Source organism: Acanthochromis polyacanthus, chromosome 10, assembly GCF_021347895.1.
Source record: "Acanthochromis polyacanthus isolate Apoly-LR-REF ecotype Palm Island chromosome 10, KAUST_Apoly_ChrSc, whole genome shotgun sequence".
Classification (NCBI taxonomy): Eukaryota; Metazoa; Chordata; class Actinopteri; family Pomacentridae; genus Acanthochromis; species Acanthochromis polyacanthus.
The window spans coordinates 11,797,412-11,941,590 of NC_067122.1; the positions used below are offsets into that span (position 1 = coordinate 11,797,412).

The 144,179-nt window shown below is 40.8% G+C and overlaps 2 protein-coding genes across 4 annotated transcripts; both read left to right on the forward strand.

Annotated features, from left to right (window-relative positions):
* Nucleotides 1-1,311: 1,311 nt before the first annotated feature.
* On the forward strand, nt 1,312-85,650 carry rab28 (RAB28, member RAS oncogene family). 3 transcript variants are annotated; one of them, XM_051954924.1, is made up of 8 exons: nt 1,315-1,758; nt 7,708-7,804; nt 10,726-10,814; nt 12,836-12,965; nt 30,983-31,086; nt 31,168-31,245; nt 35,202-35,342; nt 85,638-85,650. In XM_051954924.1, exons 1-7 carry the CDS (start codon nt 1,684-1,686, stop codon nt 35,292-35,294), a joined length of 666 nt encoding a protein of 221 aa, XP_051810884.1. In that variant the 5' UTR covers nt 1,315-1,683; the 3' UTR covers nt 35,295-35,342; nt 85,638-85,650. The 3 variants fall into 3 exon arrangements, with proteins under 3 accessions (XP_051810885.1, XP_051810884.1, XP_051810883.1); XM_051954923.1 differs by lacking the exon at nt 85,638-85,650 and having other exon boundaries at nt 1,316-1,758; nt 35,202-36,787; XM_051954925.1 differs by lacking the exons at nt 31,168-31,245; nt 85,638-85,650 and having other exon boundaries at nt 1,312-1,758; nt 35,202-36,787.
* LOC127535822 (neurofilament heavy polypeptide-like) lies at nt 68,785-73,656 on the forward strand. Its single transcript, XM_051954701.1, has 3 exons — nt 68,785-68,987; nt 69,063-71,180; nt 73,612-73,656. The coding sequence occupies exons 2-3, from the start codon at nt 70,476-70,478 to the stop codon at nt 73,654-73,656; spliced, it is 750 nt and encodes a 249-aa protein (XP_051810661.1). The 5' UTR covers nt 68,785-68,987; nt 69,063-70,475.
* Nucleotides 85,651-144,179: the final 58,529 nt, after the last annotated feature.

Below are 144,179 nucleotides of genomic sequence, written 5' to 3' on the forward strand. Positions count from 1 at the left end.
AAAGACCAATGACACATCAGGACAGAAAAAGTACTCTATGACAACTTAATGGTCTGCATTTAAAAATGTACCTAAGTGGACTATGAGTGTATATTCCTGGAATAGAGGTCGACCGATTTTAAGGCAAATACCAACATCAATTTTTAGTAATGAAGAATAACTTGTATTTGGGACGATGCACATTTGCAGAGGAAATGAAAATCATTGGTGTCAAAATTTAGAGAGAACACTGACTTCAACAAAATAAAAAATAATGTAAATGCCTCCGTGTGTTCATGTTCAACTTCTGGTTAATTAAAGAATTTTTTTTTAGCATTTATCCTTCAGGTTTGATACTCTGTGGTGTAAATCAGTGTACTGTGGTCAGAGTAGTTACTACAATCACCTCAAAGCCAAAGCAGTATATTTTTAAATTCAATGAGTTGGGTTCAAAAATCACATCGGATCCTAAAATTAACTAAACCTTTTGCCCTTTTTACTGATGCATGACTGGTTTAATGTGTGGTAGAGGTGGAGTTTTTAAATGTTTTGTATATTGTTCATTGTATAGTATATTCTACAAAATAGCATCTTAAGCTTATAATATGTTTGTATGCTTGTATGTTTGTAAACTCTCTTTATTAGTAACAAACATAACTGTCAAATAAAAGCAGTGGAACAAATAATCCGATTTTGAGAGTATGGATAAGTGAATTATAAAGTTGCAGAAACTGAAAAATGGAACTATATATGTGTGTGAACTGTCAGTCATATAAGCAATCAGTATAAAAGTAATTCAAATGACCTATTCCCACCATCTAATTACATACATTGCTGCAAGATAAAAATAAATCTAATATATGTTTTAGGCTGCAGACGTTACTTTGATTAGGATGGTTTGACATGATAATATTGGTAATTGCATCAGCTAAACACTACGTGTAATTTAAACCAAAAGTTCTGTTAGTTGATTTAAGAGTGAATTCAAACTGAGGTAACTTAATGAAATTGGCTTGATAACTTAGTCTAGCACAAACACTTGTACAATTTCAGACGGTTAAGACAGGTCATTAAAAACACCTTTGATTATGGAGTAAAACGTAATTTCCCTAACTTTCTACATTTTTTGGTTGAACTTTTTTTCTTAATAGTTGTCATGACTCATAAAGATTGTTTATATATATATATATATATATATATATATATATATATATATAGGGTCTAAATATTTTATTGGAGAGTATCTATCTATCTATCTATCCTTTTAATGTCTTCATACGTGCACTTTGACCTCTGTTACCATGACAACGGCAACGCGTCACACACAGGACTCAACCACACACGCCGGTGGTCCAGTTTCTATTTCTGCTCTTTTTTTTGCCAAGACAGCGAGTTTCTTTGCGACGCTTGAAATATTAACTGTCTGAAATGCCAAACCGTGGCCTCCGGCTTATCTTTCAGTCGCCGTTATCCTCGCTGTAACCGAAAAAAGACCCCGGTGTTCGTGGAGGCGGCAGTGTGTGAGTGGATCCTGCCGAGCAAAGCAGCAGCTAGCGGTAGTGGAGTCAAAATGGCGTCTGTGTGCCCACTCAACGCTCGTCTAATCCATCTGTGATTAGCCTCGTAGCTACACTCAGCGACCTGTGGCTGCTTTCTAGTGCTTCGGTTTCACACACTGGTACGGTTTGGGTACATTTTAGCGTCATGTCGGACTCGGAGGAGGACAGCCAGGACAAGCAGCTTAAAATTGTAGTGATTGGAGACGGAGCGTGTGGGAAGGTGAGACCACGACAGACACGCACATAACTTCCGCAAACACACCGTTAGTGAAGAGGACAGACCCTCAGGTGCGGCATTCACACACTGACGGTGTGTTTTTCACAACGGTTTGGTCGGTATCTGCTCTTTACGGTGCTACTGCTGACACCGCACGGTCCTACCAGTCACCATGGCGACCGACGCTAATGTAGCTCAGTTGGCTAGGAGCTAAAAACAACGCAACAGGACAAAACTCCGGAGGAGAGCTCACATCAGAGCTGTCGTTTAGGGTCATAGCACGGACAGGCAAAACATTTTAGTCATTTTTTACCTTTTACCTCACAGTGTACCGGTTTTCTTTGTCTCCTGTAGCAGACGTTTAAAGGAAAAATCCACACTAAATTGGGACCCTGTTGGCTTCTACAGTGTTGACAAAACTGAAATAAATTTGCTTGGGGTTTCTGTTTGTGTATTTGTATTTTAATTACTTTTATCAAAGTTCTTTTTAGAGCTACTGCTGATGATTATTTCATCAGTTTGATTTTCATTCATCTGACATATCTTCTCAGTTGAGATTATAAAGTGTAAGGTAAAGCTGAACAATTGATTGATTTCAAACTGCTATCACGATTTTATAACAATGCAATTAGCAAATCACAAAAGCTGCAATTAAGAATGAAGATCATGCAGTGCATGCAACTCAGGGTTAAAACTATTAAAGTCTGACTCACTGGATGTGGACCACGGACATAAGCATGCCTTTGACAATGCATTCTCTGCAGCTTTCTCCTCTGCTTCCACCATCTACATATTCTCATTTTCCAGGTTTCATTCACCATGGAGAATCAAAAACAACCTCAGCACAGCAAGTTATCACAATGAAAATTTCCAAGTTCTGCAGGTTAGACTTGTGCAACAAAGCTGCCCTGCTATTCTTTTTCTTCAGTGAATTATTCATTTAAAATACAGTGCTCACCTCATCTCCCTGCAAGCAAATGTTCATTGAAACAAATTCCCACCTTAATGTTCTTTGCCCCACTCCAGATTACTGTGGAGAAAATACAAACATGCCAGAGTTTTTCCCTGTCTGTAGCAGAATGATGATGAGGTGCATCCAGACCATTCTACACAGTGCCGTGTCAGTGCTAGAGAATTATCTAAAGCGATTAAAACTGTTGTTTTAATGTCAGTGGTTTTATAAATTATTGTCTCTTTGTGTGAGAGTCACAGTTTTGCTGCTTTCTCATGTGATGTTGCTCAGTCACATTTTAAATGTATTACACTGCTATTATTAAACTTAAGCTTGGCTTTAAAAGATTGTAAAGCAAATCGAATCGCAAATCACATCCTAATATCATTCAGCCCTAATCCAAGGTGACATCTTTATTTGTGTTGTTCTGTTTAATCCACACACTAAAAGCTCCAAAGATATATTGGTTGTAACAACATCAGCTTAATTACAACCACTGTTTTTTCACTGCTTAGCTGAACTGTAAAATACTTTACAGGGTTATTAATGACAACTGGAGAGACACAGATGGATTATACAGCTTTAAAAATGTCAAAATTATCATGATGTCAGTCATGATTATTATGTGTAACTACTGGTTTTCATAAAATAATTGTTTGCATTTCGATCGTCTTTTCAGATAAATTGAAGCTTTTGCAATTTTTTACTGTGTCCTATTCTGTTGGAATAACTGCTACTCAACGAGCTGATTTGTTGTCACACAAAGAAATGAGGGAAAAAATTCCAGATGTTAGAAAGATGTTAAGAAGATTGAAAATTGAAAAGAGCATCTCACTGGATGTCAGTATAGTTTTAAATGAGACGCATGAAAGCAAAAAGATGCTAAAAGTGGGCTATAAACTTTGCACTGCATTGCTGCACCTTACCTTTACTCTAGCTGAGTTACTGTTTTCTTTGTGTAAAAGTAATGAATGGTGCTGAATTAAGAACTAACACATTTTTAGCAGAAATAATATACTGAAACTCTAATAAGTTTATTTAAGGACTCAATTTAAGATGTAAGTCTCTAACCTCAAGCCTTTAAGTCCCCCTAAACTGTTGAAATGTGCATTAACATTTTATATACTTTAGAAAATATGGGGAAAAACCTCTAAACATTAGATAAAAGACTTAGAGGACAGGAACAACCCTGTAGCTGAATGTTGTTGTTGAAATCTAAATGCAGCTTCTTTAAATTAGGCTTCAATAAGGAGACAACCTGTTATCAATTGTGCAGTTCAGAGGAAGCTCTTTGTCTTAATTCCAATGTGTATTTAATCTAAAAGTTGTCCTGTAGTGTGGACTGCAGGAAACAATACCTTTGTAATCAGCATTTTATTAATTTTGAATCAGTCTTGAAAATCCAGATGCTTGTATTTTACAAACTGATGGACAAGTGCAGTTTTGTTCCTCTCTCAGAGATAGAATATTGGATTTAAATCTGACACAAATCCATTGTTCTAAACCTATTAAGTCAACCCAGTCCTTAATCCTCACAGCATGTACTACTGAGCATAGCCTGCCCGTGTGTTTTATTATAACTGAGATCATAAGCTCACTGTGAACGAATAGTAGCTATTTCTGCATTTATCTGCCAGTTAATTACTCTTCCAAAAGTGCATGCTTGAACATATTAGTATGAAACCCATGCAGGCTTAAGGACTTAAACACAACACAGAAAAGTTACATGTTTCAGTAAAACACATCAACTTAAAATGTCCCTTTTTAGTTCGTTTCAGTCAAATTGCTTAATTGCTTCAACAGGATTGTGTTACACTTCAGGGCTGCTGCTGCTCAGTGGGTTAAACCACTGCACTATGTGGCATTATACAGAGTAGATAAAGGCTACAGTTTCCTTAGCCTGGCTCTTGCAGCTGGCGGTTGTTTTCCATCAGTATACTTCTCATTGCATTTGGCTCCATAGTGAGGCTGCATTTAAGAAAATTACATCTGGGCAGCCCATATGAGAAATGTTGCTGTTTTCTCAATTGATAGAATAAACTAACAGTTGGAAGGGAGTCACACATGAAGACTTTGTTTTATAGATGTTTGAACGGTGGACAGAATAGTTTTCTCAGTGCAATTGTCTCTCTTGAATATATCCACACAAGCTTTAGGACTGATGTTAGTCCCTGTTCCTTTTCAAAACTACTGGACTGGATCATATTCATTACAATCATTTTAAAGACTGGGAATAAAAAGGCCTAACTTATATCAACATCTGCGGAATTTTTCCTCGTGAAAGCAAACAATAATTTGCAGCAAAGCAAGGAGGTTGTCATGACAATTCAGCTATGTTTCTTCTTCACTGCATCTCCAATCCCCGAATGAATGCGAACGCAAGGCAGGGATGTCAAGTGCTTTTCAGCTACACATCCCCTTTCCTAACTAATCTCTCTATCCTCTGGGAGAAAGAAAATGAATGTAGCAGTAATAGTGAGACCCAATGAGAAAAATGAATGTTCTCATTCTGGAAAGTCGGCATTTTCTTTTAGGGGGGCGGTGGGGGTGTGTGTGTGCAGAGAACACACACAACTCAGTTCCCAGTAGATACGCTACATTAATAACCCTCCTCACACTGCTGCCAGGTGTCAGCTCGTCACTGTCTGAATGACTTACCTGCTTGTCTGTTTTGGGCCGAAAACAGCAGCCCTACCCCCCATTTTGAGTAGGCACCACTGACTGACATCTTGAATGCCGTTTCCCCCCTTATTAATGTCAATTTGCTGAGCAAATTGCAATCGGATCAGTTTTTCTTGGACAGCATTTTCGCTGGTATTTGTGCTTGTGGTCGGTTGTCCATTCAGAAATACAGGGAGATGTGGGAAGGCTTGTCCACCTGAGCGAGATGTTTTTAAAATATGGAGTCTCACATTTAGCCAGGCTCTTAAGGCACAGGGCCTAACTTACACACAGGTCTATTTTTCAACCTGAGTTACAAGCCTCTCAGTTTCCCTCAATATTTGCTGTTCTCTGACCCATAGGGTAAAAAGGAGCTTTAGGTGCAGGCCAAGTACATTAATAGACACTACATCCCAGAAATGTGCTTTGCAGTCAAACTTCTTTTTTGCTGTTAAAGGATAATAAGGAGCCAGTTTTGATACCATGCTGTAAAAATGCACTGCCTCCCTCGTTTGAGTTACATCACATGCTCACAGTCAGCTTGCCATATTTTTTCCCTCTCTCCCAGTTTCTTGTTTCAGTAGAACTTCCCCCATTTCCCGGCATTGGTATCACTGGTGACCCTGTACTGTTCTCTGTTGGAGTGTCAGGATTACGCCAGCTTTTACATTCGCTGGTTAGTTCCAATTGTACGGTGGAAAAAAAGGACTACGTTGAGGGAGGAAAGCCAAAGCTACTGGAATGCCAAGACAAATGGCCGACAAGGCCAACGTGAGCATGTGGAATAAATTTTTGCTGTCCGAGCTTGTTATTCCTATGTTGTCAGTGATTGTTTGGGCTACTTAAATGGCCGATTTTCTCCTTGTTGCATCAGTCACCTCGAGTAATTTCTCAGTCACTCTTGAGCCTGTGACATGCTCCACGGGCTGAGATTAAAAAAAGTCTGTATATTAGTGAACTTTCAGAGAATTAGGTGGATAAATGTTCCAGAGAAATTTTAATTAGGACAGCTTTTGGCAAAGGTCAGAGTTACTGATTTAATAGGTTTAATTAAAAGATTACATTTAAAACACCAAGCTAAGCTTAGCATGAAATATTTTATATTAGAAGTAGTGACAGAATCAGAATGCTGTTTACTTCAACAGGATTTGGATAAAACATGATATGGATTATCCTATTCATATTACATCGTGTCTACTCAGGAGTAATTCGAAAGCAATCCTGTCTTATTTGAAACATTATTTGGCTAAACCTAAACCTCCTGAGAATGAATGGAGGTAGATAAGGGCACAGACTCAAGTGAAAGCTTAGAGGATTGAAAGAAAGAATTTAGTTTTAAATCCTCTAACCCTCAGTGATTGTCAAATACCACATTAAAATGCATTTGCTCCCACATGAACACTCAGGGAATCCGATTGCTTTACTTTTCTGTTGTGTTTATGTAAGCATACTGCTCTAAAGATAGCTAATAGACATTCAGCACTTCATTTTTTTTCCTATCCTCATCCATCAAAATGAATTAAACTTGGCATGTCAGGCCTGCACGATGAATTCCCATGGACTTCAGGAGAGCCCCTAACATGCTATTTTTTTCCTCCTCAAACACAACAGTGACAGTGATGGAGGTTTTATAATTTGTGGCAATTATTAGGTCTGCAGTCCGGAGACATGACACATAGCCCGGCACCTGTTTTTGTAATTCACATCGATTTTCACTGTGACACTCGAAGCGGAGTAGTGAGACAGCAGAGGAGGCGGACAATTACATCAGCGACCTTTCTAATCAATCATGAAGTTTCTGAATGTGCTTGAAATGGATTTGAGTGGTGAAACTAATGTCCTGCAGCATGGGCTTTAGGCTTACATTTCCTAAAAGCTGCAGCTGCACACGGTATTGTGGAAAAGAATCACATAGAAGTGTTGTGGTGTGATAAATTATACCTTTGTATTTTTAGAAATATTAGAAAATGAAATAGTGTAAAATGCTTAGTTTGGCATTTGGTCAGTGTAAATGAAATCAAAGTTTTTCTGCTTCTGCTCACCACTGAATATCACTTTTTCAGGAAGTTCTTTAATATACAGCACATTTTCTCTGGAAGGAGTTTTGCAGCATCTTGTATTTCGCCTTGGGTTATGCTGTGATTTTAACTTGGTGCTGATACATATAAATACAATATTAGATAAATAATATACACCGAAATAAAGTTTCTCCTTTATCCTGAGATGCTCTTTTTAAAACACTTAACCACCTTACATGGTGTATTTTTTAGATGTGCTGATAGCTGCTTAGGTGTTCAGCACTCATTCTCCTCGTCTCTTCTTTTGTAACTCTGTTTCAGACATCACTCGCCACCAGGTTTGCACAGGAGGCCTTTGGGAAGCAGTACAAACAAACCATCGGCCTGGATTTCTTTCTGAAGAGAATAAGCCTTCCAGGTGAGACACCTTCATAATCTTTTGGGAGTGCTTGCTTGTTCAGAGACGCAGCACCGAGGTGTGTTGCACAAGCACGTATTGGTACACTGCAGACTTGTAAACTGAATAAAATGCTGAGGCTATTAATTTACTAAAACAGAAAGACAAGCTTAATTGTTAGTGGTTGTAATACTGTTTATTAACCTTCAGTTTTTGGATGTTGTGTTTACTTAAAATTATCACTGTAAAAAGAATATTAACAGAAAGGTTTATTAGTTGAAATCTAACAAAGACGGCTGCTGTTCACCGTCCTATTCATGTTTTTACTTCTCATATTTTCTTGTCCTGCTGTTGCCAGGCAGAGTTTATTCTGCATGATAACTCAGGGACTGAATGTGTCTTTTCTGGTAGCGCCTCATTGTAGAGTGTCTGCCACTTCTCAGGCTTATTCACTCTGAAAGTCCTTCTCTCCAGAGCCAGCAGCCGCATTTTTTTTTTAACTCTACAAGGCCAATGGACAGGTTATGTCCAAACAGGCGAGTCTTGCTCATAATTCTGTGGGCACAGTACAGAGTAAATATATTAACATTTTATACCTATATCGTTGATCTCCGAGATCAACTGATCTTTGTCCTGCACCACATAAAACGTTGATGTTGTTGTTTGTTTATGTGGAACCCGCAGAAATAAAGCCACACTCTGTTTCCCCCTTAGATCTGTAAAATAAATGTTTATTGACTAATGCTATATTTAGACGAAAGCACTCCATTTTTACTTCCTACCATGTGAAATGGGGATTTTCAGCATTTTAAATGGCATTTCTTAAACTCTGCCAAAGCCTAAGCTCCAGAAATCTGCAAAGTGGCTCCATTCTTTCATTACTAATAAAACAACATTAAGCAAGGGCAAATTAAGTGCTAAAAGTAAAAGTTATGCTGATTTGTGAGTTGGCTCAAGGATTCTATTTTGATTTTGTGTCAGTTTCAGCTTATGAGACTTAGGAGAACTAAACCCCCAAAAATGTTGTGGTGGAGTCAGGATGAAAGGAGCCAACCATAAGCACAGGCTGGGCTCAGCTCCTTAATACAAACTCGAACAAATGCTGTTAAACGTGCGACTTCTCTTTCCAGTAGGTTTCTTTCCTGAAATAATCTCTGATCGTTTCAGTGTTAAACTGTAAGCTGTGTTTAAATACAGTTTACATATGTCTGTATCAGTGGGGCAGCAACAACACTGGGTCCAATTCCGAACTTGTTAAATGGCCCATTTTCTGGGGAATTGGGTGTTGATGAGCTGATGAAGAGGAGGGTGGCTCTGCGAGCTGGGTGGTCCCAAACTTCTTTAGGACCCCCACCCTGCCTTGTATTGGAGAGGTTATGTGGTTCTCTGGGTCTCTATGGGGCTGTAAGGGTCTTTTGCAGCAGGAGGGAGAGTAGCCTATAGCCAGCGCTGGCCCCTCTCACCATGAAGGCCCAGCTTGTCAAACTTAATGTACATTTTCCAACGCAGGGAGAGGTGAGGCGAGGCCGACTGGCACACAACAGCCTCCTCTGTGTGTGCTTTTTATAACAATACCTCTTCCAGATGTCCCTGCCAAACCAATGAGGTACAGGCGGTGAAGGGGATTGACTCGAGGTGAAATTTACTTGATAAATTCTGTCAAACTGTAACTTTCAGAAGCAGTTGGACTGCATCAACTTCATGTCACGCTAGGAAGACAGTGATATTATTAATATGCCCCTTTTTTTACTGACCTTGTTATCACTTTCGTTGGTTTAGTTGCAGTTTCTACTTTTTACAAAACGTAGGCAGAAAAATGTTAGCACTGCTGAGTCGGCATGAATCTCTGAAACACAAACAAAGCTGGTGTCTGAGCATTGGTGGATGGGTGGGGATGGCTCTTTATGACACCAAGGAGTCGTTATTCATTGCACTCCTCAATGTAGCTTTACATTGACACTGTATAGTCTGGATGTAGTGACTGTGAACCTCAGCGTTTCCTTCCTTCGCTTTAAAAAGGGGACTTATGAAGGGGTTGAGTCGTCCAGCCGTGTCCACAGTGTATGCTCTGCTCCCCGTGGCTGCTCGAGCCCAGCACAGGCCTTCATCACACCAACATAAACTCCTCGCTGTCTGGTCCTCCCTCCTCCACTTTTTGGAGCTTTTTTTTTTAACCACCCCTTTCATTTTCCAGAGGAAGAAAATATTTATTTGGATTTGGTTTTTGTACCCTTCTTTCTCTCTCTCTCTCCTTCGTTCTCTTTCCACAGGCATAAAGACAACAGTCTTCTTTTCCTCTTATTTTGTGTTTAATTATTGCTATTTTCCTTAACAGCACATAATTCTCTTCACTTTCCTTACTTGGCAGGATATGGCACAATGCAAACAGCTCTTCCCAGGCTAATAAGAAGTCATTTTTTTTTACTGCCAGGGTATTGAGAATGTTTAAATTAGAGGGTAAGCGTACCTATTCATTCCCCTCAATCTCTGGGCTGGATATTCTTGGATGTGGGGTGTAGGTGACCTGCCAGTTCAAGAGTGCTTAGCATGAAAGATTAATCGCTGATTTATTGTTTCCATTATGTATATCAACAAGGTTGACTTTTATTATAGAAATCGTTCACCGAAAACACAGGCTCTAGTTACAGCTGACCCGTTATTTCCACATGATTTTGAACTTTGTCAAAACAAACAAGTTAATGAATAAAAAAGACAAAAATATCCATAATGGAAATTCATAAATTGCTGCGTTATCACTTTGTTGCTCATTTAGTTTTCTTCTCATTTAACCGATATTCTGAAAAAAGCGTTTTAAAGAAAAGAAACAGACTCTAAAGTCTGAAACCTCTATTTTCCCTTTTCAGAGATGTAAGCGTTTTTGTCTTTTAAATGTCAATCTTTTTTGATACTAGAGGTATTTCTGTCTCTTCTCTCTACTGCAGGCAATTTGAATGTGACCCTGCAGGTGTGGGACATTGGAGGCCAAACATTAGGAGGGAAAATGCTGGATAAATATGTATACGGAGCTCATGTAAGTACACACACATTCATACTAAATCATTTATGGCTACTTTTCATTCTGCCTTACAAACATATAAGCATGTCTAGTTGAACTTCAGTCCACCAACATGAACCTGACTACTGTGACTTTGGCTATCAGCCTCAGGGAGGATTTATAGATTTGAAAATGTACAGATCAAATATATAGACAGTGGTGAAGAAGTCAGAGGAAGCAAAGGAAGAATTAGTTTTCAGTTCCCTAATAGCCATGCATTGGTGACTCTGTTCATGCTTGTTGTTACAGCTTCAGCAGCTTTATTCAGAGTCTGCCACTCCCTCCCTGTGGAGTCAAATCATAATAAACTGTCATGCGGATTCACAGTGAGTGTAGCGGGTCAATGGAGCTTAAAAATCAGCGTATCTCTACTTTTTACAGAGTTGGATGGTTTGTCTCAAACTAAACAAAATGTTGATAATAATGTAGGTCAGCACTATGAGTAATACAAATATTTTTAAAATGATGTTCCTAAACATGTACATTGAAAAACAGCTAATTTGTAATTGCATTGTAAATGCAAAACATTGAAAATTTGTTAGTATTTAGGGCATGCATGACAGAACTGAAAGAAAAAAAAAGTTACCAAATGATCTATTTACGTTCACCTTTCATTTAAAGCTCTTCTAGTGAAAAAAATAACATTGTGTTGATTAAAAATACAGCTGAGCTCTATACAAATACTGCAATTTGTACTCGTCTGCACTTACGGCAGCAACGTAACTGTCCACAGGTAGTCGTGTTGCTATAGATGAGTGCTATCTGTCACGTCCAAAATGCCTCTCGGAGAAAGCCTACTTAAAAGCTAACTTGAGATCGATGCTGCACCACAAGAGCGAACATTTAGGCACAGGCAGGAAAGTTTGTCACAATATATTAGCAACAGGAAAACACACTGCAGTCATAATTATCTCTAGAAGCTAGACAAACATTATTTTGATATTTTTTCAGGCCATGAAGCTACTTGATTTGGTGAATGTTGCTTTTTTTTTGTGGCATTTTCTGAGGCCTGCTATAAGCTGAGCACCAACAGTGTATTTATCATCATGTCTGCAGCCTTTCCTTTACCATCTTTGTCCTTGACAATCAAAATGTCATACATCATTGCCACATTACAACACTTTGCTTAGAAAGTTTGTCGTTAGCGCTGTATGGAGCTTTCACACCCATTGTTCAGCACTGTGCGTCCTGTAATCAATCATGGCTGTTCAGAGAGGCTCGCAGTAATTGTCAGAGGCGTAAGCTGTCGTCACCGACCTTGCGTGTTGTGACAGTGTGTGTCTGTCGAACAAAAAGCAACAGACACCCGTTCGGTCGTGTTGCATCATGCAGTAAACGTAGAGACATTTACTTTGGCTCATGTTCATTTCCAGTCCTTTAGAAACGGCAAAAGCTGAGGTAGTGACAGCAGATATTTGAGCTATGTCATTATTTGTCTTGAATTATGCCAACAGCTCTTGTATCTGTTTACTTTTTCATTAATTTATGTGTTCATGCAAACAACTCCTTCTGACCTAAGTGTTTGCTCAAACAAGGCTCTGGTATTATTGCATGACTGTTTCTGTCGTGCATACGGTGGTAAAGGGAGGAGAAAAATGTTTCTAAGCAGACAGCTTTCATTCATCCGCTTAGACAGTATATAACCAAACCTGACCTCTGTTCTGCAGTGAATTTATAGTGTGCTTAAAAATGATTTATGTGCAAAACATTGTCTTCGTTTTGGAACAGATCCAGATGAATCGGCAGTCTGAAATCATAACAGTACTGAACTTACCTAAGGTTAAGTCTGAGTGAGAAAACATGTCCCATTCTCTGTGAGTCTGTCCCCTATTCTAAGAGGAGCAGTGCCACCTACTGTTCCCTTTCTCATTCAATCTTAATCATTAATATGAGTGAATATGATGCGTTCATATCCATGATCTCCCTGTGGATGAGTGTAAACTCAAATAAGAGTGTAAAAACATTAACACTGTTTGTCTTGTCTTTTTCCACTGCAGGGCGTTCTTCTAGTGTACGATATCACCAACTACCAGAGCTTCGAAAATCTGGAGGATTGGTTCAACATGGTCAAGAAGGCCAATGAGGAGGCTGATATTCAGCCTGTTGTGTCCTTGGTAGGCAACAAAAGTGAGTATTACACATATATAGAACTGCACAAACAGACATGAGTTCCTTGCATGTAAGAATCATTTCAGTGGTTTTAAAAAATCAGTTGTGTGAAGGTAGAAGCTGGGTTATTTCGTATTTGCTGGACTGAGTATTTATCTATTAATTTCACCCCGATGCATTTTTCACTTTGCGTGTCTGTGTTTGTGCATGGAGGAGTGAGTGTTTGATGGTAGCAGACGTGTTTGTTAGAGCCCCAGATAACTGATTGGTGTGATAAGAGAGCTGATAAGAGAGTGAGGGTTTAGAGCGATGGGAATGCTGATGTTTGTGAACTCTTGGGAGTGACTGACAATGATTTAATATCTCTGGAGCAATGGACCCAGGTTACCGCTTATCTGCCTCTCCCTCTCAGTCAGTATACCCATCTGCCCCCACCCCAGTCTGAGCATGCTCTCCTGTCCCGAGGAGCTGGTTAAGGTGAGGAACTGGACGTTAACCAGACGGCTATTCTCCTATCAGCCTGCACCCATCCCCCCATCTCTAAAATAAAGACCAATAATGATGACTCTTTTTAAACATCCCCTTGACAGATGTGGAGTCATGGCTGCCGCTGTGTTATTGTAAAGTGAGGCGTCAGTGTGTGTGTGTGTAATGGTGACTGTCCACCTTCCCCGGCGATGATGAACGGTCAACAGAGTGGTGCCTGCACACAGAAAGCTTGCTAATGTTAGTCAACGGGGACCATAGGTCACGGTTTAATTCGCCTGTCTAGAACAGATTCTCTCGTCTTTGCATCCGTTGCATCTTCTAATGCCTCGGCTTTAACAGTGGGCGCCGCTGTATTTAGGCTAGGTTTTGGATGTGTCGGTTAGTGTGTGTACTGTAATATTTAAGTAGGTACATCCCGCTGTCAGCTTCCTCACCCCACCCCCACTCGCGAAGTCACTCTCTGGTCTAATGGCTCTATTGCTGAGAATGGTCCATGTGTGTTTTTTCTGTTCCTACAGGCTGAAAAAAGAAAAACAAAATCCCACACAGATTGCCCCACTAGGAGCAATCAATTACCTTCCAAGACTTTATGAATCCCTGAACCCTGCCATGGACTCTTTTTTTCTTTTCAGGGTGCTTGAAGCGAGCTAGTCTAGATATCTGGCTGGAAATGTCCACACATACATTCTGTTTTACTCTTTGTCTATCCACTTTGCTTCTAACATGTTCAAGTATTACAATATTTTTCTTTAACTTAAAATCTTTGGCACACACAGACAATAAGCTGAGCATCTGAATCCGCAGCATTCTTTTGGGAGCGGAGTTTAGATTTCTTTTAAATGGTTCCCATGATGTTGAACTGAGTGAGGCAGCATGTTTGTGACAACCGAAATAGAAGTACAGACATAACAAGGAGCTTATAAAAACACTACAGATTTATGTCTCTGTGAGGGCTTGTCTTAGGGGAGATTGTGGTGTTTCACCACTCAAACATTTTTAGTGTTTCCACTTAGATAAACTTAAGGTGAACACTGGATGTGGATGTCATGTCCATACTAGTATGGTACTTAAGTTGTTACAGGAGAAACAATTATATGTGCACAGCTGAAAGTTTTTTTTCTGTGTGTAAAAGACCTGTTACAGTATTCACATTGCATGGAGGGTCCAATCAAATTGAACTCTGTTTGGATTATGAACAGTCCGTGTTCTACCGTATACATTGAGCTTACATTTCTAGAATTACCCTGTGCCTACCTTCTAGTTTAATTTGAACACTGTCTTCTTTACCCAGTGTACGGTAATTGAGCCACTGGACCAGACGGGTTCATTAATGATGCTGTCCCCTCCTCTCCTTACTCTGGCCTGACTGCCCTCCTGTGCCATGTCACTGCTGGGGAACAGCCTTTCCTTTCTTTGGCTTAGCCGTGGCCGGCTGGGGTTAAGTGTGCTTGTTAGGTACCAGTATGTTGCACCCCCATGCCCTTTACATGCTGCCCAGAGCCTTGTGTTAAATAATGGCACCACTTGTAACAATTCAGAGAGGAAGCCAATGAAATATTTTATTGAGGGCACACATACATGCACACAATTATTTATACATTTGCAGGCACATGCACACACAGACATGCACTTGGGCAAAGCGACACACTTGTGGAGTTTCTGGGAACACATAGGTAATGGAAGAATGCAAAGCCCTTGGTCTGTCTAAACATACTATAACTGTTTATTACAGCGCAGCCTCATGTAATACCGTATGGTACACAGGACCCTCTCAGGACAGATGTTGGCTTGTTGCGCAGTCATCCCCGCCACCACTTGAGTGTTTCATTTTTTAGTAGAGTAATAAGTGCTGTGTGTTTTGAAAGGACTCCAAATGATAAATTCTGTTGCTCTTTGCTTCAGCTGCATTTGGCCTGTTAGTGACTATTTGGGTTTTAGATCGGGGTTGTCTGAAGTCACTGATATAAAATCTGGAGCTCATTGTCAGCAGCCGGAATCCATATGTTGCATCTTTTTATGTGCAGTTATATACACATATCATTGAAAGGGACAGCCATTGTCATAGAATGGCTCATGTTGCTATTTAAAATTAGTGCACATATTTCTTTGTAGACATTAAGCTTGTGTCGTTTATCAAACCAATTTGTTTTTATTAAGTGGGGATCGCAGGACCCCTGCTCGCTCTCCACCCATCACCCTTCCCATTGCCAGTGCTCTTTCCCTCAGGAACTCCCAAACATCCATCATGGGCTTGTACAGCCCTTATTTGGGTGACTTAAATGGGTTCAGTTCTCTTAACCTCTCCTCATCACTCATGGGTTTTTGCTCAGAGGTTCTAACACTGTTCACTGCCGTTCCACTCAAGCCTGCCATGGGAAATGTCCCCTTCTGCAGGGAGATAAGGTCCCCGCATGAAGAGAATTCATACACTCATTTATGTCTTACCTGCCTGTCTCTTCTGCTCTGTTTCTTTTTCCTCTTTTATTTCTTCTCCAAGCCCCTATCTTGGCCCATCTCTCAAACATACTTGTGCATTCATTTTCATCTCTGTGCAAACACTGACTCTTTCAATCACACACTTACACCTCCTCTTAATGCTTATCTCTCACATGTGTAGACTAACACCTCTGCTGTAGCTGCCTTTACTTACAGTAATGTCTTTTCATTGGCTCAGTATCTCTGTTGTGTTAAACAACATGCATGTGTTTGCTTTCTGCACGCTACGGCAGATCTCACCGCATACCGTTACCCGTTGCACTTCTCTCTCCCCAGTTTTCCATCCAGCCATGTGAAAGTTAAAGCGAAACGTGGATCTCCTCTAACTCTTGATTCTCCTGAAGCATGTCCTTGCCACCAACATTGTTGGTCTTGAGTTGTTTGCCCTCTTGGCTAGGCCTCGGGTGGAGTTGAAACCTTCCCCTCCCCAGCTCTCTCACCCCTGTCACCTCCCTGCCCCTGTAAAGCTGCCACAGTTCCTGTCTGTTCAGTGTAGGCCTGCACATTTCTTAATAGAGAGATGCTCAGAAGTCCAGGAGTGCAGAGGAGCTCAATGCGCTTCTGTTTTTGGTTTAGCTCAAAAATGTTTTTCCTGGCTCAACCCACTCGTACTTAGGTCCTCTTACAACAAACTAAAAGGTCTTAATTGCCCCCAGGGGAAAGGTTTAGCCACAATAGACATGTGGTGGGACAAAAGCCCAGTGCTCTTACCCCAGCACCCTCACCCCTCCCCAGATAGGAGGGATGAACACGTCAGCAGTGTCTGTTTTGCACTGTGGGTAGCACGGCCACAGGTTCGACGCTGTACAACATTATATATACAGTACAGTATATAGTTCTAGTAAGGCATGGTGTATGGTTGGATAGAGATCTGGAATGTTTACAGTTTACAGCAAATCTAGTGTTTCCTGTTTCTCTTCACATTTTATTTAAAGGAAAGGGTCAGACTACATGTGTGTATCAAATTGTCTCAGTAACCGCACTGGCTAGTTTGCTGTCTGTTTAAGTCTGGAAAAGATGGGAAATAGAGATTCAGGTTATAAGGCACAGATGCAGAGAGTTGAAGCTGTAATGAAGAATTACAGCCTTATGACACTGTAACCTATACGTCAGTATAAAATTACAACTGCAGATGCTGAGATGTGTGTCCACCAGTGATTAAGAAACTCTTTTGAGAATTTGTTTAGGTTTAGTCTAGTGGCCTCTCCCACACGGAGCTACGCAACAAGTGTTAATCTTGCGCTCCTTCCGAAATGAAGTAAATAAGACTTAATTGTAACAGCTTTTGACCCAGCTCTGGTCCCTGCACTCATCTCTCTTGACTCTCATGCCTGTTGAAACATGGAAAGTCCTCATTCATTTTAGCCATCCATAAAGCAAATATTGTTGCACATGCACTAGATGATCAGTCTTCGAATACCTTCTTGTGTGGTAAGTCATGGGCCATTTGAGTTGCACAGCACAGCTTAGCCACCTGACCGGAGTGCAGCCTGGAACCCTCATCACACTCAGCCTATACTTTATTTCTTCGCTGCTCCACAACATTGATATGGAGGAATTCCTGGAAGAGGCCTTGCTGACACAGGATTTGGTAAATAACCAATTGATGTCGATCCACAGGGATATATTGTAAATGTAGGTGAAATATCAACATATCTTTCCCTTCCTTTTTTACAAAATCTACTTTTTTGTGGCGTGAAATATTACATCACAGCCTTTGCACCCTGCTCCAGTTTCAGGTCCTAACTTGAACGATGTTTATTCAGGCAGTCATGAGCAGAACTCTCTTTCCATGATACGGTTCACGGCTATAGCTTGAAGTTGCAGTTGTAGGCCGGTCTAACGCATCATTGCCCATAGGAAGACTTTATAATTATGAATAGAGTTACAGTGATGCGACACATACAATTACTAAGGCTCCCCTGTGCTCTGTATAATTATTATAGCTCAAAGTTATGCTGCCGGCTCACAGAGGCATGTATTACTGCCCTCCCATAAAAGTCCACTTAGTTTAACAGCGACAGGAGAACTCGGAGGACATGGCCAGTGAAACCCCGGACAGCGCCTTGTGCGGTCGGCTCAGAACTGGGCCTTTTGTTCGCTTTTCACGAGTCCTGGGAGCCCATTAACCCAGCCTGCACGGCACTCGGCCCCATGTTTTACTGTAGCAGTGACAGCATGGCACTCCAGCCTGCAGAGCTACTGCTGGACACTCTCTGTTTTACATTCCCCGACTGGAGAGGAAGACCACATTGTTTTACCAGCCGCTGTGGAGTATCTGATTATGTTTTGAAGTGCGAATGCATGCGTGTGTATACGAGTGTGTCTGTTTGCATGTGTGTGTGTGTCCACACAGCGTTTCATGGAGAACGATCAAATGACAAGATGAGCTGTGATCAATGAGCTGTCGACAGAACACTTCTGACCTAGTGGAAAGCGAGTCCCCTGACGGTCTTGGCCCGTTTCAGGCCACCGGGGCAGGGGCGCCGCTGCACAAAGAGCGCTCTGTCTCTGTCAGGATTCCCCCGAGGACTCCTGCACGGGCCCCGCTCACCTCGACAACACCCGGCTACTAACAGCACTTCAACTGTCTGTACTCACTCAGAAAAGTCATATTAATAACTTACCTTCAAACTTCATTATACTGATAATTATTACTAATTATTCTATCACAGTTTTGGATTGAGTTATACAATATTCACAATCAGTATTACATTGCCGAAATATTGTGCAACCACACTGACGATGGAATTATGTTTTCCTCATCTATACATATGGGACTGTTAGGCCCAAAGTAATACTGCAAGACATTTTAGCTTTACATACTTCTAAGCTAAATTTAGATCTTCCGGTCTTTAGAAAATAACCATTGCCAACTATAAACAGTATCTTCACTGTTAAAGTCAAATGAAATGTGCAAGAGTGCTGTTACTTCTGAATGACTGCGCAGTGTCCAAAGAGTAAAGAACACAGCTTCTTCTGTGACACTTCAGTATTCTACTGCATTAATGAGAGAGAGAAAAAAAAACAACTAGGGACAAGCCAGTACTCTTTTAAAGGGGAAAACTAGTTATTGTTTGCACTTAATAATTACGTTCCACACATGTTGTGCAGGTACCGAATTATCACGGCCATCATATTTTAAAACCCTCCGTTTTTATTAGTTGAGTTTGAGTCATGTAAACCAGTTGGACCCAATCTTTTAAATGCTTCACATAAATTCCACTAGTCATTCTGTTTTATTAGCCACTTGTGCTGTGAAAGTTAAATCGGTGTCTAATTCAATCAGACATCATGCAGAATGATTTATTATACTTTTACAGACTTTTTACACTTTCCCTATATCTTGTACCACAAAATTTATAGGTAAATAAAATGCCACTTGCAATTAATGTTACTTGTTCACTATCGGGCTTTAAGGAAAAAAATATTATGCTGCTTTTGCAGACTCCTGCCGTTTTAGTATTCACTGACATTTTTAAGTGTATAAGGGTTGGTTTCTTTATTTGTAATTGTTTATTTATGTGACTTTTTTCCAGAAGTTGGTGGTGAGATGTTTGTGATATTAGTGTCACACGCTCATGGCCAATCGACTTTTGGACAAGATGACCAGCCAACTCTGGTATTCAAAGCAGAATTCTACACCAATCAGCCACAACATTAAAGACCGCCTGCCACATAGTGCATATGTCTCCTGCCTGTCAACCTCTGGAGTTGTCCTGTGATGTCTGGCACTGACACACTGGCACCAGATTCTTGTGTCCTGGATGGGTCAAGCCTCTTCCAGTACATCGTGAAAATGCTCAATTGGATTGGTATCTGGGGAGTCTGGAGGCTGGGTCAGCTCCTCGGACTCATGGTTGTGTTCCTTGAGCCATTCCTGAGCAGTTTTTGTGATGTGGCTGGAGGCATAGTCCTGTTGGGAGAGAGCTGTTGCTCTTAAGGAGTGTGCTTGATATGCAACAATGCTGAGGTGGGTGGTACATCTCAAAATAGCATCCACACTAATCCCGGGAGCCAAAGTTTCCCAGCAGAAAATTGCATTATAATGAGATTATCAGTGTCATTCACTTCACCTGTTACACTTAATATGCTATATTATACAAAGACCAACACGTGTAAACGTGCAGATGGGTTCAAGTAAAAAGTTGCTGTGGGTTCTCAAAAGATGCTCAGAACATATGAACCACGTTGTTCTTTTGGCAGTTCAATGTTAAAGCAACAGCTGAGACTCACAAAACCCTATTAAAAGTTAGAGCTACAGAATAGTCCTGGGATGTTTTTAAATTCAGTGGTGCATAGTGAACAATTTGCCCAGACGGTTGTAAGTCATTTCATTAGGAGCTGGACTTGGTTCGATAATCCTTGCCCTCGCTATACAGTCTGAATCGATTCATGGCCGTCATTGAGGGGAAACTAAGCAAAACCTCTTAACAGGGTCTTAAAGGCATAGTGTGAGGTAATGTTGGAAGTGATAGGTTCTCCCCTGGGGTTGATTAGGCTCAACCCTGTAACTTTCACTTAATGGGATATGACCCCTCAGAGCCCCAAGTCTCTGACAACACACACGCCCGACCATTACTACCACACACACAGACACATAGACACACACACAGTTCACACATTCCACCCTCAACCCTCACACTCCCTGACGCACCAACTGCTGTTTAGTTTAAAACGAGGCTGCCGGCAATTAACTGTGTTATGTCAAGCCTATTCTCTGGCTGTTGCTCGCTGGATAAACTGTTCCAATTGGTCCCCAGCAGCCGACTGAGTAGAACAGTAAGTAGGTGTCTCTGTTATCACAGCATGGTTTTAAAAAGCCCACTGAGGATTACACAGTGCAGTGTAGGATTTCGGGCTGGTTAGCCAACGTAGACCTATTAGCTTATTGTTTTGCCTTGGCAACATGTGAAGGTGAACTCCTAGAATCCATCCTTGAATTATCACATTGTCCACTTTTGGCCAGTTGCTCTATCAGTGAGAATAACAATATGGTATGTTGGGAAGGGACTTTGCCAGTAACTTTTTGGTTCTGGTGTGGATTTTCCGCTTAAAGTCGGAGTGTTTTAAAAGGAGAAAAAGCAGAGGTCTCCATGGCATTCATAGTGGCTAATGTTAGCAAACCTGTCTGGCAGAGGTTGGGAAATATTGCTATTACTGTACTATTAGTCCACTCACTGGATGTCCTTCTGCGTGTTGCTGTTTTCTTTGTTATGGAAACAACAACAACAACCAACTTTAGGCTAGCAACCTATTGCATTAAAAATTTAAAGTTTTGCAGAGGATTTGGATTGTACCATAAGTTTTTTGTCCTGAGGATTATCAATTTTATTCAGAGCTCCTCTCCCTGCATGCAAATGTTCCACAGCAATTCCTTCCATCACTATCTTGAGGGAACACTAAAGCTGGATCTGTTACTTGGCCCTGCCCATGATGACTGTGATTGGTTTAAGTAAATACAAGAAATGTCAGTGTTTTTTTCCCCAAAAAAATCTTTTTTATTTAATTTTAAATTTTAAGAAACAAATATAACAATGAACAGGTTCGTAAACACAACAACATGCCCTTTTACAGAAACGAGTACAAAGCAACCTACTACGTCATCTCTCACACTTCAATATCCTTAACATATAACATAAAAGGTACCCAGACACTCTCAAAAATTTTTTGTCTGCCCTTCAGCACATAGGTAATCCTTTCTAGTGGGAGGGTAGACAACATCTGTTGTCTCCACTGACGCAACGCAGGCCCATGGATCATCTTCCAACATAACGAAATGCATCTCTTCGCATTTAACAGGCTTATATCTATAAATACTCTTTCACCTTTTGTATATATATGTTTTTCTGGGTATAAACCAAATAAGAACAGTCTAGGGTCCAACACAATGTTTTTAGCAATTACTTTCTCAATTTCACTTCTTATTCCTTCCCAGAACAGCACAATGTTTTTACAATACCACATACAATGAACCAGTGTTCCTCTGAATTCATTACATTTTGGACACACATCAGGACAATTCCGATCATACCTATTAAGATCTACTGGCGTTACATAAATTCTCATTAACCATTTGAACTGTATTAATCTGAGACGTGTATTAATAGATGTGGAATGTGTCAAGTTGCATGCATCTCTCCAATCTTCCTCTGACAACACTAATGACAAATCCTCCTTCCAAGCTTTAAATCTGCTGTATGAATCTTCTGACATTTTAGATATCATGACATTATAAATGCGTGATATTATGTCTTTTTTCCGACTATCTTTTGTCATCATCTCTTCTAAAGTCGATTGAGTAGGTTTTGTTAGAACATTATTCTGATATTTCTGTATGAAGCTTCTGATTTGAAGATATTTAAAGGAATATTTTTTCTCTATATCAAATCTATCCTGCGACTCCTGAAAACACATTAGTGTGTCAGATTCAGATAGGTAAAGATCTTGAATCATTTTTAATCCTTTGGTTCTCCATTGATGAAATACTGTTTCATCTCTCCCAGGTACAAATAACTGAATGCCCCACAAGGGACTGAACTGAGACAAACCATTTGGTTCTTTTAAATATTTTTTGACATCCCTCCAGACTCTAATCATATTTTTAAGTATTGGGTTTTTTGCCTGTTTCAATAATTTTGTAATTGTATTTGAGTACAAGTATTGAGGGAGTTTTAAATGCAACCCTTGGCTTTCCATTTCTACCCAGTGAGGTAAATGATTTGTATAATAAAACATCATAGATCTTAACTGTGCAGCCCAATAATATAATTGAAAGTTCAGGCATTTCAGGCCTCCACGATCATATGGAAGATAAACAGAGACAGACGTCGTCTTGGCCTTCTATTATTCCATATAAATCGTAAAAGCATCTTTTTTATTTGAGAAAAGATGCCAGGTGGAGGTGGTAGGGGAATATTTTGAAACATATAGAGTATCTTTGGTAATGTGTTCAATTTTATTATATTAATTCTCCCAATCATATTTATTGGTAATGACATCCATCTTTCAACCGAATTATTTAGGTCTGTGTTTATAAGACTATAGTTTGTTTCTACTATCTGTTTTAGATCTGGTAAAATTTGGATTCTCAATTACTCAAACTGTGAAACAACATTAAATTGTAATACATCTTCAATTGGAATGGCTCTCTCCTTTGCATTTAGTAACAAGATTGAAGATTTAGTTTTATTTATTTTATAACCAGAAATACTACTAAAAGAGTTTATTATTCCCAGAATAGTTGGTATTGACTTGTTTAAATTAGACAAAAATAAAATTATGTCATCAGCAAAAAGGGAAATTTTATGACTCGTTGGTCCAATCACAATCCCATTCAGCTGAGGGTGAGAACGTATTGCAATTGCAAATGGTTCTATTGCTAATGTGAATAGTAGAGGGGAAAGTGAGCAACCTTGTCTACAACCCCTACAAACATTGAATGGTTTTGAAATATTTCTATTAGTCTTACCTTCGGCCGTTGGATTTTTATACAATATCTTAATCCATTTTAAAAAATGCATTCCACATCCAAATTTTTCAAGAACCTGATAAAGGTATAACCACTCTACTCTATCAGATGCCTTCTCGGCGTCTATTGACAGAAGAGCAGTGTCTGGTGCATTATTATTATAATAAATTATATTTAATACTCTTCTTACATTATGAAAGCCCTGTCTACCCATTATGAACCCATTTTGATCTTGATCAATTATATCTGGTACAATGTTTTGCAATCGCCGAGCTAAGACTTTAGTAATAATTTTTAAATCAGAATTTAGCAAACTAATAGGTCTAAAATTTTCGCATTTATTGGGGGGTTTACCTAATTTTGGCAAAACAGTAATCATTGCTGTGTTCATTGTAGAAGGGAGACAATTTGATTGGAAAACTTCTTTAATCATTTCCAACAAAGGGGTAATTAATTTGTCTTTGAATTTCTTGTATAAATCGATTGGAAGACCATCTGGCCCTGCCCTTTTCCCAGATTTCATACTGTCAATTGCTTTGTCAATTGCTTGTCCTATTTCTTCTTTTGTGATTTCAACATTTAGAGCATTTTCGTTTTCCTTTGAAATCTTAGGTATATCTAATTTATTTAAAAATATATTTATATTCTCTGATCGTATAGTTTGTGCTTTATACAGCTCTTCATAATAACTTTTAAAAGCTGTATTTATTTCCTCTGGGTCCAGTAAGATTTGACCATTTGCTTTAATAGATGTGATAGGTATTTTATCTTCCAATTGTTTTACACACATGGACAAAATTGTTGGTACCCCTCAGTTAAAGAAGGAAAAACCCACAATTCTCACTGAAATCACTTGAAACTCACAAAAGTAACAATAAATAAAAATTTATTGAAAATTAAATAATCAAAATCAGCCATCACTTTTGAATTGTTGATTAACATAATTATTTTAAAAAAAACAAACTAATGAAATAGGGCTGGACAAAAATGATGGTACCCATAACTTAATATTTTGTTGCACAACCTTTTGAGGCAATCACTGCAATTAAACGATTTCTGTATTTGTCAATGAGCGTTCTGCAGCTGTCAACAGGTATTTTGGCCCACTCCTCATGAGCAAACAGCTCCAGTTGTCTCAGGTTTGATGGGTGTCTTCTCCAAATGGCATGTTTCAGCTCCTTCCACATATGTTCAATGGGATTCAGATCTGGGCTCATAGAAGGCCACTTTAGAATAGTCCAACGCTTTTCTCTCAGCCATTCTTGGGTGTTTTTGGCTGTGTGTTTTGGATCGTTGTCCTGTTGGAAGACCCATGACCTGCGACTGAGACCAAGCTTTCTGACACGAGGCAGCACATTTCTCTCCAGAATGCCTTGATAGTCTTCAGATTTCATCGTACCTTGCACACTTTCAAGACACCCTGTGCCAGATGCAGCAAAGCAGCCCCAAAACATTACTGAGCCTCCTCCATGTTTCAACGTGGGGACAGTGTTCTTTTCTTCGTATGCTTGGTTTTTGAGTCTATGAACATAGAGTTGATGTGCCTTACCAAAAAGCTCCAGTTTGGTCTCATCTGTCCAAAGGACATTCTCCCAGAAGCTTTGTGGCTTGTCAACATGCATTTTTGCAAATTCCAGTCTCGCTTTTTTATGAGTTTTTTACAGCAGTGGTGTCCTCCTTGGTCATCTCCCATGAAGTCCACTTTGGCTCAAACAACGACGAATGGTGCGATCTGACACTGATGTACCTTGGCCTTGGAGTTCACCTTTAATTTCTTTGGAGGTTGCTCTGGGCTCTTTGGATACAATTCGAACGATCCGTCTCTTCAATTTGTCATCAATTTTCCTCTTGCGGCCACGTCCAGGGAGGTTGGCTACTGTCCCGTGGGTCTTGAACTTCTGAATAATATGAGCCACTGTTGTCACAGGAACTTCAAGCTGTTTAGAGATGGTCTTATAGCCTTTACCTTTAAGATGTTTGTCTATAATTTTTTTTCGGATGTCCTGGGACAATTCTCTCCTTCGCTTTCTGTTGTCCATGTTCAGTGTGGTACACACCTTTTCACCAAACAGCAGGGTGACTACTTGTCTCCCTTTAAATAGGCAGACTGACTGATTATGAGTTTGGAAACACCTGTGATGTCAATTAAATGACACACCTGAGTTAATCATGTCACTCTGGTCAAATAGTTTTCAATCTTTTATAGAGGTACCATCATTTTTGTCCAGGCCTGTTTCATTAGTTTGTTTTTTTAAATAATTATGTTAATCAACAATTCAAAAGTAATGGCTGTTTTTGATTATTTAATTTTCAATAAATTTTTATTTATTGTTACTTTTGTGAGTTTCAAGTGATTTCAGTGAGAATTGTGGGTTTTTCCTTCTTTAACTGAGGGGTACCAACAATTTTGTCCACGTGTGTATTTGCCATGCCAACAACTTGCCAGCCTCATCTCCCTGCTCATAGAATGACTGTTTAAGGCGCAAAAGACTCAACACAGCTCTAAAAGCAGAGTATTTATCATATTCTGCTCTCAGAATTAATAATTCTTTTTCTAATTGAGAATTCTAGCTTCTGTTAATTTTCTCCTGAAGTGCTTTTATTTTACATTCTAACTGTGACCTAAGCTCTTGATTCTTTTTAGATTTAAAACTTCTATAGCTAATTATATGTCCTCTAAGAAACGCCTTAAATGCTTCCCATTTTGTGCATGCCGTTGTTTGTGTAGTATTAATTTCAAAGAAATCATCAATTTGTTTACTTAAATATTTCACCAAATCTTCATCTTGCAGCCATTTGTGCTGAAATTGCCATCTTGAGGGGTCTCTTTTAAGCTTAGAATCTCTGTAGACTAAACAGCATGGAGTATGATCCGAAATAACAATGTCATCATAAGAGCAGTCGTAAACTTTGGATTGCAAGATGATGGAGACAAGAAAGAAATCTGTTCTAGAGTAACTTTGGTGAGTGCCTGAATGACAAGAATAAGTTTTAATGTTCTGATTCCTTTCTCTCCATATATCCATTAATTTTAAGTCTTTCATAGATCTATGAATTATAGCTCTACAGCCAACATGTGATTGATCAACTCCACTTGATCCGTCCAATTTTGGGTTTATTGCACAGTTGAAGTCTCCCCCAATTATATGGGAACCTTGAAGAGTAGAAAGAGTGAAGAAGAGATCATTGTAAAAATTACTGTCATCTGTAGTGAGTGTTTTTTTGTTCTCTATTGCAGAAAAATGGTTTGGTGCAGTCAGACTATTCTGTTCTGCCAAATGGGCTGGTGAAACATCAAATAATGTATGATGCCTATTTGACTAAATCCAAACAGAAAAAGATCAGCAACCTTGTCAAAAAGTTTATTTCACTAATAGCCTTGTTTACTTATGATTGAACATTCTGTCAATGTGTGATGATAATAAACTTAAAAAAAAAAGTAACATCTATGATAGAACTCAGTGTTCTACCTGAGGATGGTGGCTTTGTAACAAATGATTTAACTGTAGGTTACAAGCTGTGACTGTGTGTGACAGTTAACCCGTCTGGTGTGAAGAAAAGTACACAAAATCATTTATAGTTATTACCGTGCCTGTAAGATCATGATTGATCCTGTCTCCATGTCAGGGATAATTTAGATTTAAAAGTCACTCATGAAGTTACAACTGTTGTTCCATGTGGAAACGCATTCATTCTTCTCTCTTTGGGTCCTGCTGCTGTTTTGATGCTGCAGATATTTTGTAAACTCAGAGGAACGAGTCCTGCAAACAGCTGGAAAAAGTAACTGAAATTGAGCTTCTGCTAATGTTTTGTCAAAGCCCTGATTACATTTCTTTAATGGTGAGTCTGACCTGTTCACGCAGTTAAGTTTTGTTTTTATGGACATTTCAGTTCGTAATAGGTGTGAAATCCCAGAGCAAAGTAACTGAGAAAGGTGTTTAATGATTTTGGCTGCACACTGTGTCTTTGCTGGGCTCTGTGATGTTTTTGGACTACTATTGCTGCTGAAATGTGAAAACATACTTTTCCAAATTACTTCACACAACCTGTAGTACATCACCTGTATGTGCCTTTGTGTTGATGTGTCGATATAAGTTCAGACGTGTGCTGTGTGGAAAGCGATATGGAAAAATGACAAGGTCCAGCTGAGTAGGATAGCTGCAGCAACTTTTACAGAAAAGTGACCAGTAGCTCATTCAGACATGAAGCAAACATCTTCAGTTGCCGTCAGATTGGCTGGAGCACCAATCGCCCCTGTCTAACTTAACGCAAGAGTGTTTCCATTTGTAGGTATATGTTATTCTTTCCTTCAAAAGTTACAGAGCACGCTTACATGCATATTAGTATCCTGGGTTTTGACCTTTTTTGGGTTGTAACTTTAGCATGTGTGCAGGTGTGTCTTGATTCTTCAACATCTCAGCTACTCAGTTCTCCACAAACTGAGAATGTTTGGAAACCTGGGTAAGATGTTTACATGTCACAGTATCCTGGTTTCCATCGGAGCAGTCAAACTAGCATGTCCAGGATTGTCAAAAAATGTTTTTTCTGAAATCAGAATATAAGGTTATTCCAAAAAACCTGATCAGAAACAGGATACCTGGTGCACGTAAACACTCATAATGTCACTTAAAGTCACTAAATACAGTCAAAATAATTCTGATTTATCAAAAACGGCTTTTCAGTTTTTTAATTTCAGTGTCTGGTAGTTGACGCTTAACAGTTTTTCTGGGAAGGCAAAATAGCAGGGACATCAGTTTAAAAAAACATGCTCCAGGCAGATTCATCCCAACAAAATCCAACCTCCTTACTAAATTGAAGTTTTTAAGTCACATAAAAAAAACCTCTCCAAGTCTGTCTGGCTTCAGGATAATCAGGTCTGCCAGTTAGAGGATTCTTTCCATAAAGCCACTACGCTGACATCCCCATAGACACCAACTTGTGGAGAGCAACATCCATATTTTCTTCTCATTTGGTTGTGTTCCCATTTAATAGGTCACCGCAATAACAAACCAATTATTTACGGTAAAAGCCTAATTTATCCACCAGATATAAATCTCTAACTGTTGTCTTGTAATTCCCCGCAATGACAGGCAGACCTTTTAAATAAACACTGATGGTGACCAGAGCGAGGGAGGGCCATCGCTCTTGACGAGTGATGATCCCCTCCACTATCTCTATGCGCTCAGAGGCCTAAACAGTTTATTTCGTGTTTGCAGTCACTTCCTAGGGGTTGTTAAGCTGATGTACAGTTTGACAGAAACGGAGGGAAACCAGATCATTGGAGGAAGATTGTTTTAACCTGATAAGTAGAAATGGGTACATTAGGGAGAAAAATGGAGCAAAACACTAAAACTGTGGGATTAGTCTTGTATTCAGTTTACACAGAGAAATGCCACATGCTGAAAAAGGCTTTTGTGTGAGAAAGTGGGCCCACCTACAGTATTATTTTGTGACCAAAAGGAACTACGTAGTTCTTCACACACTATAACAAGACACGCACAAAAATGAGAGCTGTCATGTTTTCTTATTCATGAAAATATACAGTATGTTGACAAAGTAATCTCATGTTCAATCTTAAAGCCTTCCCAACTGTCAAAGAACTACATTTTTTTCTGATCAAAAATAAAAATTTGAACCTCTACAACAACAGGACAAAGTGTGATGCTTGAGCCTATGTGCTCAGAGACTGCAGGTGAACGCAGCGAGTAACTAAATCTGCTGCCATCACACATCAACTGACACTTGACAGTTCATTTAGCAGATTTGTGGGGCTTCAGCTATAATTTCCTACAGTATTTCTTACACATCAACCAACTGCTCAATTTTAAAATGTAAGATTAAACTTGAAAGAAATTAGATACAAACAGTTAACATTAAGACTATTCATTTGTTTACAGTTTGCTCCTGACATTTCTAGTGAAAGTGAGCACAACTTAATTTTCTTCAGGGATTGATTGTACGTCTTTTAGTTTCTTTGCAGCCTACTTGCATATTTCCCTCAGGCACAGGCTGGATCCAGAAATCTCACTCATTTGTTCTGTTTTTTTTATGCCTAACAGTAACGTGCCTTCCTCAGCTCCTGAGCCACTATGTTAATGTTGGTTAATCTGACTCTGACACATGATTGATAACCTTTCCCAAGTGTGCAGGATCCAAAGGATTAGCAGTGTTTACTTCTAGTAGCATGCTGGGTACCTCCGCCGTTAATGACTGGAATTAATAACCTGCTGACGCCTATGAGACAGCTATGTTTATGTACAGGCAGGGACATGACAGTCTGCCCTGCACATTGAGTAGTTGTAAAAGTGTCTGCCCTTGCCCAGAAAGGTTTGTGTTTATATGTCACTTATGATGATGGTAATATTCATTTTAGTTAAAAGTGATTCTTTCTAAATGTATTTTTTTGACCTTTAGCATTCTTGGGTCATATGTCATATGACTGAGATATTAATAAAACAGGATTAGTGCAGTGTTTACATTTCTTCCTCGCTATGTATCTGTCTCTCTCTTTCTCTGCTTCTGGCTCCATCTCCTTCCTTCTCTCTCACTCATATTCATTTATACACACACACAGACACACACAATAACACACACACAGACACTAGGGGCATGAGAACGGGGTAAATCCTTGACAACTTCAATGAAACCTCACACAAAGACTAAAACTCGGGGGGACGAGAGAAACGCAACACCGTACAGTAGCCTGACCTCCTCCAGCTAACATAGACATGTATGCACCAGATACCGGGCGTGGCCACCTTTCTGCACAAAGCCAGAAATAAAGAACGAAGCTATTGCTTTCAGCAACAAGACCCCCGGGTGACCTTCCTCATCGACCCCAGCATGACCCCATAGTGAGGATGGGGAGAAGCAAAGCCCTTGGTATCACTGCACAGGAGTCGAATGCACAGGGACATCCCCACAATAGCTGAAAAGGAAGGTGCTGTCATTGTGTGCTCTCAGTAAATCAGGCTGTAGGTGACAGAACCAGATCTTGGGCCCTTGCGCCCACCTTAAAAGCCCAGCACGCTCATAAGTCAAACTGTTTTCTCCATCTGCACTCTCACTGCGAGTGTAGCCTCAAGTCTTCGGTCATTCATGCATTGTTTCTTAAGCATTTCTCCACAGCTGGGCTGGTTTGTCTGTTTCGGGTCAAACAGAGGTTTATGGCTTCAGGGTGCAACTGTACTAGGCTTACACTGAGGAATGTGTCACATCCAGCTTTAATACTAGCTGACAGTGGGAGCTCGGGGCTACTGAATTGATCATTTCCACTTTCAAAACTGAAATTACTCCGTCCATAAGTTTAAAAAAATAGCAACACCCAGTGGATTCTGCAGCTGGGTTTGAAAGCAACATAACAACTGAATTACGTTTTGTTGTCATGTGCCTTTATGTGCCCCATCATCGTACACTAGGCAGACCCCTTCCATCTTAACTCAAGTGTAAATAGTTATCTTTTGTGTTTATGTTCTGATATGTAACAGTTAACCCCGCGAGAGTGCTGTGTACAAAACGCATAAATCTATCTATCTATCTTCTGTAACTTTTCTAATGTCACGCTGTGTTTTCTCCACAGTCGACCTTGAGCACATGAGGACAGTGAAGGCTGACAAACACCAGCGCTTCTGCCAAGAGAACGGCCTCGTCAGTCAGTTTGTATCGGCAAAGACGGGAGATTCGGTTAGTCCCAGCAGATTCAATATGACTGTAAAAACATGGAGTTCATTTTAACCTCGTCCTGTTTTTTTAATCACTCTCCAGGTTTACCTTTGTTTCCAGAGAGTGGCTGCAGAGATTCTTGGTGTGAAACTAAACAAAGCAGAAATAGAGCAGTCCCAGGTGAGCCATAATAGCATCGAGGTTTACTGCAAATTTTACAAAACTGTCCATGTACATCTGGCTTTTAAACTGCATCTTAAATGATTATTTGCTCCAAACTCAAATGAAAAAAAATATACGGTATATCTCTGCATATAACCAGCCACTGTTAACATAAATTGTAATTGATTGATGAAGGAGTTTAAAGAACCTTTCAGGTTCCTCTCACCCAGGTTTATGTGCAATGTTACGGCTGAACTTATGGGAGGTCACAGGGAATGTGATAGGTCGATGGAGGTCACTACACACTGTAAAGAACTTTCTGTTGAGTAAACATGAGTTTGTTACTTGTGATTCCTCTGATGGTCTACCTGCCACTGACGCTGCCCATCTGTAAATATACCCACACTGACCACATTAATGCGTGAAGTCAGAGGTTAAAGGTAGGCAGTTGTAGGGGTGAGGAGGTTAGGATTGGCTGTCTCATTTATTTGGTTTATCTCCCACCGCTTTGGGAAAAAACAGGATCTCAACTTGCCAGCCAGACCAAGGTGCCCAGTGGTGGCAGCTGTGGGATTTACAAGGCCACCTCCCCCAGAAGCATTAATCCTGGGTCTGATATGAGCGGCTGGAGCCACACTGGCTGGGTAGTGGTTGATGAGCCTGGGGGCTACAGGGAGGTCAGGACCCCCAGAGAAGGGAGAGCATGTAGGGGAAGGACTGGGCAAATTCTCAAGCTGCTGGCAAACTGAAAATGACCACAGACTAATGGAAGTGTCCATCTACTTTCTTCTTCCACTCCTCCCTTGATAGTTCTGTCAGTAAAGTAAAGTGCTTTAATCCAGGCTAATCAAGCTGGGTGAGTGGCTGGATCCAGTTTGCCCTCATGGAAAATGGCTATGTGTAGTTAAAGCACAGCAAAGCAGTGTAAGGAAATAATAAAAAAATCTATCTGCCACAGTGAGTAATGGAAAAGAAAATAGATCAAATCAATAGTAAGTTTATGATATTAAACATTTATAAGGGTTATTTGCTGGCAGTATTGCATGCTTGGTTGATAGACTTAAGTACCTTAATATCCTTATCAATATGTTTCTGTCAACAGTAGCTCTACAACAAAAAAAATGAAGGTGGAGGATGTTTCCAGAAAGAATAAGGGAAGTCAACAAAGTATTTTGCATGATCAGTTAATTTGAAAATTATTTATTATTACCAAATGATTGTACGGTATCAAAAATAAAAAGAAAAAAAGAAAAGGTACAATCTCTCAGGCCCCTAAGTGGCATTTCCAGATGTTTAGATTTTTCCTAGCAATGGCCCTAAATCAAAAGAAAAGCAGCAGATCCTCATATTCATCAAGCTGGAACTCAATAATGTTTGTCTTTCAAAAAAGCAGATGCAGACTAAATGTAAACCGTTTGATCTGCAGGAATGTCTTTTATTGGTCATTTTTTTCCATCTAGAAAAAGAAGCTGTAGATAGATAAGACAATAAAGTTTAGAGTGTTGGAAACATGAAGGAATGTTACACTGAATTTGTGCCAGAGATCTGGGATGAGGCTTTGAGCAGGTCATGGCTCAGGGTGTAGCTGCAGGGTGAGCAAGGCCTCATTATCAGCTGTCAGGCTTAGAGAGCCGAACATGAGGGTCACAACCTCCGACAATATTATATCTGCCTGGCAGCCCTCTCCGTCATGGTCCTCTGTCTGCTGGATCAGATAGCGGGGCCACGGATCATTCACTGACTCCGACACCGGGCTTCGGCAGCTCGTTAATCAGACAGCCAACCAGGGCCTCGTATTCAGCCATGTGGGCTGCTGTTCACCAGATATACAGCAGAGGGTCCGACTGCCTGTTGCACTGTTTTGATCAAATACAGGCTGATTTGAACTTGACTTCAGAACATTATTAACTGTAAAATTTTTATGCCCGCCAAGTCCCAACTTAAAAAATCCAACTTCAAAATGATTTAGATTGTGTTCCCCAGAGATGTATTTTTGTCTTTGCTGAGCAGCACTATCAATAATGATTTATTCATGGATTTTAGTAAGAAAAATACATTCTGTAAAGCCGATAGAGACATTTCATTAAAATATAGAGATTTTATCTAGTAACAAACAGATGATGAATAGTTGCAGCGTTGATTTACAGTGTTTGAAGTTTGTTCCATTAGTGTGTTTTTATGTCTTTGCTTGTTTCACTAAGAAAATTGAAGAAAGTTAAAGAATTTGGCTTTCAGACTAATTTCAGCCTCAGCTTTGCATCCACTGATGCCATGCCTCACGTTGTTTTGTGTGTTTTCAACATCTTTCCTTTCTAACACTCCATGATTCATTCTCCCTCTTCAACTGCCTTTAATTTATTTGACTGTGGTCTCCATTCTTCTTACACTTATCATGTCCTCTCATGTTTCTGTCATTGTCCTTTTTCTTCCTTTTCATTTTTTATCTCTTTCCTGTCCTCCATTCGTCCACCGTTTTGATGCATTGAACCTGCTCAGAGGATCGTGAAGGCTGAGCTGGTGGATTACCCACAGGATGAAGGTCCAATTAGACATGAAAACCACCAGCAAAGCAAAATATGTTTGATTCAATAGCTGGAAGTACGTCTTTACTGTCACATAGATACACCTCAGTAGAAACCTGTGGTTAGTTGTTGCTGGTAGTTCAGATTTGGGCTTTAGAAAAAGTAGAGCAATCAGAATGGGATAATGTGTTACACCTCTATTGTTATAGTGTTATCACAGAGTTTAAAATATTTTTCTAAACTGAAAGAACAAGTAGACCACTAGTTGTAGAGTTAGATCCCTAGACCCTCCACATTTAACCCCAAGTTACTCCGAATGACAAAGCCAGCAACTTGCATGATTGATGTACATTTAAAAAGGTGAATGAGAAACACTGTAAAAGGTATTGTGGAACTGTTAAGCTTAAAAGGTGCTACATAAAAATCAGGCCATCTAAACTGTGTGATTTCATCAGTGTGATGTGATGAGAACAAATACGACTCTAGATTAACTTCAATCTCAGTGTCTTAAATCAAAGCACGGATTTTAAGCTGCACACCAAGAAATGTTAAAGAAACAGTTCAGGAAACAGGAGTTATCTTTAGTAACTTTTACAATAAATATTTAAAATATTAGGACAACTAAGAGTGACCAAAAGCCATTGAATGTACACGACCATTTAAAAGTTTGGGGTCACTTAGAAATATCCTTATTTTTAAAAGAAAAGTATTTTTTTTTCAATGAAGATAACGTTAAATTAACCAAAAATACAGTCTAGATATTGTTAATGTGGTAAATGACTATTCTAGCTGGAAACAGATAATTTGTAATGGAATATCTACATAGTGGTACAGAGGAACATTTCCAGCAACCATCACTCCTGTGTTCTAATGTTACATTGTGTTAGCTAAGGATGTTGAAAGGTTAATTGGTGATTAGAAAACCCTTGAGCAATTATGTGAGCACATTAATGAAAGTGTGAGTTTTCATGGGAAACATGAAATTGTCTGGGTGACTCCAAACTATTGAGCGGGAGTGTATGTACATCTTGAGACCGTTAAAAATGTCAGTGATGGAAAGGGGAAGGCTGTTGTGAAGTTTTGGAGCTGCTACTGCAAATGTTTGGTCTCTCCGACCCACTAGCCTTGGCAGTCATTACCTTTGGTCAGAGCCAAGCTAGCCTTTTCCTTCTGTTTGCAGCCTTTGTGCTAAGCTAAACTAACCAGCTAACTGACTGCAGCTTCATATTTATAGTACAGGCATGAGAGTGGAATCAGTTTTCTCATCAGACCGTCAGTGAGAAAGCAAAGACTTGAACCTCTCATTCAGATATATTCTCATTCTCCAGAAGTGTTTGTAAATCTGTAAAATACAGGGGCCTGAATTGATTGATGGCCTCTGTGGAGGTTACTGGCTTTCTTTTGAGTGCAGCTTTTGAATTCCATGTGTTCATCTGTGTCTCTGTTTCTCAGCGTGTGGTCAAGGCAGATATTGTGAACTACAGTCAGGACACTGTGGCCCGGACGGTCAACCCTCCTCGCAGCTCCATGTGTGTGGTGCAGTGATCCCCTCTAGTGCACTCACACGCAATATACACACAATGCACATTCACACACACAAAGATGTATAATTGTCTTCAGCCAGTATTCCTCTTTCAGGATTTTTGGGATGAGCAGATGAAAAGTATTCAGAGTGTGTTCCTGTGTGTGTGAGTGAGATAAAGACCAGACTGTGCGGTTTCGAGGCCTTGGCCTGTAGTTTGGATATTTAGCAGAAATCATTTCTTGGGTGGTTCGCCAAAAAGGAAACCTCAGCGTTTTTCAAGTTTACACGCAGCTATCATTTTATTTCTAAGAATCATCTTGAATATATATTTTAGAAAAGACTCTTTACTTGATTTATGCGTTAGTATGAAGCTGATTGTTTGAAGCAGGAAGATGGCTAAAATCAGTCACTCTGGTAATTGAAAATATTTTTGTATATAAGTGTATTTTCTTCTACCATAATGACATTAGTTTCAGTGAGTCAGTATATTTATAAAGAACACCATTAACACCTGTTTGATCTGAGTCTGTACCTACAGTACGACCACAGAGTAGATTCAGAGCAGTTAATGGGACGAAAACAGGGAAGACAAACCAAAAGCGCACTCATAGGATTTTTGGAGATATTCCTTAATTATCTGTGGTGCTCATGAGTTGAACAGAAGGGAAGTAGAAGTTAAAATGCTGTAGTGGATGGAGATGAATCGAAACTTTCTATTTGCCAATTAGGGGCTTGCTGTAGCAGTGACGTGATGTGAACTGTTGTTTCACATAGAAATTTTTCAATTTTTAACCAAAATTTACATTTTCTGTTCTTTTTCCGTCAGGTTACAAATCGAAAAACATTTTACATCAGAGTCTACAATCCATTGTGATGATTTAGCTTCATGTTTTCACACAATATAACATTCCCAGGTTCATCCTGTCAGAGGAACATTCAGATGCTGTGTTGATAAAGTGTTGACGTAGATAGATGAATATGACTCAGGAAGTACTTGAGCGTCGAGCTAAGCTGAAATGTTTAACATTTTATTAGATTACTCTACATAGCCTTATTCAACTGTCCGTTATAGAACAGAGGTTTGCATTGAAGAGTGGCTATGATGCATAAAATGCTTCATAGATCTTCACTTTGACCGCATTTTAATAACCTGTCCTTCAGCTTCTGTGTTGTTAGAAACAACTAAGATATCAAGCAGTTTTGTCAAAATAGCTTTTACGTGATAGTACATGTTGGTGTGATGGCATTTAAAGTGGAGTCCATTTAACAAATTAGCCACTATATGTATCAAGTATGTATGTGTACAATAAAAGCTACTTCTGCTCCATTTCAAAGCTCCTTTCATTGATTAACAATCATGCAGCTGCATCTTGTAAATTCTGCTCATGTCGATGAAATGTACACTTTTAAAAGAATTACGAATGTACTATTGAAAGTGACTGTTTAGTTGATGTAATACAGCCACAAGGATTTGTGTTTCTAAATAAAGATGCTACGTGGAAAAAAACAACAACTGTGCATTCCATCTGTGAATACAAAATCTGTGACATTGTATGTTGGGAAGTCTTGCATAGACAAACGTTCATTTTGCAATATGGTAAAAAAAAAAAATCAATACTCTTAAGTCTTAACAAGCACTAAAAGCAGGTTCCTCAAAACTTGGGAAGTTTTAAAAGTCCCATTTTTTCTGCCATATGTGGTAATTTTAGTTATAAACCTGAATTTTTGTTACAAGTCCGGAATTTACGTTCGAACCAAGTACTACAATAAACACGATTACTACTGCTACAGTAGCTAGGATGCTTTTTGGGTATAATCCTTCAACATTCACTCCACATTTCATGCTTAGATTTAGACTTAGACAGACTTTACTAATCCTCAGAGGGAAATTCTATTGTTACAGCAGCTGGGTGTTTAACAACAAGACAACACAGACTATTAGGCCAGGTATAAAGTGAAAGTAAACTAATATAAAATGAACTAAAATAGATTAAAATAAAATAGAACAAAATATAATATAGAAAGAAAAAAATTAAAATATATACAAGAATAAACCGCTTGCTGCTTTCTCATCTCCTTCTACTAACTATAGATAACCATTTTCAAATCTCTTTAGTTACAGGAAAAAAACAACAGCCTCTAAACAGCAAAAATTAAACACTTGCTTGGTTCTTTCAGTGAACAAGCTGATTTATTGATGCTTCCCTACATGCAAATGTTCCACCAAACAAATTTCCTTGTCTCGATTTTGCAGGGACACCATCACTGCATCTTGGGCTTAGAAATGCCCAAGACTGGATTAAATACAAACAAGCCTCAGCGTTTGTGCAGACAGTCACTAGTTTGTCTCAGTCTGAACCACTTACCGAGCCAAGGAGGTGAACTAAAACCAGATTTTTTTTTTCAGCACGCACAGAATGGACAGATAGTGAACAATGACATTAAAGATTAAAGAACGGGGACGTTAAAGATTTCTTGATCTTTCTTGATGAGGAGATATTTGACAAAAAAAAAGTGGATTGGATTAGAAAGACAAACCCCACCTTTAAATAAACCAAAATCAAATACTTTTCAATTGTCTGCCACACATGATAAAAATAATAAACAATTCCAGGTCATACTATCCCTGCTGGTTTTCCGTCCTCCATTCATACACTGGCTTGTATTACTGGTAAATTACTGTATTAAATTGCATTCTGTACAGTATGAAAATTTAATTTGGTCAACTCTGCAGAAACCAGAATTAGCAAATGATGTTAGTCTGAGGAGTGTAGCTTTACCACAATGCGAGCCCTGTGAATGTGTGCAGACTTTCCCATTACTCAACCTTTGTGAGCTTGTTACCACATTCGGGCCTGCAATTTTTCACTCCGTGCTGCTCACACAAACCAGCGGGATCAGGCCCTGGAGGTGCTCATATGAGCGGCAGATGATGGGAACTAGGCTGTAGCTGATGAGGACATTACAGATTAAGGATCCATGTGTTGAAATTCAAGCATAAGGAGCGAAACTTGACCACCCCAGAGATCCCCCTCTATACAGACTCTGTAGCTAATGAGGCACCTGGTCTTTGTTCAGTAAATCTTCATTGAAAAAGACCCTAAATCCATTCCGGACAGATGATACAAACGGCTTTATAAATGGTTGTAAGCTGTATTAATTAATCACTTAACTAGTCCACGCTTTTGTTGCCGTCGCACAACAGTAAGAGGGTTCTGGTTTTGCGTTCAACCTCTTTTTTTTTTTTTTGCTGAGTCAATGTCACTGAAACCACTGATGTATTTAGAAGGATTAAGTGCAACCACTGAGACAAACACAACAAAGAGTGTATCTTTACAAGGATATCTTCTTCTTACTATCTTCTCCCAGGTGTTGCTAATAGAGACCGTGTGTTGCAGAGCTACTGCAAACAGCGAGTCTTAATGGAGAGTCAGGCGGCCCAGCTGGGGTCATTCCAGCACACGTGCATTGTTTCGCTTGAGTGGACGTCTTAGGAATTGTCTCTGCTGAATTTTTGTCGAGAGCTGTCACCGACGCTGACAGGCGAGCCTTGCCCTTGGCTTTGCTGCTGTTTAGACAGGTGTTTTTGCAAAGAAAACAACCGCAGTCTGTTTCCAGCTTCGCAACAGCGGCATTCCCCCCCGAAGACGGAAGGAAAGAATATCACCGCGTGGATAATGCCTGAGAAGGGTGAGGCTTTTGACAGACTGGCAAAAGTCAGGGGCGATTTGCGTCAAAGTGAATTTGTCTGCTTGTTTCCTCAACAGCTCTGTGAATCATTTTGTGTGCTGGTTGGTTTTGGTGTTTGCTCGCTCTCCATTTGGGCACACACACCAGCGAAGATGCAGAGGTAAACAGACGAACTGTACGATGTGTTTGTTAGCATTTAGTCAACCACTCTGACACATTAAATTTGCTCAGTACTTTGTCGTCTCAGACTAAGCTTCGGTCCTCCACGGAACCAAAACACCTCCTTCTGGAGGTCTTTTTCCTTGAATCCAATGGGCACAAGTCCTACTTTTTTGCATTTCTCTTTCCTCTTCCTCCCCGTCTGTGTTTCTCATCGCTGAAACTCTGTGATGACAGTCTCAAAAAACCACACACGACAAGCTGGTAAGAGGGCCATAGTTGTGGGCTGTGCTCTTTTTTTTGTGTGTGTGGGCAGAACGGGGCCAACACCCTCATGATTACCCACTCACCCTCTTCCGTTTTCCACCTGTGCAGAGTGCCAGACCCACATCATTGAGGGAGTAGGCAGGACTGAGTCAACCCCTCTGATGAGCTCCAGTCCCCCTCGTCCCCACACTGCCTGCTATTCTCTGTAACAGTGCGCTGGGCCGGCCGGCAGCCAGCAGCCAGCAGTGACAGGCAAAGCAAGGCAGGGCCAGAGCTGGCATCCATGTGTCCAAACCCTGGAGTGAACCAGCAGTTCCCAGGGTGCTCCAGAGGATTGCTCCGCTCTGTTGTCTGTGGGTGTCCCTAAGTGTGTGTGTGTGTGTGCTGCTAGATTGTGATCTGAGAACTCTGCTTGTCTCATTTGCAGCTTGTGCAGACAGACGGGACTGTCCTGGTAGGTGCCGTGCGTCTGCTCCAGCTGAAAGGCGCATGATTTATTTTAGGGGCAAGGATGTGGGCATTCAGAGGGGTCATATTTATAGTCCACTGGTCTGGTGGGAAGACCTGCCAGTAAAAGCAGAGAATCTGAAAAAGAGGCACGGGGGACAGAAAACTGAAAGTCTTTCTCTCTTTAGAGGGCACGGATGAATGCTATTTTCAGTGGGGTGTAATGAATAGCACTTAAAACTGAATAGCTGTTGTATCAGATTTTAGATGCACAGAGGAGGGGTGCAATGAGAGCAATAACAAAGCAGGAGCTTATTACAGGACATGCGATATTCTTTCAATCTAACACAAAAATTAGGTGCTGATGTTGGGTCTTTGACAAGGAAACCACAACCTTTTCACAGAAATGCATCAGCTTAATAGCAGTGAGCCTCTACTTAACAGAGGTCTAAATCTTTTAAGTATCAAAAATTACCTGCCTTTAGGTGGCTTTGAAAAGTTTGTGAGTCATGCACACTGGATTCTATCATGACCTCAAAGTAAACACTCCTCTATTTGGATGATCTCATACTGATTATTAAATCTAGGAGTTACTAGCCTTTTCTCGGTAAACATGTTAAAACATGTTCTAAATGTTATTTGTTTGCAGCAGATACTTGTAAGTGGTTGTGTCTACTGTGTGGAGATATTAAAGACAGTCTTAAGTATTTTAAAAAACTTTATACATCTTGTTAAGTGCAGATAGTAACTAGTCAAATTAAAGAAAAACGTATTCCTTTATATAATAACTGTAAAAAAAATACATTACACTACTGCACGTAAATCAGTAGAACATATAAGTATTTTTATTTTAAGATATCTATATTAAGGACTGAGAAATTACAAGTAATTTTTAACAGTTATTTTCCAGATTTCTCCTTTTTTGTTAAATTACAGATACCTGATCAAGTCAAAGGTAGAAAGTTTCGACATACATGTTGACTGTAAAGAGAAAACAAAAAAGCAACTATAAAATATGGAACTAAGTATTTGTATTATTTTTGAAAACATTAACTTCTTTTTCTTTTTACAAGGGGTGTCCATAAAATGACACATTTTTACTGCATTTGAATCAGTTAAAAATATGATTCCACAGATACTTACTGTTATGTTTCACATTTTTAGTTTTGTACAGCTACATTATTTACTGCCAGTTTTAAAAGGTTTTTGATTTTAGCAGCCTTGCTGTCTGATTGTCACTGTTTGAACCACATTCTACAACACATTTATGCAGTTATCCTCCCTTACATGAAGACAATAGAGGATACCACAGATGTATTGTTGTTTTCTTGTTCTACTTTCTGGTCTTATTGGAGGATGTGTTCCATAGATGTGCAGTGTATCGTCGTCTGTGCGTTCCAGCACATTCACAGCTGGCGTCCTTGTTACGCAGTGGCCACACGGATACCCACATAGCTAGAACAAACTGAAGGGTAATCCGCTCAATCGAACCCTTGCGGACCCTCGAGGACAACACCAGCCTCACTCAGATACTGTGAGAGCTGCAGACATGCTACATGTGTGCACATCATAACAAACGTCAGCAGCTGTCTCTTTCCGGAAAACAAGATGATGAATGAACGTGGCCTTTACAGAGCTGAAAACTGAGGCCTCCCCTGACTTGCAGACTCGTACAGATCATGTGTTTGATAAAGGATCCGCCTGGTTAGAAGGAAACACAATGATATCGTCATGCAAAAATGACAGTAATGATCCAACACCTGAGCACTTACCTTCTTCTCGGTACCTGAATCCAGCCTGTGCCATCCTCAACAAAGAGACGGTTACTGGGTGGGACCAGAGTTGGGTGTCACTACTTGCCGCATCTGTTAGAAGATAAATATGCATAAAAGAGTTAATAGGCTCAGTGAAAATATATGGAGGGAAGCAGGTTACAAGGTCATTACTCAGCTCTGTTTCTCTGTCTCTCTTGCTTTGTGATTCCCCCCTCATTGTTCCCCAAAATACTTTGGATACTGAACCTGATACGAGAGCCATTCAGATACTTTAGGTGCTATTCATTACATCCCGCTGAAAATTGCATTTATCCAAAGATGACACTTTGAGGCTTTTCAAAAGACTACTTAGGAGATGCTGCAGAGCTTTGAGATGCTAAAAAGTGTGAATATACGTGTAAATGTTCCACTGTGGCATTTTTTGAGGTGGGAAAGTATGGCTCTGGGATTAAATGTGTGCTTTTGTGGAGTAAAAACGGAGGTAGCCAAAATGAATTGAGCATTATTGCTAATTACAGAGGGCATATCCCTTCTGGATTTGTGGAAGTATGCTAATTCCATGTTGATCTCTGCCACAAATTATGTCCCATTAAGCGTGCGACAGAGTGGAACTTTCACTCCATATTTGACTGGAAAATTCATTCGGCGTGAAGCCTCAAAATGAGTCTCTTGTTCAGGCCTCAGTGGAGAAACAATAGTGTGTGAAGATGGCATGTAGCACAGTACAAGTCCGTGTTTATTGACATCCATGAGTGACTGCTTCAGGTGTTCATTTCTCTACAGGGACGGCCGCTCAAACTGGGAAAAATCTGTTCTGCTGTGTTGAAAATATGCAGTCTCTCTATTCTGCTTTTTTCCAAAGAACAAAGGGCACAGGAATATGAATTTTCCACCAGGTGTCTTTGGATATGCTGTGCTTCATGATGTGTACAGAGGGCGCATATCATCAGTGAACCTCCACAATGTCAACTTTTCAGGAATCAAGAAAAATGACTTTTATTTTTAGCTTGACGGCACTGCATTTCTCATGTTAACCAAAGCGATTTGACAGGGTTTTGTATGGTTAGACATTATTCTGAGCCCAAAAGAAGAACAATAAATAAAACGCTACATTTATCTAAATGAAACATGCAAAACTTGTGGGTGATGAGATTTGGTGCAATGTTTGATAAATGAATCAAAAATATTTAGGATAAAAAAAACAAACCAAAACGTATCATTATTCATGCAAAAGAAGGTTATAACTTCACGAAGACACATCCATGGATGACACAGTGGAATCCAATTAATGCCGACTTTCTTGACTTTCCAAGGGAGACCGTTAAGATGTCATCGACTGACAAACATTTACACATATAACTGCATCTTTATGAAGGAAACTGAATCCAGAAACAACATACTGTATATGAATTATGGACATATGGCTGTGATGTTATCCTACTGTTCTGAAGTCTGAAGTTCGGTATTTGGCTGTCGCCATCTTCCTGTTTTGAAACCAGTTGTTGAGTAAAGAGTGGATCTGACTGAGAACTTAATTACGCTACACATTCTGCAATGCTTTATCGTCTATTTTACTGTAAAAGGGAATTTACAAGAGAATTTACAAAACCAGCCTCATGCTGTATTGATGGAGACCTGAAACTAGGAGCTGATTCCATAAACTAATTAGGAAAATGTCTGCTGACGTAACAAATCAAGTGAATATTAGCGTCATTTTCTGACTGATTTAAAAACAACTGGCCCTTTCTATTCACCAGAGGAGTCGCCTCCTGCTGGCTATAAGGAAGAATGCAGGTTTAAGACACCTTAAATTGGCTTCACCTTTCCGACCCAGAGGTTACATCCATTTTCTATATACAGTCTGTATTTACAAAGTTATCCACAAGGTTTGCTTTATATTGAAAAGTGTTATTTACCAACAGACCAAGGTTTTACGTTTTTGCCACATGACCCTGTAGTTTTCTGCCTCACTAACCAGAATGTTTCCACCCAAATGGATAAGAACGGAGTCGAAGTCGACCTCAGAGCTGCATCCCTGCAGCTGGAAGGAATTCCATATCTTGCTGAAGGGCACCTCAGCAGGGTGGATTTTGGCTGTCAAGGGGAATTGAGCCCAGACCCTTTGGCTGAAGCACCGTGACACCAATCACAACACCACCCCGCTGGACCAGCCAACAACAATATATAGTCAAATGAGGGACTGGCACGATACAGAGCAGCACCGAAATGTTTAAATCAATTGGTATTTCTTGAAATGTTTGAAAGAAATGTGCTGCGACAGTGCTTTGGGTCATTTCGTGGTGGTTAACAGACAATGTTCTCTCGCTGGATTGCCAGTTAAAAAAAAAAAACCCTGTATGTTGGAAAAAGTAGCTGGCTCGTATTGAGAAGCACGAAAGCACTGATATAATGTGAGGTGACGTTAGAATTCCTTTCTCTGTCCAACACAATGTGGGCAGTGTGGAAAACCTGGACGGTGTGATTTTTTTCAGAATATCCATCACAGCATCACAAACCCTGCAGGTCTCACTTCTAGTACACAGCACTGTTAATCAAAACCAGAACGTTCTGGGGGCTCGAAGGTCATCAGCCAAGGAGAGGAAATTATTGATGGAAATAGAGGTGCTGGACTGCCCCAAAGGTTCACTCTCACAAACATGCTAGATGTGGAGTTTGTAGACAGGCTGCGTTATGAACAAGGCGGAGTTGTTCACATCTGATTTAAGGGCTGCTTTTGTCATGAGTTGCGCCAAAGAAGGGCTCATGCTTTTATTGGCCGCTCAGTCTATTTCCATTTCTTGACCTGCATTGAACGCCCATTAAACCTTAATAAGTCTTTAATGTTTTCTTACTTTGAAAATTGCTTATGGACAGAGTGGAGCCTGTGATTTACTGACTTCAACCTGCACATCAAGAAGTTTTTTTGTCTTCTATTATAACATATGAAATCACTTACAAGTAGCTACTAATTCACAGTGATCTGTCAAACCGTTTTATTCGAGACATGGAGTCATTACTGACTGCGATGACATTGCGTGTGTGCGAGGTATGGCGGCTTGCCATAATTTGGAAAGAGAAGTGCCGCAGAGAAAAGTGTCACAAAAGAAGAAAGGGACCCATGAGGGTCAAGTTCCCGTGTGCAGGCTGTTGTGTGAAGTGTCTGGTGATTGCCAGGCTGTTCTGAGGACGCTGCTGGACAGGGAGGTGAGAGGCAGGTTAATTACTATACTGAGAGGGAAGGGTGAGATGCTTTACATAGCCTTTGTGGCCTGCGGTCTTGGGTTTCCAGCACAGAGAGGTGTGAGCAAAGGGTGCTGCTGAAGATGCCAAGGGGTGACGCTGCATGGGCCAAGTCTGTCCTGAAGTCGCCACATCGATCATCGATGGCAGCAGCTGAGAGACTCTCATCAGCCAAACGGTTACAACATGCATGCAAGAACCAAGAGGATGAGGGACACTTCATGTACCCCAGGAATCAAACTGAATTTTCATTTCTGCTTAAGAATGGTGCTTCGAGTTAGTGGAGTCTCATCAGTCATTTTCAACTGAGACTTTTGCTGCAGCAGCTGTTGACCTGAAATGTTTGTCAAATCAACTGGAGAAACGCAGCTGGTTGAAGAGTTATTTCCATAAGTAAAATATCTTGGAAGTCGGTTCCATCCAGTTATCAAAATTCGAGCAGCATTTTTGAGTGACTGGGACAATTTGCTTTTCAAACTCTTAAATGAATCACCGGAGAAGTAATTCAGATGTCTGGAGATATTCTGCAGTGCAAACAGACAGTTGAGGACCTTTTACTGGTGTCCACATGATCTGTTACAGTAGAGAGACATGTGATAGACGCTACATGGTCTATTTTCAAATGTGTCATATCCACAAAATTTAATGATGGTAATTTGTTGTTTACAGGACTACGTATGTTCATGTAATGAATGCTGTGAGAGGACTGGTGCTGGATATAAAATGTAAACTTTCCTGTATAGCTGTAAGTCCATGCCAACCTCTATACAGAGACCTTGAAGGTCACCTGAAAGGCAGGTGAACCTAATTCAAGATAAACATTTTACATAATTTAAATCAGTACATCTGTAGTTTATCATTTAAAATCAGAGTACAATGTTCATCATCGTAACTTTCTTTTGCTTTTTTAAGCAATGCTATGAGAGCAGAGAGTGTCAACACAAACAATGAAGTTGTAGCAGTAAAACCAAATAATTGAGCTGAAACTCCCAATAAAGTTATGTAGAGCCGATGGCAGCTGCACAGTTGAGAGATATTACGATTTCACATGTAAGCAGTACTGCAATCCACCATAGTTATAAAAACATTGACTGAAGCAGCTTTAATTTTGGATGACTACATTACAGTGACGGTTCTATTAATGTGTTGTATCCTTGGAGTAGATCTAGTCGAGTTTTGGCTACAAGACATGAATGGAAGTTGTATGTAAGTTGTAGCAGATATTTACAGACACTTCCTATTCATTAATGTATTCTAAGGCTATGATCACTCTGTTTTAAAATGAAACAATCCTCATCTAAATGAGTGATTTAACTCGGTTTCAGAAATAATCTCAGTGTATTCTAACAGGCCTGAAAATGAATGTCAAATGCCCATTCATGTACACTAACCATGCAGGTACTGGTGTAAAGACGAAGCAGTGGATTTGGTTGCTTTAATGTAGGAAATATTACAGTGGAAGAACAGCGATGGTTAAAAGTAAGATCCCAGAGTTCCTTAACAACAGGGTCAGCAATGCCTGTAATTTATCATCAAGCTGAATGAACTGCTGATTGGTGCATGAGGCTGCTATTCTCGTTTTCTTCTGAAAAATGGTCACAAAAGACGAGCGTAACAAATTAGGAAAAGACAAATAGTGACAATTAAAACTCAATTAGAAAGCATGTAAAGTACTCATCTCTGCCTGTCAAGAATAAAATGCAAGCCTGGAGTTTTCACAGTGAAACGAGGCCAGCAGTATTTCCAAAAATCTCAGTTTATAGGGGCCCTAAAATGCCAGAGTAGTGTGTCTGCTAGTCATAAATGTAGCAGAAGCTATGCATTATAAAATAAAAATGTACTTCTGTGGATGAAGCCTACATACGGAGCACCTGCGGCTTCTGCACTAAGGAGCCGTGGCAGCACTCGTTCCCTTTCAATTTCTCAGTTTTTGCACCAGTAGCACAAATTGTCATTTTCCTCACCCGCTCACTCACTTGCGTGCGCACACGGAAATATCATTAATACAGTCCAAATGGTTTCTTTTGGATATTTACTTAATTCCTTATTTTTGCCCCAGGCCTCATGAATCCCTTCATTATTTTCCCAGTTGAAGGCCAACGGGAGGAAACACTTGATTTACAGTCCCAGAAAACTGCTCCAGTCTGTCTCTGCAGGTAGATTAACAAAGGCATACGTGCTGATATTTACTTTTTACTATTGCAATTCCATTAAAGGTTTGTATGTCTTGAGACCACTCTGCTATGTCTCGGTTTATTTTCTTGCCCCTGAACACAGAGCAGTGGTTTTTGGACTTCATTAAGTAAATGAACAGGTGTTTCCCCCCTTAAGTCTTCATACACCGCTAATGAGCCAACTTAAGTGTGTTTAAATTATTAGGCAATTAGGGACGGGAAATGTAGAGAACGCTGAACACAGGAAGACATTAGGTGTGTGTACATGCACTGCTAACTCGTACAATGTGGAGTTTTCTTGTACGATTTGAAGAGGGAAAAAAAATCTGCTTTTTGTGTGTGTATTTTCTAAGCAAAATGTATCATTAGTGATTATGAAAAATGGCAAAGTTGAAAATGATGTTTGTCCGCCTACGAATCGACCGCAGCTTCATTCGTGTTAATGAACCTCTTCCAATGTAGCGCTAATGAATACAAAAATAAGCTGGTGGGTGCTCTCATTTAGAGTTTTGGTAATTTGCAGGGCAAAAGTTAATGAACAATAAACACGTTTGTGGGGAAACTTGACTCGTTTTTTCTTTAGGTAAACTCACTGGAGCCTGGAGCTGTAGAGTTGCAATGGTTTAAAACTTGTTTGAGACAGGCTGGTGCGTCAAGTGTAACTGATGATGTATAATATTTTAATAATATTATTAGATACAAGGTTAGGTGTTTACCTAATTTGAGTTGGTTGCTATGGAGATATGCACAGATCAGCCACAACATAAAAACTTGTTACAGTCCAATGTTCTGCTGGGAAACCTTAAGTCTGGCATTTATGCTGCAACTGCAGCCTCCCCCTGCAGATCAATGTAGCCTGCCACACTCGACTCGAGAAACATGACGAAAATCCCAAGGCAGTGACCAGGACTGCAAACTAACCTGATCCCAACCTGATCTGAGATGCACCAGAACAAGATCAATCCACACCTGCCAGCCCACAGGACCCAAAGGATACACTGCTAATACTAGAACCCACAGAGGGCCTGTTTTAGTGGGCCAAGAGGAACCTACACAATTCCAGGTAGTCAATTTAAACAATGTAGATGATTAGTGTGAATGTAAATAAACTAATGTTTCTAAAAAAAAACAAAAAAACAAGTGCATTAACAAACAGCAGCGGGATTTGTTTGAGCACGATGTATTTTTGCAAGACGACTGGAGACGTGAAGTGAGCATTCTGTGTGTGTGACTCTGCACACACCTCTCATCAGTTATGTTTCTTTTGTCATGGGCAAGTGCATTAGAGAGATGTATTATTTTACTGTCAGTGAGTTGCAGTGTGTTTCCTGTGTTTCTAGAGGTAATGAGGCAAAGGTTATTTATTTCACTTAAACCGTGTACATGCATTTCACATAATTTTGGACTACTGAAGTATAAATATAATAATAATAATTAGAAGAATTTTCTCAACCTCTCATTTAAAGATATCAGTACTTGTTTATAACATTTGTACACATAGACAAATTAATATGCACAAATATAAAATATATAACTTTTATAACTTTGCTGTCTTGCGCAAAGTGGATAGTCAAACTGAATGAAAGCACAAAAACATTTAAATACATGGTTTCTGTATTTTTTTATTTTTATTTTTTACTTTATTAACAGCACTACAAATAATGAAGGACAGATTATGAATCAGCACCATGGAGCAAATCTGTGACCAGACCGTATATGTCTTAACAAGGTATGAAATTTAAAATCAAGGACTCCAGGTAGGCTATGAGCCAGAACCCCAAATTTCACATATCGGTACCATTCAGATGGAGTAAGCCTCACTGTGATTTTTAGCAAGATATATATCCCTAGAGATGAAAAAATTATGATAGCCTTGTATAACTCTCGGCCATCACTGTGTTATCACCCTTAATGTATACGAGGGGCGCTCCGATTTGAAAATTCGAAATTCACTAGAATTTCTTAAAATTCGGTTTTTGGTCACAATATGGGCTAAGTATGTTAAAATTAAAATAAAAACATATAAAGAGGAAAAAAATATCACATTTATGCAATACTTTTGCTATATAACATAAAAAATATGCTAAATTTGGTGAAAAATGGTTGCGGAAACGCTTCGAGTTCCGAAAAGCAACTGAATATTTTGCTAAAAATTGTACAGACCAGGGCATGCACAGCATCAACTAAGACGAAAAACTTTGATCGTGTGCAATCAAAAAGTGTGACACTAAGATTTTGGCAATGACAACCAGAGATATAGTTGCCGCTGAAGCCCATCACCATGCTTCCTGCTACAGAGACTATACAAGGCCAACACTGGTGTCTGATTCATTTGGAGAGACTGGTATTTCTGAACATGATGAAATTTGGCAAAAGACAGAAGAATCTTATGCAGAACTGTTTCATTATATAAGAAATGATATTATCCCCAACAAGCAAGTTGTTGGGTTATAACACTTGCAGACTAACTGAATTTACCTTCGGGGATGAATAAAGTGATTCTGATTCTGACAAACTGCAAGCCATCATGTCTTCTAGAGGCATCCCTGGCATGACAGAATCTATGAGGAAACACTTCAGTCGAAAACTGGAGTAGGAATTTGGATCCAGTATCCATATTTTTCCTGACATGACAGGAAAACTCATTGTTGTTCTAGATTGTTTGTCCATGCAAGACATGATGAGATCGTATTGCGACATGGAAAGGGAGCTTCAAATATGGAAAAAAAGTCCATAAATATTTTGAAGATCATTGACCAGTGCGCGTCACATCTGAGAACAACAATAAAAGATGACCAAAAACCAATGACCGGGCCATACCACCCATCTGATGTAGAGAAGGGCACCTTCACAGTACCAGAGCATCTTCAACGATTTCTGGTTGGTCTACTAACTGGCAATCCAGAACACAAAAGTCCATCTAGGAGAGTAAATATGCTTGTTCAGTCCTTCAGTCAACCTTCAGCAACCGTTTTTCTACAAATTTGGCATATTCTTTATTTTATATGGCAAAAGTATTGCATAAATGTGATATATTTTTTCCTCTTTATATGTTTTTATTCTAATTTTAACATACTGAGCCCATATTGTGACCAAAAACCAAATTTGAAAAAATTCTTGTGAATTTCGAATTTTGATATAAATCGGAGCACCCCGCATATACATTTAGGGTGATAACTCAGTGATGGCCGAGAGTTATACAAGGCTATCACAACCTTTTCATCTATAGGGATATATATCTTGCTAAAAATCACAGTGAGGCTTACTCCATCTGAATGGTACTGACCACCTCACTTGGCTCATAGCCTAACCCTGGCAGAGAAGTAAATTCGTTGCCGTGGGTTGTCTAGCGCGGCTAGGCTAATATTAAAGTGCAGTTACCTAAAATGTTTGTTGATGAGCTCCAACACAACCTGTCCAGGTAGAAAGCCACTTTGACAAACAGGAAGTGAAAGATTCCAAGCAGATTTATAGAAGGGGAACCGGACTGTACTAAGTGTGGTCCAGTATAAAGGGGTGTTTTGTGGGTTTTTAAGGTTGATAAATATTTAATTGTGAGACATTTGGAGGAGATATTCATTTGCAGTGAATGAAAGTCTTTAAAATCTTGAAGCTAAACTTAGAAGAACACAATCTTTAACAGAAAACTTTGTTGATATGTTTTTGTTTTGTTTACAGATGTTAAGTTAAAGGAGTTTTATTCGTGACGTATAACCAATCAAATCACTCCAGAAGACAGAGCGACCACAGGTAGATAAAGGTTCAGAGCCAAAGTAGCGCCAGTTTTAAATGTATCTATTACCGTAAATAGTTAAATACTAAAATACAATCAGTAAATCAGTCATTATCAGGTCAAAATTTAAATCCATCCGATACTTGTATTTATAATCAGACACCTACAAAACTGACATTACAAGCACGAGGTGATGCTTACAGGAACTGAGTATGTTTCCATTGTGGTGTAGGATTCGACACCTTTGACTGATGTCAACTCTGAACATTTCAAAAGCACAACAAATAGCAGCTACTGGACACAACTCCTGTACTACGATCACAAAGGAAAAAGAACAATGAATGTTTGCAATGTTAGCCTATATGGACTCGTAAATTGCTGAGGCAGCTGGAGTAGGTCCTTATTTCTCAACAAAAAACAGCCCTGAAAAAGGTTTGTAGGGTAGATTGAGGTTGAAATACCCACAAAGGTTCCTGTAGAGGAAAACAGCCAGATGTTAACAGGCAAAATGAAGACGTTGAATGAGGCAAACTTGCTAAACATCAGGATGCTAGAAAGCTGATGTTAGATTTTAGCTGTAGCTCCAAACAATGACAACAAATGTATCTTTGTGGTGAAAAGGGATATTGTGAAATAATGCTAGAATAAAATAAAAATGACCTTCACCAAACCCTGTGTGAATTATTCTACAATGTCGTAGTTTGTTGAAATAACAGTTGTCAGAATGTGTTAAGTATTACTTTAAACACTAATACCTGAAATTCAACACTATGTAACCCGAAATTTTGATGGCTGAAAAAGCGTTCAGCCAGTAACATAAGACATTTTCCATGAAGTACGTCATTATGCCAATTTAGGTCAAAGAAACACGAACAAAACATCTGACGTGTACCGAGACAAAAGATTGTTAGCTGGCACTTCATCAGTTTGCCGTGTCTCAGTAATTCACCACAATTACAGTATGAAAAAGAGAAACTGTGCGGCGCACTGGGAGGAAAAACCTGATCTGTCTCCTACCAGGGGAAGTGTGAATATGACAAAGCCTTCCCACCTGAAACCCAAGCCAACCAACCATCAACAAACCATCTGTCATCATTATAAGTGGCACCCGATGTGCTGCACTTAAGAGGCACCTTGAATCTTTTATGCTCCACCGCCAATTAAGCTGGGCCGATTATCTTCTGAATTATTGAGTCAAATTTCGAACTCGGTCACTTATTCATAAACGGGCCGATAGCGAGATTTCATAGCCAGAGGTGGCTCTGATGAAGAAGCTGCAGAGTACTGTCCAAAGTGTCTTCACTGTGTTACTAATTCATATAATTTGATGAGCTAAGCTTGTCTTCGTGTCAGCTCACTGCCAACAAGTCCAACCTTCAGCGACGCCAGCTCTTTGGTTATTCATATTCCTGGCCTCTGACAATAGGGACCTCTTCAAACTCCATAACAGATAATCCTCTCACCGCAAAAGTCACCTGTCTCAGGTGTATCGAGGGAGAATGTCAGCTGAAACACTATCGCCGCGATGGACCCATGTGAAAAATATTTTCTTCCTTTTTGTTCGTTTGACAGGACTTAACACCACTTACGGGCTTTCTGACAGCTCCAGGAGTTCTGTTTTCCACCATTATGTCCGGGGTGTGGAAATTAAATCATGCGACAGGGGATTTGATGACACGTAATATTCATTTTAACAGGAGTCATTAATATCTGCGGTATCCTGTGACTAATCCCAAAACTGGCACAAAGATGGAGGGTGGAGGGGAGCTGGAGGTGAAGTTATCCAGCTCATGTGCCTTCCTTCCACCTCGTCACCTGAGAAAACTCACAGGAGACCCCTCTGAAGGAAATTAATCTCTGCTGGGAGGAATCCAGTAAAACAAGTTCACTATTGTCTGCAACAAATTAGAATTTCAAAGGCTTAAAAATACATAAAACAACAACAACAAAATGCCTTTTCAGTGGTTTGCTGAGGCAGAAAAGCACTAAATATTTGCCAGAACTCTGAGTTGGAAATTAATTTCCGCCTGTTTTTTTGTCAGACCTCCTGCAACCTGCACCACCCATCCATGACATCTACTGTAGTAACTTGTTTTGTGCCATAAAATGCTTCATGAGTGTAAGAAACCTAAAATTGTGAGCAAAATTTAAAAAGTAAAAGTGAGAGCATCATCTATGTGTTCTCTGCTTCACTTCACATATCCAGATGAGGACGATAGTTTTTTTGAACGACCGGTTTTGTTGTTTATTTAATATTTATGTTTTTTGTGGTCTTTAACAAACATAGCCACAAATCCTTGATGTTCAGATGTTTACAAGTATCCATTATTTACAAAGAGCCTAAGTGAGTAATACTTATAATAAAATTTTACCGGAGCAATTTAAATGTTAAAAAAAAACTTACAAAAGCCCCCAAAAATGACATACTTTATGGTGCATTTTTCAATTTAGTACATTTCATATTCACAGTATCTTTAACACTTCACTCTGCATGTTGTATTTAGTATTTTTTAAAATCATATTTCTATTATATTGTATACTTTTCTATTATGGTGGTGGTGGTCACTTTACTCTTTCTGCTTGCTCCTGTAACAACAAAATTTCCCATTAGGACCAATAAAGCTTTTCAGTTCTATTCTAACTCCCTCTGGGCCGGAACACAACGACAGTGCAGAGGAATAGCCATTGTTTTTTACAGGTAGAGGCATCCAGCAGATCCAGGCTCAGTTTAGTCATCTGCTTCGACTGGAGCCCATGAGAACGTCAGTGACGTTTATGGCTGTAGATGAAACCGATACAAGATTATATACGCAACGTACATGTGGTTCAACTTTGTTTTTGGTAATGCAAGTGCTGTCGTGGATGCAGATGTGTTATAAAAAATTAACTCCATGAACACACTTCATTTCTTCTTACACAACGATGAAAGAAAAGCTCAAGTTAGAGAAGCTGGAAGAACAGAGACTCGTCCAGATGTGACGTAACAGTTTCTCATATCGTTAGAAAGTTGATCCAGATCCAGCTGTTTGCCAACCAATCGGTGAAAGTTGACTTTTTGTGCAGGAAAAATGTAGAATAAGTACAGGTAAATACCAACCCAGAATAAAAATGAAATAACATAATAGCAAACCATACATGTTGGAAGATGTACAATTATCTTATAAAGCACTTTTTTGAACATGCAAGACCCTACTGTTATGAAAATGAAAAGGAAATGTTCTTCAGCTAGAATCAAACTAAAGATCTTGCGATTGTGTGAAAGCATCTGAAGTCCTTTGGTCAACCCATTCTCCTTTATGTTTTCTCTGTTCGTGTTTCGCTGATTTGAAGTGGCCTGATAGTGCAGACAACGCTAATATAAGAAGTGAGAAATGAACAATGAAAAACAAGCTAAATTAGCTACATGGGAAATTAAATAACATAATTAAAGTTCCCTTATTCGTTATGATTTGCTTTCTGTTGTATTTCTGCTTCTGACTCCATTTCTGGTTGGATTCATGACTATTATCATGCAGCATGAAATCTTAATTCGGCTACTTCTTTTCTGCCTGTAGCTTGATGTCTTTTGTGAAACTCGCTCCACACTTGTTGCCACACAGTGTACTACCTACAATCGCAGCCTCATCTGGTGACGCCACCAACCACAGCAGAGTTTGCTGCCTTCGCCATCAGCCGATCCAGCAGCAGCAGGAACCCAACAGCCGTGAAAAGTGTTACTCGTCCAGGTCCGGCTGTGCTGCTGCTCACTGACAGCCGCTTTAATATTTGATGAGGGACTTGGGATGAACCAAAGGCTGGGCTCTCAGAGTGTATGATGCAGGGAACACCCAAACCCTCCGCTATTGTTATCCCCGCTGCGCTGCCTGCTATTCATAGAGCCGAGGATAAGGTTCTGCACTGCCACTCTGAGAATTTCACCAAACACAGAAACACAATGCAGTCAGAACAACAAAGGTTGCGGTGCCCTTCTCATCAATACCATGTGAGCTCCTCCATCAGGAGTGACGGACAGTTTCAACGACTCGGCTAAGTTTTCTGCACATATTAAACCTCTCTTACAGGTGGAAATTACAATAATGTGCCGACAACTTATATTTCTACACCCATAGAAGGATCTTTAAAAGCAATTTTAAAAGACTTTTTTTTGTCTTGAAGTAACATTTGATCTCTGTGCACTGAGAATCAAAACACCGCTGTGTGTCAGTGCAGACAAAAGAGCTGCATGTGGCACAATTTTAGTAAAAACTAAAGTTCAATGTACAGAATAGTTGGTTTATTTTAACCAGTTATTACTCTTAAGCAGAAAATCTATCCTAAATCAATTCTGTTCTTAAAAATCTCTCAAATATTAAAGGACTTTAGCTCCATTTTTTTGATTAACAGTGATATATTTTAATTTCTGTGAATATTTGGTTAAACAGTTGACATGATGTCAAAACAGAATATTGATGATGATTTATGTTAAATTTCAACCAGCAAAGTCGTACATGCAGATGTACATATACTGAGAAAATGAACAAGATATGTCAATTTTTAAAATAGCATCAACAGTAAAAAGAATATCGTGTTGTATTAGTTGTTTTTTTAAGTTATCTTTCTATTTGGCAATTTTGTGCACTAGGTTTGCATTTCAGGAGTCCAAATTTGAATTAAAAAAAAAAAAAACTATGATAGCAAAATGTGCAGGTTTGTGGAGGAGTTTACAGATTGATAAGTGTCCATTCTCTTCTTTCACTTAAAGTCACACATGTTCACACATTCTGACCACTCAACAGAATAACATCACATCATCAAAATACTGTAGATCTCAGTTGGGTAATGAAGAGGAGGAACTCAGGGACTTGTGGATTTGTTACAGCAGCTTTAAGGTGTTTTCTCAGCTCCCCTCTGAACCACCACCCACCTCGGGGACCCCTGACCTCCGACACAGCCTTAACAATATCCCCTCCACTCTCTCTGCCTCTGCACGTATAACTATCAGCTCAATGCAACAAGTTTACGCTCTGCTTTAAAGGCTGCTGAAAGGCAAAAAAAAAAAAACTTAAATGAAAGAAAATGAGGGAAGTTTACATGAAAACTGGTAAAACAGAAAAAGAAGTTGTTAGGATTAGTTGCAGTAATGCAATAAATTTACCATCCAAGCCTGAAGATACATCTGAGGAAATTCCAGCTATTTTATTTTTTAAGTTGGTTAAGTTGAATTTCTGTTTGGAATAATAAAGTATCTATCTATATATCTATCTCGTCATTCTCGAATAGCAGTTTGCTTTATGCAGAATCCATAGAACTAAGTGTCTTGGGAGATGTCAAACGTTCAAAAAATTACATATTATTTTGTTTTTCTTTATTTTTCATATAAAAATGTGATTTGAAAAGCAACAAAAATAATAATTTCCCTAAATGCTTAATTTACAAGTTCTTACATGTATCCTTTAGAGCTGTTTAACATCATAGAAGAAAGTGACGATAAGGCCGTTCTGCGAGTTGAAGCCGAGCTAATGCATCGTGACGGTGATGTACCTGAACTCAAAGGCTGAGATGAAATGTACAGTATCGTATGTCCTGCAGGTGTCTCTCTGTGGCTCAGTGTGGATCCGTGGGATTTACTGCAGGACTTAGAGGTGCACTCTCTTCATACCACCTCTGGCAGCGAGCCTGAAGGAATCAGCAGCTCCAGCTTTTCTAATGACTGTCAGGACATCCATGAGGGAATTCTGTCAGCCTGGAAAGAAACACTGAAACCGATCCCGCTCCTTTTGCCCTTTTCTGCTCAGCTCTTAATCCATAAACCATCCCTGAACAGGCCCATCTGGCATCTGGTCGCCTCCTCGCTGCTGCCACAGACGGCAGCGCCTCTTTCTCTCCGTGCGTCTGTGATTTCACTTTTCATGTCCATCTCTTAAGAGTTTTCTCATCTCTTGTTATTCAAGCACACTGTCTAAATCAGGAGTTTATCTACAAGTCACGATAACTTCAATTACCACTCAACTGAAGCTGCAAGAATCAATCAGTTTATAGAAAATTCCTTGTTAACTAAACCATTCACTTATTGATTTTCTTTGTCATATTTGACAGCAAACAAAGGCTTGTGAACTATTTCATAGACTACACAATTAATAAAGACATTAATTGCTAGCTATCGGTTAAAGTTTAAGTAAAAACTAAAACTTTCAGCAGGGTCACGCCCTGTGCAGCAGCAACACCCTGAAAAGATGCAAGTATGCCTCAGGTGGTGAGCAGGAAGACGACTAAATGTGTGCAAGGTTTTATTCTGTCGGAGCTCCACTGATATATCCCCTGGACAGACGTACCTAAATGAATATATATGGTGGGTGGCCAGTAAGGAACAAGAAATATGTTCATCAGGAAACACTGTGATGAATTTTCACCAGTAAAATGCAAATGAAGACATATTTCGAGTTGTGTCATAACTAAATCTATGAATCAAAAATGTTTCAGTTGTGTATTCATGTAAAAAACAGAGAGAAATTAATCTTTAGATGGTTTTTAAGGTCCTTACATCTAAATTATTGACACCAAAATGCTGCCTTTTAACAAAAGAAGTCAAAGTTTGTCACTGCTGACTAAATACAATCAGCAATAAAAGATTTTTTTCGAAAAATTCACTTTGAAATCAGAAATTTTCTAATCAAAGAGTCAGAAACTCAAATTATGAACGTGACAGTCAGGCTTGGTAGTTTTTGCTGCTCTGGACTAAAATGACATTAAGATGTAGTACTGATGACCACGTGTGAATTCATATAATCCACAGTCATCTTTTGTATTTTATCAAAAATCTTACTCAAGCTTCAACAACATGATCAAACCAGATGTAGGTGAGTTCCTCTGATAACATTCTGAATATGAAACGCTGACACAGAGCAATCCCATGAATTTAATTTGATCAGCGTCTAAGGACACAAGCGTTAATAAAGACAGAACGAGTGATCAAGAGTTTACTCGGCAATTTGCCTTTCGAGTCAATATTTTGTGCTGAGTCAGTACGGGTTTTTGGTGATCTGTAACCTAATCTTTAACAACAACAAGACAAACGGCGACAGTCAACACCAGGAAGTGATGGAGGTGAGTGTGCAACGGCTACATCCATCAGTTTCCATATTCTGCCACACACACTGCAGCTCACAGCACGTCTTCAGGTGCCACTTATTTTCCTCGTGAGGATTTTTTCACTTCTCTGCTCCCAGGAAACTCACCAGAGTCCCGCTGCTTTCTCCTCAGCGACCTCGCAAAGCCACAACACAAACAGCGGCGGCCATATCGGGCCCCAGCTGCCGACATGTCTGCTCAGCGGCGTATTTATTTAAACCTGCCGCTGGCCCTGGCGGCCCTGGGCAGGCCTCGCCAGGGGCCTCCCCGGCTTGTTTGAGAATCCATTCACACCTGCGCATTAAATTACTGACACTAATGTTACTAGTAATGCTTGGACCGGCTCCCATTTTTGAACCTATAAACCTGCAGGAGGTGGGAAATATTGGAGAGAAAAAAAGGGGAAAGATTCAGACATGATACAGGGGGTGTTTGTTAGATAAGCACACGCCTGTCCGTCCAGTGTTTTTATTTTCAGGCCTCACAAATGTTTGTGTCTGGCTGCGTTTTGTCACTTTGGTGTGACTGAATAATATCAGATGATGTCATATGTACACGGGTGTTGGCAGTTGGGGTAATATGTATATTTCATTGTCGGCGGGTGACGGTGAATCCGGCTCCTTTCAGCCCAGAGCTCTGACAGTAAAACAGAAGACGCTGTCGCCTCAGGGTGGGGGAGGGCGACAACATTGTTTGAATGTTACCTGGTTGCTAAGGACTCAATGGCTTTTGAACTTGAGAGGTGTGGAGGCATGAACACCTGCGCAGCCCCCCTTTCAGGATACCTTTCACCTTGTCTCACTCTGCGGCACTCAGTGAGGAGCCGAGAAGAAAAGAGCAGCGCAGCGGAGAAAGGAAAGTATCCAAAGACGTCTCCTGGGCTGTCAGCCGGGGGTCAGGGATCAGAGGTCGGCATGGAGGGGGTATGTCAGGTGTTAAGTGGAGCAGACAAGCCAATGGAGAGCTTGTTAAATGCTTACCTGGCGACCTGCTAACCTGGCAGCCAGGTGGGAACACAAAGCACCCAGGTTTAGAGCAGGATTACCCAAACAGGACGAGATCAGAGGAGACATAGCCGATGTGATGAAAGGTGTTATGAATAAATGGAGCTGGTGCTGAAATGATCAGTCAATCGTCTGTTTTCTCAATCAATCGATTATATGTTTGATCAGAACATAGTTAGAAAAAGTTTAGTTTGTCCAAAGCCCAAACGTATTAGTTTACTGACGTAGAGGATGAACGCAGAGAATATTTATGTTTAAGAAGCTGCAATCAGAGATTTTAGACTTTTTGTCTTTAAATAAATCACTCAAACCGATGAACTGATTTTCAAAGTAAGTTGGGGATTAATTTAAGACTTGAAAATGAAGCAATTAACTGATTAGTTGTTGCAGCTCAACTGCAACTGTAGTAAAAAAACCAAAAAACAAACACTGAATGCAATAAGTTAATGCAGAGAATTCATGTTCTAAATTTGATTCATCAGGGCTTTGGTTGATTCTTCTGCTTTACTGCTGTTGATAAAAAGAACCGTCGGGGGCTGAAAACCGTTTGAAAAGTGATTTTAAAGTTTGTGATGCTCATAAAGTTCACAATGCGTGAAGAAGTAAAAGTGCAGTGATGGTGGTGTGGAGGTTTAGGACGGTTTAGGTGTGTGTTGTGTCTGTTTTGCATCCTTGGTTCTGTCCATCTCTAAACTCAAAGAGAACTTCAGAAAACAGTCTCAGAGATACTTTGTAAAAATGTTATCAGATAAAAGCAGCACTCCGGTTTCTCCACACACAATGTGCTCCCAACAGCTTGAGCTTAAATCACACAGGCGTCGCATTTAAAGGTTAAACGAGGCATCATTGCACTAGTCTGCGGCGTCACTGACACGCGATCATCTGAGCAAACAGTGTGCGGCCAATTTAATTAGAATGCAGATTAACACGGCGCGATGCTGCTCATACAGCATCCCTTATTGATAACTGAGAGCCTGACTGCGGATGATGAAAAGGCTTATTTGCTTTAGTGCTGTGTGTGTCTCTCTAAGCCGGAGGACAAGGCGAGACAACGTTAATGATGATCTGTGACAGACGGCTGAGGGGTAAGGGAGGCTGAGGGAGGGGTGAGGAGCGTCCTCTCCACTGAGGTGAGCATTGTGTGGTGCTGGCATTCAGCCATCTATTATTTATTGATGTCTATTCATGATGCCTATTGTGCTGCGGGCTCAGCATGGAAACGCACACTGTTGAAGTGAGAAGGTAACACTTGAGTGTGGTGCTGCCGGTGTGTACACACCTACAAGGAGATTAACCACAAAGAAAACCGGCCTCCTAAACTTGAGCTCAAAAAAAAAAAAAAAAAAAAAAAAAGGCACTTTGAAATCAAGATGTGAGCATATTGAATGAATCCAGGAGAGCATCAATGTTTACACAATGCAACAAATCAACTCAACAAACCAGTTGGTTGAGTCTCCACTTATTAAAACATAACTACAGCTGGGTCACATAATAAGATAATATGTGCAAACAGCTTCATGCCTTTTATTATCACCAATTAAGTCTTTAGGTTTCATGCATGCACCTGCAGATAGTCCAATGAAGGGCTGTGATGCTGCATTTCACGGTCAGATCGTCAACTTTAGTGTTTTTCAGGTCTTGAATTGTACATAAAGACTTTTGTATGGTTCCTTTATAGCAGGAGTGTCAAACATACGACTGATGAATGGGTGAAAATCGATACTTAGTGTGAATACATTTAAAGACGCTGACAGATGCGCTTCAGTACAAAGGAGTTTGATTTGGTGGAATCCTGTCACAACTTTAAAGTATTTTTTAAGTATAAATTTTACACATTCACAATGTACGGGGATAAATTAACCTTCAACCTTAAGAGCTGCCATGTAGTTCGCATGGTGAATAGAATAGAATAGAATGTGCTTTATTATCATTATACAGTGTACAACATAGCAGAAGGTGCAAGATAAAAGTCTTAAAAATCTTAAAGGTAGTGCAAACAGTCTCTGTTTACAAATGTACAATATAAATGTCACAAAGAAGAGTGAATACCGAGGCCGTATGGAGCCACAGCAGCAGCAGAGACAGTGATGCATATTGAACATTTTACATTATATTGTTGGCTGGATTGTTACATGTGAGAGTGGTGTGTCAGTTCAGGTGGTCAGGATTACAACACAAATGTGGAAATAAATGTAAATTTTAAATAATTTCTAGATCTTGACAAGTTGGTTCGATCATAAAGTTGATCATAAAGGCTGCAATGTTCAGTTCCAGATACCTGCGACTAAAAGTTTTGTGCCTTTGTAGATAAATCAAGATCTGTACGTTCTAATGTGTGAATGATAACTAAGGCATAATGTTGTTGAAGTTACATTTATTTTTCTTAAGAAATTTCAGTTTGTTCATAATGTTTTGTACAAAGATAGTTCCTTAAATGTGAACATTTTCAGAATGAACATTTTTGCACTGAAACAAAGGGAAATACTTGGAGTTGTCGTTATTTAGAGGTTATTATGGTCTGATTTTACTGCTCTGGCCCACTTGAGATCAAATTGGGCTGTATGTGGCCCCACTTTATAGGATCCAAACACAATGAATGAACAGTTTCATAAACAACAAGCAGCACATTATAACATAACTCCATAATAAAAATCATTTATGTCAAAGTGAGCATTTATTTGTGGTTACTTAATGATCTTACTGATTTGACTTGCTTATTCTGTTTCATTATCACAGTAATGTGTCGATGCCAAGCTGACATTCAAGGATCTATAAGTGGATTTCATCTGTTACACTGTTCCAGGTTGCACTTTGTGGACACTTCTGTCTGATTTCAACATAATCGTTGCTTTATATATTTTTTTGTGCATTTTTCACGCTTTGAGGCTAAAATAATAAGTCAGCCTCACATTATATTCTGTAGCACAGTAAAACAGTACCACAAAATACAGGCTCAGAAACAACCGTGAAGCTGAATCGACGCTTCTCTGGCCTTCCTAAACACGACCAGGCACCATGGGAGTAGGTGGGGTTGTGTCTGAAACCCCTGCTCTGTCTCAAAATAAGAACACAAACAAGAAAGGTTTTGATAAAAATAATCTAAATGCATGATATGTGCAGTTTATTGACATGCACAGTCATGCACTCTGGCTGCTTTTGTACAAGATCCAAAATAAATGCACAAATAATAATAACTTCTGAAGAAAATTAACAATTTATTTACTGTATATTAGATAAACTACACACACAAAAAAAAGATATACAGCTGATCAAAGCGGCCAATTAAAATGAGAATGATTTGTGAGTCTTATTCAGTTTTTGGTCTTTAATTCTTAATGCTGCACTTCCATTTACTGTGTGTACATCTCATATATTTGATTGATTTGTAGGGTATTTTTGGTTACTTTTCCAGAGCAGCACTTTAAATCTAAAGGTATTTAGTTCAGATAAGATGTCAAGAAGCTAGAATGAGGAAATATTTGGGATTTTTTTGATGAATTATCACAAGATTTGGATTTGATTAATAGACTTTCTGTTGCAGTTCTAATAAGCAACATAACTAGTTGTTTTCTCATTTGGCTGATTAGAAATGTCTCTGTTTGCAACCGTCCATAGGTGCGTCTTAACATCATCTGGTTCAGGTTTGATCTCAGTCCTGTTTCCTTAAATGTTACCAACCGTCTGATCCACACTCTGGGGACTTTAACTAAGTGAGCAGCTATTGTTCGTGTGATTGTGGCCCCCGGTCTTTAAGTTCTTCAAACCAGGAAATGTTTAAACGGGGCTAATTAGCCGGTATTCCCTGCAGTGTGCAGCTCTGGCAGCTCATGTCAGTGGCTGATCTGACAGGAGTCGTGCCCTCCAGGGTCCTGCGTATCAATTATGGGGCCTTTCACAGTTCGCCGTTTTGGAAACATAAGACAAGTTCAATTGCGGGTTTGCCCTTCACTGCTTTTGTGCATTTTAGTTTGGCTTTGAAATCAGGTAAAACAGTCGCGCCGTCTTTAGTATTGGAAGTTTTTTTTTTTTGTGAGCAGTCAACAGCAGAAATTACATAAATGATGAATCAAGGTCCAAATGTAGGAAACTGCAGAACTGCACAGTTACAGCTCACACACACACACACACACACACACACACACACACACACACACACACACACACACACACACACACACACACACACACACACACACACACACACACACACACGGTGCTTCTCCTCTGTAAACACAGCTCCCCCTGGCTGTTTCCACCTTGTTGTACATACAGGAGACTGAACACATTGTTAAATCAAACCACTGCCACAGTTCTTTTAGTCGCTCACTTCATTCTCATTTTCATGACAGTTAGATTCAGATCTTCTGTCTTTAAATCAAACTGTACCCCACCTCCAAAAGTGGAAATTAATACTGATAACTTACATCACAAGTGACACTAAGAGCATGTGGCGCATTGTAAATTCAATTAAAAATCAAGAAATGCAACAAAAACTTCTCTATATGTTGTTTAACAAAGATTTAAGCAAAAACTTTCCAATTAACTGATCAAATATCGACTTGGGGAAGTTTTTCTTTTTGCATATCACTACTGCATATTGTCAAAATAACTCAAAACGTGCAAGTGGTAAAGGTTGTACTTTGCTTTTGTAGCTTATATTGGTTCACCTGTTGATCATTTTTGCATTATTCCCTTTTCAGCTTAGCTGGTTGTTATATTCACCTTCTCTCACCAGAAAATCATTAAAGACTTCTTTCAGAGCAATATTCAAAACATAGACAGTATTCAACCTCATGTGCAACACCATCCATCCATCCATCCTCTATACACCTCTTTATCCTCACTAGGGTCGCTGGAGCTTATCCCAGCTGACTCGGGCGAAGGCAGGGGACACCCTGGACAGGTCACCAGTCTGTCACAGGGCTACATATACAGACAAACAATCACACTCAAATTCACACCTACGGGCAATTTAGAGTAACCAGTTAACCTCAGCATATTTTTGGACTGTGGGAGGAAGCCGGAGTACCTGGAGAAAACCCACGCATGCACAGGGAGAACATGCAAACTCCATGCAGAAAGATCCCAGGCCCATGCCAGGATTTGAACCGGGATCTTCTTGCTGCAAGGCGAAAGTGCTAACCACTACTCTACTACCTTATGTGCAAAATTGTAATTGAAATAAAATTGTAATTCATTACCCAATATAATAACTTTATTAATTCTCAAAGGGAAATTCAATAAGTTCAACCCAGGGTTTACAATTACTTTTACACAGTACGTCTTATACTTAGACAGGTAGCATTTCTTTAGAATTCTCAGATTTAGATTTGTTTAGTCTTTTACTGTCTGTTGTTGTTGCTAGGCGCTGCTGTCTTTACACCAAGTCAAAATCCTTGTGTGTACTCACTTGGCAATAAAGACTTTTCTGATTCTGATTTTCTCTCCCTCTCTGTCTTTACATTTCCTGTCAACTCTGCATTACTGAGCCTCTAGAGGCATAGACATCATTTAGGACATATCAAATTCTCACTAAAGACCAGAATCTCTCTTCTAAAGTGTAACTGCTGGAACCAAGATGTCCCCTGCACTCTGTTTATAGTTTAGACCACAGCTGGCTCTAAGATGATGCTCGGTTGTTCAAATATTAAATTCAGTCTTAAGGTTCACAGTAATGTAAAATCATTCTGCACCAAGAAGCCCCAAAAAATCCAAATTAAGTAAAATTAGCAAAACACAACAACTTTACTGATTGTTGCGAAAAAACCCTGAGACATTAACTGCCTTAAGAGCGACATAAAACCGGCAGTGGCGTGAACATGACAAAGCTCTGGCTACCTTTTGCATGAAAAAAGACATTGTGCTGAAGCTTTCCCAATTTTAATTTGTCCTTGTGTAAAAGTGTGCCTCAAATTATCTAAAATGGAAGATAAACAAGAGTCAGACATGTGTCACCTTTTTACCAATTATCATTAATAAGAGCCGCATTTCGAGGGAGAGTCTCGAACAAAAACACTCGCCGCTGCTCCTCAGTGATGAAATTAAGTTGTCATTGGAGCGTCTGCCTAAATCCTGCACGCTTACAGGGAAAAAAAAGAAGACCATTCTGAGTTCAGAGTGCCATGTAACATTCAATTACAATTTAACAGATGGGTCTCTATTAGATGGTGTTCATTTCAGGGTTGGAGACTCGAGGTCACGACCTGCTCCTCAGGCAGGTGCTTATGTTTGACTGGGTTTTTGAAAAAAGTACGGCCAAACAGAAAGATTAGGTCCAATACAAAACACACCTGGTGGACACGGTGTCCACATCATCCTTTACTGGAGTTTGTCTGTCGCACAAAAACACGCACAACCGCACCGGAGTGGAAATTTAAGCTGACAGTCAACATCTCAAATAAATATATTCCTCCGTCTTTTTGTTTTAAGATATTAAAGTAATTTCTATAATTGTTTGAAACAAGTCCACTTTTCCTAATTCCCATCTGTGTCCTTGACGACGGGGTCAGAGCCGAGCCCCTCCGCTGGCAGCTGCACCAGATGGTGAGGAGGGAAAAGAGAAAGCGTGGAGGGGAAAACAAAGAAAAGAGAAGAGAGACGACTTCTGTCAATGTCAAACAGAGAATTAAAGTTATTTCCCTGCTTTTTGACGTGGCTTTAGTCTCCACTGCCTCAAAATGACAAGCTGATGCCCTCAGGTAATAAAACTCAGCAACAGCGGCTGAGTGAAGGGCTGCAGAAATACCTACCTGCTCAGAAAAGTGTTTGAACCTCTAATTGTGCAGAGCCTTTGGCAAATCAGGGGGTGTTAGAGGGGAGACCTTGTCCAAACAGAGAGGAGTAAAACAACTATCCTCAGCTACTCTGGAAGAACAGGAGTAAAGACAAATACCGGCGATAAAGAGACGGATGAAAGATGGACACGGGGTTGTTTGTCGTCTTTAGAAACAGGCAGTTTTAGTTTGTCCTTCGCTGACACTAAATCTGAGGTTTAGGCGGACTAGAATACGTGCCGCTCGCATGCTTACATGTACGTCCCGCGTTCAGAAAACACTTTTAAATAAGTGAGAAGCTTTGGTGCGAACAGCCGCATTTGCAAAATAAGTTGTCACTCATCCGCAGGCTTTCTAATATAAACTACATTTCGACACTAATTCCTTTGTGTGACAGATTTCACAGACTGCTGCGACTGTTTGATGTTGGAGAGCAGCCATTAGGCGGTCAGTCTGTCATGATCACGTCTCTACATGGTGTTTCAGTAGCACTAAATTCACACAAATACAGCAACTAAGCAGAGTTGAGTTACTTGAGTGTGATTGAGGAAAATATTGTACCTTTTTCTGCAACATTTAACCAACACAGCTGCTCTTGTTACTTAGTAAACTGAGTATTTAAGCGCAAACTATGTGATTTATGTGAAAACACCATGCATTATCATTAATAAAATGACTTATTAACACTTAATAAGCATGACCAAGACCATTTATAATGTTTAATGCTACTTAAAGATTAATAAAACATTAATTAAACGTTAAAAGATGTCAGTTTTCTGTGCTATTAAATTTCCAGGACATATTTTGGCAACAATGTGGTGTTGCTGGTTTTACTTAAATATCGTCTTCTAGCAAAGAGGCGACAAACTCATTTCAGTTCAGGGGCCACATTCAGCCAAATTTGATCTTAAGGGGGCCGGACCCGAAAAATGATAACATACTAACCTATAAATAACGACAACTCCAAATATTTCCCTTTGTTTTAGTGCAAGAAAGTACATTCTGATAATGCTCACGTTCAAAGAACTACCTTTGTAGAAAACATTATGAACACCCTGAAAATTCTGAAGAAAAGTAAATGCAGTTTCAACAGTATTATGTCTCAATTTACCACTTACACATAACAGATGATCTACAAGAGTATCTACAAAGGCACAAAACATTTAGCCTCGGGTATCTGGAACTGAATGATATCATAGAGCTAGAAAATATTTTAAATTTACAGTTGTATAAATTTACAATTTGCAGTTAATGTGTTCTTATTTTTTACACTTCAAAGTCGTCCCACAGGCTGGATTGGACCCTCTGGCTGCCCGCTTTTGGCCCGCGGCCCATATGTTTGACACACCTGTTCTACCAATTATAACACTGTATGTGTAATCTGATTACTGTCCTGCTACATGTCTGTATTTGTACAAGCCGACAGCTTCATGAATTACAGGGTGTCCATAAAGTCTCTTTACAATTTGAAGAATTTATTACAGTTAAGATATCTTATCGACTGCCTTTGTAATAAAGTCTTAAAATTGTAAAGAAACTTTATGTGCTCCCTGTATTTGTCACGATGACTTTAGATTTCTATTAGTTGCATATTAAGAACTTGGCGAGACTTACACTGACATCCTTGAATATCTTAATAACACACGCCAGTCTTTGCGTCACGACAACGTGATTTAATCCTGGATGGCCCCGTGCACAGTGAACGTTAACAGCAGGGGTTAAATTGGGCCAGCATGGCAGCATTCATCCCCAACTCACATCCAGATATGTTTTCATTCAGCTCCACTTTCACACACGGCATCTTTGTGCTGAACAAAGAAATGTAGAGAGTCACCCTCGTCTTCACAGTTAAATATCTGTGACATGCAGAGCCTCCATTGTTCTCCAGTATTGGTGCCACCTGTGTCACTTCAAAAAAGATGTTTAGGTTTTTAAAATTTTAGCAAAACTAGTCCTTCATTTGATCCTTGACGGATACTGCATAAGAGACATTTTAGAGTTCTTCCTCCTTCTAGCTATTGTTTAGCTGTTTCCATAGAAGCGCAGGGTTTTCTATAGCAGTAAGAAATGAGCTCACAGTGAGTAAAAATGTAACAGCGACACAAAATGGGCTAAAACTACTTGGAGTTTAGATGCTCAATAACAAAATATAGCATGAAAGGATAATTCAGAACAGGAAAATGTAGTCATCTAATAGTGTTGGACACTATTTTATGACTTATGTTAGAGAGTTGCCCGCATTTAAGGAAAAAAAGCAGCCATGGTGGAAACTCCTTCAGCTTTAGGAGGCCAATTCTCCATTCTATACTTGACTTGTCTGCTCTAAAAGGCACCTTCAGAGGCAGCACTTTGGGACTTTACAAGAAAGGGGATGATAATGATGTAAGTAGGTGTCAGAAAAAATTCCATAAATAAACAGTGTGGGGCTAACTGGAAACACTCTGCACACACGCTCGTTAAAATAAGACTCTTCAGACGCCGAGGCTGTTAGGAGTCGACCCTCAGGAGAAGCAAACCAGAATAGCTCGGCCTCTCTCCTGTGACAAAGCACTTGAAAGGTAACATAATAGGGGCGAGTCGGCGGAGATAGAGCAGACTACACAGCCGCTGGTTTCTCAGCCTCTCTCTGCCAGCGTCCTCTCACTCAGATGCTGCTCAGAGTTCAATCTGGTTCTTATCTCGCCCAACGTCAAATGTAACCAAACAAGTGCAGGGAAAAAAGTGGGCACCGGTCTGCACGTGTTCGGTCCCAATAGAAGCATGAAAAATAAGCAGGCGGCGGACTGACGACATCCGCAGCCCCTCTAGGGATTCCTGAAAAGGTCTAACCACTCCTGCCAGGGCCGCCGTGTCAAACTTAGGAAGAGGTGCTGCGAATCATTTTACTTCCTTTAACTTAGAAACTGGCAAAGTGCAAGTATACAGATCCATTTTTTTTCTTTTTGGAGAGCAACAGTGTCACTGTAGCTCATTTTCCACACTTTAAATGTATTGAGGTGAACATTTTGCTTGTTGTTTGCTTTGTTTTAAACAGATAAATCTTGTAATATTCTACATTTTTCTCACTGTCAGAAATTTCACATTGAAAATCCACATGGTTGTACATACATACTCGTGCCAAAAGCTGACAATAATTCCTGACTGTCACGAATCAGAGTTGGTGGACCCGAGCAGAGAACCACTCATCCAAGACTGGAGGGGATGGAGAATGATTTATTGGAGGAGATGAATGCTGGCGGATGGAGAAAGACAGGGTGTAGGAGAGGGGGTTCCGGGCAGGAGTGGGGGGTCCAGGCAGGAGTGGGGGGTCCAGGCAGGAGTGGGGGGTCCAGGCAGGAGTGGGGGTCCAGGCAGGAGTGGGGAATGCAGGCAGGAGTGGGGAATCCAGGCAGGAGTGGGGAATCCAGGCAGGAGTGGAGAATCCAGGCAGGAGTAGGGGTTCCAGGCAGGGGTGAGGGTTCCAGGCAGGAGTGAGGGTTCCCGGACAGCTGGCTGCGTGAAGGCAGGAGAAAGCAAAGTTAAAATAAGGCAGAAACTCAAACAGAAAATGTCGAAGGGCTAGAGAGCAAACCGAACTGCATGATTTCAGGTTCAATACTCTGGCAGGGAGTGGAAGGTTGAGCCGGTCTTTATTGCAGAGGTAGGTGATTAGTGGAATGGTTGTCAGCTGTCCGGGAGCCGTGCAGGTAGTTGATTACCTGAGTGGAGTCAGCTGAGAAGCTTGACTCCACTCAGGCACTGAGCTGTAGAGGGAGAGACAGGGCAGAGGAGCGGATGGGAGACAACCAGAGACAGGACAGAGGAGAGGATGGGAAACAACCAGACAGACAGAGACAGGACAGAGGAGAGGATGGGAAACAACCAGACAGACAGAGACAGGACAGAGGAGCGGAACTGTGACAGTACCCCCCCCTCAACGGGCGCCTCCCGGCGCCCCATGGACCGAACCAACGAGGGGCCCACTGGGGCAACCAGGGAGCAGACAGACACACAGACAAACACAGGGACCAGACAGAGCGGAAGGAACCAAAAGGACAGGACTAGACTGGACTGGAGCGAAGGAAAGGACAGGACTGGAGTGAAGGAAAGGACAGGACTGGAGTGAAGGAAAGGACAGGGCTGGAGTGAAGGAAAGGACAGGGCTGGAGTGAAGGAAAGGACTGGGCTGGACTGAAGGAAAGGACTGGGCTGGACTGAAGGAAAGGACTGGGCTGGACTGAAGGAAAGGACTGGGCTGGACTGAAGGAAAGGACTGGGCTGGACTGAAGGAAAGGACTGGGCTGGACTGAGCGGAGCTAGGGACAGGACTGGGCCGGGCTGGACTGGGCGGAGCTAGGGACAGGACTGGGCCGGGCTGGACTGGGCGGAGCTAGGGACAGGACTGGGCCGGGCTGGACTGGGCGGAGCTAGGGACAGGACTGGACAGCACTGAACTGAGGGCAGGACGGGACAGAACTGAACTGAGGGCAGGACGGGACAGAACTGAACTGAGGGCAGGACGGGACAGAACTGAACTGAGAGCAGGACTGGACTGGACTGGACAGGACTGAACTGAGAGCTGGGCAGGACTGGACTGGACAGGACTGAACTGAGAGCAGGACTGGACAGGACTGAACTGAACTGAGAGCAGGGCAGGACGGGGACTGGATCGGACTGAACTGAGAACTGAGCAGGACGGGGACTGGATCGGACTGAACTGAGAACTGGGCAGGACGGGGACTAGGCTGGCCAGACATTAGCTCCGGGGGTCGGCCCGAAGGCAGAACTGTCCGGGGATGGACAGGGCGGAGGGTCCGCTCCGGAGGGCGGACCGTAGGTCGGACTAACTGGGGATGAGTGGGCCGGAGGGTCCGTTCCGGTGGGCGGAGGATCCGTTCCGGCGGACGGACCGTGGGCCGGACTGGCCAGGGATGGGCAGGACGGAGAGTCCGTTCCGGTGGGCGGCCTGGGGGTCGGACTGGACGTGGATGAGCAGGGCAGAGAGTCCGTTCCGGTGGGCGGCCCGGTCGAGGCTGGGCAAGCCGGAGGGTCCGTTTCGGGGGACGGCCCGAAGGCGGGACAGGCCGAGACCGGATCGGGCGGAGGACCCGCTTCAGAGGGTGGCCTGGCGGCTGGACGGGCCAGGACTTGACAGACAGGGTGGATCGTTCAGGGGGACGGCCCGGGGGCCGGACAGGGCAGAGGGGCCGCTCCGGCGGACGGCTCCGAGGCCGGACAGGGCAGAGGGGCCGCTCCGGCGGACGGCTCCGAGACCGGACAGGGCAGAGGGGCCGCTCCGGCGGACGGCCCGGGGGCCGGACAGACAGGCGGGACCGCCCAGGGGGACGGCCCGGGGGCCGGACAGGGCAGAGGGGCCGCTCCGGCGGACGGCTCCGAGGCCGGACAGGGCAGAGGGGCCGCTCCGGCGGACGGCTCCGAGGCCGGACAGGGCAGAGGGGCCGCTCCGGCGGACGGCTCCGAGGCCGGACAGGGCAGAGGGGCCGCTCCGGCGGACGGCTCCGAGGCCGGACAGGGCAGAGGGGCCGCTCCGGCGGACGGCCCGGGGCCGGACAGACAGGCGGGACCGCCCAGGGGGACGGCCCGGGGGCCGGACAGGGCAGAGGGGCCGCTCCGGCGGACGGCTCCGAGGCCGGACAGGGCAGAGGGGCCGCTCCGGCGGACGGCTCCGAGGCCGGACAGGGCAGAGGGGCCGCTCCGGCGGACGGCTCCGAGGCCGGACAGGGCAGAGGGGCCGCTCCGGCGGACGGCTCCGAGGCCGGACAGGGCAGAGGGGCCGCTCCGGCGGACGGCTCCGAGGCCGGACAGGGCAGAGGGGCCGCTCCGGCGGACGGCTCCGAGGCCGGACAGGGCAGAGGGGCCGCTCCGGCGGACGGCCCGGGGGCCGGACAGACAGGCGGGACCGCCCAGGGGGACGGCCCGGGGGCCGGACAGGGCAGAGGGGCCGGGCTGGAGGCTGGACTGGGGGCGGAGCCGGGTCCGGTGGGTCCTCCGGGGGCGGAGCCGGGTCCGGTGGGTCCTCCGGGGGCGGAGCCGGGTCCGGTGGGTCTCCGGGGGCGGAGCCGGGTCCGGTGGGTCCTCCGGGGGCGGAGCCGGGTCCGGTGGGTCCTCCGGGGGCGGAGCCGGGTCCGGTGGGTCCTCCGGGGGCGGAGCCGGGTCCGGTGGGTCCTCCGGGGGCGGAGCCGGGTCCGGTGGGTCCTCCGGGGGCGGAGCCGGGTCCGGTGGGTCCTCCGGGGGCGGAGCAGGATGGGAAGCGCAAGGCCTCTTCCTGGACTTGGGGAAGACCCCAGGCCCCTCCAAAACCGCCGAGGCTCCAGGAAGCGGAGGCGAGGCGTCGACGGCCTCCTCAGGGAGCGGAGGCGGGGCGTCGACGGCCTCCTCAGGGAGCGGAGGCGGGGCGTCGACGGCCTCCTCAGGGAGCGGAGGCGGGGCGTCGACGGCCTCCTCAGGGAGCGGAGGCGGGGCGTCGACGGCCTCCTCAGGGAGCGGGGGCGGCGCAGGATCCAGGGGCCCCTCCGGGGGCGGCGCAGGATCCAGGGGCCCCTCCGGGGGCGGCGCAGGATCCAGGGGCCCCTCCGGGGGCGGCGCAGGATCCAGGGGCCCCTCCGGGGGCGGCGCAGGATCCAGGGGCCCCTCCGGGGGCGGCGCAGGATCCAGGGGCCCCTCCGGGGGCGGCGCAGGATCCAGGGGCCCCTCCGGGGGCGGCGCAGGATCCAGGGGCCCCTCCGGGGGCGGCGCAGGATCCAGGGGCCCCTCCGGGGGCGGCGCAGGAGGGAAGGCGCAGAGCCTCCTAAGGGGCTCAGGGAAGGCTTTATGGCCTTCTAAGGCCGCTGAGGTCGCGGGGACTGAAGGCGGGGCGTCGTCGACCTCCGCGGGGACTGAAGGCGGGGCGTCGTCGACCTCCGCGGGGACTGAAGGCGGGGCGTCGTCGACCTCCGCGGGGACTGAAGGCGGGGCGTCGTCGACCTCCGCGGGGACTGAAGGCGGGGCGTCGTCGACCTCCGCGGGGACTGGAGGCGGGGCGTCGTCGACCACCGCGGGGACTGGAGGCGGAGCGTCGTCGACCACCGCGGGGACTGGAGGCGGAGCGTCGTCGACCACCGCGGGGACTGGAGGCGGAGCGTCGTCGACCACCGCGGGGACTGGAGGCGGAGCGTCGTCGACCACCGCGGGGACTGGAGGCGGAGCGTCGTCGACCACCGCGGGGACTGGAGGCGGAGCGTCGTCGACCACCGCGGGGACTGGAGGCGGAGCGTCGTCGACCACCGCGGGGACTGGAGGCGGAGCGTCGTCGACCTCCGCGGGGACTGGAGGCGGAGCGTCGTCGACCTCCGCGGGGACTGGAGGCGGAGCGTCGTCGACCTCCGCGGGGACTGGAGGCGGAGCGTCGTCGACCTCCGCGGGGACTGGAGGCGGAGCGTCGTCGACCTCCGCGGGGACTGGAGGCGGAGCGTCGTCGACCTCCGCGGGGACTGGAGCGGAAGCCGGGGGGTCATGGTGCCTCCTGGCCTTGCGTCTTCGACGGCCAGGCCGCTTGGCAGGTGGTTCTATGGGCGGCAGGGAGACAGGGCCCGGCTGGCTGCCAGGGGAGCCAGCAGGCGGGTCACTCAGAGGAGCACTCACGAAGTCACGGAGGTAAGCAGGTAAGTAGCTAACTAATCCGGGTCGCTGGCCTGCTAGCTTGCGGCCCAGGGTTATGCTTGCGTCTTGGGGGTCTTCCCTCCACTTTTCCCACAACTCATATATCACGTTGAAGAAAATGCTGTGCTCATCGCAGGAGGAGAAGAAGTCTATGGGCGTGTCTTGGGTTTGGGGCTGGGTGTCGGCAGGGTCCGGGGCTGGTGGCACAGGTGGAAGGGAAAATGGTTCGGGCTGGGCTGGGGACGCGCAAACTTGGTTGAGCAGGGTGACAAATTGGTTTAATTGTGCTTTTGCGGCGGCAACATCCTGTAGAGCTTGGCTGTATTGAAGAATCCGGGTCGGGTCGGGGGCTTCCTGGGAGATTTGACTAGCTAAGATGGCGAGTTGGGAGCACAGCTTCTGGTAATTAGTTGAGATCAGACGGAAGGTTTGGTGAAGTTGCCTGATGTCGAATGGCGTGGGCGGGTGCGGTCTTGGCGGTGAGTTCTCCGGGTCCATGTCTTTGGCCAGAGTATTCTGTCACGAATCAGAGTTGGTGGACCCGAGCAGAGAACCACTCATCCAAGACTGGAGGGGATGGAGAATGATTTATTGGAGGAGATGAATGCTGGCGGATGGAGAAAGACAGGGTGTAGGAGAGGGGGTTCCGGGCAGGAGTGGGGGGTCCAGGCAGGAGTGGGGGGTCCAGGCAGGAGTGGGGGGTCCAGGCAGGAGTGGGGGTCCAGGCAGGAGTGGGGAATGCAGGCAGGAGTGGGGAATCCAGGCAGGAGTGGGGAATCCAGGCAGGAGTGGAGAATCCAGGCAGGAGTAGGGGTTCCAGGCAGGGGTGAGGGTTCCAGGCAGGAGTGAGGGTTCCCGGACAGCTGGCTGCGTGAAGGCAGGAGAAAGCAAAGTTAAAATAAGGCAGAAACTCAAACAGAAAATGTCGAAGGGCTAGAGAGCAAACCGAACTGCATGATTTCAGGTTCAATACTCTGGCAGGGAGTGGAAGGTTGAGCCGGTCTTTATTGCAGAGGTAGGTGATTAGTGGAATGGTTGTCAGCTGTCCGGGAGCCGTGCAGGTAGTTGATTACCTGAGTGGAGTCAGCTGAGAAGCTTGACTCCACTCAGGCACTGAGCTGTAGAGGGAGAGACAGGGCAGAGGAGCGGATGGGAGACAACCAGAGACAGGACAGAGGAGAGGATGGGAAACAACCAGACAGACAGAGACAGGACAGAGGAGAGGATGGGAAACAACCAGACAGACAGAGACAGGACAGAGGAGCGGAACTGTGACACTGACAAATACAGCATTTACTCCTGTTTAAGTGGCGTTTGCTGAAAACTGCAAGCACCCAGTTGTTTGGTCAGATTGTTGAGCCTTTTTAACACTCTAGACCGCTGGATGTTTTTTCTTCCATTGATGTTTTTATTCACTCTGGGCTCATTTTTCACTGCGATATAAAGTTCTGTACCTCTACGGAAACAGCACCAACCATGATGAAAGAGAGAGGACTCAGAAGTGTCTTCTGTGCAGTCTGTGTGACAGTTATGATGCCATAAATCTTATAATATATCTTATAAATAGATCAAGTGACAGTCATGGAAGTGAATGCAAAACTGAAAAACTGACAAACACCTGAGCAAACCAAATGACAAAATAACACAAATTGTCCTTAATATCAGGAGTTTCCAATGTAGCAGAGACTCACGACCACCATTATAACCAAAGCTGCTCCAAACATACAAATACACACTAATAGGCCTGTCCAAGCACAGACGTAGTCACAAAACCAAATAAAAACCACAACCATGATATTATGGACCAGGACCAGAATACATCTCCATGTACTGCACTCACAGTTTTTCCTTTCTTTAAATCAGTCTTTCATAACAGTTATATGCAAAATATGATATTTCAAATCATTTTAAAATTGTATTTAAAGTGTTCCATGACCCTTCCTCTATATAGTCAGAATCTTAATCATCTTTCTACAAGAAAGACAGAAATGAGTCTTGACCTTTCAAATGGCACCAGGAAAAAAAAAAAACAAAGCAAAAGAAAGCAGTTGTAATGCACAATATTACTACATCTCATTTTATCAATTAATTATTCATGGGTCAGTTTAAGTAAAAAGTGGAGAGAAATGTCCACAAAAAAAGCAATATTACAAAGTTACAGTTACTCAAAAAGCTAAAGACAGTTTTATACTAGGGCTGGGCGATATGGCCAAAAAATAAAATCTCGATTTTTTAGTCATCTTGGACGATTACGATTTTAATCGATTTTTGTTGTTTCTTTGCGGTCTCTTTGCTATGGCTAGTGCTAGCCATGCCGCACTCCCGTAGCTGCGGGCACTTTTCCCATTCTTTAGGATGCCTCTGCCGGAGGTGCTGAAAGAGGTTAGTTGTGCTGCTACTCTTCGTTTTCACAGTACTTTTGCAAACCTTGCACATGACTGTAGTTTGCTCTGTCAGTCTTGTCAAAGCCGAACCACTTCCATATAATCGATGTAACATGAGGTCCTTTTCTCGCGACCAACTCTTCGTCTGCTGTTGTGTCCTCCATGACGGGGGTGTGAGTGTTTTGGCGGAAGGAGATGAGAGTCGGAAGCAAACGCCAGTGCACAAGTCGTGAAAGGCAGAAGAAGAATCTGTATTGTTATATATTTAAGCTCGCCTCGATTTTACGATTTGGCAAATTTTCAAATCGTCAGGTTTTAAAAACGCGAATTAATCGTATTAATTCGATTTATCGCCCAGTCCTATATCATACAAACCAGAAAATTCAGCAAATTATCTGTGTTTTCACATACAAACTAAAACCTGAGAATCAAAACGGTTTGCTGATTCGTTTTCTGACATCTAGATAATTGTTTCAGCACTAAATACACTATATGTCTCTGACAAGCTTAACCAGCTTCAGGAAATATGGTGATTTTTCCACTTTCTATCCCTTTGTCCAAACACACACACACACACACACACACACACACACACACACACACACACACACACACACACACACACACACACACACACACACACACCCCTGCGACTTGTCATCCTCCATTACGTGTGCAATCAGCCCACGTCTCCTCAGCAGCTGGCTCAAGTCTCCTCCATTCATCACTGCATCTCCCTATTATTAGTGTTAATACAAGGCCAGAGGACATGGAGGGAAACAGGCCTGGCAGCGCTTAAAAAGCACAAATGTCAGACTATGACATGCTGCCAGCTGCCGGCCGCTTTGATACGCCGGTGCTGGATGATGCTTATTTGATCGTTTCATTAGAAAATTTGGGTCTAGGTGTCAAAGAGGTTCCCTATGTCCGTGCTGCAGCTATTAGGCTCAATTATAGCTGCCAGAAAGAGCGAGAACTGAGCCGGCTCTGTGCGCCACATTCAGAGTGGCCTTAAAGAGCCACTGAGAGGGTCACAGAAATTGCTATTCATAACACTTAATGGCTTATGAATTAAGTTTTCCTTCTAATTATTAATAATCACACATGCACACTCGACAAAAAAAAAAAAAAGAAAAAGAGGTAATAACATGCTTGGCTTCGGAGACCTCAGGAGCAAATGCGGTGGAATTATCAGATTTTCTTGTCGGGCGACTTTGATTTAAAAAAAAATATTCCAGCCCATATGGTGAAATATTTATCATTAGAGCTCAAATAAAATGTTGATTACTGATGAGAACACGGGTGTCCGACCTGAGGATTGTACCCCCAGAGCAGACAAGAAACAAACAGTGAATTGGGCTACAAGATGTGCTGAAATTACCTGATTACCTAAGCATGAAGACACTGAATTAGATGTCTGATCATGTCTGAAGCCATGACAGCTGTGCACAGATGTGAAGAGTCACACAGTCAGTTCACCCGCTGTGGTTTAAAGGACTGTTGTGACTTCACTTTGTTGTGGATAATTTCAATAGCTGTATCATGACAAACACAAACTGTTTGTGTGGATGATGAAGCTTCAGCCTGGTGGATTCTGCTTTACTCAGTCTGTCTCTACTGGCTGAGTTACTAAAAACTGAGCTGCATTGTTGATCCATCTGTTGAATATTGTCCTAATCAATGGATTCAACCTCCTAACGCCAAGCTTTTTCTGGTCGCTCCTGTGATATCTTACTCAGCATGGGCTCATTTTCACTGCAATATAAAGTCCTGCACCTCGACTCAAACAATATAACCATGGCTAGAAGTAGAGAGAACTCAAAATTTCTGATGTATAGCAAAGTTTTGATGCCAAAATATCAAAAGAAAAAAAAATATTTTACAAAAACTGAAAAAAACCTTTACAACATGTAAAACATTTTCCCAAGTGTTCACAGGTGTTGCCAACACTGGAAAAAAATTGCCCGTTCTACAAACTACAGACATTTTACTACTTCCATTCTACTACTCGTCTCTGTTTTCTGTAAAAACAGCCTGCAGTTCAGCCAAAAAGTCCCTGAATTTTTGACACATGAAAGCTAGTCTCAGCGAAGTCACTGAAGTCTTCGTGGAAATATTTGTTTTAAATACAATTTGGTTAAAGGAAATGGTTCATTTTTAACATTTTTTTTTATATGACACAGATATAATAAAATAATTTTTGATGAAATACTGATTGAAAATAAAAAAAAACATCATAATTTTAAGCTTGGATTTGGTTCATTTTCAAGACCAAACAGAAAGCCAAATTTGATACTTTCAAAAACTGTTGGAAAGTTGAAAATGTGATGAATCTCTGGTTGAACACCTTCTGACTCTAATAGTGTTATTTTGGCAATTTTGTTTTAAAGATAATCAACCTTTCAAGCCTGCCAGTGGGTTTTGGGGTTCAGAGGGTGACTGGTTGATCTACAGAATGTCAGAAAATGGTAAAAAAAAAAAAAGTTGATCAGTACTTCTTGAAGCCCAAAAGCTGTCCTCAAACATCTCATTTTGTCCACAGCTCACAAAAATCACAAAAAACATGTAGGCGTTCTGAGATGTTGGCATCAGATGCTTTTCTCTGTCAGAAATGCGATTTCTCTCATTTTCAAAATGTCACATTGGTCTCTGAGAAACAATGATTTGAAGACAAAACAATATCACCAGCAGCCTTATTAGTAATGACAATCAGAAGTTATTTGTGACAAATTACAAATAAATAATACAGACTGTAACATAAAGACATATTGCTGTGCATGTGGGAGAAGTTGGGCAATTTCTCTGCTAAGTTTACTTTTTTTTTTTACAACCGGTGTTCCTCTGTGGAATAACAGTCAGGGCCATATTACCTTTTCAAATGTCCATTCTGAAAATTGCACGCATGACGTATATGCACATCCATGCAGCTTCTCTCATTTTTTTGGAGCCACTTACAGATTAGATGTAATAGACATGCCGGGAAACGTGCAGCTGGAGGAATGTCGACCACATGTTCAAAAATAAATAGACCTGTGAGAATTGAAACAAGCACTCATAAGGTTAATCAAACCTAATTTCTTCATGGTTTCTCTTCTTTGGTCTGCCAGCATTTTGTCCGTCATTTTATTATTCTAGATTTCTTTCTGGGCAACAGTAATCCAGACAGAACTAGGCCCTGCCACACTAAATTAGCTGCAAACAGACGTAGAACAGAGTGAGAGTGTGCATTTCTCACCTCCTGCATAACACTTTAGAAAAAGGCTGCATACCAGCAACACGTGGGGAAATTAACTAATTAGAAAGCGGAGGGGCGGCAGATTTGGACGGCCTCAAGTTACATAAAATACTTTTCTTCTTATGCAGGAGTTCTGTGGTCGGCGTGGTGGCTGAGAACCAGCACTTCATCCGGAGCGGCTCCAGCCTCTGATGTGATTAAGTGACTGGTCAGAACAAAAGAAGGGAAAGGTTAAGAGAGGGAGAAGAAGTGAGGTCTCAGCCTTTTCCTCTCACTTTTTTTTCCTCCCCTTCACTCAGGGTGGCGTCTCTTGCATGGCGCAGACCCAGGCTGAAGGAGTGTTAAACCTCTCAGACGGCGGGGGAAGAAATGACAGGACTCCCTCAAGCTCCCCTCTGTTCCTCTAATGGACTCCTCCGTCGACATGGCGGGGTTAGAAACATCATAAGTTCATATTCCCCACATGAGACCTTTTTTTTTCTTCGCCTTTTCCCCCCATTTAGCGGTGTTGCCTTTCAGATTCCTCAATGGCTCCATCTCTTTTACCCAAAGAATCAGAGTCCTATCAGTGAAATCAAAGGCGATTACACAGCTCACTAGTCATTTAGGATCTCTGTGGCTGTGGTAAGTATGTAACGCAGGCCGCAGCCCCAAAGTCTCTGTTTATTCAGTGAAAGTGCTCTGTAATTTATTTAAAATAATCTATTTTAACAAATAAAGAGGTCATTGAGTGAGTGCATTGCTGCAGGCACACATTTAAATACCTCTTTAAGAGTCTGACTGGCTGACAGGCTGCTGAGCTGGCTGGACCCAGAGGACGCAGAGGCAGGCCTCCTGCTCTGAACAAAGTGATTCACCAAAATCTGAGGAGCAGCATCACGTGGTCACTGAAGGAGTACTTGCCCTCCATTGATCTGCGAGCGCTGATCGGCATGGTGAAGCCCCTTTTTTGCCTCTTCTTATTGAGATGCTTGATTCGGATCCAGACGGCTTGTTTGAAGAGGGGGTCGGGTCAGGGACTCATGAATGTTTTGGGGGGGAGCAAATATGACGGATGGGATTACAAGGAAACCCTCTCAGCGATTTCGAAGGGCTTGAAATAGAGCTGGTTTTTCCTGCATACCAGTACATCTCCCCACTTGCTCTCTGTGGTGGCTCGGGCAGCTCAGGTGCACTGTATCTCCGTTCTGTCTGCTCATCTGATGGGATCTGACTGCACCACAGGGCTGGACGCATCAAAGGAAGTCAAAGAGCGCAGGCCAGTCCAACTGTAAGAGGCCCAGTTATATAAATGGAGCCAAAGTACTTTGCTTTATTTGGACTTGTTTGGGCTTATTTGTTTGTACACCACACAGCTTCATACTTGGCGAGATCCAGGCCAGTTTTTCCTCCCACTTTAAATACCTGCAGTATGCAGCGACCTGGGTTAGAAAACAACTTATTTCCATCATTAAACCCTATACATTATGCTTTTCCGTTATTTTATCCAACAATGGTTTCATCAAAGACTCAATCAAACTCGCTTTATAAAAGATTTTCTTTGCCGTGCTTTGGCAAAGTCGACCTGGACTGTGGGTGCAGCACACTGGCTGACTTTACTCACCAATGAATCACATACATTCAGTAGACGTGTGAGGTTCAAGGGCTAACAAAGTGGCTAATTTCTGAGCATATATATATACACCGAGGGGGGAACGAAGAAGACTGACATTTCACCAAACTTCTCTACAAAAACATCAGCGGACCATGACTGGCATCTGGTGCAATAAGTGGTTGGTGTGCAGTGAGCCTCCTCTGTTCTGGCCAAAGAAAACCCGGTTTAGTGTAACCGCCGTTTCCTCGAGCGGCCCGAAGTCGAAGCAGGAGAAAGGGTTCGAGAAGTTTTGCAAGATGCTGTCATACCACTATAGAATTTTAATCTTGTGTAATTATTCTTCATGTCAGAGAAAATATAGAGATATTACACTTTGGTTGCTTGAGATTCTGTCTGTTGTCACTCATTTTCCGCTATCTGCAAGTTCATCCTCTCCTGATCTTGACAGATAAGGCCCGTGGTGGCTTCTGAACAGTGAATAGCTCCGTCTGTATTGGCTGACATTGTGGTTTGGGTCAGGGAGTCAGGGTTAGGGTGATGGATTACTTTACTAATGATTTTGGCCCGAGAGCGAGCTTGTTTTAAAAAGGCAGACATTGGGCGAGTCAGTTTGAGTTTCATACGATGTTATGGATTGGTGGAGTTGTGTGTAGAGCTCTTCTTCAACGGCCAAAATCGGCACTTGATTATTTAATGTTCTTGTTTTACAAACTGGGCTTAATCTGCAGAGCAAAGAAACAAGAAATTCAATCGGCACGGCTAATTTTAAAGAGCTAGAGTAGGTTAGACCTTTTTTTTCACAAGCAAAACCTGTATGACGAATGGTAGGCGCTTTCACCGTAACATAATCTATCGATTCACATTTGAGATGTTTGCATGTACTGTACCACCAGCGGAAGATGTCCTCTGTGACTGAGCCCACCCAGACTGCAGTGTTGTGAGGGAGCATGCCCCTTACCTCCCATTGGGGGCAACAAGGTCCTGTGTCCACATTTCAAGCAGGGCTGTCACTCACAGTAGGGGAGAAAGGGTTCTGTCTTGGGGTCAGCACTTATGTTCTCCAGCTAAGAAAGCAAGGCAGGCTCTCAGAGGACAGGCGGCAGTTCAACACAGCATGCTTTGTGTTGTATCTATACAGGCGAAGCTGGAGGAGCTCAGAGATGAGCTGGAAACTCACAGTGAAGACAATAAGTGGGGATCTGTAACTCCATTCTGTAAGATGCAGAAAAGCAGCTGTGTGAATATGTTTAAGCCAAATGCAGGATATCATTGTCAGTAAAGAAAAAGATTTATTGGGCTGAAATGTTTTGATCCTGCTGGGTCACAGTAAGGTCAAAGCTTTACTAGACAATGGGACAAGCTACAATATCTTGATTTAATTGGTTTGTTAACAAGTTCTTCCTTTTTTAACAATTCAAAATTGTTAAACTACAAGGATCAAAAAGTCTAAAACCTCTATTTAGTGATTTTCTGGAGAACAATATTTATAACCACATATCTAACACATTGATGAATAAAAGTGTTGAACTACTGTAGCATTCCTTTGGAGCTGTGTATCTGTTCCATCTGATGAATATACGATTCTAATGTTGATTTTCCTGTTGTAGTTTTTACCAGTTAGTAGAGGAAAACATATGTCTTATCAGCTAAAGGCTTTACAGTGTTCACCAGCTAGTTTTTCCGTTTAGCTGCTTGCCATAAAACCAACCCAGTGCTCTGAAAGATGCTTAAAACTCTCTGTGAAACTGAGGGGAGCAGCAGAGCTGCTTGAGAACTCTGTGGGTTTGTCATTACAAAGCAAATGAACCTTATATAGCCACTTTATCTACTGTTAATACACAAATACTGATTAAAGAGCTGCAATCAAATATTTAAAAGTGCACAATGGATTGCACATTAATGATTTATAAGGCATTAGAAATATCTGCTTCTTAATATAAAACCATTAATTACCACTTATAAACCATTTATGAAGTGTTCCTTAATAAAAAGCCCTTGTATTGGCTCATTTCATGCAGCTCAGCTCTGCACTCACTCTGATGACGTATCTGTTTTACCAAAGGGCAAAGTGTCTGGTGCCAATTTGTCCATCTTTGAACTTTTAATTGAGTTAGTCAGGATCAACATGCATAACAGTCCTTATATGAGTCCCAAGAAGATTAAAGAAGAGGCTAAGAGTGAAGGAAGGAGAGCGTTGGATCAGCGATTGTTGAGGCCGGTGTCACCTCTTAATGTAATTTGGCACATGGTCCTATGTGCTTCTTCTGGTGTAGAGTTTCTTTAAAGTGGCTAATGCCTGTGGTGGGTGAGCACCCATGAGGGACAACAGAGGTCAGTGTTTTGGGTGAAACGTGTGGAGAAAGTGTGGGGGATCTTCCTGTCATTCACCGCTCTTTTCTTTAAACCCTGGTGACCTCTAACCCCCCCGCAGACAAACAAACCAGTCTCCACCTCACCCACTCACCGTGGAAGAAAAAGCTCATCTTTAGCACCTCATTGGAGCTTGCAGGAAAGTAAAGGGGGGGGGCATGAAAAAAAGGTAGAAAGTGATCTAGTTATGGCAAATAGTCTGCATTTATGTTGCTGTTTTCTACTGTAGTGTTACTCAAAGTGTTTAACATTCATCCATTCACACACCAATGGCGAAACAGCTGCCAACCTTGCAATTAGAGGATGACCCGCCCTACGACCTGAGCCACAGCCGCCTTCATCATTTTAAAAATAAAACGTAAGATACATTTGTTGTAACTTTGATCGAGAGGCGGAAGAATGAGATTTATCTTGTCGATTCTCTTATTTTACTGATGATTTGTAGTGAATAGTTGATGACGTTAAATTATTACTTCTGCAGTTTAACATTTGCTAATGTTGTGTACAGTGTGTTATGAAAACACAAGAAGGAATTTTAATCTACACAACAAATACCATATTACCTTTAAAATTCAAAATTTCCACCCTAGAATGTTATTAGGGGACATAACACTTTTTCACTTTTATGACATTTTTTAAAAAAAAATTGAATTTCCATGTTGAAATTCAAGGTCAACAAAGTTACCATATAAGGTTCCTTTATTGTTAGTAATAATAAAGAACATTCCAAGAAATGTATATATCATCGCTTAACACAACTACTCAACCATAAAATGTGTGAGTTTCATCAACTAATCATGGTTAGTCTTGACAATTTGACCGCAAATATGGAAGAATATGGAAGCCTCAAGTCCGCCTTTTCCAACACTGGAGAAAAGAGAAAGTTTGACACCTTCCAGCCCTCTGCTGATTGGTCAAATACCACGATGTAGTGTGCTGTAATGAAGCGTGATCTTCACTGATTGGCTGGGTGAAAACCAGCTTCTTGAGCTCACTGAGAAGCAGGAGCAACGCCATATTTAATGTGTGTGAAAATTACCAAATATGATCACTTTCCCTATGAAGGGCTGTAATGCCTTTAGATTGTGTGACAACAACATGTGTACGGTGAAAGAAATGTCAGATTATCTGAAAAAAGTTTGGTGAATCATGATGCTTCATCTTGCAATTCTTTACTCTGGGTATTCTGGATTGGCGAGTCGTGGATGTATGCCATAGCAGCAATCACACTAAGACTTGTTACAGGTTGTCTTTGGTCGAGCTACAGATTAGTGATTGGTGTTTCATAGTTTAACACAGAACCATCAGTTAGGAAAGACAACCACAGAATCTACTACATTGCTCTTATGTCTGTCTAAAGCCTGTTGATGCTCTAGACAATTGCATCTGCAAGAGTACATGACCCAAATTTTGCCATTCCTCCAAATCCGTGAGGGTCCATGAAGCCCCCTAAGCTGGTGACCAGCTTGCCTAGTGCATGTGTACCAGGAAACTGGAGAAACTGTATGAGGAGATTCTCCTTCATTCACACCTTTGGAATTCATCTTTGCAAAGAGTTGTAATTAAAGTGAAAGTGTTTGGTTTGTACATGCGTCCCATCGGTGAGGCTCAAATACAGTAAGGAGTCCTCATTCCTCTAGTAATCACATGCTTGGTCTTCTCACTGAATAATCACATTAACACAGTGCTGAATCTGTAACTGTAGACGTCCCACTTTCACGAGAATGCAAAGGTCTGCTTAGCAGTAGCTTGACAAGAGTGTGCAATCCCTTAACAATAGAAGTGGACATGTATGGACATACATCCTCCATGCAGACTAGAAAGTACTACCAGTTAGAGCAACTTGGTGTCTGCATCTGCTCTACAAAGGAGTACAATCCCAGCTTTACATCACAGACAGACTCAAATCAGCCAAGATCTGAAAATGGTTGTCAAGCAGAAAGAATTTGTTAACACTAAAAAATTGAGATACCACATTACTGGTTCAGCTTGACATGAGATGCTTTTCTTCTTCCCCATGTTTGTGTCTCCCTTCTAAAGGTGAAGAATCCACATTGCCCTGACAGACGGTTCACATTAGTCATCTGAGGTACATAGAAAAGGTTAAGATAATGTCCAAAGTGGAAAAAATTGAGCTGTTAACTTCACACTGATCCAACAAAGGTCGGCCAACTATTGGTCACCTGGGGCGTCCGATGGCTGCCACTCAGCCTCTTTCCTCCAAACTTTCCGTCTCATTTATTCCTCATCTTCCTCTTCTTATAAGCACAGACGCATTGGGAACCTTCAATCAGCTTCATCGTGACACAACCTCTCCATTTTCACACACACCAGTCTCTGTCCAGTGTACCACCACACACACAAACACACACAAACACGTGCATGTACACACACTTAAATGCAATTTACCCAACTGGCAGACATCTGTTGATAATTATTGCCCAGTCTCAGCAGAGAACTTGTGATATTTAATATTTCCTCACCACTTGAACAAATAAGCTATAATAACTGCAAGGTACTTGACCACAGGAGTAGAGGAGATGTGCAGCATGAAAAGAACTGTGTGCACTTTGGTTGAATCTGCGTTGTTTCCATAGTATTTTACCTTCGGCATACATATTGAAAAAAAAAAAAGAAAAAAATCAACCACCCACCAACCTTCACACCCCCCCCAAAAACCACAAGAACTTAAACAGTGAACAAACATTATAAATCACTGCTTAAAAGAAGATATAAATAGTTAGAAACACGTACAAACACCACTCACACATACTGTACACACACACACGCGTACACATACTTCAGGCTGATGCGCTCCGGAGGTGTTGCAGAGCTGCAGAGCATCAAGAGACATTCACAAAACACTCATTAACTTCCTTTACAAAGCCGCCTTTGTGACCTGCCAGATCCTTGGCTACTCTCCCTGCTCTCTCCAACACACACACACACACACACACACACAGTGTTTTTCTATCATTGTGGGGACATACCATTGCCTCCCGTTCATATTTAACCACTAACCCTTACCCTAACCCTAATCCAAACCAAAACAATGCCTAACCCTAAAGAAACGTTTTTGCACTTTTACTTTTTTCAGTAACAACAACATGGTCAAGAAAACACTGTTTAAACTTGTGGGGACCCAAATGAGGTCCCCACAAGTGACATTGTTTTCAGTTTTCCTACAGTTGTGGGGACCAAATGTCCCCACAAGTACAGCCAGCACCTGAGCACACACACGCGCACACACACACGCACACACACACACACACACACACACACACACACACACACACACACACACACACACACACACACACACACACACACACACACACACACACACACACACACACACACACACACACACACACACACACACGGATAGTTTCTAGCCCAATGAGAAAGTACATAAACACTAAATGGGATTAAAGTTTAAAGTGCTACAGCTACCTGGACCTTTTATTTTTCCAGGTATGCTTCCTTGAAATATGAGGGGCTCTGTGCAGCCTTTTAAAGAAAAGAAATAAACTTCTTTTGCAGTAAGAACACCAAGTAACGTTTGACCTGTGAGCAAACCCAGCACAGATAAATCTGCAAAGACTTATTTATAGAGTATTTCTGCAGTGTTAAAGAGTTTTGTCCCAAATTTTCTGTGGAGACAGTTGATGGCAAATAATAAATACCGAGATTCAGACCATCAGCCCTCATTCCATATTATGCTAATCTAATACAAACTGCACTCAAGTTTCCCTCTGCAGTGGATGTCCAAGAAAATAGAATCCCAGTCCAGATTCAATTTAAAATTGACTAATAAAACAAAAATGAACAATTAACATCCTGGGGTGCTCCAGTATTATAAAACGATCAAATATATATATATGAGTTTCTGCACTCCAAGCTGGTTACATCGGTTCATTGTAGCAGTAAATAATAAAAGCTATAATCTGGGTCTTATTTTTGGACTTGACATTGGTCATGATGACAATTTGCTCCCCGAAGCAACTACTGAGATCCGCCAATGTAGCAACAAGCATTCAACAGCCATTACTTTGTCTTTAAATGAAATTTCTTTAAAGCCTGTTTAATAGCCTAAATGCTTCTTTTACCTGCTAAAAAAACAAAAAAAACAAAAAAAACTTGGAGCTTATATTCTGTTGATCAACAGCTGAAGGCATCCATCAATCCATTATCTATACACCAGTCTATCATAGGGCTACATAAAGAGACAAACAATCACATTCACACCTATAGACAATTTAGAATCACCAATTAACCTCAGCATGTTTTTGGACTGTGGGAGGAAGCTGGAGGACCCAGAGAAAACGCACACATACACACTGAGAACATGCAAACTTCATGCAGAAAGACTTCGGGAAGGCCTTGAGCCATGGATCTTCAAGCTGCAAGGCGAACGTGCTAACCACCAAGTCACTGTGCAGCCCAGTTGAAGGCAGTAATGGTGTAGTAATGTGCAACCAAAGACAACTAAGAAAACAATTCCAAAAATGCCAAAAATTGGTTTGGTATTTTAGGTTGGACAGAAATGCATTTAGACCACAACAAAGCATGAAATGTGTTGTAGCTAGTTACGACAAAACCTTTAAGCGCCAGCAACTGTGGTGTTTAGCTGATACCTTAAGTGATTTTTAAGCAGAAATACAAATAAATAAAAAAAATCAGTGGCTTTAGTTTCTCAAAGGTGAATATGCATTTTTATTTTTTAATAAAGCATTCTGTTCTAGTAAATTCATTATCTTTAGCTTTTGGACCAAATGTGCGCACACATTTACAACAGAAAACAATAGATACAAAATAGTTGTAGTTCCTTGTGTTATGTCGCACAGATCGCGTTGGCAGTAAAATCTATTAGAATAACATCTAAGTTGTACTGAACCTCACTAAAGTCTCCATCAAAGTCTAATTTAGATGTAACTTACTGCAATTTGCTACATTTGAATCAGCAAATCCTCCTGCAGCAGCAGCAGTGACAAAGCTGCTTTCCACAGTAATGAATTTACCACGAGGCACTTCTTCCTGCCTGCTCTCGCATCAAAGTGAGCAACCTGCTCAGGTTTCATCGGCCGGGAGGAGCAGCCGCGGCAGCACCGACTGTTTCACTTCCAGCAGATGAGTGGGGAGGCTCGGAGAAGAGGTCAGCCGCTCACCAGGGGATTCCCTGACAGCAGCTTTGCCAAAGACCACCAAGGTGATCGGTAGATGAAATGACAGGCTGCATTCTTATCCTCAGTCCCCGAGGGCAGAGAAACAGACAAGGTGCTGCGTGAGGGAGGATATCAATGGCATGTTTTACTTTATTTTGGAGTTTGTCCTGTTTGACTGTGTGAAAGTGTGTGAAGATATCTTCATGCGCTCTGCCATTTACATTCAATACGCCCACTGTACTGAAACGAGCTAAAGAGAGGTTGCCGTTGGAGCAGTAAATATTCTATAAAGGCATACTTGTTAAGTACAAGCTGAAGAAAACTGCAGCGCAGTCAAGAGACTGGAGAAGTAGGGAAACAACCTCCATGATGGATGATAGAGAAATAAGTATCTAGGCTGGGGGGGAAACTTCTAATTACGAGAAGGGAGGCACATGCTCGTTCATCCCAAGGGGGCTCTGAGAACCTCAGCCTCATGAATTGAATAGTGTGGTGAGGGGTTTTGGGATGGACCAGAAGTGGCACCTTTGCCAACCACAGTGTACAAACCCCCTCGACTTTTTTACCGCATGCAATTGGTCCTGCCGCGGTCCGCGACCCTTCACATAATCGGGTCCTTCTCACCACCTCGCACCAAATAAGACAAATCTGAATACACCCCCCGTCTCATTTATTGCCTTATAAAAAGACTTTTGGTCAGTTTTTGCATCTCTAAAACGAGCATGCTGGTTTCCCCCCACATAGTGCTCCATTCATCATAGGGAGACCTACTGCTCTTACATTTCCTGTAATTGGAGTGGCAGAGGTCCAAAGGTTGGCACTGATATTAAAAGAAAGTAGCAAAAATGAATTATTTCCTGACAGTTTCTCGCCTTTGCCAACTAATATTTCTGCAATCAGTTATGTTTCAGCACGAAGATGTCTGCATATGTCTTTGTTTGGTTACGAGCCAATTTGTCACCTTTTATACTCTGGACTTCCTCTTGGGTCAAGAGGCCCCTGTGGCGCCCTAAATGCTCTCCACAAGCTTATGAGGCTTGGTGGTGAATCTGGTGCCTGTGAGGTATAACTCTCCCTGTCAAAACAGAGAAGGAAACCATGATTCTTCACCATAGAGTCCCACGCTGCTCAGCTCTAATAACCCGGCAGACATGAGGTCATTTTTTTTGCGTTCACTTGCTAAACGTGACTGCACTTTTTGATTTTTTGAATAACTTTGCAAAGATTGTTCGGGACGTGATATTGCGAGCATCTGATCAGGTATGTTGAGTTTACAGTTTACGTGAGCTGCAGGTGCTACATCCTGGGAAGAAAGTTATCTCATTATCACCACGGGGCAACTTGGTTTTGCAAGAATTTGATGTTGAACTTAAAAATGAAAACTTGGAAATACCTCTTTCACCCACTTGACCACTTTCTCAAAGTGGGCTGTTGTCCAGCAGCTACATGTAGTCACTTCACGGTTTGTGTTACAGTACATATTGACATTTGAAGTTGATGTTTTGAAATATCGGCCAATCTTTTTTTTATATTTTGACAGGACAAATGTGAACCTCACTGAGTGTTTCTGTTTTAGGGTAAAATGAAAACACCATGTGATAGTCATTTACAGTAATGTTTTCTTCCAATGTGCATTGCTGAGTGTACACACCGTAGACATGAAAATGAATTTAAAAGGAGCAAAAAAAGGGCTAAAAAGGGAGCTTTTGATAGAAAGAAATGCACCCTACTGTGAGCTGGACGCCACACATATGATGTATAAATAAACTTGTATCTCATGCCAGGTTTTCAACAAACCACTGCCTAAATGGGAGATTTTATGTCAGATTAGAATTTCCTTGTTGATGTTGCGATATCAAGCTTAATGATAATAAGAAGTGATGGGTATTAAATTATTTTGGGCTTGATGTAGGTGTTGAACTGGATTGCTAACAGGCCTCTGCTTTATCAAGTGATCTGCACCTGCAGAGCCGCAGTCAAATATTTCATTTAATTATATGTGCTTTATATCTGTCGTGTTGAAAATGTCATGCAAATTCTAGGCCGAGTGAGCATCCTGTTTCTTGGCTGTGCTCGTGTTTGTATTTGAGACTTTGAATCAAAGGGATACAAGTGTTCTGTTACTGTAGTAATAAACTTTGATGAATGTAGCTGCAGCAGCTTAAATGGTTAAAATAATTGAAGATGTTTATACTTCTCTTACACTCTAATTATGCACTTATGCATTTACATATTTGCACGAAAGGTTCAGCGGGCAAGATAAAAGACACATTCAAAGGGCTTTTTTATTGGCAAATTGGAATAAATACCTTAACTCTTGACCATCACACGCATTAAGATGTTTTCTTTTTCTGTGCAGTCAATCATGTGCTTTGACATACAAAAATAGACGGGGACACTTAGCAAAGAAAACCTCATTTATAACAGGCTTCAGTGCACATATTACACATATTTAAGAAACACTCGTGGATGTTGTGGGACTGCTTCAAGAGGTCCTTGAGGCAATGTTTGCTTTAATTAATGAAATGTAAATGGCTATTAAAATTAACACTTCAATTATCGTTGGAATCAGGGCCCGCCTCATGTGGGTAAAATTCAACCTTATAAGTAGAGAAAAAAGACAGGGACAGCCTGGTGAAGAAATACTGCAACATGAAAGGGTGTTAAGAGCATTACCCTTCGTGGTGGGGTGCGTCAAGAGACTTTTTCTGGTTTACTTTTAGCTGGCTGCCTTTTAGAGTGATAAAACGCAGGTTTCCTCTCCCATTCATACACTGTGAGTCTTGGATGCTGCGTACAACATGAAATATTTGTGTGGGAACATCATCACGGTTTGAATATATTGGCAATGGCAACGGGGCATAAGGGCTTCCCTATTTGTGCCACAAGATGAGAGGGTGTTTCTTTCGCTGGCGCCAGAGGCCCTGTGAACCGTGAGCTGATTAAAAGGGCGACCTCATGTTCGTGCTGACAGTGGCTGCACTGGAATAATGCTCTCAGTGTCCGAGACAATGATCGGTGGCTGGATTCAGTGAGAGGAAAGGATGACACGCTTGGTTTTTGGGGGGCGTGCGGAGAAAGTGGACATTTGTCAGTTCTTGTTCTTTACAAATTTGGCAGATTTCCTTGTGTACCTGAAAAGAGCCGCTCCAAAAACTCCTCCTAGCATGTAATCCTCCTGCACTAAGGAATCATTAAAGGGTCACTTAACCCTGGTTGCAAGGAAACATTTCTCTCTTTTTTCTGGTGGTTTCTCGCTGTAAAAAAAAGCTTTGGCTTTCTTTTGCCTGTGCTTCTATGATTTTTGCCAGTTCAGTGGAGGCGAGTGAAACTTCAGCTGTGGAACACTTCAACATAAAGAGATGAGAGGAGAAAATGAAACATACAAGGTGAATAAAATGGTCTCCATATGCACTGGTGGAAAGTATGCTTCCACTCTATGACATTTAAGAGGAAAATATGGTCATTTCTACTTCACTGCATGTATTTAACAGCTTTAGTTACTTTAAAGATGAAAATTGTACATAATCATAACATAACAAGCCTTAAAACTACAACATAGTGTAACCCTAAAAAAATTAAAGAGTGACTTCTCATGTCTCACAAAAAATGCTGTGTAATTGGGTCACATTTCAGATGTCTCTGAGTTGTCAACAGCTCCACAACTTAGTGATGATTGCCCCATTTATTCTCACGTGGCTTCATTTCAATAAATGCCTAAACCCAAACTCAAACATTAGAGAATAAAGTCAAAAAAGTAAAAACAGAACTTTCTTTTTTCTTCTTCTTTCTCCCATTAATCATCAGACAAGCCCTTGGATTTATCCGCTGTCCCTGCATTTAAATCGGAATATAAAATAGCGTCAACGAGCGCCACCTGCAGCATCTACAGCAGTAAAAGCAGTAGACACGCTGATGGTTTAGTACTAATAAGCTAATAATGTGTCATATATAATAATAAGTCAAAGGGAATAAATCAGTACATTTATTTTAATATTTTAACTGCATTGTTCAGCTAATACTTGCATAATTTTACTTAAGACATCTTTAATGGCTTTTTCAGGGCTTTTTTTTTGCAGAAATTATACTTCCAGTGGTGTAATTGTACATTTTCTTAAGAATCAGACTTTTCCTTCTGTTCAAATGTACATGACATAGAACAGACACATATAGGGAACATATACGAGAGGCAGCCATCTCTCTCAATTGTACAGAGTCCTTCAAAAAAATCCTGGATCCAGACGGTGATCTGGATCACCTCCAGAATCTAATCGATTCTTACTTTTGCTCTTCCGGACATCTTGTAAAAATTTGGTGAAAATTCATCCATAACGTTTTGAGTTATGCTGTTAACAGACAAACAGACAAACAAACTCCGACGATTACATAACCTCCTGGCGGAGGTAAAAATGAAAACCAGATGTGCAAAGGAGACAATGCCCATAATTTAAACTGCAATTCATTGCTGAAACCTAATTAATGAAATCGCAACAGGATGTGGATTTATTCTGAACTCGGGATAGACTCAAACACAATGACCACCAGTTAGTTCTAATAAGAAAAGCAGCAGAGTGAGGACAGCGTCGCCAACTGAACAGCACCAACCAAAGTCAGTAATGAAATTTTAAAACTGTGTTAATGAACATTTTTTTGTATGAAAAATGGGTCAAATAATCAATGTGACAGATGTTGGCCATCATTAAAGTTAACACCAGTGTTGGAGTTCCTTTTAGCTTTACTCAGTTCTTTGCTATCTTTTACCTCATTGCTTTTGTTTTAGATTCAGATTCAGAATCTGCAGCTTTGAAGGATCAATCTCTATTCCACCACCCTTATCAGCACATTGCTGTTTATGGTCATAGCTAGCTGACATCAGCAAAGCTCAAATAATCAACTCTACACTACATGCCTGTAGACAGACAAAGCTAGCAGCTAGCTGGTGAACATAGTGAGTCATTTAACAGCTAAAAAGCCTGACATTTCTCTTAGGAATTGGTGGAGACCAAACTGGAGCTAAACTGATGGTGAATACAGGACTTGACAACCAGACACCTGACATTTTGTTAGGACGCCATAAACTTTAAATCAGTGTTAACATTGTTCCATATTTGCTGAACGTGCCAAAGGGCTTGCCAACCCAAATGTCAATATCGACGTTAAAGTGTGGAAGTGTTGTCTCTGCCTTGTTTCTAATATCCTCAAGTGACCAAAAAAAGAACAGTTACTGCAGGTGTAAGTATACTTTTCCACTGAGGTGAATCCCTTGAAATTGTTTACACTGTTAATCTGTAAAAAGCAGCTTAGAAAATGCCTTATTATTGCTTCTGAGACTGGTTCGGGACCAGCTACCAGCTACTCTGCATCACACGTCATGATTTGATCAGCACATAAAGAACTGCAGATGTTCACATTTTAATTGTTTTTTAAGATCTTTAGAGACTTGGACTATGGTGGCTTGGTGCTCAGTTCTGTTTGTATTTTGACTCCTCCTGAAAAGTGACTGCACGTAATTAGTGACTGTCATTTCACGGTAGCAAGGATGGAAGCAGTGTGACGTTATTGTGCCGCTGGTTGAAGTCCTGAGAGACGAGGCTGGGGTGGACTGTTGGGCGTTCAAAGCTTCTGACTACGGCACTGGAGACCGTGGTTCTGCCAGAAGTCAACATTGGTTTCTTTTAACCATGAGGGTGATCTTTCTCCTGACCTTAACTGAGTAGCTTTAATTGCCTAAGTTTAACCAAACCTTAACCACAGGGATGGCAGATCTAAAAATGATTTCAGAAGGAGCTCATTTTGTTCCCAAGTTTCATAGATTTGGTGAAATAATGGAGGGCAATGCTTGAAAAATGCCACATTCATATACTGTATGTCCAGCGGTCGTGATTTTAATCAAGACAAATGTAGGACACAGTTTGAATATTCAAATACTGAGACATCAGGATGAATCTGAATGAATCCTGATGTCTCATTACACATGACAATGAGCTTCATGTCCCTAAACCTCACTGACAACCGCAGACGTCTTCAGTCTGAAGGCAGCATGTGATATTTATTAACCAGCATCATGTTTTCCACATGCAGTATCCTTCTCCGTGCGAGGAAAAATTGGACATCCAAAATCTCTTTCAGGTTGTATTTGTTCTGGGCATGTTGCTGTGATTCCACATCAAGGGAACCTGTTTTTTTTAGTGTGATTCGTCATTACAGTAACAACGTACTCATCTTGATTTACATCTGAAGAGCAGTCATGGGAGATACAACAAGGCAGAACTGACAAAACATTCCAACTGTTCTCCAAAAGGGCCGATTATCTCCTACATTAACTCTCCGTGTAACACTGAAACCTTTATTACTTTGAGCATGCTAAAGAAAAGAAAGAGAGAATAAAAGGCGCTCCTCTTTTGGGTGTACATCGGAGAGGGAATTCAGCTTTTCCCCACTCCATTCTGCGGTTATTTATCACCCCTGACGGTCGAGCCCGGGCCCACAGGAAGTGGAGCGTAAGTGCAACAGGAAGAGGAGAAGGTGGACGGTCTGATCCCCAGCATGTAAATCAAGCTTTTTTTATGAGGCCGGGCCACCCTGGAAGATGAAGTGCTCTTGTTGTGAGAGAAAACAGCGGAGCGGTACACATGTCATAACATTGACACCTCGGAGGGGGTCGGCTGGGATCCATCCTCAGGCCGCGGCTCCCAGGTGCCCTCTTGGCCCGAAAAAGCCATCAACCCCCCGACTTTTAAAGCCGTTCTTCTCTCCTCACGAGCACTCTTCCACCTCGTCCACTTTCTTTTCCTCCCTCCGTCCAGATCTGCCTCAGTCGGTTACGTTGGACGTCTTTAAGAGCAGTGCCCGACTTGTGTCCACCAAAACACTTTCTCAAACAATAAACAGAGGGCCTAGGTGGTCCTGTCAGAGCCGCTGTCTTTATAGAATAACCAGCTACCACAAGAATCTGTTCCTCTGCTCTCCATGAACATCCTGCACGTTAGTGTGTCCACGATTATCAAAATCTCGTCTGACTGTTGACCACAAATGTCACAGATCAAACGATGACTAACTGGATTTAGTTCTCACAAAAACACTATAATTACCTGCTTAGTATATCAACAAACATCAGTCAGTTCTCTAGAAAATTATACGGTAATATAAGCAGGGTTGCAGCTATCAAATATTTTAATAATTGAGTATTTTGTTGATTATTCTGGCAAATAATCGAGTAATCATTTTGTATTCTGCACTTGGCATGCGCGATACAGCATCAAAATCAGAGGTGAGCGCGTTGTGCAACAGAAATAACCGTCCGGGTGGAAAATGGGCAGACATCGGCACTGTATGGTGCATGTATAGTATAGAATATATTGGATTAAACAAAGCCTCAAGGCAGATAATTTTGCCTTGAGTTACCAAGTTGCTTGAGGAATCGTTTCAGCCGTAAATATAAATTTGTTTTGCCAGTTATGTTACAAGTACAGCCATATTATCCTCCAAGGGGGCTTTGGGGCAAAAGTTGAGTTGTGAGCACCTATTGAGTCATTTTGTTCAGAAAGTTTATGATTAAGTGCAAATTTTAAAGTATGTGTCTTAATATTAGATGCAAACGCTGCAAGTGCCACAAGACCAATCAATTAAACAAATTAGTTTCTACACAGCAAACTACAGGACTTTGGGGCTCCACAGAGTCTGGGGCAGCTGCCCAGTTGTTAACACAGTTCTGGTTAGGAGGAAAACACAACTCATGCCTGGATTATGTTTGGTGGGAATAGAGTCTATGTTCTTGTAGCTCACAGAGGTTGCAGTGGTTGGGGGCATTTAAGGCACAGTCCTGCAGATGGTTTAGTTTGGGTACCAAAAGCAGTTAAATTTAAATAGTTCTGTAAACATTCTTTTTATTTGTCAAAACATCGAGCACCTTAAGGACATAAAGATTATAAAAGTTTTATTAAACTTTAGATTAGAGGCAATGCAAGTTATTGAAGGAACAAACGTAGGAAACAAGTGAATTATGTTGTCGGTGAACATTTTAATGATAATTTAGTATCAGCATTTTGCAATCTGTCAGATTTTTTATTCATGTTTTCTAATTATTAATGTAAAATTGATCAGAGTTTTGTTCAAAGTGTAGTCTCTCTTTAAAATTAGTCAAATGCACTTAGATTATTTTAGAGACATGGCAACAAATGTTTGGGATATTTTTGGAATTCTGCATGTGAAGACTGTTTTTTTTTCCCTCGCATAAATCTACTCAGCTCTAACTTGTAATATCTTAAGTGTGCTGGGTGACCTAAAGGTCATGTCAGTAACACGCATGTGCGTGTTGGTGAGAACACTTTGGTGTTTGTGTGGAAACAGTTTGTCACATTTCATTAGCTCATGCAGACCACTTTGCATGGTGCTTACAGCTACTCCCCACATGGCTCAGCTTGTTTAGACAAATACAGCAGACACACTTTATTAATTGACCTTTTCGCTGTAGGCTACTCACCTCAGCGATCGGACATCTTTGTTTTCAGTGTCATTTCTAACAGACAGTAAGATTTAGTGTTGTTGTGGCCGATCTAATTGCAAGAGCACCAGAGGTATTTTGCAGGAAGCTCTGTGTTTACCTCGAGTGTGCGACAGGAGCCGGGGAGATGGCTGGCATAATGGGGTTTATTTACGTTCACACTCACTTACACTGGCCAGTGTCTGGTACTCTGACGAGGGGGACACGTTCTTGCTGAGAGACGTCATTGGAGCTGCTGCACATAGAAACTGTGTTCATGAGTCGTGGGGTCTGTCACAGGGATTATTCAAATATAGTGGCAGGTCTTGTGAAACTGCAGTATAACAGGTCAGATATGGTCAGCACAACATTAACAAGCTCACTGCTACACTGTTTACCTACTTTAAATGAACAAGCAAGAAGCTTGGAATCAGAAACATGATCAGTTTGTCACTTCACATTTAGCCTTGGCCACCAGCTACTTAAAGTATTAAATTGCATAAATATTTTCAGTTGAACATTAAAGTGGAAAAATAAATGAAAACAAGTCAAGGCAAATTTTATTGCCAGCATCCTAAATTTGTCTGTACACACAACAAATTAGAGGTAGTTACACCTATTTAGCTTTGAGAAAGACATTCAAGGTGAGTAAATGCGTTTCTTTATCCAAAAATTACAGTAAGAAGGCTTGAAAGTGGATGATTCTGCTGAAATAGTAAATGTTTTGATTTTAATAATACTTTTTCCCATATATATTACTATAATTTGTTTAATACATATTCAGTCACATTCTATAAGTTGTTTAAACATTTATTTTTATTTTATGGTCGCAAAAGTAATGATAATGTCAGTACTTTGTAATTACTGACATTATCATCTAATTAACTGATTCATTTTTTCTCTGTTTTATGTACAAAAAAATACCTTTGGTTTATCTGACAGATAAAAAGTCACATATACATTTAATATAATAGCCACATTTAATCTGTACATTCAAAAAACTTATAGTTAATGAGATTTCCTATGTGTCCAGACTTTAGGGACATCCTGTATTATCATTTAAGACCCACAGAATTGGCGAATCACTGCTCTTCAAAAGCTGGAACAGGTTAAAGTCTGGAATTCTTGCTTGAAACATGAACAAATGTTATCAAAATAGTTGCTCTAATGTCCAGCAACTAATTATTAATTTTATCTGCCATGAGTTTTTAAAATTAAGGTGTGCAAACATGAAAGCTCAGCATGGGCAGCAGCCATAAGTAGAATGTATTACTATGGAGCTGCAAAATGTTTATAATTTAGAACAATTCTTTAGTGATAATAAATATTTGTATCTGCAAAAAAAAGAATTATATTTGTCCTTCTGAGAGTATTCAAAGACGTCACAGTAATTTGAAATAGACTCACACAGAAGAGCAGTATTTGAATTTGAAGCGACCAGTATATTTGGAGTCACTGTATATTTATGCTGGACTGTTTAGCTTGGCATCTCTCTGCTGATAATTTATGACACATCTGGTGTCAATCTGCCATCACCTTCCTCATAAAAGGTCCCCAAATCATGAATATATTCTTTAGATGGCAAGAAATGCTCGTTATGAGCCGGGGCTTGATTTGTGGAGTCTATCTTTTTCACAGTCGACTGGATATTTGGGTACGAATCAATGTGTCTCAGAGAGAGTAAGTGAATTTATATACTTGGGAGTGTCTCCACGGCCGGCGCTGTGGCCAAGTGTGGGACACATGCAGCACCACAACGGAAACCAGGGAAACGGCATTAATTGAGGAGGAGGGGGTTAAAAAAAAAAAAAAGGGAAAAACATTACATGTGAACTTCTTCTCCTGCAGTAATTCAGCATCATGAAATTCTATACTTCCCCTCTTTCCTGCAGAAATATGTCGAAGCAAGTGCAAACGGACTAAACAGAAAATGAAATCTTCATTCTGCCGCTTTTTAAATCCACTTTAATGCACTTTATCTTTTATAGTCTACAAACTCAACTGTAAAAAAATGTGGTTTATTTAGCCGTCTATTTTTTTTGTACCATTTTGGAGAACACGAGGCACTTAAAGTCTCAGCACCTGAAGAATTGCTGTAATCCATTACACTGAGAGCAGTGAAGATGATTTATGGGGAAAGAACAGTTTTCTCACAACTGTAGCGTACATGGTTAGTGTCTCCATGCTGCAAGGAAACGAAAGCCAAGAAGTTTTCTAAACTGCTTAAAAAACTCCCATTTTCAGTTACAAAAATGCGTGAAACCCAAAAGAGGAGCGATCGAGTCCGGTGTTTTTCTCCTCATATCTTGCCATGTTGCTCTGGCATGGTCTAAACTGGACATTATAGCAGCTTGTAGAAAGGTTTCAGTCAGAATATCCTCCATGGAAGCGAAGGAGCGAGGAGGCTGGAAAGAGGGCCGGTCAGTGAATGTTTCATTATATCTAATGTTGCCTTCCCTGAAGCGCTCTCCAAAGTAAGCGAGCTGCGTGAGCCGGAGCTCGAAATGCTCAACCCCCTTGTGACCACTTGGAGCAAAGCAACTCTCCACTTTCTTATTTTCGCCCTCAAACGAAAGCCCCTGCATGGATTATGTGTTTGAACACAGTGGTGCTTTTTATTTCACTCGATCTTTGCTCGCATGTTTGAAAGCGTGGGGTTTCTCTCACTGAGATGAGGGCTTGACACGATCAGAACGGGGGCAGTATTTCTAGGGACGATAAGCAAGCAAAGTGTCACAGATATTTTTCGCATGGGACGCTGCCATCACAAACATATTTAAGGTGAATGTTTTGGAGACGATCAGATAAGATTTTTGGTTTAAGCTTCGTGTCGTCCTGTGGGTCAAAATTGAGCCGGTTTAAAGTTTGAAAATGTGAAAAAAAAAAAAAAAAAAATTCGCACTGGAAGGTCTGATGTCCACATTTTCAACATTTCTGGGAAATCTTTGAACATTTTTGGATGGAAAAAATTTTTAAAAAAATGTTTTTGAAGAACATTCACAAAAATAACTACTAAAATGAAATGAGCTGGATCTTGGTTGATTTTTTTGTGAATGTTCTTAAAGAAAATACTAGAAGTTTTACTGATATATATGTAATTTAGACATTTTTTAGAATTTTTTGGATGATTTTTACTCATTTTTTGAAAATATTTACAACCATTTTTTTTGCTAAATTTGGGGGATTTTATTATTTTTTAAAATAAACCTTTTAAGGGAAACTTTTAAAGAATTACTGGAATTTTCTTCCTGAAGGTTTTGCAAACTTTCAGAAATTTGGTGAATTTTTTGCTGAATTTTAGGATTTTTTTCAGACAAGGAAGCAATATTTTGGTGCCTGTATATGAGGACAACAGGAGGGTGAAGAGTCTGATGTGAGCTAAAGATAAACACAGAATTAGTTCACATGAGTGTGGAAAATACATTTACATTATTGAATATTAAACACACGCTGCTACAGTTTAAGTGAATGCTGTTTTCTTTCAACAATCTGCAGAGACGACGACAACAGCTGTGTTTTGTAAAAGTCAGAGAGCTGCTGCTTACTGATCCTCCATCCAAAAATCAAGAATGATCTTAATTGCCTCTATCATTTCGCTAAATGGTTAATGACAGTGATTTAATACACACAGAGACGTTTGAGTGTGTGCTCGCTCTCACAGCTGCGAGTAAGTCGCCTTGCTCAGCCGGCTGCTGGGTCCTTGCTTTGATTTCCCTGCCTCGGCATGTGCGAGGACTTAGCGGGCTGAGATCCCAGACATCTGTTGAATATTAGGGGCAATAACAGCTGGGCGGACCTCAAACATGGTCACCCACTTCACCTCACTGTGTCTCTGAGGATAACCCCAGCTGCCTCACACTCCAGATGACAAGTGCCCGTTCACTGGCCCGCTGAGCCCGGGGTCTGCCGATGAGCCGAGCACCCTCGCCTCCAAACAATCCATCAGAAAGCCTCTCCTCCCTCACTGACTTTCTCCCGCTGTGCATGGGAACAAGGTGGGTGGTATACAGTGATTTCACCGCCATAATATCCCACCAAGTTTGATTTCCCATAATGTGTCAGCTTGTTATTGAAATAAATTTTGGCTCCACAGTGGTTGTCTGTCAATCGCTCTCCCGTGGCTTTCTCTTCTGAGAGGTGGAGAAGGAGGTCGGCCGTACAGGCAGATGAGGAGGTCACGCTTATATACATTTCTATGGAATATTTTCCTGACTTCAGCAGCGCTGTATATTCAACTTTAACGGAGACTATAGAACTTATTCTAGAAGAACTACAACTTTACAAATAGAAAGCTAAATTCATTAGCATTAAAGTTAACCTTGTTCAGTAAAACATGGTCTGCAGCTTTACTACTACTGACTATATTACTATTATATAACTGTAAGTAGCTAATGCTAGCAAACTTTAGAAACTGTGGATTTTGCTGTGTGTCTGACGGATTCAAAATCCAAAGTATGAAGCACAGCAAACAAACTGCAGTCTGTCACAGTAAGTAACTGTGATGTTACTAATATCTGTACAGCAGTGTGACATTAAAATAATCCACCAGATGTACATGATTGAGTGACTTTTTTACTGTAGCTAGCACTAGTCCAGCTGCTGGAAACAGCTGCTCAGCTGGAACAGATGTCCACAAATACTGTTGCAGAAACTTTACAAGCCGAGGAAACCCGTCAGTTTTTACTGCCACCTCCAAAATGTATTTATACTCAGAGCAGAGAGTCGCTGATACACTTTCATAACTTTAGCTTGAATTTTGTTGGAAGCATGTGATCAGAGTCCCGCTGCTCCTGAGCATTAGCACTGAGCTGCTCTCTGCTGACGGCCTGCGTTAGCATTTGAAAATCCTGGTTTAGCGTTAGCATGGGTCTCAGGTAACTTGCTAAAACCGGAAGCAATCTGACACCTTTTTCACAAAATGATGCTTCAGAGTTTATCAACACGACTGCAACAGTTAGCAGACAGCAGGAAGGTGTGCTTGTTTTATGGACCTTTACAGGGGGTGTCAGCAAACACACCTGTAACTCCATCTCATTAAAGAATAAAACGCTCCACACAGTAGCACAACAATGTATTATAGAAAACTAAAATACTTTTTTTGATAGTTAAACTGCATGTCCTTCATCTTTTGCCTTATTAGTTAATAATTTCCCTTAACGAATAATCACTAACATTCCAAGAAGTTCCCACGTTCCCAATTTTACCTAAAAAGTGGTGACATAATTAGATATAACTGCAGTCGCAGCAGATAGTAAGATACTTTACTATACTTGTATCAACTAGATTCATCTCATACTGCAAAAGAAGAAACCGTGTACCTCCTGGCTCAAATATTTTATTCATATTGCATTCTGGTGTCTAATAATAGAGTATTTATACACCAAAAGAGGCTATTAAACAACCCTTATCTTTAACAACAGCAGGTAAAGCAACAACCACTTTTCAGAACAAATCACATTACACCTGGAGCTGGTTGGAGGAGCTGTAAAAAGTTTAAAATTTGCTGCACTATAACATAAAATTTCTATATTACTAAATTATAAAGTACCACATAAACTAAGTATGCACGGAGCTCTCAGTAGATATGTAAATAATGACCTGTCAAGTGTAGCTAACTGTACAAATTGGCAAAGCTAATGTTTATAATAAATTAGCAAACTACTAGCATGCTAACATCAGATTTCTGATAACTAAAAGATATAGATTATATATACATTTTTGCTTTTTTCTTGTTTTTAGGTATGTCTACATTTACCAAAAATTAGTAGTTCAATACATGTATTAAAACATGTGCATAAAAAATGTAATTTTACAGATTTTTTGGTCATATTTAATATCAATAAAATCTGAAAATTAGCCTGTGAATTTACATGTCTAATGTAATGTAATATCAAAAAAAATGTAACAGTGAATAACAAACTATCATTTCTAATATAAATATTTCCTTTTTTTAAAAAAAGATGAAACTGTTCAATTTAAATAATTTAAAATTAATACAATCAGTTCAAACCAGTTCAAATAGAATTCAATCTAGTTTAATAGTGTAAATATACTTCAAACATTGCATACAATATAAGACAATCAACAATAAAAGTTTATTATTTCCAGTAATTCTACAACAAAAACTTAAATAATCTATATTTATCAGGTATAAAATCCATCAGTATTGGTGTTTCTCATTCCGTCTTTTTACATAACTCTGAAATTATGTATAAAGTAAGCCAGTTCAATGTTGTACAATAAAAAAGACTTTTTAAAATTACAAATGAGATAATTGATTTCTAATAATTTACAGTTTTTTGTTGCTTAGTTGATTTTTTTTCCAGAGTGCAATTATAATTCCTCAAACTGTTAACTTTGGAGCTGTGAGATGTCATCAAACATTTACATAATTAATAGCTTTTGCTCAGACTATGTTACAGAGGTTTCTTTGCTATTTATACTTTAACTAAAATCTCCACCGGTTAAGGCGTTTCTTTTTTAAACTGGCTTCAAACTAGTTAATAGTTACTAAAAACCCAGTAAGAAATTACACACAGGATAAGTCATGAATCAGTCCTGACTTGCTTCAGTTACGTCTCACTCCCACCTTGCAGAATTACCTGAAACAGATTTAAAACTGACCCACAAATTGATATTAAAACCTAAATCAATAACCACATTCATGTAGAGCTACACTCTCTTGCTGGCGTCGACTACGCTCAGGGCCAGTCGCTGCATTCTGGGTGTCGTTATGGAGTCACATTTTATGACCTTGTGATTAGTGTTTTTATGGCAGTAGGGAGGTCTGCAGATGGTCTATGTAAACTTGTCACACTGAGGGGCTCTTGTGGGGCAGTGAAGGAGAGAATTAGAGCTCTGTTACAGCCACGGGAGTATAAACAGAGATGGAGTGCCCTCTTCTGGAGGCTTTTACATTTTACACTGTGGACGATGTACTCCACAGCTGGCAGTCGGTCGGGATTTTAATGTGTGACAGTTTGAGAATGTCCTGGAGTGTGAATGCTACACAGACACATCAGGGTTACACAAGGGGACAAAACACACATCAATAACTGTCTTAAAGCAAATTAGTTAAAACAAATATTAGGGCTTCATGCAGTGTGATAGAAATTAAAACGGTTATTGTTTATAACTCTAAAGATTATGCTACAATCCTGCTTATTCAGCAACACTCCTCTATTTAACTAACTTTAATTTACTAAACTTTGCCATGTGGTAGTTTTGGTATGATTTTAAATTAGAAATACATAAATGTAACTTCCAATTATTCCTTAATTAAAAAGTTTAGAAATATAGCAAGAAATGCCGATTACACCTTCCCAGATACCAAGGTGACATAACATACGAGGACAAACACAAAAAATATTTTATTTGAGAAGTCAAAAATACCTAAAAAAATGACTATTTGGCAAAAATAATGATTATTAATTGACAAATTGTTTCACTTGTGTAATTCTTACAATAAAATATGTTCACGGATCAGCCTTAATATTTTGGATAAAATAAGCCATAAGTTATGGTTACGTTAATATATCACCCATTGCTGGTACACATTTACTGTGAAGTATTCAACATTCATCATAATAACTACTAAAGGTTTGTAACACATGATCATGTAGTTGGGAGCAGATAGATGCATTTATTAATATGGTGGGCACCAATGAATGGAAACAGAAAGTAACTGTCAGTTCAGTAAAACACATAGTAATCATTTAAGACATGCATTCAAAGATAAAGTTATTGGATTAACAACTGATAAAAAAAACTTTAAAATGTACTTATTTCTGCTTTCAACTACATTAAAGTGTGTTATAAACAATTTATTAATTTTTAAAGAGTGCTTAAAAACGGGGAACTTGAAGTATAGTTTTAGACGGATTTCTTTCTATGCATTTGATTTTGATTTTTGCAGCATTTATAGATCATTTACATAAACTACTGGGTCTTTGTTCAGGTGCATCCTCATATTAAAATCCTGGTGTGTGATGACAGTCTGAAACAATGCTGCTACACCCTGACAGAGGTCCTGTTGTCCTGGAAACACTGATGACCCTTACATCCTGCACAGCGAGCTGGCATTAACGGGCCATGTGTTATGCGTTTTACACATTCTTTAACTTCTGGGATCCAGTTTCACCTACTTGGGTTTCTGTCTCACACATGTACCAAAGCATTGTTGGAGGGATGACGGTGAACACAAACAGAGGAGGGCAGACAATGTTTTACAGGGGTGGTGGCAGTTTTGAACTTTATATGGTTTAATTTTGTACTTTTATTTAAAAATTCTTCTAATATAGAATGCATTTTTAATCATTTTATGGAAAAGTAGACCTAAACAGCTTCGTGCCAATTAAACTTTAAAAGATCCGCCAGAAATATCTGAAAAACTCCTATTTAGAGACACAGCAACATTACTTTATGTAACTTAAATGCACATACTGTTAGCTGCATTAATAAATGCCATGTATTTTTATTTAATTCTGTTTTTATAGCTGCAGCACTGACTCATCTTAGTGGTTATATTAGTTCATAAAACTGTTAAAGCAGTGATATGCTGAATCAAATTTCATTTCACAAATCATTACTTTCGGCTCCCGCTGTTTCATTTTCTGCCCGAGCAAAAACACGTCGATGAAGTTTGAGAAATGGACGGGACATGTAAAATGGAAAATATGTAACAAGCACCATGAAAATGCTCCATTGTGAGCTATATTGGGAGTGAAATACATTTCTGGATGGGGCTGCTCTAAATGACGCACACACACGCGCAGTCGGAGGATTAATGGAACTTCAAAAGTGTTTTCCTTTGTAATGCATCATTATGAAGCAGTGAATCTGTCAGCGGGAGGAATCTGTGCACTTTGGTCACCGAGTTGGCCCTGCAATTATTACAGAAGCACTGTGAGTCCTTTTACTGAGGATGGAGGGACATATGGAGAAAAGATTGACCAAATAAAACTCACACAACAGGTGCTGTGCTGCAGCTTTTTGACCGCTTTTACAGGGACTCTTGGAATGTTTTATGGTGAATTTTTGCAGAAAATCTGGGTTAAAGTGTCAAAAATAACTATTTTATAGATTTATTTTGACTTACTGTTTTATACCAAACTGTAATTTCTTATAGACATATTTGAAATAATAATACTATTTAAGGCACAGTATAACATTTTGGAAAATTCATTTAATTGCTTTATTTCTGAGAGGTAGATGAGAAAATAATAATGGTAAGTTTAGTATAGTATGAAGATGGGGAAAAAGGAAACAAGCAGGCTGGAAATAGAAGAAATAGGGAAGCAGATGATGAAAATGCTTTTGGAGTTCACTCAACTTTAGGGGTCAACAAGTTCAATTTCAGTTTATGAAGTCGATGAAGCTAAGACGTTGTTTATGTAATCCAATGTAATATTTCTAGCCCTGTCGCTAATTTGTTGTTGTTGTCGGAAAAACTTGATAGTTTTGAAGCTGATCCACTTTAAAACTGAAGTAAACAACCAATATTTGGTAGATTTTTCACAAAACAAAGCAGATGAATGTTATAAGTGAGATTGATTTGTGTCCAACTGCAGCTTCATACTTGTACAGATGTAGGAGCAGTAAGACAGATTTTGTCATCTAACCGTTGTCAGCAAGGTCAATGAGTTTATTCCTCAAAGTGCCAAACTTCCCAGTAAGTTGAAGGAATAATTACAGAAGTTTGTTGAGGATGAAGGAGTTTCTTTTGATTTCTGGCTGACAGGAAAATACAGCTCCAGCGTTTTGGCACGACCGCAGTGTTTGCTAAAATGTCTCTATTTAACAACGGTCAGATTATTCAGAAATCAGTCGATGCGTTTCTGTTCATGTATTAAGCCACTGTGGGACTTTCCTGAACTCACCAGCTCTCCACTCTGCCCATGTTGGCCACATCTGAGCCCGGCTCCCTCCGTTACCCACTAAGTACTTTACAGAAACCTGCTCTGCTTGTCCAGCTGCTTTCAGACTGCCAATCACTGCTGCAGCCCTCAACGTGCCCCAGCTAATTAATGAGAGGATTAATCTGTCATAAAAGCACCATGAAGGGCTTTGTTTCAGATGTCATGTCACGCCACACTCTGCATATTTCCCCATTTCTTTACGATCACTCTCTGTGTTAACCATCCCATAAGAAAGACATCTTTAATTTGTTTGGATACAGCTGAAAGGGAGGGATATTACATCTATATTTAACTCAGCGGTGCCTCCGTTTGGACAAGCCGGCGGAGGCTAGCTTATTTTTTCAGGTGCCTGTACTTTGGAGAACGGTGAGCCACAACCTTGGAGATTTCCACTCCACAGAGCCACGCTCACTGCAGAGCAGGGACTTCTGGGAAGGCAGTGTGTGTCAGCTGGCTTTTGGCGATGGATGGTGGATAATGATGCAACAATTAATCATGACATGGTCGGTTAATGCTGCAGGGCAGCAGCGAGTGCAGGACACGGAAGATGGCAGCTTTCATATAAACACGGACACACAGAGGGTCCTAATTTACAGCGGTTCATTAACACCTATGAGCTCATAACGCCAGGAGTTAGTCATGCTGTGGATCCATTTCCTGTTGTTGTAGGCTCCCTGTCATTCACTCCTAGATTCATTCATTAATTTTGATGCATTACTCATACATTTTTTTGCTTTAACCGTCTGTTTTAAATATTGTCTCACTCAAACAACAATTGTGGAAGGAGGTGAAATGCTTTCAGGTTCTCATGAATGACATATTAGAAACGCCTGGAGACACTCAGTGATGAGCTGATTAAAAATCAAAGGTCACTATGATCTCACAAAGCATGATTTTGGCCATAACTTCAGTATTCATACGATAATTATGACAAAGTTTAACAAAAATGTGTAATTAGATAAAATGATGGCATTTAATATCCTCAGGGTCAAGAGTCAACTTCACTGTCACATCACAATGTTCTACACAGAAACAAGTTTCTGGCCATTATTCAACACAGAAATCAGGAACAGAAAGGGCGGTTGTGACCATTTTTGATCAGCCGTGACTCCCAAAATTACATTCCTATACAGATTCCTCTACTTTTGTATTTTATTGATCAGAATCAATGTGAAAGGATCTTATTTTAACACAAAATGTGTGATTTTTCAAAATCTAACCAAGTACTTTTGGAACCTAAACGTAATCAAGCAATGAATGAAAACCAAAAGCAAATACAGTCTATGCATTTTGGTACCACATGTGTTGCGAACCCTGTGAGGACTTTATTGCTGTCTCATGCTGCCATCTTTCTCTTTTTCATCCTGAAATGGACTCCATCAAACTGGAGGCCTTTCCCTTCCTGTCACAGTCTTACCTTTGGAAAAATAATTTTTGAAAGATGGGTAATTTTGGGTCCCCATGAGAGCCTCAGTATCAACACTATCTATGCCCGATTCATTTTTTACATCTGTTGCTACTTGAAAACATGAAAAAAAAAATCATAAATGCAGATGTTAGATGTTCCACTGGGATGTGAGATATCTGTCCATGTTCATCACAGACACATTTCATACTTGTTTACCAGCCTGAGCCTTAAAGAAGTCTTTATCACGGTGCTCCTTTATAAACTAAATGCCCACAATCCTCTCTGCCTGCCAACAGGGAGCACTAAAGGAATAAACAGTAAGACCCAACCGGATACTACAGGTAATCGACTACTGAGGGTGTGTTTTCAAAGAAAATAGTATTATGTAAAGATTAAATGACTTGGATCAGACCAGGAGAGAAACAAAAACTCAAATTAAAACAACATTTGATCGGGACATCCCCAGTGCCCACTTAATAAATTCCTTTCGTCTTCACCATGTGAATAATATGAGTCTGGACAGAGATGAATGTTAACTTGGCTGGTTTCCGGAGCCATAAAACCATGAGACGGTAATTTTATTTTACTACGGAATCTACAATTACAACTACAATTTAACACACTTGTTTTTCTTTGGTGGGATTTTTTAATAGTTACAACAAAATTCCTTGGCCTCCGGGAACACTTGTGGGGCATCAGTTCTTGATATTCAGTTAAAAAAAATCATCATAGTCTATAGCTAGAAGTTCACAAAAGCAGGCGGTGATGAATAGGAAGCCGCTGGAATCCCCAGCTATAGTGTTTGACCTTTCTTTGATATTACCATCGCAGTGCCCTTAAGCAAGGCGCCCACTGTGTAGGTGGAGCCAGAAGTGGTTAGCTTTAAGGCAGGTTCACGGTGTGGCTGCAGAAATCTATCATGCTCAAAGGCGGTTAAAGGAATTACTTGATTTAAAAAAAAAAAAAAGAAGTCATTTAACCCTCCTGTTGTTTTCATTTACAGGTGCCAAAAAATATTGTTTCCTTGTCTGAAAAAAAACAACAAAAATTCTGCAAAAAAAATTCCCCAAATTTCTGAAAATTTACAATAATTCCTTAAAAGTTCCCTGAAAAATCTTATTTAAAAAAATCTCACAAATTTGGCAAGAAAATTCTTGTAAATATTTTTTCTGAATGTTCTTAAGAAACATTTTTCACATTTCTTCTTTTCCACTAAAACTATGTTCAAAGTTCTCCCAAAAATGTTCAAAATGTTATCAGAAGTTTCAGTGTGAAAATTGTTTTTTCTCCACATTTTCAAACTGTAAAATGAGTCAATTTTGACACACAGGACAACACGAGGGTTAAAGGCTAACTGTAGTGAAAAAAGACAAATGCAGCGCCAAACAAACAGCAGCACCACTACAGTCTCTGCTCTGTTACTTTAGTAAACATCTCCATATTCACAGTTGACGACGACAAGAAAAAAAGTGAAACTTTGTTAGTTTTACCTGCCTTGACTTCATGCTGTTTGAGTGAGAGCCAGAAATAAACAACAAGAAAGAAAGAACAGAAAGAAGTGACGGCGATGTGACAGACTATGAATGGAGTAGACAAAGTGACAGACAGACAGAAGTAAAGGTGAAACAGTGATTTGGGCAGAGAAGGAGAGAGCGAGGGCCACGGTGTGGCAGCATGTTTGTACAGCTGAACACAAGCTGAAGAAGCCCAGGCCCCTCTCTCACACTCCATTAGGCCCTAAGCTCCACGGAGTGCTGCACTCAACACATAAACAGCCTCCTGGAAAAGCTCCGGGATGTATGGGAGAGGCAGGGGGACGCCAGGCTGGCCGGCAAGAAACAACAACTGCCTTTTCACATCAGCACAATGCCTCCAAACTACAGAGAGAGACTGCAGAGACAAGGGATGGAGACGGAGGGGCCTGGACGAAAGCCAGAGGATTCAAGTTTCTTACATTCAGACTTAATAACTTTGGATGAAAACATTTGAGGGAGATTTAGTTAATTAGGAAGATTTTCTGGAATTATTAGCAAGATCTCGAGCATCCAACATCACAGACTGACACAGTTTTTGACATTTTTCGACGGAGTTTAGCCGATGAGGTCAGAATCTCCATCACGAGCTCCAAGATGATGCTTAAAAGCTGCAGCTCTGTGCATGTGAGAGTCTGTCTGGTTTCATTCAGTCGCTGTTGTCACTGTCAACGTTACGTAACAACTATAATCTTAGACTTCTATTTTTTTCAGAAAGGATGACATCAGTCCAGCTGTCGTTAATGTGTCTTTCAGTCCTATTAAAACTGTAAAAAAAAAAAACTAAATCTTATACACTAAATTCAGTTTAAAATGTATTGTTTTATGATTTTGTTTTGTTCTGTACCTTTATTTTGAAAAGAGCTCTATAAATAAAGACTATTGTGATATTATTACTATTGTTACTGGGAAAGTAAAAAAGATTAATGTCTCCATTTGCTGACATTTTTTCATGCTTTTTTTTGTTTATTTTGATCCACTTTATTGAATTTAGAACTCAGCTGACCACATTTTGAACCCTGCAAATGAAGACAAGAAGGAGAGTTTTGTTGGTAAACTCTTTTGTAGTATATAAACTTATCATAACTGATTTGCTTCTCTCTTTTGTGGCCACTTGAGGAAGCAAAAAAAGCCAACATCCTACTTTTAAAATGACATGGAAACAATGCGATGTCTAAATAAACAGTTCCTTGTTTACACATTCAGCCGTTACAGAGCGACATTATCATTCATTTTCAGTCATGTTTGTGTCCTATTGGGAATTGAGCTGTCAGACTGCATTCAGTAAATAAAGTTGCAGGATGGACAGCTCAATAGTGAGAGTAAAACTGAGCTGCAGATGCTTTCTGACAATTCTTTGTAAGTCTATGGGTATTATGTGCCACTTTCATGTTGTTTTTACACTGTCATTTGTAAGATGACAGGGAAATAGTGAAGAGAGACGGAAAATGATGCCGCACTTCACTTTTAACTGCTTTGGTTGAACAAAACCCGTGTAAGCATAACAGGGGATTCATTATGTAAAATTACATGCACAAACACATAAACCCAGATATACATACAGACACATTTTATGTATGAGTACTCAAGGAAGCACACACTTGACCCGAGTGGACATATGTACACTGCAGTGTACTTGTATAAACACGCACACTGTACATTAATACGCACACGTAAACATGGCCCCTGCTCCATACACAAACACTTACAAGCCACCATAGGGCTCCTGTCAAAGTGGCAGGCCATATAAACAATGTGAGTCGGTGTAAACAAGCATCATGTTGCACTGGACGGAGGTGGCTCTGTGCAGTCGGGCTCTCGGATGTTTGGGTTCTCAGAGCTGTGAAGTTTCAAACTCGAGTCAGGGCCTGAATCTGACGTCCAACCTGGCAACACAATTCAGGTTTTCAACATTACACCCAAGTCTCTTTTATAGGAAAGCTAAACAGTCAGTTGAAGCTGATCTAGAGAGTTCAATAAAGTATTTGATACTGATCAGATTTTGACGGATTTATGGGAGTATTCGGAGCTGTATTTATTTGTTTAGAAGTGATTTAAATGTAGGGATCACTAACATCTAAGGATTTCCAGCAAATACAAAGTAAGAAGTGTGTGTCTATCTAGTCAGAGTTATTTTTTTTAAATCCTCCTTTAAGCCTCAGGTGAGAAACGTAGTGTTGAAAGGAGCCTGTAAAAACAGACATTTAATTTTTTTTTTTTTTACATCCAATTATAAAATAAAAGAGGTGCAATACTGGATTGTTTGGAGTATCTTTTTTCATATTTATTTACTTTTAAATGGTTGTTCTGATACCCAACTGGACAGCATTATCTTAACATCAAATCAATTTCTGATAAATAAGGGAATAAAAATCACCACCAACCATTCAGCGCCTCAGATTCAGTTAATTGTCAACTGTTTGGATAACTGCTTAATCAGCTTTAACACTTTTTTAAGGAAACAAAGTTTACATTTTGAATGTAAAAATGCAATATTTACTGGTTTCTTTCTGAGTATATGACAAAAAACTAAATATTGTTGAGTTGTGGACAAAACAAGATATTTAAAGATGTCATCTCGGGCTTCGGGAAACACTGATCAACACTGTTCACCATTTTCTGGCATTTTATAGACCCAACAACTGATTTTTCACTCGAGAAAATGATCAACTGATCCATCAACAGCGAAAACAATCATAAGTTGCAGCCCTACAAGCAACATAATCAAACCCACAAGCAAATAATCAGAGCAACGTAGGAACAAAAACAACCTCAACCTCTGACTAATAAAAAAAAATAATAATCTATTTTTTTCTATAATTTTCCCCTTTTTTCCCACATGTGAAATACTTGTCATTTTCATCTCTTTAGGACTCCAAGAATTCCTCAAATGAAACAGTGGTGGAGAAAAAGTCTTTTTGGTTGACTTGCTGTCCAGGAGGTGTTTTTGGACATGACTGTTGCAGATGAAGGATTCTGCCTTTTAAGCAAGTTTGCAAATTTATATTTCAAAGTACAGAAACGCATAGAAGTTGATGACTGCCTGGAAAGTAAAAGAAACATCTGAAAGACTGGAACGCTTGGAAAAGGGTCAGAAAAAATACAGTTTATATGACTTCTAGTAAATGAGTGAAAACATGAAAAAACCCTGATGAGCGCTTTTACTGTACGTATAATATTTCATAGATGCATTAATTCTTGGCCTGCTTGGTTTCGGGTGTCTCTGTTTCGTCGTCCTGCACCTCCACCCTCCTCACCGACACCCAGAGCAGCTCCCCTGCCTCTGGGTCAAGTGATGTGAGTGAACAGATAAGTTTGGGCTGGTGCAGAGAGAGACTAAACACTCGCCGAGGGGATTGTCATTGTTTTGGAGATCTTCAGGAGGGATTTTATGTGTTCAGCTGCTCTCTGGCTGCTGCACAGTTTCAGTGGATCCCAATTACACACAGTTTCCTGCTTTTCTATCTCTCTCCAGTTGTCTTCTGACTTGTGTTCTCTGCATCGTTTTTTTTTTTTTGTATTATTACTAGACCCTGTGTAGCATTTTATGAGTTATTTGTGATTTATTGTTATTGAAAGAATTCTACAGTTTTCAGACTTTGAGAAAGTGATAAAGAAATGAAAAAAGCAGAACAGAAAAATACGTTGTTGAACATTTTACCTCATCAAGAAAAACTACACAAACTAGAAAGAATTCAGAGCACATACTAGTAAGTAAACTTAATTTTTTAATTTGTTAACAAGATTTTGAAATATGAAATGATCTAAAGCAACTGGATAAATCACTGCTTTGCCATTAGACATTTGTTCAAGTCATATTTATGCAAAAATCCCAAATATTTACAGGTTCTAGCATTATGAAAGTAAATATTACCTCAGTCTAATTATCTTTGAATTCTGGACTATTTGAATGACAAACAAGTAATCTCAATAAATCAACTTGGACTTTTTATTAATCAATTTTTCTCAACGTACCAAACAAGAATGTTCTCCTACGAAGAACAGCCCACCCAGAAGTGTCAAAAACTTGCAATATCACGCCGTCTGCTAGGGTTGGCTCCAAAAAGCTTTTTCTCCATAGACCCCAATTCATTTTTGGAAAAAAAAAAATTTGATAGACTGATGTTCTACAGCTCAGGATTTTTTTCCCGTTAGTTTTCATGGTCGAAATGAGAGATCAAGTGGCCGATCTTAAAATAAATCAATACTGAATTTTAAATAAATCGTTAAATTTGGCGGAGCCAAGGGGCGTGGCTATACTTCATTGACAGTCCCATTGACTGGTCCTGCCCCGAGTTGCTCTCCTGTCCAGCCTGTTTGATGACGCTTTTTACGTCACTGGCTCCAAAAAATCCAAAATGGCGACCAGGAAGTAGCAAAATCTGGGCTTCATTTTCTCAGCGTTGAAACCAACGGGTGACGTCACGGTTAGTTCACGCCTGCTCCCAAGAAGACAAAGGCCTGTAGCGACTAGCTAAGGAGTAAGTCAGGTGATGTTCTTGTAGCACAACTTCACGTATAGAGGAGGTCGGGGTGGATGGTTGGACCAACCAGAACTGGAATTAAACACTGCAGGCTACATTTCGCCAATGTCAGAGTCAGTGTTGTTGTTGTTTTTTCTAAAAGCATGACAAACATAGCTGACCAACCTTAACCATGTCTTCATTATTTACTTAGCTACAGTGGCAAAGATCCTCTCACTATAACAAAGCAGTAACTGTAAGCCAAACCGTGATCTTTGCATAAACTTAACCAACTTTTTCCATATCACTGTCATGGTATCATGAAACAGAACTACTCTCCAGCATTCATTAGTAATGGTTTTGGAAAGCAAAGACACAACAATGTCATCCTGCTAATACGGGCTTCAGACCAGAAACACCTCATTCATTTGCCGTTCTACAGGATGTGAACAAACTAATTAAGTCGCCTGGCTTCCCAAAAACTAATAGAAACTTTTAAGGTAGGCCATCCTGTTTTACTTGCAAAGAAAAATGAAAGTTAACCAGTGACAATGGTCAGTTGTTAAAAACCATAAATAGACCAAGTGCTTCTGTCACCACAGCGGGTATCATATTGTAAGGCATTCCATTAAGAAACTGGCACGCTCTCAATCTTTACACACATTTCACATCTGGTAAGAAACACAAATCTATCAGAGGATGGAGGCATTTGGGATACGGGACCCGTATTAACACACCCAAAAAACTACCCGATTCGTTGGCGGTGTACGTGCAGGTAAAAGACCGTTGTATTTACAGATAGTCAAACAATGCTGCCTTCAGACTTCTCAGATTGTAGCCGGTTTGATAAATGTTGACCTTTTGGCATGGGGAAAAAGTGAATGTTATAAATGTGCGCTTAGCATGCGAGGTATTTGTGCTGCAGCTCCTTCAGTTGGGGTGTAAAGGCAGCTAAAACACACCTGCATGCGTTATGGCCAATAAATCTGCAAAAATCTACAAGACACAAAGACATGTTTTTGACTTCACAAAGGCCGAATGTTTCAGTCAGGTGTCTTGATTGAAGCTTTGTGATGAAGATGTGGGTGACCCCGTAGCTGACCCTGCACCCCCTTCCCCTCCTGACACACAAACCCTCAGGATGCCTCCACATCTCGAGTCCGGCACTTCCAAGCTCCGAGCCAGACATGTGATGTGCCGTGGGACTGTGACGAGGAGAGCGCCGCTCAAGTGTGACGGCCAGAGAGATGACTGTTTTCCAGCGCCGTCGGTGGAGGTTTTTAGACGCTGCAGCGAAGGACCACACAGATGAAATGGCTCCTCTCCACCAGCCGACTGATGATTAAGCGAGACGTAGTGTATTTTCCTATGATTCCATAAAGATACAAGCTGGGAGAGCTGTAAAAGATGGTGCCGAAAGACAATCGTGGCTGGAAATAAATAAAACAGAGCGTGAAACAAAGTGGGCGAGCACTTCGCCTCTCACCAATAAAATCTTTAAACCTGGCCACTGTCTGCATTTTTCACTGCACGCTTATTTTTTCAAATGTCTAAGCTTGTTCGTCATGTTTTGTTACTGGAACCGAGTCTGAAATGGAGCTAGTAACTGAACATAGGTCCCAGTGAGTGTAAAAAGGACTATTTTAAAAGGATTATGAACTTTCCTTTACATATTCCAGCAATGTTAAGGTGTTGTGACATATAATGCGCCCCTATGAGCTAGCTCCTTTCCAGTTCTTCTTCAGATTAATGGGCCGTGTTGGGAAAAGTGTGCAGCGAGGCAGAGAGCATAAATAAGGTCTTTAAGTAGGCAGCTATGGCGGCTGTGGGCTCAGAGGACGGCTCTGTCTACACACAGACAAAGACCGAGCTGTGATTTACTGGACCTACACTGCAGCTCGGCTCATACAGATAAAAGGGAGACGCGAAGAATGTGGTCGGTGACTGCATGTGATCCTCCAAAAGTTACATAAACCCCCCGAGCGGCGTCAATGGAAGGGTTTCACCTCAAAGTCACTTGAGCATTTGGAGGAGTTTTGATGCTTGTCCAGGCAGTATTTTCTATTTTTTTTTGTAGAGCTGCACAACTAGAAACAAGGTCATGAATCCTGCAAAGTGGCTGCTTTGGTCGGATGATGTAGACCGTTCTGGGTCACAGTTTGGCCTCAGACGTAACCTAATCTTGACCCTTATTTTTACTTTCAATTTCTGTGCAGCTGTGCAATTTAAGTGGAACAAAGACCTTCAGCTTTCCTGCTACAGAACATTAACTTCAGTCAATTTTGCATTCGTGATTGCGAGAAAAACTTGTTCTTTCTTCTTCCTTAGAAAAAAGTTATAAAGTTTTCTGGAAAATACAAGACTGGCCTTAAAATACCCCCCGGTAAATCTAGCACTTAAATTGTTCAGGTTGTCTCCTTTTGTCTCGTGGTCTCTCCTGTCTCTTCAAAGTTACATTATTAATTTGCATTGGCACACGCACTTTAAAAGTATAACACTGCCTGAAATTTGATTTATTTCATTTTTTAAAACCAAAACAACGTGGAAATGTTGTTCACTACCATTTGGTCAATTGCAAATTATAGTGACTGAACAAAACAGTAAAACATTCAAGAACATTTCTACTTTAATGCTCTTTTTGCTTGTCCTAACACTTCATTGATTTGAGTTGGAGTTATTGCTTTAGGAAACATAAGAAGAATATGACAAACTAATTTGCATTCATATTCTTAGCTCTTTAAAACTTGGCACAAAATATTTCAAAATTCAAATGAGGTTTTCCCTTTAATATCTTGCACTTCACTATAACATTTTATTCTTCTATTTATCTAGTAGAGCTCATTTCACTTTCTTGTACTCTTTTAATGCTTTTTATGTTTACATCGTCTTGTATTTCATTTATATCTTGATTTAATAAACTGTGTAGCTTATGTAAGATGCCTGGAATTGCCCTGTTGTTAAAAGGGTTCTTGACAAATACATTTGCATTTCCTCGTACTGATAATGGCTGCTGAACAGTGTGTGTGTCACATTACCAAACATGTGGACCCCAGTAGGAGTAGATACAGTTATAACAGAGCTGCTAAGGATATAAATAAACATATATAATGAGGTAGATTTAACATCTCATTTTCAGAAGTGCCAAATCATGACCTGTAAGGTAATGAAAGTCAAGACACATGCATTTTACTGAGAAAATGCTATTTACTATGCTTTTCTGTGAGGGCAACCCCAGCTGCAAGAAAGCCATAAAAAGAAAACACACAGCCTGCAGGTATGCTGGTGACTCATGCTGAGCCTCAGACTTGTAAAAGCAGCACAGTGACAATAACACAAACAGAAACTGCACAAGTGGCTCAGATTCCTCTGTGGATTCCTTGAGAAGGCGGTGGAGCAGAGAACAGTCGAGTTAATTTAGCATTAAGAGTAGGTCTCATTCGAAGTAACCCTGAAACAGCGAGAGCAGATGTTCACAGCCTCAGCAGCTGGGCGCTGAATGCTGCGGAGCTGTTAAGGGTTGGAGGGGTGACTATATTGTAGCATACCGCAGTGGACAGGAGTCAGAGCACTTGATCCATGAATTTAAGAGCTGAATAGTGAATACCACCCACTGAATACCACACACACAGCTGTGCTGCTGCTGCTGCTGGAGGCTGACGCACCAACATGCCTTCACCAGCAGAGCGATAACAGATGGAGATGCGGGAGCTTCTAATCCAGAGGTGTTTTGTGTTGGTGTTGAACTTTTTTAACCTTTCAAAGAGAAGAAGACGGTAGATGCTAAGAGGTCAAATACCCTCTTAAATGATAAATATATCATGGACCAGATGGTTTTAGAACACATTTACAAATCATTACCAGCACATGAAGCCTGCGACTTTGACTCTTGATAACAATTTACTGCCCACCGCTATTTGCTTCTACTATCCAGATGGGTGGTACATTACAGGAACAAACTGGACTCTTTACTTGCATGGTTTTGTCCCTTTAGAGGGAAAGATCACTGTAAATTAATACAAAGTTTCTCTGTGAAACATCCTAGAATAAATCTGCTCATTCACAGGATGTGGAAGGTCACTGAATGGTCAATTAGTATGAAAATGATGCGACTCTTATGCTAGAACCTCCGTAGTCATCAACGTGGTAGATTGCATTCTCCACCATCATCATCAAAACACCAAACGAGGAAATATCTTGGTGTTCCATCCCTTCAGTAGAGTTGTTGTTTTTTTCTTTAATTTGTCAGGTGAGCTCTCAAATTTTTGATTACAGATATCAGATTGTTCCTAAATTTATTCTACGACAAGACAGTATCCCCAAATCTACAGTCGAACTCATAAAGAACTCTTATCCCTAAAACTGGTCCTGTTTTGGAGACTAAAGGTAGTCAAACTGCAAGTTTATATGCCCTCATCTCCACAAGGGGGCAACAAGTGGTGGCTCAGTACACTTGTGGTTGTTCCTCCCCTTTTATAAATAAAGGCCTTTTATAACAAGATATTTTCACCTTAACTGATTGACTGATTACAGGTTTTTTTTTCCCATTTACGGTCCATATAAGTGACAGCGCTGCAGATTTCATTTGTTGAATAATATTTTGATGGGGGATGTGTTTGGCTAATTGTAATGAGAATTATTGATGGTACTTTTAATTTGCAAATAGAAATGAAATGATTTAAAGGCTAATGGAAGGATCTGTTTCAAGAAAATACTGTAGTGTGTCTCCTTTTGTTTAGAAGCACGACAGTAATCAGCAGGACAATTAACATTCATGGCATTTTTTTTTTGCATAAATAAATGAATAGTAGATTGCAATCCTCATTCCCTGTGGTCCCCAGTGCCCCCATTTAGAACTTTAAATTTAGAACACAAAGCAAACATTGATTTAGAATTTTAGTTTTTTAGCTACTCACTTTGTGTGAATACCAAAAGGAGGACAAAAACTATTTTTTGGCAGCATTTCTCACATTTATGCTTTCTTTATGTAGAGAAGTGTGGAAACATAGGCACCCCTTTATGTATTGTTTATTTGTTTATTGTTTATTTGTTGTTCATCTTGACATTTGTAGCAAAAGTGGTTGGGTCAGTGTAGTGTTTGTATTTGAAGCTCTTCTGTGTCTGCATAAGTTGTGGGCAATCTGGGCAGATGAGATAACCATTGTTGTTAATACTTCTCGCCACAAGGGGGAGCTTATTGGATATCACACAGGTGCGCGAAGAAGTGAGGTAGCAGAAGTAGAAACTGAGCAAGGAAGCTATATTGCTGTTTTATGGCTGAAAATAAACGCACACGATGTCGACCACAACTTGAAGCCTCCGTGACTGAGGTGTGTTACATTTAGTACAAAGAACTTTCTCACAGTGCTGACATTTTGGAAAGCATACAATTATTTATTATTATTTGTCAGAAATTAGATTGCAAAATCAGTATCATTTCAAGTGTGGCTGCCAAGTATAAAGCTTCCCTCAGCAGGTGATTAGCACAGAAGAAGAGTCTGCTTAAAGCCAACCTCTTAACATTTGTAAAACTGGAACAATTGAGACATTATATGTAAATTAGTGAGCTTTTAAGGTCAGACTTGTTCTTCTCCTTGTTTCCAGTCTTTGAGCTATGCTAAGCTAACAGATTGCTGGCTATAACTGCATATTATCTATAAAAACATGTATGTCATATGAACGTTTATCATCTGGCTCTCTGCAATTGAGCAAATACATGAATTCCCCCAAATGTCCAAAAGTGCTTCTTCAAAAACTAAAAGTTACCTCTGAGCTTTTATTGCAGCGGGTTGATGAATAACACACCAAAACCTTCCCCAGGGGGTATCATGTGACAGAGTGTATCTGCTTTTTACCAACGCTGCTATAATTCATGGCAGCAATAAGGCCGTAGATGAACCTGCCAATGTTCAAGCGATGTTTAAGAGTCAGTCATCGGCACCGCAGAGAATCAGATCTGCCAACCGAAGGAGGTCTTGATTTAGCAATCAACTGAAACAACAGCGGAGGGTCAAACAGATCTGTGTGTTGATGGATCACTTTAGCGAGAGCCATGAAAAATGAACACGGCGATGAATGCTGCTAAAGCTCGCTGTGATCGGTTGCAGATCGACTCCGCTGATACAAATGACCTCACTGTTGCGAGGAACAAATGTTATCTTTGCAAAGTGGAATGCTTACAGTGCAGGAGGAGAGGCTGTCCGGCTCGCACTGTTTTCTTTACAAAACTCTTTGCTAACGGAGGCGGTGGAGGCGAGCGCTGAAAGATTTCATGTTGACAAAACTGTCGTGGCCAAACAGAACATTTTTGCAGATGTCAAAAGATGGTGAATAATAAGACTGACTGAGAAAAGAAATCAGCTTGAATCATCTCCATGTGGTCTTCATTGTCTTCACAGTGATTACACATTATCTTTCCCCGCTGTGAAATTACACCAATACAACCCCAGACAGGTATTTAAAAATATTCTCCAGCTGACAGCAAGAACACAATTAACACCTGGAAAGCAGTATTAATATTAAAAGGAAATACGAAGCCTTTTTAAATGATTTTCTTATTTTATACAGAAAATCATTTAAATTAGCTGCATTAAAAGTCTTAGTCTTGTTGCTGAAGTGTCAAAAAAAATGAATGGAGCAAACTCAAAAAGCCAAGCCAAAACTTAAAATGAATTCTGTTTTCTTGATCACAAAACAAAGAAAAGCAGTAAAACTTCGCTCAAAAAACAACATAAGCAATCACTTACTTCAAATAAGTGAAGTGAGTAACAGACTTGTCTAATGTCTTTTATTGATCTCCAGTTCTCTTCTACTGATGGTGGATCTTACTGTCGCACTTCACAGATGCTTTCACCTAAGATGACTTACATTTTTTACCTCACACCTGCATCGTTTTGCTCATGTTGCTGGGAGACGCTGTGGAGTGAAGCCCAAACCCTACGATTAACAGTAAACCTGCCATCAGCCGACACATTATAAACACACCGGTACACCACTTCTTTACAACAGTTTAAGCTACATCAGAGCGCCACGTTTATGCAGGAAAATCCCAAAGTAGAGCATTTGCAATAGTGTTTCTATCATCCGTACATAAGTGTGAATTTAATCTTTCTACAGAGTCAGCCTTCTGCTTCAGCTGCAATTATATTATATTATATTATATTATATTATATTAAATAGTATGTATTACACAGACCATTCCACTAAATAGAGCTAGAAGTGGTCATTAAATTATCTTTTATGATCAAGGTTCTGCAGCACACAAGAAGGTGCATTATATGAGACACAGAAACAGCCAAAGTACGTAGACGTTTAATTTAGGGAATTATATCGAGCCTCCAACTTCCAAAAGCCTCCAAGTGTCTTGATGTATTTTCATGTGTGGGCCTCTTTGTAGGACTTACTTTCCCTCCCATAATAGCAGCAACATTAACTGGACAAAATTAGCACTGGCCTGCGATTTTTATTACACGAAAGGTAAATTAAGATAATTGCACAACTCGGTATTTCCTCAACGGTATACTCCCCCATCGGATTTGCAAATTGTACGAAGTAAAACAAGTCTATTAACATGGCAACCCTGCTGTTCTCATCTAAAACAAAATCCCATCACCGGTGCTTTTAACGTTTAATTGCCTTGTAATTCGGCTGTCTGGATTCAAAGAGATAAACTCCGGAGTTATGTAAAGCTGAGCGAGAGGAGCATTCGCTGCCCCGGATTAATTTAAGAAGACATGCTGCAACATGACGCTCTCTAAAGTTCAAAGCACATACAGCCGAATGATACATCTAGAGCCACAGGGAGCTGCTTTATGTTTTAATCTGGTGAGGAGTGAATCCACAGTATGAGACGTGGCCACACGAGGGGGCCACAGCACTCAGATTAGCTCCCTTTGAGACACAGAAAAGCAGCTTCTACCACCAATGTTTAAGTCAGATGTGTTAAATCTGTCTGCAATCTACATAAAAAATTCCCATGTGTAGTAGGACACAGCTCAAATATTAACTTTTAAGGTTCACCTGATTGTTTCATACAATATTTTAATCATATCTGTGATTAGTTTTCTGCAAAGTGCTGATATGGAAAAAAACAGAAAGAGAATGACTGTTGTAGTTTAACTATCAACATACATGTGGTAGGAGGAAGATCTTTTTTAGACAGTAGAGGGCGACAGCTGCTGATTCACTCCCTCCAAAACTGAGAAACATTAAAACTCCTTCCACAAAATCAAAGTTTATTTTTAAAATTTAAAATATGAATCACTTTAAATAATTAAACACATTATAATCATTGACTTCTGCCTGTAACTGGTTTTAAGAAGAGGCTGGAAATCGATTGTCGATGTGTGTCCGAGCTGAAATAGCGGCCTGTGGGTCATATATAACCTTCACACAGAAATATCTGGATTTAACTTTATTTCATTAGGTTGCATCTAAAATATTTCCATAATTTCTCAGAAACCTACTTCAGGTAAACAATAAAATAAGGCATAAGGCAGGTGTAAAGTCCTAGAATTATAACCAAGCTTTTTCTAATAATAGTCCATTTTTTCAAGGACAAACAGGTGGCAGTCTAACACAAATAGAACACTGGGAAAACATTTTTTTAAAGCACTTTTTTATTTGTACTCTGTACTTATCAATATGATTCTAAGACTATTTTATTATTATATATCTTGGGATTGTTGCCTTAATTAGATACAGCACACAGTAATGGTACATAGATCAGGGGAATGAGATGTAATAAAGGTCTGGGCTGCTCCTGAATCAAACTCACTGCTTCAAGGTTTGTGCCAGAAACACTTGGCTATCATTTGGCCTGAATCCAAAAACAAACTTGAATGAAACACAGAAGATACCTGCAGCTCCACTGCTTCTGTCGGCAACATTACTTTTGACACTCACAGGAAAAAACTGGCCCTTAGTTGAACCTTAATCGCTGACCCCTGCTGTGTGCTGTATGTGAACTCTTGCGTAGATGCTTCTCTTCCAGAAATTAACTAGTTCTATTAAGCTTTCCAAAACTCTTTCTGCAGCAAATCCACTATAGTGCATCATGACCATTAATACTGGACTTTAATGGGTTTCTTTTTAGTGTGCTACCACCACTAGAACAACTACTATGCTGCTGCTTTCATTAACCCTTCACTATCGCCTTCGCCATGCAAACTATGATTGTCATTATCAATACAGCTAACACTACTATTGCTAGAATCTAGTTTAGTATTCTAGCACATTTTATTTTTGTTTACAGTTTTCCTAAAGGTAAAGGAATAAAGTTACTTTAGTTAAATAAAGTATTGACCTTCTATTTTTTTTTACTATTTTGGAATCGTATTAAGGAATCGTTTGGCACCGGAATCGATAAGCAGAACCGGAATCGGAATCGGATTCATAAAAATCCGAACGATACCCATCCCTAGACGTAACAGCAATTTAAATAATACAATGTTCTTTTTTTAGATCAGAAAAAGCTGCAGCGGCCAAATCAAGCAGAGAAGGAAAACCAGATAAGAGAGGCAGATTATTTTAATAGTCGTTTAAATCTGACTCATGAAACGTGTCCCTGTCACTCTGCACTGTACCATCACACTGTCTCAACATGCAGTAATCTAAAAAAATACATTTGCAGTGAGGAGTGATATCAAAGTGCACAGAAGTACTAACTTTCCAATGGTATACAGAGACAGAATAGAAAACAGGCCCCGTTCTGAATACAAATAGATCTGATCCAGACACGAGTGATCAGATAAAGCAGTGATCTGCAGATTAAGACAAAGAGCTTAAGAACTAACCCCAAATGAGACGGTTTCAAAGCTTCCTCATCACAGGACGCCTCGGGCAAAGAGTTGTCTGAGGCGGGGAGAGACGCAGAGGAAAGTGCAACAAAAATTTAACAGATTACTTCAACGTCCTAACGAATCCGATGAGGCATTTGGTGCCTTCAAATCATCATCTGTTGCAATCACTGGATCTGTACATGAAACACTGTTGTACATCTTTATCTTTGCATGCATACTATGACTACTACCCATTTAACATCTCCTTTTCAGGATGTATAAGCAGTAAACACAGTGGGTACGGAAAGTATTCAGACCCCTTGAAATGTTTCACTCTCCGTGTCATTGCAGCCATTTGCCAAAATCAAAAAAGTTCATTTTATTTCTCATTAATATACACTCAGCACTCCATCTTGACAGAAAAAAACAGAAATGTAGAAATTTTTGCAAATTTATTAAAAAAGAAAAACTGAAATATCACATGGTCAGAAGTATTCAGACCCTTTGCAGCGACATTCATATTTAACTCACATGCTGTCCATTTCTTCTGATCCTCCTCGAGATGGTTCTGCTTCTTTATTGGAGTCCAGCTGTGTTTAATTAAACTGATTGGACTTGATTAGGAAAGGCACACACCTGTCTATATAAGTCCTTACAGCTCACAGTGCATGTCAGGTCGAAGGAGGTGGAAGGAACTGCCCAAGGAGCTCAGAGACAGAATTGTGGCAAGGCACAGATCTGGCCAAGGTTACAAAAGAATTTCTGCAGCACTCAAGGTTCCTAAGAGCACAGTGGCCTCCATAATCCTCAAATGGAAGAAGTTTGGGACGACCACAACTCTTCCTAGACCTGGCCGTCCAGCCAAACTGAGCAATGGTGGGAGAAGAGCCTTGGTGAGAGAGGTAAAGAAGAACCCAAAGATCACTGTGGCTGAGCTCCAGAGATGCAGTTAGAAGATAGGAGAAAGTTCCACAAAGTCAACTATCACTGCAGCACTGCACCAGTCTGGGCTTTATGGCAGAGTGGCCCAACGGAAGCCTCTCCTCAGTGCAAGATGCATGAAAGCCCGCATAGAGTTTGCCAAAAAACACATGAAGGACAACCAGACTATGAGAAATAAGATTCTCTGGTCTGATGAGACCAAGATTGAACTTTTTGGTGTTAATTCTAAGCGGTATGTGTGGAGAAAACCAGGCACTGCTCATCACCTGCCCAATACAATCCCTACAGTGAAACATGGTGGTGGGAGCATCATGTTGTGGGGGTGTTTTTCAGCTGCAGGGACAGGACGACTGGTTGCAATTGAAGGAAGGATGAATGCGGCCAAGTACAGAGATATCCTGGAGGAAAACCTCTTCCAGAGTGGTCAGGACCTCAGACTGGGCCGAAAGTTCACCTTTCAACAGGACAATGACCCTAAGCACACAGCTAAAATAACAAAGGAGTGGCTTCAGAACAACTCTGTGACCGTTCTTGACTGGCCCAGCCAGAGCCCTGACCTAAACCCAATTGAGCATCTCTGGAGAGACCTCAAAATGTCTGTCCACCAACGTTCACCATCCAACCTGACAGAACTGGAGAGGATCTGCAAGGAAGAATGGCAGAGGATCCCCAAATCCAGGTGTGAAAAACTTGTTGCGTCATTCCCAAGAAGACTTATGGCTGTACCAGCTGAAAAGGGTGCTTCTACTCAATACTGAGCACAGGGTCTGAATACTTCTGACCATGTGATATTTCAGTTTTTCTTTTTTAATAAATTTGCAAAAAAATTCTACATTTCTGTTTTTTTTTCTGTTAAGATGGGGTGCTGAGTGTACATTAATGGGAAATAAAATGAACTTTTTTGATTTTAGCAAATGGCTGCAATGACACAGAGTGAAAAATTTCAAGGGGTCTGAATACTTTCCGTACCCACTGTATATACTTAAGACTCAGTGCAGCTCTGACAACACACAAATACATAATTTACCGTCCACTTCTTTAATTATTTTGGCGCTTTCAACTAACTCAGAGAAAAGAGTTTTCTCACTTTATTTGAGGCTCAGCTGTGTTATAGTTAAAAGTTAATGACAATTTTGTCAAATATATACAAATATCTTAATCTCAGCTAATGGCAATCATTTTGCTGACAGAAAAGCCACTTTCAACTGTTTTGATCTACAGTTGTCATTTATAGTCATTTATGAGGTGAAAATTTGTTGTTTCCTCTGATTTCAAATGGAATATCTTTGAATTTGGACTGCCAGCTGGATAAAACATATTTGAAGATGTCACCTTGATGTGAAAAATGCAACTTTTCTGGGTATTTAAAAAAAACATTTTGTAGATTAACAATCTATTAATTGAGAAAACAATCTGCAAATTATTCATGTGATTAATATACACTGACAGTCACTAAAAAGTTTGAGACCATATTTTTCAACATAATTTTTATTTTGAAACCCGAAACTGGATTTTCTTCATATGAATCATTTGTTTAGCATATTGGCATACAGAAACAAAAATCTAAAGTTTCAAGAATGATTTCAAAATAAAGAATTTCACAAAAGAAAACGGCACCTGCCAAACACAAAGTCACAACAGTCAATACCGAGTATGGCCTCCATTTGCTTCGATGCAGGCAGCAATCCGTCGGCGCATGCTTTGGACCAGGCTTCTGATTGTGGGTTGGGAACAGCCCATACGCCTGGCTACATCACTGTAGCTCAAACCGGCCTCCACCATACCCAGTGCCCGGAGACGTTGTTCATGTGATAGACACAGCATTATGCTGTTCACTGGACTAACAATGGTGGCCTTTTTTGGGCCTTTATATAGGCCTTCAAAACCCATTTTCAAATTGTGCAGATACTCACTGAGTATTGCTTGGTGTGTATTTGGTTCACTTTTGCAAAGTGACCAACCCATGTGCAATGAATCATGACAAAATGACAACTCATCATTATCTCAACTACCAGGGCACTAGATCATCAGTAAATCCACCATGAATAATTACAACCCCCCTACAAGTAGAATTCTGCGTACATTTCTACCTCAAAGTTTCTATTGACTGTCAGTATACAAGTGGACTGAATTGGGTAATTTAGTATTAATATACTGCAAAAGTATACTTAAGCTGTAGTTAAAGCACATTTTTTGAATTATTCTCGTTGCTCTGGTGATGTCAGTTCCTGGATTCTATCAATGTGAAATCAGATTTTGCCTCTTTAAACTGGGATTCTAATTGTAATTAAAAAGTGTAAAATGAGGGATAATACCCCTTTAGCTCTAGGAATCTAACTTCTGCATTCTAAAGAATTTTCAGCTGTAACTCAATCTTTGTTTTCTAGTAGGAGTAAAGAAAAAGAAAGAACAGTAAGTCTAATGACAAATTCATGTTTAACATTTGAACAACTGAGTGAAGAAAATAATTAAACTAGAATAACTGGAAAGCTTAAGATGTTTATATGACTGGAATCAACATATTTAAGCAGATTTAACTTAAAATAAATGCAATACAGATAGCTACATTCACACAATTTGGTTCTGTTCACCTGTTTTCCTGTTCTGGAGACAGGTGACAGAATCACACTCTGCCCTCCTGGACTGCCACATCCCATTATCCCCCTCACTCTGCCTACTGGGAGACATATCATCCACCACACTTAACCCTTCATACACTCAACTCCTGCTGACAGTCCTAACCATCGCCAAGAAAACCATACTCACTAACTGGAAATCAAAAATGTCAATAAGCATACCCCAATGGAAAAAATTCTGACCTGACCATATTCTTACAGTGTACCAATCAACAATACCTGATTTTATGACAATGGATCCCCCCCAATTTCAAACCACACTCATAAATTTCCTACAAAACTAATTTGTTGACCAGCTCCTCTAATGTTTCAGCCATTTGCAACTTTTTATTTTCCACTCCAGAAAAGCCTACGTTCTTGCCTGTTTTTTTTTTTTTTATTTTAATTTTATTTATTTTTTGCTGCCTTGGTTTACTATTTATTATTATTATTATTATTATTATTATCGTTATTGTTTTCTGTATTGATTTACTTGTACTATTTTTTGTTTGCTATTGTATATAGTTTAAAAAGGGATGGGGGGATGAGAGGAGAGAGGATGGGGGAGGAGTGAAGGGGGAAGGGGAAATAAAAAGTGAAAAGAAAAGGATAAAAACAAATAAAATAAAATACATATATATTTATAAAGAAGAATAAGGGGGAAGGAGAAGAAATCTTGTGACACATTATCCCTCAGTTTTTTTTTTTGTTTTGTCTTTTTTTAATGCATCACAAAATCAACAAATACATACTACCACCAAGTGAGCCGGCAGTAAGCTTCACTTTTTTAATGCATCACACCTAAATAGGCATACAAAACAATCATTAACGAGGAATCAATGTGTTGCTTGAAGTTTAATTTTCTTTGGACAGTTCCTTCCTACAGTTCTTTTCAACTATTATTGCCATTACTGCTACTCTGACTAAATTTAATTAATTTTTCCTTCAAATATATTTTGTTACATTTCCTCGATCCTTGTTTTTTTTTCTTCTCCTTTCGTTTGCTCCCTCATCTCCCCCTCAATTTAACATTATCATACTATAATGTGTGTCTACTTCCCTTTGTTGTCTGTTTGCCATGTTTCTTTTTCCTATTCTTTTTACCTTTTTTTTTTTTTTTTAGTGATTTATTATTATGAAATTACTGTTTAAAACACTGCCTCTGCTTAAGCCCTCCTCATTATCTCTGATGTTACTTTTATTGTTATAACCAGCTAAACAACCACCAAGAAAGTACCACAAACTAGCACATGTACACGCTCATCCCTACACTCCCGCACACACACAATACTCACAACCCATTGTATGTTTCAATTATGTACCCCTGTTGTCTGTTTTTGTTTGTTTGTTTGTTGCACAATGTTTTGTATGCTTACATGTTATTAAATGTGGAAAATAAATAACTAAATAAATAAATAACTGCAATAAATATATATGATAATTTAATGTGGATAAACTTAATTCAATTTTGTGTATTTTTTATAAATTGGAAAAATTCCTTTAAGTTGGTCCATCAATTATCTTTTTTCAATGTAATCTTTTAACAATAGTTTATACACTGCAAATAGATGTAAAATAAGAGCCAAAAAAAAACCTGTCACCCAGCAAATAGCACGAGATTTCCTCCAGTCGCTGTGGTCTGAACGGCTCAGAAGTGACTCACCTCAGTGTATTAGTGTAAAGAGATATTAGACATGGAGATGTACACTGGACCGAAGTGCCTTTGATATTAAAATCGGGTCCTTTGGAAACCTTGAAAACCCTCTTAACTCAGCTAAAATGACGGTAATAATATCTGACTGTTATTCTGAAATGAATCCCCGCTTGCAGCTGCTTTCGGACTAAACAGAAACTGCAGGAAAAAGAAACACACTGAGTGCTTCCTGATGTGTTACAGCCTAGTTTATGTCCTTTGAAATGAAAAGACTGTATTTACTGTATGGGGCTGCTGATACTTAACAACACGGGCACACTGTTTTCATTCACTGCAAATGTTGGGAGCACAATCATTTTCTGACCTCAATAGTGGCGAGGATGCCAAAAAACTGCTTGTAACCTGCATGTAAAAGCACCGTTTGATTACTGAAATTTAACAGCTTCGTCTTCTTTTCTGCAGGCATTCGCTCAGTTATGCAACACAGCCACACAGTGTTTAGACAAGGTGTTAATGTAGCCAATGTAATTGCTGCAGTTGGTCCAGAAAGCTCAGCACAAGTACCTTTCGCAGTTTTTTTTGGGAGCAGTAAATGCTTGATTGATTTTAACTGCTGGCTGCAGTGATTCTCTGCTTTCCCACAGACTACAGAACGCGTCTATAATAGATTATAGCTCCGAGCAAAGTTTTAGTTTGTTAAAACAGACAAATTATCCAGACCCTGACTCAAAGCAGAGGGGGGAAAAATAATTCATATGAAGACAAATGTGCTTTAGAAAAGGCAAGGAATTAATTTTACAAAACATGTTTGTCTCTAAAATATTTAAAATTGTCTAAAAATGAGCATTTTCTTTTAAACGAACTAAGACTTTTACACATTGAATCTTTTAATAACTTGCTTCCTAATGATGTTCTTCACTTTTTTCAGGAATATGTTTTCACATGTGTATTTTTTTTCTATATTTTGAGGGATTCTCTGGGTGGTTTTTGTGAAAATATCTTGAATATGAATAAAATACTACTATGAATTGCACACATACTGACACTGGCATGATGTAAACTAATTAGTGTCCATATATTCTTTGCTCTTAGTCTGATTTGTGTACTTCAGTGTATTGTAGTGTAATGTACATAGCCTACAAAGCAGTGTAATAAAACTTCTGGGCTATAATCCGGTGTCCGTGCACACAGCTACGTCAGTGCCAGCTCCACTATCACCTCTCTGTACTACCTGCAGTGGCCGGACTCCAAAGCAAAACACAAACCTTATCAGCGTGTTCCTTCAGCTGCCTTCCAGTCAAGTACGCTCTGTAAGATTCTTGTGTACAGTTTCAGGATATTCATCAGCCCAAAAAGCGGCTCAGTAGGCTACCCGAGCGAAAGCATTGTCCCCCCCCCCCCCCTCCTTTGAGCCTCTATTGTTGTGATATGCAGTGAGAAGATAAGTAAAACTTATTTGCATCCAAACACTTGATATTTTGATAGGGGGGCCATTTTTCTTTTGTCTTCCTTCTGCCAGGAGGATTACGTTCCAAGGAATTTTCATGAAACACCATTTAAGCGGGGCTGATAAGGGCCTCCTTTGGACAGAGATAAGAGCCTATCCACACACATTATTGATCTTCCTCTGACCTGTTTGTGGAAGAAAAGCTGGAAGGGCTGAAGCACTTGTCAAACAGAGTTGTACCCAGGAGGAAAGAGGCGGAAAGAAAGCTAAAGTACATATGAAAATGAAAAGACAACACAAAAAGGAAAGGAGAGCAGGCAAACAGTTGTATTTCTATCAAATCATTTCTTTCAAGTTTCTAAAAACTTCAGATAGCTTTAATTATAAGTTCATTTTATCATTGTAAACACAAATAAATAAGTAGCTGATTGACATTTGCAGGTATAGGGCTCCAACCATCAATTGTCTTTATTTGTTTATGTCAAAAATTGAAAAAAGAAAATGCTTGTTATACTTTTAAATGGCCCACACTGTCATATTTAAACAGTGCTAAACCTAAAAGCTATTCAGTTTACTATCAACCACAATGAAAGCAGCAAATCTTTACATCTAAGAAGCCAAAGAATATTTGGTATTTTCACTACATAAACAATCTGTTTATCAGCGAACAGATTATCCCACCAACTTTTGTGGCTTTGCTCTGGTAAACAACGTATTTTAATCAGCAACTGCAAAGTTTGCAAGGACGCGCAGGCTTGTTTATCAATACATCTCTCAGTCTATACTTCATTTTGTGTGCAGAAATTAACTTGAATCCCCGAAAAACTCAATCTTCAGCAGTGAGAAATGACGCCTACAATCCAGAGTGAAAATGTGAGAAAGTGCGACTAGCACCCCGCAGTTGTTTAATATGTTAATGTGGTTGTCTGTGGCTTTTCAATGCCGCCTGAACATCATATTTAATTATACATAATAGTTTCTGATCAGTCTGCCTCTCCTTCCAGCAGCCGGAGAGTTTCCACCAGCAGTCTTTCCACCTAAAGCAAAACACTCACTCCTGTTTTCTGCCTCTAATCCGAAAAAATATAATAATCCAACATCTGCGGGGCGAGTTAAGCTAAATTGCCTGTGTCTCAAGCCCATCCTGAGCGTGCCTCGAGCTCAATGCACAAAACAATGAAATTGGCCCGTGGCGATGGCTGAAGCTGAGAAAAAAAAGGCGCTGTCGTGTCGTGGCATGCCAGCAGTGCACCCTTGCTGCGTGCTAGATGGCAGACGCACACTGGGGGCCGATGCACATGACCTTCTGCTATCAGATCAGACACGCTCATTTATCACCGCAACCTTGAATCATTGTTTTACTCAGCTTGAGCCCTTATGCTTCTGCTCACGCAAAAAATAGAATAAGTGCATTTTGGTTTGAGGCAAGAGCAGAGCCAGGCAGCAGAACAGCAGAGTGGCTCTCAGTTTACCACCCCTGTTACTGAAATCCTCTCCATACCGTGTCTACAAAATGCGCTTCGATTTTCTCTCCTGCATTTCTTTCTTCTTTTTTTCTTTTAACGAGGCTTTCTTTATCTTGCTGCACCCTCAAACGTGGAGCCATTACACCTAGGAGGGCCCTTTTTGCATTGTTTTGAGGAGATTGGATTATTTATGATGCAGCAGGGTTACAGCTCATAAACCTCATGAGGAGCCTTTGCTACTGTGTGTGAGATGTACCATAGTGTGTGTGTGTGTGTCTGCCTGTGTGCCGAATCCAAGACAAAAGACTTGGAAGGGTCTTTAGAGGTACAAGCCGGCAGATCACCCACTGTTTTACAGATCTGCGGTAGAGTGATGGAGCAAAGAGGAACGAAGCAGAGCTGATAGTGACGACAGGGGAGTGATGTATTATAACAAGTAGATGGAAGCAGGACTTTGTGTTTAAACAGTTAAATGCCATCTGATACGTGAGAAAAGGATGATTGCTTAGCAGATGGGCAAATCTTAGTGTCCTTCTCTGTCTTAGTGCAAAACAAAAGCTGTATCCAAATTCCATGACACACGAAAGCAGAGAGTTGAGAGAGCCTTTGTTTCAAACTTTAATGATTGTAAGAGATGGGTTTTATTTCTAACATTCCCTAATGTATATTAAGTAATATTTTTGTAAGATCTGCACCCATTCAAGCTTTCAGAGGGCTTTAATTACTGACTGACTGGCTGTTATTTAAGACCGGATCATTACTTGAATACTTGCTTTTCTTAGTGAGTTGACCATTCTTTCTTTCATACTGTTTTTTTTTTTCAGTTAGCAGATTAGAAATCAGTTTTAAAGTGCATAGATACTTAGTTTTGTTTCCTTAAATGTTCCATCACACAAGTGCTAATAGCCCCATTTTCTTTTGTGGCACACATAGTGGGAAATTATTGTGCAGCAGGGACACATTCAGAACATTTGGGATATCCATAGCGTTGCACAGTTTTAATTTCTAAAGTGAATACAGTTCATATTCAAAACCTCTTCACATCTAATACTCCCAATTTATACTGCAAGATAAATATACACAATAGAGCTGCAGTGAGTAATCCGTCAGTTTTCAACTCTTAAATTAATGATCACCTAATTGGTTTGAGTGATTTACAGCACGGAGGCGGAGGTGCGGCAGTGGCGGCTTGTGACACAGACGCCCGAAAATTCGGATCCTTTTTCATTTTTAGAAAGTTCTGGCCAACATTTCCTGATGACAGATTGAACCCAGTGTAAACCGACCTTCGTTGCCTTCGTTTTGTCTTCAGCAGAGGTCTTCGGCATCTTGTTTTGTGTTTATGCAACGAAGTGAAGCGCGACGTCAGAGTCGGCAGCCACCCGGCCATTCGGGTGGTGTTTACAAACACGAATGGAGGAGCCGAAATGAGCCGAAGAACACGGCGGGATGAGTCGAAGTGGGCCGAAGGCGCAGGGAAGAGACGAGCTCCGAATATTTTCGTTTGGGGGGAGGAGGGGGTGATCACATAGACATATGTGTATATGTTTATGTGATCACATGATGAGATGAGCCGATAAGTGCCGATGTGGGCCGAAGGCGGAGGGAAGACAGTAACGCTGCATATTCTTTCTGCCCGGTAACGTCCGATGGGGGGTGGGGGGGCGAATATTCGTATACCAAATTAATATCCGGATAGTGCCGTAGCGAACGAATATCCAGATATTCGGGACCAGCCCTAATTTGCAGCCCTAACACACAGTGGCCTGATCATGCTGTGGTATGCATGCTTTATGATTTTATACTCGCAGGAAAAATAAATGTGCAGCATCAAAGTGTCACCAAATAATGGAAACAGTCTCTATGAAAGTTGAATATCCACTTTTCAAGCTCTCCGGGGGCTGCTACTCATCTCCTTTATGCATTGTGAAACCCTTTACAGTTAGCATTTAGCATGGAACTGGGACGCTGCGACTTGCCAGCCTGCAGATGTAGCTCAAACTGCACTTTACCTTCCCTTCAAGGAATGTTTACCAAAACACGGTATTCCAGGGTAGAATGGTAATTAATAATAACATGGCTCTACATGAAACCTTGGCATTCTGTTCCTGTTTTAATTCTCGGGCTTTGAGGAGGCTGACAGGCAGAATAAAGCAATTTTTTACAGCTCAATGATTAATAGCGCAGCCCATGAATAGGTATTTCAGTGTCAGCCGAGTGGACGTAAAATGATTGCGTTCTCTCACCCATTCTTCCAGAGCGACAGACAAACAGCCCACTTCAACGAGTGCCGCACACTTCCTGCGAAGCGCTCCAATTTGCACATATGATTCACTCGGCCCATCAGTGCAGGAAAAAGCAAGAATGATATTCAAGGTTGCACTTGGGCATGTAAAATGAAAAGGTTTAGAGCCTGTTGGGAGAGCAGAGGCAGCGGAGGGAGGGCAGCGAGAGAGAGAGAGCATCACGGAGAGGGAAGGAGAGAGAGGGAGGTGATGGATCGTCCAACTTCCTGTAGGAGAAAGGTTTGATTAATGGCCGTCCACTCGGCAAAACACACCAGCTGTGAGGGGAGATAAGTACCAATACAAAGAGCAAATTACTGTCTCTACTGTAATAATTAACCTGAGAGACCAACATGTACAGGAAGTATAGATTCCCTCAGAAACATCCCCACTTCCCCTTCTCCCACAATAGCTCCATCCAGGGGGAAAAAAAAGCAACAACAACAACAAAAAAAAGGATCTCTTTTAGTGCTGAATCCTTGTTTTAGCTCCAGGATTTAAGGCTTTTTTATGGCTGGGTGAGCTGTTCCCAAAGATGTATGAGCAAATTACTGGCTGGAGTTATTTGAAAAGAGGGAGTCCATTGTGAAAATGACTGTCAACACACGGCTGCCAAGCTCATCCCCCAGTGCAGAATGGGCATCGGAACAGTCTTCAGTGAGATATATGGAGTGGAATAATTGCTTGTCACGTTGTGGGCAGGAAGGGATACAAATAAACTAACTTTTTTAGGCTTTGGACTCGCAGCTGTGTGATTGGCTCAACTGTTTGCAAAGTTTCGCTCCAGCTGGAGGAGCTGCAGAGCGAGGTGTGCGCGAGGAGGGAGGCTGGGAGCACGGCGTTTAAAGTAAAAAATATTTGATCAGCCTGTACAAAATACAAGCAAGTTTGAGCATTCCACCTGCCTGAACCACTCACCGTGAACGTACATAATTATTCTCCATGCCTCCAGTTCCCAGTGGTTTTAAAGCCGTAAGCCCCCCGCCACACTAAAGTTAGTCTTTGATAACAGCTAATGACTGCAGCGGCGAGTCCTTCAACCATAATATTATTTGAAGCCGAGCTGATTAGAAACATGTGCCTGAGCGTTTGTGTGTCAGAACAATTTATGGGACCCTCACTGATGACCTTTCCACTCGCTGTGCAGTACAGTACATCCATGTCTTACATCACTCAGGCCGACACCCTGCTGAGAGCTCGTCTCAATTACTTCCTGCCTGGCTTGTTTCTCAGTTGTTTTGGGACGTGTAAAGTGGGAGATATACAAATTTAGGCCTTTATTTATTAAGCAACAAAGAAGGAATTCAGTTTTCCGCATGTTAAGTGGGGTTAAATGGATTTACGGTTCTGTAAAACGTGCAATGAAACGTCAATAACCTTTCCTAGAGGAGCTGCTAATCCACTTATAGGAACTTCTGTGGAGAGTTTTCCTGTCCCGTGATGCTCTTAAGGCAGCTACAGAGGTTTTGTGGAGCTGTGGCAAACAAAAATCTCATGAAAACTCTTTGGAGAACAACATTCTACATGAGGTCTCATAAAAAAGTATTGCTATTACCTTTAACAAGCCTGTACAGAGTATATTCTACTGCAGTGCAATGCTGCCACAATGACAGAGAAACTATTTTCTTGTTTATATAAGCTGACTTTTGGTGTTTTTATAACATATTTTCTCCTCACAATAATAAATAAACTATTGTTCTTAAAAAGAATTCCTCAGAACAAAACTTACTGTATGTTGTAATGTGAAATACTGAAAGTTTTCATGAAATACCAAGCATTTAGTCATTAAACAACAAAAACTGATGTGCTGTTGTGACAACAACGCAAAGAAAGAAGAAATGCTGAGAATCTTTGTACAAAAATGCTGCAGCATAATTCCTTGCCCGCTCTTGTATTCACAGCACATTACTGTGAACAAAGAGAGCGCTGAATCATGGACTGCACAGCTATTTCAATGACGGTAAGTAAGGTACATTTATCTCCTCAAAGGTCTTATTAGATTTCTTCAGTAAATTGCACCAGTCCAGTCCTATAAAATTAATCACAGGGAATTAATGTTTGCTGCCCGGAGGGGAAATACCGCTGCCAGCTGGATAATCACAATGAAATGCTGCAATCTGCTTCATTAAATGCCATCAAATGCTCTCTGTTCAAATCATTAATGGACGTTTACAGCACGTCTAATACGGAGTGAATGTTGATGGATTTTATTTCCGTTTGCGTCAGTGACAGAGCCTAACTGATATGAGAGTTCTGAGGCCGACTACGGTAACAACATTTGAGTTAAAGCAAACAACATACACTACCGTTCAAAACTTTGGGGGCAATTTCAAGTTTTCCATGAAGACCGATGCTTTCATTCATGTGCTAACATAATTGCAAAAGGGTTTTCTAATCATCAATCAGCCTTTCAACACCATTAGCTAACACAATGTAGCATTAGAACACAGGAGTGATGGTTGCTGGAAATGCTCCTCTATGTAGATATTGCATTAAAATCAGCCATTTCAAGCTAGACTAGTCATTTACCACATTAACAATGTCTAGACTATACTTCTGATTCATTTCCTGTTATCTTCATTGAAAAAAAGCTTTTCTTTCAAAATTAAGGACATTTCTAAGTGACGCCAGGCTTTTGAACAGTCGTGTATGTTGACAAAAACATACATTTTTGACACTTGCAATAAAATATCTGTAAAGCTGTCTCAAACTAGCCACTCATAAAAGATGTGTGATGAGAACAAATGCATTTGACAGCTGGTAGAAAGTCACAAAGATGCAGCAGAGACGTAAAACTTTCAACAACTTCCTGAACTGTCATTCGGCCATGTTAACAACATTCAAAGAAACATTACTTAAATGAGGGCTGCTCAGTGGCGTAGTGGTTAGCACTTTCGCCTTGCAGCAAGAAGATCCCTGGTTCGAATCCTGGGGTGGGCCTGGGATCTTTCTGCATGGAGTTTGCATGTTCTCCCTGAGCATGCGTGGGTTTTCTCCGGGTACTCCGGCTTCCTCCCACAGTCCAAAAACATGCTGAGGTTGATTGAGTACTCTAAATTGTCCGTAGGTGTGAATGTGAGTGTGATTGTTCGTCTGTGTATGTAGCCCTGTGACAGACTGGCGACCTGTCCTGGGTGTCCCCTGCCTTCGCCCGAGTCAGCTGGGATAGGCTCCAGCACCCCCCGCGACCCTAATGAGGATAAAGCGGTGTATAGAGGATGGATGGATTACTTAAATGAATGAGTGTGCAGTTTTTTTCCATTTGCTGCCAAAACTGTTTCTAACCACAGAACACTTGTAACGTTTATGATTTGGAAAAAAAATGCATTTACTGATATTTGTAGTGGTGTTTTTGCTCTCGCCACCCACTGCAGTTAAGTTGTTTTTACACCTGGTTCCGTACAAAAGAACAAGCATGGACACATGATTTTATACTATCTAGATGAACAACAGTTGGCAGCAGTTATACTAAAATAAATGTACATATACCAACAAAAATGAGGAAGAAGAAGACTCATAACATTGGCGTAAACAACACACAAGTTAAATGTATCAACAATCGGCCTTCTAAAAGTTTTATGAGGAAGCAATAGTATAATATTAAACACAGTGTCCTTTATATGTACACACCTTGCAAACAACACAACAGAGCCCATTTAACTATCAAATAAGCCCATTTAAGACAATCTGAGTAAAATTTTGGAGTGTAAACTACAGAAAGTGCAGATCAAAGGACATACCGTAGCTATATATTAATACTGATACATCTGGCCTTTATTATCGGCCTGATGTTTTGGGTAATCATTCAAACAGTGTAACTTTTCATGTGGAGTTCTGTTGCCTTAATAATTGACTGGGAGCAACAAAATGAAATCTAAAAACGCAGCTGAGCAGCAAAAGTATGCAGCATTTTTGCTGTTAGCACCAACAAACCGCAGAAAAAGAAACAAGTTGGAATCTAAACTGGATCTTAGGAACACTGCCTTGGCATTTTAAAAAAGAAAAACTTCTTCAAATACGGTTTCATATGGCAACAACATGGCTTCAACAAAGGCATATTTCTGATATGAGATCATGTGGGGTGGTCAGCAGTATGGAAGAAAAACGATGATTGCGGTCTTTATATTTGAGGTTATCTGGCACTAACATATGCCAGCTGAACCGCGGGGAGATGTGGATGTAAACCAGAACCATGTGCATACTGTGAAGCTGGATGTTTGAAGTGGTGGAGACCTCTCGCACTCACTCTTACAGCCTGACCTTTACTGAAGCCCACCAACTGCTCCGAGCGCAACCAGTTCCCTCTGCGTTTATAGAGATAATCACCTCGCAAACATGCGTCCGGCCTTCCACACACTTTCCCCTTCGGATCCCACCGGTGGCACACATGTGATAAATGATAGGCCTCATTTCACTTTATTAGCCCACCAAGAGATCTGGCGGGGGGCACTTGAAGACTTGTTTTCTCTATTCGTGTGTTTGCTGTGGTTTCTCTCACCTCAGATCGGGTGCTGGGTGTTACCGGGGGATGTGGTCGCCCTCCTCTTCATGCTGATTTTCTTACAGTCCTCTCTGCTTAATGAGAGCCTCTAAACAGCTGCCTTAGCGGGAGGGGAATAGATTTCGGCAATGCCCCAGCAGCTCTCGACGGCGTCCTATCAGGAAAAAGACATGAGGCAAATGGAGACAGAGGAAAGGCATTAAAACTAAAAATAGTGCAGCGCTTTTCTCCCCAAGTGAGGCGGAATTGGGTTCCAGCCCTGCACGGTGCATGGTGACAATGCAAAAACACTGACATATACACGGATGAAAATGTAGCTGTTTGATCACAGTTGAGCTGTATGTTGATGCGAGGAGTTATTTCAGAGTGGCCGCCCGATAGAAACCCGCTGCAGCACGGCGAAGGCTCTGAGCCGAGATGTCCCTTTGTTTGTTTAAAGGGCAGGAGAATCGATGGCCCCGTTTTTTGAGGCATGGCTCTGACCTCTCGCAGTGGCACCTATATCAATCACCGGCCGGCTTCCTTCTCTGCCTCACTGCTCGTCACATTTGTCTCACGCTGGCGGACGGAGGCTGTCCATCCACTCTCAAATGTCAGTCTGCACTTCATGCCAGCTGTCAGCTGACAGAGTAATACATAAACAGCTTTAAAATGTGACGAGAACAACTCTGGAGGAGAAATCTATTGAAGGGAGAAATTGATTTTGGAGGAAGATTTAAGTGTTTGGTGTAAGGCTGTGGAGCCAGCGCAGGAAAAATGAGAAGCCAAGCCTCTCTTTGTTAAATACATGAAGTAATTCAATTATTTTTTGACAGCCCTTTCTGCTGAAATTCAAAGAATCTTGAAAGTTAAATTTATTCAGATTGCTTGGTGTTGTTTCTTTTATCTTGGGAAATGCAGCCTGGGATTCATTGATTATACGGAATGGAAATCCAATTTCCACTTGCTTTTATTGATCCACATTTCTTACCTGCATATTATCCAGCTGTTGTGATGGTTTGACAGTTGTTCACGTAAATGTTCCAGTCCACTATCTGCTTGATTATACTTGAAAAATTTTGATATTTTTTGACGCTTTCATTTATCTCATTCAAAAACCAATTACAGTAGCAGTATTCCACACAGGGAATGTCTTTGTCAAAGTCATATGAAAGGAAACAACACAAAAAAAAACCCTACCAAAACTGATTTTATTTCCATTTTGCATGTCATTCAAGATTGTAATGGAGCTGAACGGAAAGGCGGGCTTCTTTGGATGAACAAGAGATGCAGACAAATCTACTGTACATGTAAATGAATACATCAAAGAGCAAAAGTTCCCTCCAAAACTTTCTCATCTCACTTTCAGGCCGAGGACGATGTAAAGGCTTTTGAATATGTATTACCATATGTAAGGGCCCATTTCACAGACCCTCAAGAAAACAAAGTCAGACCAGACAAAATTGTCCGAGGGGGCATTTTGATGGAACTGCACGCTAACTCATCGTGGTAACAACCAGCTCTCTGTTTTGATGGATTGGACCCCAGTTAATCTGTATGTACGGCCGATGCTTTGGAGGCCACATTGTAATCACCCAGCCAGTTCTCAGCAATCCAGGAATGCTGTCTTGGGTTGAAAGAGAGGGATGATTCCCATTATGGAGTAATTAGTCTTGTTGTCACCACCGGACCTTGACAGTGAATCCACTTGCCGGGGCTCTAAAGGGATTTGGGTGTTTGCTACGGCTGAATCATAATCAGTATCGCCTTTACTTGCCAAGGACGGCACGCTCGGATTTAACTTTGTGCTGCTTATGCACAGAAGCACAAACGTCATGGATGCCAGCTGCAGTGAGAAATGTGAGTTTATGTATTTTCCTCTTGTGGTGCTTGTATTTCTTTTTTTTACTTATTTGGCCTCCAAGTGTAACAATTGTTGGCTGATTAACACTTAATGTTGGCAGCGGGCTGACAGAGCTAGCGACTGAAGCAGCTTTAATGTTTGTTTTGTTCTAATGTTCTACACTTTGATGACAGGATGCATCTGCTTTCATAAATTGCTGATAGGGACAGAATCTGCTCGTCTGCATGGTCCATCAGTTCTGATAGCCTCAGTGTGTTAGAGTCGAACATGACAGGCAGGAGCTCAGACACCTTTTCACACCAGCTGTGATGGGGGAGAGAATGAGTTGAGCTTTCCTCCAACCCATACAAACATCTGCATGAAATGTCCATTAACATTTGCTGCTGGAAGGTCAATCAGATGAACTGAGATGACAAGTGGCCACAAACAGAAAGAAGAAACAAACACACAAAGAAGAAAGACACAAACTAAGCAGCTGCCTTTGTGTGCCTATCAGTCTGGGTATCTTGCTTCTATGTAGAATTGGCTGAGGCCTTTGACATGTTTACGTCCAGGAGCTCAGTGTCGTAGGTTATTTGGATTTACAATCAGACGATTTTCATTGGGTATACCGGCTATCAATGACTAGTGAGTAGAAGGCCAGTTGTTTTTGTTATTTCATCTCACTAATTTAATGGTCTGCCTCCTTGAGAATTCAACTCGGCAAACAATTAGCCTGTGAAGCACAATTCAAAGCATGCGCTAATAGGAGCTGGCAGTCGGAGCTGCGTGTTTGGAAGGAATAAGGTACCAACACATAGCTGCAGCCACCATGACATGCATGCCAGCAGAGGCGATAAAGTTACTGTAATCAGCCATAAAGTGTGTAAATACACCCAAACAGTTATCCTAATCATGTGTACTGTGTTTGCTGCAGCCAGAAAAGGAAATAAAGGCCTGGTTCATGCAGCGTTACCACAGTGTCTCTCTTCTCATTACAACAGAGTAGGCTGAGGCAGTTATGGCTAGTTAGCAGCTACAAGCCAGACTAAAAGCAAACCTAAAACCAGAGCTCACCTGGTTACAGTTTGGAGCTGCAGATCAGGAAAAAAGGCACCTTAATGTAAAAGTTGGGTCTCCAAAATCGACTTCTGAGGGGAAAAAAACACAATCATTCCACCTGTGCATGTTGTGATCCAGGTCCATGCTCATGTCATCATAATTCAAACAAAGAAAAAGCAAGAGGAGAATAGAGCTCATAAATTATATAAGATTTTACCTATTCAAAAAAGTGAAAACCAAAAATCTACATGTGGCGGTCACTATTCATACTGTGACAGGTCGCCACATACAACTGTTGGAAACAATGATTTAATCCCATCATACTGGTCTTCAAATAGTGCTGAATGCCTCCACAAATGTACTTGTTGCTGGAATAACACCAACACTCATTAACCCTCATGTTGTCCTGTGAGTCAAAATTAACAGTGTGTAAAGTTTGAAAATGTGGAAAAAAATATATTTTCACAGTGAAACTTCTGATGTCCACATTTTCAACATTTTTGGGAAATCTTTGAACATTTTTCAGTGGAAACAAAGAAATGTTAAAAATGTTTCTTAAGAACATTCACACAAAAAAAACTACCAAAATCCAGTGAATGTTGCTGGATTTTGGTTGATTTTTTTGGTGAATATTCTTAAAGAAAATATTAGAAGTTTTGCTGATGTATATGTAATCATTTTAGATATTTTAAGGATTTTTTTTGGAAGATATTCACTGATTTTTTGAAAATATTTTCAAGAATTTTTTTGCCAAATTTGGGGGATATTTTAAAAAATAAACTTTTAAGGAATTATTGGAACTTTCTTCCCGAAAGTTTTGCAAATTTGCAGAAATTTGGGGAATTTTTTGCTGAACTTTTGAATTATTTTCAGACAAGGAAACAATATTTATGGTGCCTGTAAATGAGGACAACAGGAGGGTTAATACACGTTTAGATTAGACTATTTAAACCTGCTCTATGTTTGTATTACACTGAATAAATCAGTGCGACTATAAATAATATACAATTCAATTCAATTTTATTTATATATACAGCATATCATTGCCAAGAATCAAGGCTCACATTGGAGTCTTGGCACATTTTCCCTCTTTAAAACTGCTTTCCTCATTCACAAGCTTCTACGTCTGCCCCGGTTGTCAACAAAGCATTTCATAAGTATCCGTTTATCAGCGACTTCACTCTTTTAATTTTGTAAGTGTGGGTGGAGGAACTAAATCCTCCACTATAGCTCCAAATGTCTGGGGGCTTCCACAGAGTACAAGCTAAATCATGCCAAGTTTTGAGCGATGAGGATCAGAATCAAAATTGGCTAATAAATCAACTTTGCACACAGTAAAAGGAATCCGACTTACTGTGTGGTTAGACCCATTGCCAAGAGCAAGCATAAACAAAATTACACATACTGTATGGCTTTTCAGACGCTGTTGGCCTCGTCGAGCTGTTCAAGTACTGCTTCGTGTCATTCAGACATAGATGACTTTTCAGGCTCAATCTCACAGTTTATTCAGACGTGTTGAAATTATTATAACAAGAGCCAGGCTGTATGTGCAGGCTATATGTATAATCCCTAATGCTTGACTACAGTCCTGCTATGCTGTGAGGTTACCTCGTTATTCATGTAAAGGAGGAATTTCCTGGCATCTTTGCAAAAACATTTTTGCCTGTGTTGTTATCCACAACCTCTTAAACAGTTCCTCTTTGCCTCCCACTTCAGTCAATGCTGCCGCTTCCAAATAACAACCTTTATATGTCAATCATGTGTCGAAAGTAATACGGCAGTAACCCAGCGCATTACAGAAGAGATATGTCATAAGTATGCACATACACCAACCAGCCACAACATCAGAACCACTGACAGGTCACAACACAATGTCTAGTTATGCTGGGCCATAGTGCACAAAGCATTAGTTTCACAATGTTTTTTTTTTTTTCCGCCATCCATCATGTGACTCATCTTTGTTATGTCATGTGACCCACGAAAGTATAGCAATAAAGTCCACATATGAGGCTGGAGGAGACTGAACTCACAGGACTTTCATTGAGGGAACTGAAGGTCTACATGGACCCATTGTTTTGAAGTATTTTGTCTGTTTACTTTCATTCTCTTGCTGTTTTCTGTCATTGTCTCCTTTTATCTACACTACAGAAACAATGGGTTCAGTTGAGACATCAAACCGACTTGGTTAGGTTTAGGAAAAGACCATTTTTGATGCGACTGGGCTGCAGGTAAAGTGAATCACATTGATCATCTTGATACATTGCAAAGTTCTGTTTGGAAAACTTGAGTTCTGGCATTGATATGGACGCCCCTTTGGCATGTACCAACCACCTTAACATTGTTCCAGACCCAGCACAATTCGCTCCCCCCATGGCAACAACATGTCACAACGGCAGCTGCGTCCCCAAGCAGGGCAATGCATCCCACTCCTGACAAAACTCCTCAGAAACGGCTCTAAGGAATACCTCAAAAAGCTCAAAGCATCGATCTGGTCTCCGAACTCCCCCAATCTCAATTTGATTAAGCATCAACAGGATGCGCTGGAACAAGTCCGAACCACAGAGGATCCACCCTGCAACCCACAGGACCCAGAGGATCCTCTGCCAATGTCCCAGTGCAGAGGTCCTGTGCAAGTCAGAGCTGGTTTGGTTGCATAAGGGGGACGTAAACAACAATTAATAGGTAGAGTCAATGTACAGGGAGGTATAAAATGAGGCAAGCAGGAAAAACAGATGGACCACTGCAGTAACCAACTCATAATAGTAAAAAGAGTGGAGT

Coding starts and splice junctions, on each gene's coding strand:
- LOC127535822 (XM_051954701.1), top strand. CDS start 70,476: ATGAGTGGGCCGGAGGGTCCGTTCCGGTGGGCGGAGGATCCGTTCCGG. Junction 71,181..73,611: donor AGGGGCCGCTCCGGCGGACG/GCCCGGGGCCGG, acceptor GCTGTATTGAAG/AATCCGGGTCGGGTCGGGGG.
- rab28 (XM_051954924.1), top strand. CDS start 1,684: ATGTCGGACTCGGAGGAGGACAGCCAGGACAAGCAGCTTAAAATTGTA. Junction 7,805..10,725: donor GAAGAGAATAAGCCTTCCAG/GTGAGACACCTT, acceptor TCTCTACTGCAG/GCAATTTGAATGTGACCCTG. Junction 12,966..30,982: donor GTCCTTGGTAGGCAACAAAA/GTGAGTATTACA, acceptor TTTTCTCCACAG/TCGACCTTGAGCACATGAGG.